Below are 115,733 nucleotides of genomic sequence, written 5' to 3'. Positions count from 1 at the left end.
TTCGCATGAACTCCCTGTTGATCTGAAAACACATGAAGATGGCAACATCCAAAAGCAAAGTAAAATTGGTCAACCATTCTCATTTAATCAAAATGTCCAGTGTCAAAATATTAACATATGGTGCAAAATTGAACAGCATATTACTTACTTCATTCATTTCAAACAGAGCCGGCCATCTGCTTTTAAAATCTGCAACCAGTGGCTTGTCCTGGACAACCTCTTGTCGTCGGTATGAGAAGGTCCTCTCCATTCTTTCCTTCACAACCACCTGGTTGTTTCTCTTCTGTACCTCAGTCAGCAGTGGAAGTCTTTCATTTTCAAGGCTTTCTTTTGTTTCCCCTCTCGGAAGCAGTGGACAGTAATTCACTTCAGCCTTCTTTGGTTTCTTCACATTTAAGGCTGCCTTGTCCTGGTCTTGTGATTTGTGCTTGAGGGAGTTGACACAGATTTCAGGGCAGCCGAGTTTGCCAAGCCTTGAACGGAAGTTTGCCATCTTGTACTTCAAGCTCTGCTTCCAACCTTCAAAGCCTGTTGTGGACCCTTGCTCTGTCAAACATGGATGGGTCTTGACCAAAGCTTCCACTACATTGCTTATCTGTACATTGTTGGGGTACGGTGTGTACTTGAACATTTTCTCTGATAGGCCTTCAAGAATGACTGATTTCATCTTAGGGCCAGGAATAAGTGGGGTGCCATTTGCTTGTAAGTTTTGGTTTCCTTTTTCAAGCTGCATCTCCGTATCAAATGAAAACGAGGAAATAACAAAGACATCCGGCCAGGTGCATGATCTTGACTCGGGAGAGGATGACAGTAGGGGTGCACCGAATGGGAAATTCTTGGCCGAAACCGATACCGAAAATAGGAAACAGTTGGCCGAAAACCGAATGCCAAAAGGCCGAAAATGATTAATAGAAATATATATATATATATATATAATGTATACATTTTTTACCAATGTTGTTCAGCTACCTGATTATGGAAAAATACATGATTATGGCAAAACTTAGCTTAAATAATAATCACTATTATGGGTCCATAAAACATTTATTCAGCACTTTTGAATGCATACAGTACATTAATTCCAAGTCAAGTGCATTTTATTTTCTCTGTAGGATGACTACAACAAAGTGCATTCAGAACAAAGTCAAAGTGCTTTAAAATAAACATCTAGGCCAGTAGGCCTACAACAAAATAGTGTAAATAAAGACTGTAACAGCCAGGCCTTCAACAACAACAAATGCACCTATAAGTGCATGCATACAAATGTGCAAACTGGATAAATCCACATGAACGTAACTATTTACAAATGAAATTATAGTTGAATTTCAAGAATCTGTAAATAAGGCTGTCTGTCCTCATAAGCAAAGTAGTAAACATTGTATAAAGATACATAAAGTGAAAACTGGATACAAAATCCACAACCAATTACAAATTAAATTACAATTTCAGGGAATCTGCAAATAAGGTGGCCTGTCCTCATGAGCAATGTAAACAACATTGTATCATTTAGATACCGAAAGTACAATATATTGAACACTGTGCTGCTGTCATTTCCCCCTAATGATAACCTGAAATGGTGAATTATAACTCACAATGAAAATTGTTCAGGAAAGTGGGTATAGAGTAGACATGTAGAACTAGATAAGCTTATGATAAGCCAGCCTTGTCTATTTATTAAGGAAACGTGGGAGGTTCTTTTTAATGAACAGTAGCTTCTCTGCTTTATCAGCCATAAGTCTGTTCCTCTTCTCATCAAGCACATGAGAGGCAGCGCTGAACAGTCTCTCGCTGTCACTGCTTGTGATTTGATCTTACTCCGCATATTTGTCCGGGTGTTTTGATTTCAAGTGGTGGAGTAATCCCGAAGTGGTGAAAGTCTTTGCAGTTACACCCCCTCGAGAAATGTCAGCTGAACAAGTTTTACAAATCGCAATCCGCGCCTCTTTCTCTGATATTTTTAAATATCTCCAAGCGGCAGACATGTTGGCTGTGAGCCAGCCGCGAGCATGGTCGCGCGCCGTGCTTGTCGCCGCGTTTTGATTACGTCATCACAACAACACGTTAGCTTACCAACGTAACCCTGTTCTCTGACATTCGGTGATATTTTTTCGGTGCTAGAACCCTTTCGGCCGAAAGGGCCTTTTTAACCATTTTCGGCCGATAATTTTCGGCGGCCGAATATTCGGTGCATCCCTAGATGACAGTATTACTGTATCATTGGTGCCACGTGATGAAATGGAGGAGACGTCCTCTGATTCCAGATATGAAGTTGTGGGACATGGCTGTGTGTCACCCAAGCGGCAAACTCTGGGTAACAGCCAGGAGGCCAATACGGAAGTGCAAAACACTGCAGTTCATACATGGGCCGCTAGGGACTGACTGCAGAAAGGAGCAATTTCCATAGACCCCCATGTTAAAATGCCCAACTCTACAGCAGAAAAAAAGATGTTTCTACCCATGGATGCAATACATATTATTATCGATATAGTTAGATTCCGCCTTCATGATTATGAATCTGTGAGTGAATTGTTTTCTAACACGACCCCTTTTATTTCTATTAGGTCTTAAAGTTTTTGCATTAATTAGGGCGTGGTCACTTTGATGGACATGTACATGCCTCACTGTCAGCTAACAGCAACTTGTCTACTCTGCTAGGCTACAACCATAGAGGCTATAACGTTAGTTAGTCATAGTACTGTACTTGACCCTTTAGCTTTAGCCGTGTTCGTGGTGATTGTGCCTTTTAGGGAATATTGTTACAAATACCAGACAATTAAAATGTCGTGCTGTGCGCTTGAATGTACTAACAGAACTTCCAAGAAGTCTAAAATGATAATATTACACATGTTAATCCTGTTCGCAGGTGTTTGTGTGCTTGGTAGCTTAGCTTGTTACTTATTAGCCAGCTAAGGACGTAACCCTTTATACATACAGATACATTTTAGTTTATGATTCAGCCTTGGGTAAGACTTTTATAGTCTATGGCTATAATTTAATGCTAAACGGGAGCAAATGTTAATAGGGGACCCAATTATCCCAGTGGTGGCCGCCGGAGCTAACGGAGCCGCAGGGGGCTAGAGATCCAGCCGGCGTCCCGGAGCTAGCCCACTGCGGCTCCGTTAGGTCAGGGCGATGGAGTCCTTCGTTATAACTGGAGATCAAGGAATGCACCGAAATGCAGACTTGGTTCGCCTGCTGTAGTATTAGCTAAATAAATTATGTTGAACAAGGCTTATTAAGCTGAACCTCGCCACAATTGTTCTGCTATGTATCGGTACTTATTTTCTTAACGTGTGAATGACAAGGATTAAGAATAACAAAATATAGCTAATTCTCTTGCAGATTGTCTCATTTGATTATGAATATAACGTTTATATAGGGGAACTACACTGTTAGCAGTAACTTGGTATGCATGTATTTCATGTTAGCTTAGCTTCTTAGCCTGAGCTAGCTCTGTTTACTTCCAGTTCGGAGGCAGCAGGCTGCAGGTCCCGCCTCGGCTCCGCCTCTTTGCCCTTATTTGGAGCAGGCGGGATTAGACTCTGACGTCGCTGTCAAGCGTTAGTGGCCGACTCCGCCTACTAAGGGCTTCTCTGCAACTCTGCAGAATCCTATGGGTGACGTCACGGACACTTCGTCCATTTATATATACAGTCTATGGTTTTAAGGCATGCAGACGAAGCAGTAGAAGTTGCAGACTTTTCCCCCAAAGCAGAATTTTGTGATCGGGTTGCTCTTCTTCTGATTTCCACGTTTGACACACTGTCACTTGGTTGTACATCCTCTTGCATGTCATCTGTTGTTGGAATATCCAGCACAGCAGCAGTTATTGTGGCAGAATCCTCTTGTGGCTCCTTTAACCACTGTTTAATGTCCCTCCGAAAGCTTTCACTGTATTCCAAGATACTGGCAAACCATTCCTTTTGTTTCTTCAGTTCATCCTCTGGGAGTAAAGGAATCAACATTTCATGTGAAATAATGGCTTTTTCACCCAGTTGAATTAATTTCTCTAAATGAGTCTGCGCACGTGAGGCATTTCCCCTTTCTCTCATGTGTGCTTTTATTTCTGGTATGAGTGCTTTTATTTTGTTCACACTGGTGTTACGTTCCCGTTGAAGTTTTTCGATGTTATTTACCAATGCCTTCGCAGTGAGTGTGCGTTCTCTTTTCCCATAATCCATTTCAACGTCAACATTTATTTGACTAATTTCTCCGTTAGATTATTCAAGCTTCCTTAGTGCATTCGTTTGATTGCAACACACTCAAAGATCGGAAGAAAATTCCTTCAAAGCATCACATTTCCACATGTCCACATCAACAGAGCAGCGTGACTTCCATGCGACAGAGTGGAGTTATACGGAGATACACAGCGGTGAATATGTGCACATTCAGTAAGGCTTACCTGGCTGTGATCCGCGTTGAATGCGGCTTCCAAAACTGAAGTCTCTATTAACAGCCAGTGCTTACCTCCGTGAATTATTTCCATATCTCCATTCTCATCCAATAGATCCTTAATTCATGCGCTGTTTGAAGATGATCGCCTTACATATTGTGTGCTTGTTGTTTTTTGTTGAGAAAATGTAGCGACAGCAGGAAACAAACTAAGTCGCTGAGAGGCTGAGGCCGGGCCTGTTTGCTGTTGTATGACACGCTAAAAAAGTACTCTCTGAGATCTGAAGCTCTGTTTCGTAGTATGGTAGTTTAAGGAAAAAACTCGGTGATCAGACATATACATCGTTATAATCAAAGCAATTGTAATCTTGCGGTCAACAAAAAAATACAATGCCCCTGTGTCACCCTCTCTTCCACACACCCACACCTCACACAGGTGAACAGTTATAATGAGTGCCACCCATACCCATGTGACCCAAGCCAACCAATCAATAGTGATCATGGCTCCTACACATTCATCTCCTCACGCCTGGACTACTGCAATGGAGTCCTGTTCGGGGTCACCAGCAAAGCCCTGGACAGGCTCCAGTACGTCCAGAACTCTGCAGCCAGGCTCCTCACCCACACTAAGCCCTGGCAACACATTACCCCCACCCTCATCCACCTTCACTGGCTCCCGGTCAAGTCACGCATCCAGTACAAACTCCTCCTGCTAACATACAAATCTCTCCACTCCCTAGTAGGGCTGTGCAATTTAATCAATCCTGCGATATATATCGATATTTTGTTTCCCGAGAAAGTATTGATATTTCAGCGATCGATACATTAAGTCCCATTCAAATCCCCCCTGTTCCGCCTGGCACTCTGCTCGCTGCCCATCCCCCCCCGTTCACTTTGCATGAAGAGCGATTACGTCAGCCAGCCGAGTCCGCTAGTGTCGCTGTAGAGCAGGCATCCTCAAAGTCCGGACTCCGGTCCGGATCCGGACCGAACCACAACTGTCTCTGGACTCTGAGCAAATTACACTTTTCATATGTGTTATCTGCGAGACATCGCCACAACGCAACGAGTCAAAAATGTTCCGCTATGTCCAACAACAAACAGCGCTCTGCATGTCCGACTGTTCCACTGTCTGTGTGTCTCTGTCAACGCATTGGTCCAATCACATTCAGCGTCAGCGTTTTTTCCCCCCACCAACAGTCTGCGAATCAGAGGAACGGTAGGGCGGGTCTTCGCGGAATGCGGGTGTGAAAAATGCGTGTGTTTAAAAAAAAAAAGTCAGAGCGAGAATTAACAGCTCATCTAGTTGCATCTGTACTGTAGCTAGTAGCCTAGTTTCACCTACTGGGGTGGCATGGGGGGGCAACTGCTACCCTCAAAATAGGCCTTGCCACCCCAGCTGCCACCCCAGTTGGCAGCTTTGTTTTGAAAGAAAAGTTGTGGCTCATCGGACATTTATGAGAGAAAGTCTCTAATGTCCGAGTGCAAGTGAATGCAGAACAAGACGTACGTCTTGTAACCCCTCCCCCGGCCCTGGCGCGAGCATGGAAATATGATTGGCGGCGATTTCATTTGAACGGTACGGCGCAAAACGAGAAGCATTCGGACCAAAGTACTGAAGGAATGAGGTATTTGCGGTCTACAATGACAAAGAAGAGACTGTCAGGTTGGCTGTACTCAGCATTGAATCAAAACGCACTAAAGCTGTTGATCTTAATCAGTGTGTGAGGCGTTTTGCTGAACAAGATGTTAATCGCCGCATTCAGCTGTAATAGACATGTCAACGTGATGCTCTGCTCACGGATGAGCATACAAAACTGTTAAGATGATGACCTTACGTGTGTAAATATATGTTTTTCTTTGTGGGGGTCTGCCCCCAAAAAACAGTTTTAAGTCCTGAGAAAGTCAAATAAGACGGTGTGCAAAACTGCCCAGCCAAAAAAAAGTAACCACTTTGATTGAACTAGGCCAGTAGGTAAGGACTTTCCACTGGATCATAACTGAAGTATAAAAGAATGCATGACTGAAGTGATGGAGGCCATGTTTGAAGGCAAACTAAAAGAGGAAATAACAGGTCAAGCAAATCCCCCTCTCAGATTCCACAGCAACCAGAAGAACAGAAACACTGGCTGGTGATTTGATTCATCAGCTTTGTGATGGAATACAAAATGCACAGTGCATTTCCTTAGCTGTGGATGAGTCCACTGACACCACTGACAATGCTCAGTTGCTGGTGTTTGTGAGTTGTTATGATGAGGCAAAGGGGGAGTTTGTTGAGGATGTGTTGGGCCTGATGAACCTCAGTGGACACAGAAGGGGGTTAGACATTTATAAAGCAATAATGGGAATGCTGAATGAAAGAGGGTGCAGCTGCCTTTATTCATAACTGCAGCTCTTACACTGCGACTCTGAGGGATCAAGCACAGACACAATAACAATGAAAACTGCTGCATACAGATTATTTTTGTTTTTGCAAGCTCGTGTTAAAAATCTTGTTGTAATTGTTTAAAAGTTTGAATGACCGTAATAAACGGACCTTTGTCTTATTGAAAAAAAATTGTTGGACCTTTAAGATTTGTATTTGAGTACCCCTGCTGTAGAGCATTTCTAGATACACAGACGTCGCTGTCTTCTTCTCGCAGTGAGTGCGAAGCGGTTCAGGAGGATGGCGGCAAACATTAACCCATCACCTTCGTGCTTAAAAGCAGATGTGTGGGAGCACTTCGGCTTTAAAAAGAAGAAGGAAAGCGACAATTTAGATAAAACTATGGCGGTTTGCAAGCTGTGTCACACAAACGTGAAATACTCTGGAAATACCACTATCGAACCCACCTACAACGTCACCACCCGGACAAGGTAATGCTAACTGAGGAATTCAAGAAGCGGCCAGGTGTGAGCCAAAACAAACCTTGCTGGACAGCGATGGTGGTTGTTCATTGTGATACTGCACTTTATGTACCTACGTTTCAAAGGCTTGTAAGCTACAGTTTGCACTGTTTCAATCAATCAATCAATCAATGTTTATTTATATAGCCCAATATCACAAATGTTACATTTGTCTCAGTGGACTTCACAGTTTGTACAGAATATCAGTATGACAATACGACACCCTCTGTCCTTAGACCCTCACATCGTACAAGGAAAAACTTCCAGAGAAAACCCAGTTTAAAGGGAAAAATGGGAGAAACCTCAGGGAGAGCAACAGAGGAGGGATCCCTCTCCCAGGACGGACAGACGTGCAATAGATGCCGTGTGTAAATTGAAAAGATAATACATTTGCAACATAGGTAGTCCAAATGTTTGGAAATGCATGTGTGTATAATAGGAAGATGAATCCACGAGGATACCCATCCAGGACTTATGATCCAGGACCACAGCCACGACTCAAGATCCAGGACTCGCAATCCATGACACAGGACCGCAGGATCATCCATGACTCCGGATCCCGGCGTATATAGACACCAAAAAGAAAGACATTTGGGGAAGCTGGGTTAATCGGAACATGAGAGTACACAGGTATAGACAGAGAGAAGGAAGAAGTAAGATGTCCCCCGACAAACTAAGCCTATATCAGCAAAACTAGGGGCTGAATCTAATCAGCCCTAACTATAAGCTTTATCAAAAAGGAAGGTCTTAAGCGCACTCTTAAAAACGGATAGGGTGTCTGCCGTCCGAACACAAACTGGAAGCTGATTCCACAAAAGTGGAGCTTGATAAGAAAAGGCTCTGGCTCCCATTGTACTTTTAGAGACTCTAGGAACAACCAACAACCCTGCATTCTTGGAACGCAATGCCCTAGTAGGACAATAGGGTATAATGAGTTCTTTAAGGTAAGATGGCGCCTGCCCATTAAGGGCTTTGTAGGCGAGAAGAAGAATTTTAAATTCTATCCTGTGTTCTATAGGGAGCCAGTGTAAGGCAGCCAGAACAGGAGTAATGTGGTCCCTTTTCCTAACTCTGGTTAGTACACGAGCTGCAGCATTTTGAATCAGCTGAAGCGATTTGACTGACTTCTTGGTACACCCTGATAATAAGGAGTTACAATAATCCAGCCTTGAAGTAACAAATGCATGGACTAGTTTCTCTGCATCGTTTTGAGGCAAGATATGCCTGATTTTTGCAATGTTACGTAGATGGAAGTAGGCGGTCCTTGAAATTGATTTTATGTGGGCGTTAAAGGATAAATCCTGATCAAATATAACACCAAGATTCCTTACAGTCTCACTGGAGGCCAAATTAATGCCATCCATAGTTAATATATCTTTAGATAATTTGTTTCGTAGATTCTTCGGGCCAAGTACAATAACTTCAGTTTTGGTCGTGTTTAACATCAAAAAATGTAAGGTCATCCACGTTTTTAAGTCCTTGAGGCAGTCTTGAATTTTATTTAAATGATTAATTTCATCAGGCTTGATTGATAAATATAGTTGAGTATCATCCGCATAACAATGAAAGTTTACAGAATGATTCCTTATAATATTGCCTAACGGAAGCATATATAGGGTGAACAAAATAGGTCCAAGCACTGAGCCCTGTGGCACTCCATGGCTAACTTTGGTTTGCATGGAAGATTCATCGTTGACACGTACAAACTGAGAGCGTTCAGATAGATAGGACCTAAACCAGCCTAAAGCAGTTCCCTGTATGCCAACTAAGTGCTCTAGTCTTTGCAATAGGATATCATGGTCGATAGTATCAAATGCAGCACTAAGATCGAGCAAGACAAGAATAGAGACAAGTCCCTTGTCAGAGGCTATTAGAATGTCATTTGTGACTTTAACCAGAGCTGTCTCTGTGCTATGTTGTGTTCTAAAGCCAGACTGAAAATCTTCAAATAAATCATAGTTTTTTAAGTAATCACACAGCTGTTTTGCGACTGCTTTCTCAAGAATCTTTGAGAGGAACGGAAGATTAGAAATAGGTCTATAGTTGGCTAAAACATCTGGATCGAGGTTGTGCTTTTTAAGAAGCGGTTTTATCACTGCTACTTTGAATGATTGTGGAACATAGCCTGATAATAAAGACATATTCATAATATTTAATAAAGAAGTGCTAATTAATGGAAAAACTTCTTTTAACAGCTTAGTTGGAATCGGGTCTAAGATACACGTTGATGGTTTAGAAGAGAGAATCATTGAATTTAATTGTTCAAGGTTTATGGCTGAAAAGCATTCTAGTTTACTATCTAGTGTAATATTAGAACTTACGTTTCCGGGAGCTGTTGATAACACTATACTGGTTAAAGGCAAGAGGTCATTGATTTTGTTTCTAAGAGTAACAATTTTATCGTTAAAAAAGCACATAAAATCATTACTACTGAGTGCTATGGGAATAGAAGGCTCAGTCGAGCTGTGGCTCTCTGTCAGCCTGGCTACAGTGCTGAAAAGAAATCTTGCATTATTCTTATTCTCATCTATTAATGAAGAGTAGTATGCTGCTCTAGCTTTACGCAGTGCTTTCTTATATTCATTGAGTGTAATTTGCCAAATTAAACGAGATTCTTCAAGTTTAGTGGAACGCCATATCCTTTCAAGTTGTCTCGACTTTTGCTTTATTTTGCGGGTTTGGGCATTATGCCATGGAGCTAATCTATGTTGTTTTATTTTCTTCTTTTTCAAAGGAGCAACAGAGTCTAATTTTATTCGCAGCGCATCTGTAGCACTATCAACAACATGATCAATTTGGGGTGGTGTACATTTTGTATAAGTTTCCTCCCCTACATGCAGACATGCTATCGAGTTAAGTATTGGTGGAATCTCTTCCTTAAATTTGGCTATAGCACTAACAGATAGGTTTCTGCTGCAGGAGCTTTTGGCTAATGCTTTGTAGTCTAGTAACAGTACTTCAAAAGTTACTAAGAAATGGTCGGATAAAGCAGGATTATGCGGTTCGACTAATAGTTGCTCAATTTCAATACCATAAGTCAGAACAAGGTCAAGAGTGTGATTATAGCAGTGGGTTGGTTTATTTACACTCTGACAGAAACCAACAGAATCTAATATAGAGTTAAATGCAACAGTAAGGCTATTTTTATCATCGTCAACATGAATATTAAAGTCACCTACGATAATTACTTTATCTGTTTTAAGTACCAAAGCTGATAAAAACTCAGAGAATTCTGATAAGAATTCTGAATAAGGACCTGGTGCACGGTACACTGTAACAAATAAGATTGGCTGCAAAGTTTTCCAGGTCGGATGAGTAAGACTGAAAATGAGGCTTTCAAAGGAGGTATAATTTAATTTTTGTTTAGTATTGATAAGTAAACTTGAGTCAAAGATTGCTGCAACTCCACCTCAATAAATGAAACTAATTTTCTCACCACGTCTTTTGATTCATTTTGTCCAGCATTTGCAAGCTGTAGACTCTCTGTCTAGTCAGAGCCATATATTGTATAATTGGTGCTTTCAGTTTTCAGTTGAATTAATTCAATCCAAGTCAATGGAACATTCACAAGATGTCACCAAAATCAAACTGTCCCTTTAAAATCTTTCAGAAAATGATGTAAGTGTATCGAATTATACCGTATCGAATCGTATCGTTGGCTGAATATTGTGATATATATCGTATTGTGAGCTGAATATCGTGTATCTTATTGTATCGTGAGATTAGTGTATCGCTACAGCCCTACTCCCTAGCCCCTGCTTACATCTCTGACCTCCTTCAGCCCTACACCCCCTCTCGTCAACTGCGGTCCTCGGACAAAGGGCTGCTCTCCATCCAGCGTTCCGAGCTAAAAACCTTTGGCAACAGGGCTTTCAGTGTCGCAGCTCCCACCCTCTGGAATGCTCTCCCCTCTGCTATCAGGAATGCCGACTCTCTGGACACTTTCAAAAAACAACTCAAACACCATCTGTTCACCCGGGCCTTTGGCCTCAGCAATACAGTACCCAGCAACCGGTTATTTTATTTTTCTAACCTGTGTATCCTTGTGACTATTATTCTTTTGTTGTTTTGTTTCCCATTGTAAAGCGTCCTTGGGTCTCTCGAAAGGCGCTATAAATTTTTTAATTATTATTATTTGGGGTTAAGTACATTGTCAGAGTAAGTGAGAAATGAATTTAACTTCTGTTAGACAGCTATCATACTGAATAAATATTTACTGTGAATGTATGCAAAAATGTATGGCTGTATAGCTGTCTAACAGAAGTTAAATCCATTTCTCACGTATTCTGACAATGTACTTAACCCCAAATAAAAGAACCCAATAAAAAGAGTTGTTAAATAATAGTGAAGTCACGTTGTAATAAAAATAACTCATCTCTCTCGAGTTTTCTTTTTGAGCTTTGCCAAAAGCCACTGTGTCAAGTGTCCTACTTGGGTTGCCGTCCGGAGTTGTCCAATATGGCGGACCATCTCGCACATGCGCACTGCAGATCGGGTATTGACAGAGGTCTCAAAAAAGTTCGCCTGAAGTCGGACAGCTCGGAGTCGGCTTCTTCTTCTTCTTCTCTCCGTTTTTTGGCGGATTGCAAAAAACTTTAAGGTGCATACCGCCACCTCCGGAGTCGGCTTGACTCAGTTTGCATTTATAAAGAATACACAAGTGTTTAATCGTTAATGTCAGATATGTACTAAGTAAATACATTTGTTCCTGCTCAAGATTAGATTCAACTTTATTGTTATTGCACAGATTACAGGTACTGAGACAACGAAATGCAGTTTAGCTTCTAACCAGGAGTGCAACAAGCAGTAAAGTTAAAAGTAATGTAGGCCTACACAATCTACAGAATAAAATATAGAATGAATTGAATGATGAATAAACAGTGAGGGGTATAAATGTACACAGCAGCCTGTGAACAGTATTAACAGTGTGTATTAATATGATGATAAACATTGTGGAACAATGATGAAAAATGTGAATGGAAGTGGCGAGGTAAAACTGACGCAAAACAACAACAAACTTTTGCCGAGCCAATTGGAGAGTTTCATCACCAGCACGTGGTAAAAACCACCAATTAGCGCTCAGCTCGAGATACCAGCGAGTGTTTTCCCATCAAGCATTTCGCTTCCGTGGAGAGGAACTCCGCCACCTCGCCGCGCCTCGCTCTCAAGGCTGCGGGCGTTTTTGTTCCGCGAGATTTCAACGTCTCATGTAGGCGAGCCTCCAGAGCAAGTCGGACAAAATGACTAACCATCATGCAACGCACTAGCAAGACGTTGATCGCAACTGCGCAGGTCTCGCTTGTCTCAAACAAGCCTAGTAACTCGCAGACGGCTTCTTTCATGTAACCCTTCACATTCCAAAAGAAACTGAACAGGCTGATTCGAATGATTTATTTCTTTGGAAATGTTATTTTAAATACAGTTATTTTGGTCAAAGTAATGCAAAATATAACTAAGTGTCAGAGAATAATTCTTCCTTACTACTAAAATATTTAACCTTATTGCCTGTTGATGTTAATAACCAACCCTGACTCTGTTATCTCCTTTAAAGAATGTGCTGCTGCACTTATTCTCAGTTTTATGACCGGTCAAGCCTAAGAGTCAGGCAAGTGATTCAGTGTCTCCAGATGTTGGGGATATCTCCAGTGTTCCCAGCTGTTGATTAACTCTCTGTAAACTAGTTAAAAGGTCTATCGAGAGAGAGGCTGGGCAGAATTGATGTGGCAACGCACCCGTGCAGTCAGAACCTCTGGCTGCTGTGACTTGTGATGTGAAATTCTCCGGCCGATACTTGTAATAAAACAACAGTGTTTGACATCAAAGCTCCAACTCTCCTCGTGTCTCTCTGAGTCCTGACTTTCCATTGCTGCAGAAGATTTCATTACTCCAAGTTTTTTCTATTTACCTCCAAAGGTCTTAAGGTGATTTCCATCGCAAACTTTGGGATCCACCTATCATTTTGGACCACTTGAGGTGAATATAATAATCAGTGGTGGTGCCAGAGTATTTTTGTTGGGTAATCTATGGTAGGGCTAACCCATACAGTGGAGGGGCTCAAGTCAGTATTTGTAATGTAATTATACACACTATATCGCACCCCTTGACAGTGAAACGCCACGCTTGAGGCTTTTATTAGCTTTTATTAGTCTCCTTTTATCAGCTAAATTAAATCGAGAGCAACAGGTGTGAGTTAACAATACAATAGCCTATTCTGCTAATTCCACGTCGTTACAACATGCTACGCAGCGGCAGAAACAAGAAAAGTTGGCATATAGAATTGAGACGGAGAGGGAGAGAGAGAGAAAGAGAGAGAGAGAGAGGGAGAGTGAGTGAGGGAGAGAGACATAGAGAGAGAGAGAGAGAGAGAGAAAGAGAGAGAGAGACAGACACAGGTAAACAGAGAGACACAGCACACGACAGGTGGCCTTTGTCTCTATTGTCATACAAAACACTTTTTCAAATGACCCATTATTAGAAAATATATTCAAAACTCACTATTCACTCTTCAGGTGGGTCGTGTGACTCTGGCACCTGTTCGACTTGTACCTCAATGCGAGGGCGTTTAAGAACAAATATATCCATCCGAAATATACAATTAATCCTAGAAATTCTGCTGTCTGTCTGCAATTTACTCGGCGCGAGTTTGGGGATTTTCACTGTGAACGTGACGTATCAGTGCATGACGCAGCAAACCCAACGTTTCGTTGCTCTGATTGGCTGTAGGTCTATTGAAATTGCATTCGGAGGCATTTTAATCTGACCGCGGCCACACTGATATTAAAATTATAACGCGAGAGAATTTCCACACCTTTAGTGCATAAAACTCCCCCGGTAGTTAGACTATTCCTTGCACCCTCTAGCATAAGCCCGAATGGTCTCAACCATATTGCATCAGTAACGTGCACTTATTGGCCCTTTCTCATGTCTCTAACTCCCCTCCTCGATTTATCCTCGATACTTAGTCCCGCCCACAGGAGATGCGAGCGGAGGAGCCGAGGAGGGGAACTGAGGAGAGAGGAGGGGAAGCAGCAGGCGGTTAGAGAAATGAGAAATCCTCTCTGAGCGGTCATTTTAAAGAGACGTCCATTAATGATGACAGGAGGCACACCAGCCCTCTGTCTGATGGACAGATGTGTTCATGATGACTTATATATTTACTTTTAATTCATTCACAGTGCGGTATAATGAGACAATAACAGGCTACAGATGCGGACACACACACACACACACACACACACACACACACACACACACCACACACCCACACACACACACACATATGTACAGTATATATTTATATAAATATATAGAATTTCAGAATCAAACAGAGCACTCGCATAATAACCGATAATAACGTAACACTATCAGAGACTGGATATATCCTCCCCCCCTCTCCCCTCTCTGGTCACTACAATGAGGAAAATAAATTACGGGCCAAAAGTTTTATTTACAAGTATTAAAAGTAAGCAGAGGACACCAAACCAACTGAGACCTGTCTGTCCGCTGCATTTACGCACACACTGTACCACACACACCTACACACTGTACCACACACATGCACTACAGCTCCTAAAACAGGCTACAGCCGTTGTGTATTTTATTATGTGAAGCACTAAAAGGTTTTAGAAAAATATCGACTCTTTGTTTGTAGATATCTACTAAACTAAAGCAAATAAAGAGAGTAGGCCTGTTATACTGAGTGATATATATTATACACACTGCTCAGCTTTCTGCACGGACCTCACAGCTGTTCTCACTAGAGGTTTCTCAATACTCCAATTTCCCCTCCTCGACTCCTCGACTCCTCGGTCCTCCGGTAGTGACCCGGAAATTAATTTCAGCGTGCCATGTTGAAGGACATCTCATTTCTCTAAATGCACTTCGAGGACTGAGCATCGAGCGTCGAGGAGGCTCTCTGGAGGAGCTCTAACCGAGGAGACACTGATGGGTCCTCCACAGCTCCTCCACGGACGCATTTCCGGGAACGGTGGAGGCATGACGCACGGCCGGACTTATCTCAGCCAATGACTGCTCTGCATGCATCCCTTGGATATTATTTTAGTAACTGCGACACGAAAGAACAGCTGTGAGGTCCGTGCAGAAAGCAGAGCAGTGTGTATAATATATATCAATCAGTATAACAGGCCTACTCTCTTTATTTGCTTTAGTTTAGTAGATATCTACAAATAAAGAGTTGATATTTTTCTAAGACCATTTAGTGCTTCACATAATAAAATACACAACGGCTGTAGCCTGAGTATGCTTTAGCTGTAGGTTTGTGTGGTACAGTGTGTAGGTGTGTGTGTGTTGTACAGTGCGTAGATGCGGCGGACAGATGGGTCTCAGTTGGTTTGGTGTCCTATGCTTACTTTTAATACTTGTTCAACTTTTGGCCCGTAATTTCAATTCCCCATTTCAGCGACCAGAGAGAGGGGGGGGGGATATATATGTTATCTCTGATTGCGTTATTATGAGAGTGCTCTCATACTTGTTTGATTCTGAAATGTTGTGTGTGTGTGTATATGTCCGCATATGTAACCTGTTATTGTCTCATTATACCGCACTGTCAATTCATTAAAAGTAAATATATATAAGTCGTCATGAACACATCTGTCTATCAAAGTGCTGCTGTGCCTCCTGTCATCATTAATGGACGTCTCTTTAAAATGACCGCTCAGAGGAGAGGAGTTCTCTTTTCTTTAACCGCCTGCTGCTTCCACTCCTCTCTCCTCGGTTCCCCTCCCCAGTCCTCCGCTCGCATCTCCTGTGGGCGGCACCAAGTCTCGAAAAGAAGAGTCGAGGATAGGAGTTGAGGAGGGGAAATTTGAGTATTGAGAAACCTCTACTGTAAACATTACGTCGCGATGAGAGCAGTTAATAAAATAATATCCAGGGGATGCATGCAGAGCTGTCATTGGCTGAGATAAGTCTGGCCGTGCGTCACGACTCTTTGAAACATCTCTGTTCCCGGAAATGCGTCCACGAAGGAGTCGTGGAGGACCGTGGAGGACCCATCAGTGTATCCTCGGTTATAGCTCCTCCAGAGAGCCTCCTCGACGCTCGATCCTCGGTCCTCGAAGTGCATTTAGAGAAATGAGATGTCCTTCAACATGGCGCGCTGAAATTCATTTCCGGGTCACTACCGGAGGACCGAGGAGTCGAGGAGTCGAGGAGGGGGATTTGATGAAATGAGAAAAGGCCAGTGTTACAGCAGGATCAGTTTGAGTGTTGTGGACACGATCGGTAGATTTTCGCAATCCGTGTTCACAACATGCTTACTTTAACATACTTTTTCATGGTCGGGCTAAGGTAGGGCTAAGCCATTTCTTTGTATGGCTGTAGCCTACCCCAGCCATACCCTGGCACCGCCACTGATAATAATATACTCTTTGTATTTTTGTTTCGTGGCACATTGTTGCACTCACCAGTAGGTGGCAGGATTAACTGTGTTTGCTTCATGCAAGCTTTATAGAAGAAATGGCTGTTGTGTAGTGTGTGCCCTTTGCTGCTGTAAATTAGCAGACATCCTATGATGTAAAGTGGGTCATTCTACAGAAAAGGTGGAAGTATACTGTCACTTACTTTTGCAGACACCAAAATAAGACGTTGACCTAATACTCACATTCATTATATATGTTGAAAAAATAGAGATTGTCTTTGCAATGGTACTAAATAAAAAAATTAAAACAATTGTTTTCCACATAAATTGCAATTTATTTAAAATTCCAAGTTCAAGGAACTGCCTTGTCACTTTGATCATACATGGAAGAGGAGCCTATAGTTTTCATTTAAAATATTTTTTTTCCAATAAATAAATCTCATTCATATTTACATAACATTACAAGCATTAAATATAAAACTGAAATGGTAAAAAAAAAACGCTAATTACCCAAAATTACGTCATTGGTGTTACTGCTACACAAAACGCTTTTATTTTTGAAGTAATGTACTGTCTCTGAAGTGCATCCTGTAACGAGATCATTTGAGGCACTGCAGTGGACAAAGACATAAGGAAAGTCAGATACTTCTTACTTTGTTTGTTAATGTTGTCATTTTATCTTCAAATTTTACGTGCGTCTTTCAAGTCTTTCATTAGTGTTACTCATTTCAGAGCCCTAGGGGTGAACATTTGAATGAGAAAATGTATTGTATTGAAGAGTTAAACGATTTTGATATTGACTGAAGCCATATTTGGTCTGACACATTGCAGCCATTTTGTTAAAATGGTAGTGTTTTCCAAATTGTCACTGGTGTTACCGTTACTTTTCCGTTAATTTTCTTCCTGGTAGCACGTAACACACCAGTGACATTCCTATGTAAATAAGCTTTGTATAATGTATAAAAATAATAAAAATACTTTCAGCTCTACTTGTTGTGGATTCATCAAGTTAAGAGTTAGTTATTGCTATTTAGCAAGTTTTAGATGTGTTTAGAGGGAATATATTTCAGCAGATTTGTATCACCCAGATTCCACATTTTCTGTAGAATGACTCAAGTATGTTCTTACAACACTAAAGCCATAACACTTGCTGACGTGCAGGTGTCATTCCTGACATACAGCACATGTAGTTGAACTTTTTTTTTTTTTTTAATTCTTTATTTATTTGGGGTCACATTATAGTACAAGTACAGTTTTTCAAATCATATATTTTTAGAGACCCGAAAGTGACAAATGAAATAGCAAACAAAATTAATCAAAGTAAAATAAAAACAAAAAAGTACACAGGGGTTGTTTGAAATAGCAAATGTCTACACATGTACATGCATACATATCAACATACATATATACATTCAATACACATACATGTGACCATACATACATATCTATACATATACATTCAATCGGTGTATAGAATCAGTCAAACAAGGGATGGTCGTCTTTGGGATATGTAAATCCTCCACTTTTTCCATATTTCTTCAAATGTGTTTTCCTGAAGCCTCATCGAGAAGGTGATTCTTTCCATAACATAGATTTCATGGATTTTGTCGTACCAGTTGTCAAGAGAAGGGATATCCGCTTTGAGCCATTTTCTAGTTATTGCTTTTTTTGCTGCAACAGTAAGAATTCCAAATAATTGTTTTGTTTTGGAGTTTGTGGGGATTGAATGTACGAGCCCAAATAGAAATTCGTCCCAGTTTAAAGGGATTTTTTCCTGTAGTATTATTTCAATTTCGATATGAATCTTTTCCCAAAAAGTTACTATTAAAGGGCAAGCCCAAAACAAATGGTATTGATGTGCTAGCTGAGAACCACATTTCCTCCAGCAGCTGGGGGGCCCTAGGTGATGTGATGACTGAGCGCAGGGCTGAAAAAGTACCTGCTCAGCATCTTCCAACTAAACATTCTGTCGGTGCCTGAGCTCGAGATCTTCCATTGAAAAGTACAGTAATTTGTCCAGACTTCGTCAGGGATGGGTTTTTTGGTTTCGTTTTCCCATTTGTGTTTTATATAGAAAGTATTTTCCTTTTTAATATCTTGAAGAGCTTGGTAAAGTTTTGAGATTACTTTCATCCCTGAGTCTGATGTTTATGCACTGGTGAAAACTATTAATAAAGGGTTTTCAAGGGCCTTCTGGCTGTCTGGTAGGGAACTATTTAAGTAATGGCGTACCTGTAGAAATCTAAAAAAATCACTGTTATTCAATCCATATCGTTTTTTTAGTGTTTGAAAATCAAACATGGTTCCTTTGCTGAAAAATGTGCAATATGAAGTAAGGCCATGTTTGGCCCAATCTTTAAATGTTTTATCCAGCTTGCTCGGGGTGAAATCAAGATCATGTGAGCACCATCTTAATATCTTCATTTCGTCAAGCAAGTCACTCCTGGTAAGGACCCTTAACCATAACTTTAAGGAGAGGTTTATCCAGCGGTTATCTTTTTCCAGTAAGTTTTTGACATGTCTTTTATCCCCTAACCTTGCCTCGATGGGTGCTCCTCCTGATACATTATTCTCAATTTCTTTCCATCTAGCTCTGTAGTCTGGCTTGCACCAGCAAAACAAGCTTCTTAATTGGGCTGATATATAGTAGTCCTTCAAGCAGGGGAGTGCTACTCCTCCCTTGTTTTTTGCTAGTTGAAGAGTACAGAATCTAATCCTTGGTTTCTTCCCTTGCCAAATGTACCTTGATATGGTTTTATCCCATTCGTTAAACTGCTTGTCTGTGATTTCAATTGGTAGATTCTGGAAAAGGTATAAGAGTCTAGGTAGGATGTTCATTTTCACTGATTCTATTCGAGATTCAAAGCTCAGCACTGGGATCAAGTTCCATCTATTTATGTCTTCTTTTATTTTCTGACTTAGAGGGTTGAAGTTTAGTGTATACAATTCCTCTGAATCTTTAGAGATGCTTACTCCCAGATATTTTAAGTGGTTCAGATCCCAATTAAGATCAATGAGTGAGTTTATATGTTGGCTTGGCTTGTAATTAAAGCTCAGTATTTGGGTTTTTGTTATATTGAGTTTGTACCCTGAGACAGAACTATAAGTATCCAAAAAAGTCAGTAAACTCAAGAATGATTCATCTGGATTTGACAGGTATATTAATATATCATCAGCAAATAATGATAATTTATATTCCTGACCATATACTTCTACACCGGTAATATTGTTATTTTGAGTAACCCCCAAACTCAGAGCTTCGATATAAATTGTGAATAGCAGAGGGCTAATTGGACATCCCTGTCGTGTCCCTCTCTTAAGGTAGAAAGAATTTGATATGGCTCCGTTTATTTTTATTCTTGCATAAGGGTTGTCGTACAGTGCTTGAACAGTATTAATAAAGATCTTGTGAAAGCCAAACTTTTCAAGGACTTGGTATAGGAATTTCCAATTAACTCGATCGAAGGCTTTTTCTGCATCGAGGCTCAAAAGTACTGCCTGGAGTTTGTTTTTGGATATATGTTCAACTATATGTAGAGTTCTGCGGATATTATCTTGAGTTTGCCGTTGTTTGATAAATCCTGTCTGATCTAGATTTATTATCTGAGGGAGGATTTCTTCGAGTCTTTTTGCCAAAATGCGGGTAAAGATCTTATAGTCCTGGTTTAGCACACTTATTGGACGATAGCTTCCACAGTCACATTTGTCTTAGTATTAGTTGAACTTTTGATCTTGCTTTTTTGAGCATCCAGCATTGTGGAGGACTCATACAGGGGATGGCTACAAAAGCTGAATATAGCTTAAAGAGCCTGTGACACGATTTTCCCCCATCATCCAAACCCATCAATTTGAGTAAATATTGTCCCCTTGAAAACCGTTACTGAACTGATTTTGGATATTTGTACTTTGATAACCATCAATCTGCCCTTCAATGTTGACCATTTCCTGGATCTTCTCGGGGATTCTTCAAGTCCCGCCAAATTATGGGTGACGTCAATGCGGGCACAGCGCTCCAGCTGCACCGTTCAGGATCCCAGCATCTGCATGTAAACGCACGATGGCGCACACAGCAGCAAGCTCAGACAGCGATGACAGTTTAATTTTGAACGTGTCTGAGAGCTCATATGAGGCTGAAGGATCGGTTTATTTTGTATCTGTTAGAAGTTTAGGAATTAGGTGCGTCAATATGGGCGATCATACGGTCATGTAGCCAGTGGTGGACTGGGACTAAAAATCAGCCCGGGAATCTCGACCGGCCCACTTCGGTACCACTAGTAAATTGTCAACGGGGGGAGTGGGGGATGTGCTAGTGACTTATCCGACCGGCCCACTTCGGTACCGGCCCATCGGGATTCGTCCCGATGGCCAGTCCGCCACTTCACCCAGCCCAGCCCACGTAAACTGTCAACGGGGGGAGCCTCGCTGCGGGGAAACGGTGGACCTAGTGTCCCGCTCGGAGTGGGAATAATAATAATAATAATAATAATCCGTGCATTTTTTCCATTAATTTCCCCGACATTGTGGTAAAAAAAAACACACGTTTAATCCATGTTGGTGTACTACTACAACCAGTGGTGTAGTGGGGATGTTTTCACTGGGTGGACGGGGTGGTGGGTGGACGGGAGACACTATGGACGCGCTCGTGAACTGTCAACGGGGGGGGGGGGGGGGGGGGGCTTGGGGACCTCTGTGTCGCCTGTCAGCGCAACTTACATGATGCCGTTTAGACAATATAATAAAGGGCGGTGCCGGCTGTCAGCGAACCGATCCGGCCTTTCTGCGCGACTATCACTCAAATGCGGGACATAGTCTCAATGTGTGGGACGCGGGACAAATAATAAAAATGCTGTGTGTGCAGTCCCGCACAGTGCGGGACACCTGGTCACCCTACACACACAGTTCTGCCCCTCACACACACACGCTTCAAATCAAGTTGCATAAATGCTTGAGCTACGTTTTTATTATAATTACTGTGAAATCTGCCTATTATGTTTTCGTCATTATTACAACAAACACACACTTGCAACTGATAACACTGGCAATGATTTTAGATTTATTAGACTATTACAAAAAGAAATCATGTTTCAAATAGGTGGGGGTACAGCGTACCCCCGCGTCCAACGCCCACTACACCACTGACTGCAACTACAAAAAGCTAAGGTTTGTTTTCTCATCAGGAAATGCAGACCGGCTCAAACAAAAGATTTTTAAATCATCATCCTCACGATCATTGAATGTATCATATGTTCGCCGAATTGACATGAAAGCACTAATAAATGTAGTTTCATCCACTTGAGTTTACAAAAATAATCGATTTGTTTTTATATCACATCCGACGGGAGGAAATTCAGCAGCTCTCACTACCGATTTTTAATCCTAATTTAATCATCATCTTCACCACGAGCATTTATGTTTATGTTCGCCGAATTGACATGAAAGCACTGACAAATATGAATATACTGTAGTCAACTTCATTAAAACGTTATTAACGTGCCTAAACTCAGTAATTCACAATTTCTACGCATGACAACACACTTTGTCCGTGTTTGGCTCTCTCGCTGCACAGTGAAGCGTTCCCGCATTGACGTCACTTCCGGCTTCCCCCAAAATCTCAAAATGAGTCGAAGGAATTTTCCCGCGATGTTCGAAATTATTGATATTTATCGGAACGGTATCGCTTTTTCTTTTTTAAACTGACGGTTCGAGATTACTAGTAGCCAACTATTTCATTGCACAACAGTTGTTGGGTTTGTGTCACAGGGTCTTTAAATTTCCGACCTGTGATTTTAATGCTTGCCTTGTGAAATATATGCCCAGAACTAATCCTGTCAAGTGAGTTTCACTCTAAGGACTCAGATACAAGCTCTTTAAAACATTTATGTGAGAGTGTGAAGCCGGCAATTGAGCGGCCCGACCAAGCAAGGAGGCAGAAGCAGAACGTTCAAAAATATAACCCGGTGTGGGCATTTATTAAATTCGGGCAAAGGACACAGCCTCAATCTTGCTGTTCCCGTGAGCACAGTCACTAGCATAATACAAAAATGTCATGATCCTTGCTTCTAATAAACTATATTTCAGATGATTTGTTCTGCTAAAGCTACACTTGAGATAAATATAAGACAAAATGTATTGATCAAATAACGAAGGCTCATCTAAAAAAAATCTATTTGTAAATAAAGGGAGGATTGCCTCTTTCCCATCAGACATATTGACTTGTCACAGCGGTAATGTGTTGTTGTTACTTGTAACATTAACAAACAGCTCCATTGAACCAGCATGCAAAACAACAGGGCTATACATCAAAAGTGTTCACTGTACTGTATTTGTATAGGTGAGGAAGATTTGCGTCTGAACTTCTGTAGGGTAAAAATTGAAGGAGTTATATTCTATCTTAAATATTCAAATAACTGTGATGAGGTAACACTTGTTTGCACATACAGTAGCTGCAGCTCTCCCCAAGAGACCTGCAGGCTTAATATTATGTAGTTACCCTAATTTAATTGTTAACCCTAAGTTAGTCCTTCATTAAGGTCCGGATGTACTGAAATCTGTAATGCCTAACCTGTTGATCACATCAAGGTCCGAACGAAAACATTCTGTTCCGTTTCATGTTACATAACAATGACCTACAAAAAAAGAAATAAACAACCTCACATGAACACATCTTTTTGGGTTATCAATGCAGGAAAGAATCCAGAAAATGTTGTTTGTGTTGAAAGAGCCTCGGGTGTGTCAGAGATTATCACTGTTGAATGTCACTGCGTCATGTAGAGATAGAGAAAAGGAAAAGAGGAGGTGGGGTTTTCTCTCTGGTCTGTCCCTATAAAAAGCTTTCAGTGGAAGTGTCTAAGAGAGAAGCTGGCAGCACTTCAGCCTGCTTCTATTCTGGGACACATGCCTGGGTCAGTCTGCACAAAGGTAGGAGCACTTCTGACTTAAAAACATGACTATACTTTAACCGATGTTTGCCTTTTTTTTATCAGAGGTACTAATATTGATATAAAATTTTAGGTGTATGGTTATGTTAGGTGTATTCTTTCTTCATCCAAGAGCATTGATTTTTGATGGATGATTAACTAAAACTCAATAAACTGAAATCATTGACCAGAGTAAGTACCAAAATTACATATAAATAAAGCAACAGATTTATAATTAAGATTGGACGATTATGATTTATTTTAAAATATGTTACACAAAGGTTTTTTATTACTAATGATAAGGCAAGGCATGATAAGAACTGATGAGAAAATGAATGTGCTGCTGAGTGAAGTATTTTCCTCTCTCCTCAGGATATTCAGAAGAATATAAACGCTTCCATTTCTACTGCCTCTTCCTCTCCTGCCATTATCTTAACCGTAAGTCAGTATATATACACTCTATATAAAACTGAATATGTGTTTCATGTGTTTTTTGAAGCAAAATTCTCTAATGCATTTCTAACCGTAATGATGGCTGCAGGAGCTCCAACCGCTGATGGCAAACTCAGACCTGCCGCCCGAGTATGAAAACTCGCAGGAAGACGAGAGGAAGGTGGACACTGTGCAGCAAAGGTCCTCAAATGTGCCTGCCTGCAGTACCCGCTTCCTGAAGGCAATCTCCTACTTCTCTGGGGACATGAAGGTGTTTGGAAAATGGATGGAAAGTAAGTGGACTCAAATGTCTTACTTCTAGCCCACACAAAGGCTGTACAGCAGTATTATATTGAAGAGGACACTATTAAAAAGGTCTTACATGTTAAAGATAACTTGATGAAGATAGACATTGTTTCTTTGGGCAATACATGTTGAATACCTATTTGTGGTAAACAATTATACACATCTGAAAATGACTACCTGTGCAATTTGGTTAGGGTTAGGGTTGGGGTAATTACTCCAATGTGCTAAATGATTCGTTTTTGAATTCTTCAGACAGTTACACAAACATGAATGTATTTAACAGGCATCCCAGCTAGACATTTTTTGTTCTAAAAACATTCTGAGAATGTTACATTCATTGTTCTAGGAATGTTTTCAGCGGGAAGTTTTCTTTTGGTTCCCAGAACGTTCTTCTGAAAGGTAGGATAACGTTCTCTAAAAACATTCTTAAAATATTTGGTGATAACATTGTTAGAACATTATGCCCTACTGTTCTTAAAACGTTTTCAGCAGGAAGTTTTTGTTTGGTTCCGAGAATGTTCTTCTGAAAGGTAGGATAACGTTCTCTAAAAACATTCTTAAAATGTTTTTGATAACATTGTTAGAACATTATGCCCTACTGTTCTTAAAACGTTTTCAGCTGCAAGTTAGATTTTTTTATGTTTCCAGAATGTAATTATTTTAGAAGGATAACATGCTTTATGTTTAAAACATTATGCAAATGTTCTGTGTTAACAATTTACTAAAATATGTTTACATTATTAGAACATAAAGACATAATATTCCTGTAATTGTTCAACTCAAAATTCCTGGGTAACTGACTGACCACTGTGGTCATTAGGATGATTTTGATAGTTTACTTGACTATTGGAATTTGACTATTAACACATGTAAAAGGATGACTCGGAATCAGCTGGTGAAAGTAACATTTGTTTATTAGAAAAGGGGAGCTGGGAGTGGAGGTTGGTTATGGCGGCAGTGGGAAACAGTTGTTCCAGGGTGGAGAGGCTTGGCTGGTCTTGGGTGTGTGGAAGGCCTTGGATTCCTCCTGGGAGAGACATAAAAATGAGTGTGAGGCAAAAGCAGACAAAGTTGTCAAAGAATATGCTAGCAAAAAGCTAGAGCGGCACGCAACAAACCGTTCACGGCAACAATCCGGCAGGGAATGACTGCAGGCTGCAGGCTTTCATAGTGTGGCTGATGAGCAGGTTGCAGGTGTGGTTGATTGGAGATTGCTCCCAGCCGTGTAGAGCAGACCAGCAGGCAGGTGGGGAGAGAGACACACACACACAGTAGAAACAATCACATACAAACACGAACAGGGGTTTCAGGGACGGGCAGTGATAGTCGGTCCGTTCTTCTATATCTCTGTCTTTGGTTTTCTAAGTGTTATTCGATCCATATGACAATAGAGATATGTGCATAAACAACAAAAGCACTTGGGGTATAATGTTCGAACAATGTTGTCACCAAACATTTTATGAATGTTTTTAGAAAACGTTATCCTACCTTTCAGAAGTACATTCTAGGAACCAAAATAAAACTTCTCGATGAAACCCTTCCTAGAACAATGAATGGTAACATTCTCAGAATGTTTTTAGAACCAACAATGTCTAGCTGGGAACTCAGACATCCCTACGCAAACATGCAATATCATGAATTGCATGGAAAATGTGGTAACATCAGATTTTTTTTAAACATCCTTTTCAAACAAATGCAACAAGTTTATTTTTTAAAGTGAACTACAAATAAATCTGACGTTAACCATGACCTTGTTAATATTTCGCATCACAGGAACGTTTTATAAAAAAGAATAACCTCCTGAAAACATTATCCAAATGTTGCTTTCAAAATGTTCTTCTTTGGTTATCATGTAACATTGAGGGAACGTTTTATAAAGAACATCGTTAATGCGTTACCCAACAACGTCCAAAACACATCCTCTGAATGTTGCAGTCAAAACGTTATGTCTTAGTTAACCTTAAACCTTATAGGAACATTATTTGAAAAATAAATATCCTAAAAAGGTTCTTTGAACATCAGATTAAAACGTTTCTTTAAAACCTTATAAGAACCTGTAGGTAATGTTAGCCAAAGTTGTGAGAACGTTCCCTGCTAGCTGGGATGTCGTTTTTTATATATATCCACACACAATTAGGGCAAGTAAGTCTATGAGTTTCAAAGATCAACAGTGTGTAACATGGTCCCTTGGAAGGCTACAATAGGTTTTTTTTAGAGGATGAACAAGTTATCCATGCAATATGGCTTCTGTGGCTTTGGACAAATACCTGCTGTCACTATTACTGTCAGAGTCACTGTCAGAGTCACTGTCAGAGTCACAGTATTCTTTGAAGAAGAAATCTTGCACATTCCCTAGAAGGAAGCCCATTGAGCAGCTCTAGGAAAATATCAACGCTCTCCGTCCCTCTCTTTCCGTCTTCCAGAACAGTTTTTCCTGCTGAAGCTGCTGGACTGGGTTTTGCGTGGAGCTGCTCAGGTGATGTTCGTCAACAACCCTTTGAGCGGCCTCATCATTTTTGCAGGCCTCATCCTGCAGAACTACTGGTGGGCCCTGAATGGCTTTGTGGGCACGCTGTTTGCCACCATCTCTGCCCTTATTCTGCAACAGAACAGGTTAGAAAAAACTAATACTACAGAAAATAATGTCTATTAATCACCACGACAGGAATATTTTTTGTACAGCAACTTATTTTTTTAAATAACTCTTTATTTAGGGGGTCCATAGCTGCAGGGCTGTACGGTTACAATGGTATCCTGGTGGGTCTGCTGATGGCTGTATTCTCCCAAAAAGGAGACTGGTACTGGTGGCTCCTGCTACCCAACATCTTCATGTCCATGATGTGGTAAGCCACTAGATTGACTTTTGACCAAAAGATTTGTATCATGAGAAATAGGAGGTAAACGTTCAAAAGCAGATAAATTAACCAAAACACATCATATTGTCATTATGTTGGAGATAACCGTATCAAAGTCATGCTCAAAATGTGCATAATCGACTATAATCATGAAGAGATACAAACACACATTCTTATAAATCTAATACTAGTGATGTTGCATCCTTGTGTTTTAGCCCGATTGTGTCCAGTGCCATAGCATCGATCAACAGTCGCTGGGACCTGCCAGTGTTCACCCTGCCCTTCAACATCCTGGTGTGTCTCCACATGGTCGCCACGGGACACTACAACCACTACTTCCCCCAAATACTCATTCAGCCGCGCTCAGAGCTGGCCAACATCACCTGGGCTGAGATTGACGTAGCCAAGGTCAGTGCCATGGCAGGATATGTTCCTATAGATCACTTAAAGGTGACCTATCATGCAAAATGCACTTTTGAACGTCTTTTATACATGAACATGTGTCCCCGGTGTTCCAGGGAACTCACCAAGTGTCAGAAAACACAACCCTCTCTATTTTCCTCCATACCCAAATCCCTTAAAAAGGGGCTGCAACAGATCTGATACAGACTGATCCAGATTTGAACACTTCTATGATTTCACAGAAGTGGCGCTACGGCTATTGGGCCAACTCCACCAATCAGGAGGAGACAGCCACGGACATTGCCGTTCGAAAGCGCTGGAGACGCTGTAGTACATATGCCAGGCCTGTAGATGGTGCTGTTCTCAAAGAATCAGCCCATGCAAAGACAGTGTTAAATTGAGCAAAATGAGGAATGGCTAAAATGCATGATCTGTGTTTGGTATTTTTGAAAAATAAAAAGCATAAATATGCCTTATATAGGTATGGTCCTACCTACACTATATTATTCAAATATAGCATGATAGGTCCACTTTAAGATTCCTCTACCTGTGCTGGAACACTGTGTACAGCTTTTACCTTTGTTCTCATGATATTTCAACCCTTGTGTAATGCAGATGTGACAGATTCCTTAGCTCAATCGTAAAACCTTTCCTGTAAGTTGTCGTTTGGACATATTCTATAGGAGCCATGTATAATTCTCATTGCATAAGTGTAAATTATGTGGTTGTCAATGCTGACAGATGAATCAGAGTCATTACACTGAAGAGGTTTAATGAGGCAACATGATTGGAACAATCTGTGCGTTGTAAATCATGGTGGATCTACAGCTATGTTCTGTCTGTTCCTCTCTAGCTGTTCATGTCGGTGCCCGTGGGAGTAGGCCAGGTGTACGGCTGTGACAACCCGTGGACGGGAGGAATCTTCATCGTGTCACTCTTCATCTCCTCCCCTATCACATGTGCTCATGCTGTTCTGGGATCTGCCGTGGGCATGGTTTCAGGTGAGAGCTCCGGACATTACTTCAACAGGCGGCCAAATGTGAAAGTCAATCTGTGCTACATATTATTATCAAGTGTTTTTGCTACCTTACAGTACACGCTTAAAGAATGAATTCAAGCCACAGTCAATATGTTGCAACTCCAAGATGACCCCCTCAAAATCGGTGCAAAATAACCAGGAAGGTCATTATTTATTAAAAAATCATCTAATCTCAAACTGAATCTTACACTCCCTTGACGGCTTTGATTCAACATTTTGTAGGCTTGGCTCTGGCAGCTCCTTTTGGAGACATTTACTTTGGTCTCTGGGGATACAACTGTGTGCTGGCTTGCATTGCTGTCGGAGGAATGTTTTATGCTCTTACCTGGCAGGTGCATCTGCTTGCCATCACTTGTGGTAAGTAAACACTTGAAAGATAAATGCACACTACAAAAAAATGTATCCAGACAAATTATGACATGATATGCTACATTGGCAGAGAGCGACCACACATTTGGGATTCTTATATCAAACTTGTATCTCTCTTTTTCTGCTCTGCAGCTTTTTTCTGTGCGTACCTCGGCTCAGCCATTGCCAATATCATGTCCACCGTAAGTAAACATTTTCTCTCACTCCTATTCATATCAGCAAATAATAAATGCAAGTTACGAACTGCAATGTGATGTTTTTGTCATCTACAGTTTGGTCTTCCATCCTGCACTTGGCCTTTCTGTCTCTCTGCCCTCACTTTCCTCCTTTTAACCACGGAGACCAAGAAGATCTACAAGCTGCCTCTGGCTAAAGTCAACTACCCCGAGAAAAACCTGGCCTACTTCTGGAAGATGAAGAAGCAAGAAAAAATGGAGAAGGCTGAGAAAGAGAGGAAAGAGAAAAACGAGCAGAGGAAGGCTCTTGAGGAAGCGGTGATATTGAACGAGAAAGAGCAACTGAGGCTGAATGAGATTAGTTTTGTTTCTCACCCCCTGAAAGTCCTGCCCACCTGGGACGTTTGCATCGAAATCGAAAACAAAAAATGAGGGAGCGCAAACGAGAAGAGCTGCAGCGAGAGCAAAAGTCTGATCATTGAGAAAGAAGCAAAGACAAAAAAAACATATGTTAAAACAAAGAAAAAGACTTATAGTTACTTTACATGATTACACAAATGATTTGTTTGCAACTTATAGTTTTATTTTTTAGATAAAATTAATTTTGCTTGAAGTTTGAGAAACCAGCTCAAGATACACTTGAGCTCTTAACATCCCGATAGCAATGAATATCTGAAGTGCTTTGACAATAAATACATAAAAAAATGTCTTCTGTGGAAGCCGTAGCGCTGTAAAAAGCACGACCAATTATTTTAGCCGGCCCGGCTAAAATGACTGGATGGCCTACCTGCTTGTCAGCCTTCCATCTGTGCACAAACTTATCTCGTGCCCTCATTGATCATGTGCACGTTTGTGTGTGTTGGAGGAGGGGCTCTGTAAGGAAGTGGTAGATTTTCTCCGATCGTGTATTTTCAAATTCTCGTGATCTCGAGCCGGTTTCTCAAACTTACATACCCTACCTTTAAATTCTTAGTTTTGCTTGATTCTGAGAAAGTGTTGCTTTATCTTTATGAAACAAAACTAATCCCATAAGGCTGGAGCTTGAGAGATCTGAAGGAAACAAGGTTACAAGCAAGGAATCAGAAGCGGAATATGACAAGACACAATTTGAAGACTACACACCTGAGCAAAAGCGTACTGAGGAAGAACATAACAACAATGATTTTACCGAAGTAACTCTTGTCAACTAAGTCTAATAATCCAGAGAAAAAGACACAGATGGAACTTAAATGTATGAAATACGTAGATGTATCTGTTAAGTCTTTCAAAAGAATGTTATTTGTATACCAGTTTCAGTTTAACTGATTTTGAGACACAAACTACTTTTTTTCCCCTGTAAAACTTTATATTTGAAATGTATGTTTTTATAAATAAATTATTTTATAATAATCATTGTTTTTTTATTCAATGCTGTGTGAAAGTAATGAGTCGAATATAAAGTAATTACAAATAAGATAAGATAAGATATACTTTATTGATCCCAACTTTGGAGATTTTTTTGAAACTATTTCTCCTGTCGGAGAAACAGATTCCATATATCATTTAGTTATATGCCACATGTATGTATCCAACCAGCAAATAAATACTAGAAATCAATATATAAATCATGCAGACAATATATATATGAACCTTTACTTATAAAGGGGTATTATACTGAGACAGCTAACTGCGTCTTTGTGGAAAAGGTTAAATGTATGTTGGACACGAGCCCATATGGTGAAGTATTCCTTGATCTCAGGAAGGCTTTTGACACTGTTGACCACCAAGTGCTCCTTACAAAGCTGACTTATTTCAATTTTTCGGCAGATTCAATACAGTGGGTTAAGTCTTACTTATCAAGGTACCAAATCCCCCACCTGGTCAACCCTGTTGGGGTTCCACAAGTTTCCATTCTTGGACCATTACTGTTTTCACTGTACATTAATGACTTGCCTAATGTATGTCCTGAGTTGAATGTGCAAATGTATGCCGATGATGCGGTCATCCCAGCTAGAAATGTTTGGTTCTAAAAACATTCTGAGAATGTTAGTCATTGTTCTAGGAAGGTTCTCAGCGGGAAGTTTTTGTTTGTTTCCCAGAATGTTCTTCTGAAAGGTAGGATAACGCTCTCTAAAAACATTCTTCAAATGTTGTTGATAACATTGTTAGAACATTATGCCCTACTGTTCTTAAAACATTTTCAGCTGCAAGTTAGATTTTTTATGTTTTTTATTTTAGAGAAGGATAACATGGTTTATGTTAAAGAAATTATGCAAAGGTTCTATGGTAACCATTTACTAAAATATGTTTACATTATTTGAACATAAAGACATAATATTCCGTCAATTGTTCAACTCAAAATTCCTGGGTAAGTGGACTGACCACTGTGGTCATTAGGATGATTTTGATAGTTTACTTGACTATTGGAATTTGACTATTAACACATGTAAAAGGATGACACAGAATCAGCTGTTGAAAGTAACATTTGTTTATTAGAAAAGGGGAGCTGGGAGTGGAGGTTGGTTATGGCGGCAGTGGGAAACAGTTGTTCCAGGGTGGGTAGAGAGGCCTGGCTCGTCTTGGGTGTGTGGAAGGCCTTGGATTCCTCCTGGGAGAGACACAAAAATCAGTGTGAGGCAAAAGCAGGCAAAGTTGTCAAAGAATATGCTGGTAAAAAGCTAGAGCGGCACGCAACAAACCGTTCACGGCAAAAATCCGGCAGGGAATGACTGCAGGCTGCAGGCTTTCATAGTGTGGCTGACGAGCAGGTTGCGGGTGTGGTTGATTGGAGATTGCTCCCAGCCGTGTAGAGCATACCAGCAGGCAGAGAGAGAGACACAGTAGAAAGAAACACATACAAACACTAACAGGGGTTTCAGGGACGGGCATTGATAGTCGGTCCGTTCTTCTATATGTCTGTCTTTGGTTTTCTAAGTGTTATTCGATCCATATGACAATAGAGATACGTATGTGCATAAACAACAAAAACACTTGGGGTATAATGTTTGAACAATGTTATCACCAAACATTTTAAGAATGTTTTTAGAGAACGTTATCCTACCTTTCAGAAGTACATTCTAGGAACCAAAATAAAACTTCTCGATGAAACCATTCCTAGAACAATGAATGGTAACATTCTCTAAATGTTTTCTAGAACCAACAATGTCTAGCTGGGAACTCAGACATGCCTACGCAAACATGCAATATCATGAATTACGTGCTTCTTTTTTCTAAAAAGGAATAATGTGGTGACATCAGATTTCTTTTAAACATCCTTTTCAAACAAATGCAAAAACTTTGTTTTTTAAAGCGCTGTTAATATTTCGTGTCACAGGAACATTTTATTAAAAAAAAATAACCTCCTGAAAACATTATCCAAATGTTGCTTCCAAAATGTTCTTCTTTGGTTATCATGTAACATTGAAGGAATGTTCTATAAAAGAACATCTTTAATGTGTTACCCCAACAACGTCCAAAACACATCCTTAGAATGTTGGAGGCAAAACCTTCCACCTTTGTTAACTTATCACATTAAAAGGAACATTTTATAAAACACTTTGTCATCTCAGGCCTCAATAACATCCTGAAAACATTTTCAGAATGTTGCTTGGAGAATGTTCTTCATTTGTTATCATGTAACATTGAGGGAACGTTTTATATAGAAAATCTTTAATGTGTTACCCAACAACGTCCAAAACACGTCCTTAGAATGTTGCAGGCAAAACGTTCCACCTTTGTTAACATATCACATGAAAGGCCTCAATAACATCCTCAAAACATCCTCTGAATGTTGCAGTTAAAACGTTATGTCTTAGTTAACCTTAAACCTTGTGGGAACATTATTTGAACAAATAAACATCCTAAAAAGGTTCTTTGAACATCAGATTAAAACATTTCTTTAAAACCTTGTAAGAACCAATAGGTAACGTTAGCCAAAGTTGCGAGAACGTTCCCCGCTAGCTGGGATGTATTTATTATAAACGTTAGTCCTTAACATCTATCACTGTGTATATCACCATTCAAACATATTTTAAAAGTTGAACAAACCCCACACAGCTCTGTGAAATGTTGACTTTATTTAATAATTTCAGTAAAAACTAACGTTCATATTTCTCTTTTTGATTATAATACTGATGAACGTTCAAAACAAAGCACTTTGGCAACTTACCACATACGTTTTAAAATGCTTAATAAGCACCGTAAGTTTCATGATATAATTTCTCCGTCATAATCGGTTGTTTCCGTGAACGGCCGACTGTTGTGTGATGGCAAATGCTGCGGCTGCAAGCCATTGTGGGGCAGCATTTTCTCCTCTCCTTTCGGTAAGGGAGGAGTTCAGTGGTTCCTAAGCTAAAGGAGGTTATAAAGGAAGTTTGAAACCTCCTTTCCTATCATGTAGAGAATTTGAACTTCACTTATTAAGATGTATGCGCTCATACATCTTAAGAAAGTTATCACCAAAAATGTTAAGAATGTTTTTAGAGAACGTTATCCTACCTTTCAGAAGAACATTCTGGGAACCAAACTAAAACTTCCCCGCTGAAAACGTTTTAAGAATAGTAGGGCATAATGTTTTAACAATGTTATCAACCACATCTTAAGAAGGTTATCAAAAACATCTTAAGAAGGTCATCAAAAACATTTCAAGAAGGTTATTACCAAGCATTTCAAGAATGTTTTTAAAGAACGTTATCCTACCTTTCAGAAGAACATTCTGGGAACCAAAATAAAACGCCCCGCTGAAAACGTTTTAAGAACTGTAGGGCATAATGTTCTAATAATATTATCAAAAACATCTTAAGAAGGTTATCAAAAACACCTTAACAAGGTTATCACCAAACATTTCAAGAATGTTTTTAAAGAACGTTATCCTACCTTTCAGAAGAAAATTCTGGGAACCAAAATAAAACGTCCCGCTGAAAACATTCCTAGAACAACTAATGGTAACAAACATTTCTAGCTGGGAACTCACACATGCCACCGCAAACATGCAATATCTGCTTACAGCTTATCATGAATTACGTGCTTGTTTGTTTTTTTCAAAAGGAAAATATGGTGACATCAGATTTTTTTTAAAACATCCTTTTCAAACAAATGAAACAAGTTTGTTTTTTAAAGCGCTCTAGAAATAAATCTGACGTTGACCATGACCGTGTTAATATTTGCCATAATAGCAACGTTTTATAAAAAAAGAATAACATCCTGAAAACATTTTCAGAATGTTTTTGGAGAATGTTCTTCAATTGTTATCATGTAACATTGAGGGAATGTTTTATAAAGAACATCTTTAATGTGTTACCCAACAACGCCCAAAACACATCCTTAGAATGTTGCAGGCAAAACGTTCCACCTTTGTTAACGTATCACATTAAAGGAACATTTTATACAACCCTTTCTCTCACCTCAGGCCTCAATAACATCCTGAAAACATTTTCAGAATGTTGCTTTGAAAATGTTCTTCATTTGTTAACATATCACATTAAAGGGAACGTTTTATAAAAAAACTTTCTGTCATCTCAGGCCTTAATAACATCCTCAAAACATCCTCTGAATGTTGCAGTTAAAACGTTATGTCTTAGTTAACCTTAAAGGAACATTATTTGAACAAATAAACATCCTAAAAAGGTTCTTTGAACATCAAATTAAAACGTTTCTTTAAAACCTTGTTAGAACCAATAGGTAACGTTAGCCAAAGTTGTGAGAACGTCCCCTGCTAGCTGGGATCTTTGTACATGGGGAAAACACTGAAATAATCTCATCCTGTCTCTCAAATGCTTTGGACAAGGTTCAACACTGGCTGAACAACATTTATTTACAGGTAAATAAAATAAATAAAAAGAATGCATGATGTTCAGTAAACGACCAGTCAAAATCGAAGGATCCAATGTGTTTTTAAATGGAGCAGAAATAGAACTAGTCCCCCACTTCAAGTATCTTGGAGTCATACTGGCCCCGGACTTGACTTTTAAGAAACATATTAAGAAAGTATCCAATAACATTAAATTCAACTCGCAACATTTTAAACAAATTAGACCTTTCTTAACTGTCAATGCTGCAAAGTCATACCTCCACTGTATGATTCTATCCCATATTGAAAACTGTTTTACAAACTGGTCGTTTGCTTGTGCCACAAACCTGAAACCCATAGAACAGCTGTACCAGAGAGCTGTCTTTGTTTTTTTATAAATGTTTACATGGACAATTTCAAGCCTCAGTAAATGGTCAACTCAACAACTGTCTTCTGGCAACCCACTCTCTTCAGTCTACGTACAAATGACACGACTTTACACATTGGAAAATGCGTGCTATAGATACGCTTAAGTCCGATTTTGGGTGCCTATCATACGCCAACTATTCCCATTGAGTTCTGAGTCCGAGTTTTGCGTGCATATGAGACGCAAACGGATACGGTCGGGTCTGAGAAGACCGGAAGCTGTGTGGTCCATAAAAACATGTTATTACTCAATATCAAGCCACGATTATTGATTTTATTTGTAATCGTATGATGTCTGACTTTTTTTGCCGTCCGTGAGGAAAAGAAATGGGGCTCAGAGCCTCAGAATACTGAAATCTGTATTTTTTAAAATCTTTTTTTCCTTCTAATTTGTTATTCTTTTCTAAATAGGGAGAGCGGGGTAATGTGGGACACCGGGTAATGTGAGACACCCGCTGTAACTAGGCAAAGAAACAAATTTGCGGTCATGTGACCATAATGTTTTCAAGCCCCTCCCACCCCCCACTTGTCATGAAGGAGAAGTTGGTGCTGGTTCTGTGGTAAGTATTTTTTTTCACAAAAATGTGTTTGTTGCATGTAAAAGTAAATTTTCTTACTGCGAACGTAATCAACTGTAATATCAAAGCAAATTGATTCAGGTTGAAAAACTTATATCATACATGTTGATGAACTTCCAACATATAAAACCATGTGATTGATGCTCGTTAAAGATTAGCCTGAATTGCCTAGAGATGTTGTTTTTTCTAAAATGGTGGCTGTGGGGTAAAGTGAGACAGATGCTGTGGGGTAAAGTGAGACGCTGACTCACTTTACCCCGACATGAAGCACAAGTTAAGTTTAGTCTTATATATATTTTAGTGTAATATTACAATACATATGTTTTAATTTTAATGTCATAAACATTGTAGAAAAGTCATCATGCCAAGACGATACATCAGGAAGACAGCTTGGGGCCAAACACCCCTCACAGAGATGGAGAGTGCAGCTGCAGAGGTCATGCAAGGAAAGAAGTCCTTAAGACAAGCAGGAAAGGAAAGAAATATCGACAAGACAACCCTCCAAAGATTCATTAAGAAAATAGAGAAAGGGAGAGTTAAATCAGTAGCCTGGGGTGCAGTAGCTGAGGCAAAAAGAATACTGACAGATGAGATGGAGGAGGAGCTTGCCCAACATTTAAAACAACTGGCTGACCAGTTCCATGGCCTTGCTCCAGTTAAGTGCCGTGAACTGGCATTTGAATATGCAGACAAAAACCATATCCCTGTCCCTGCCAATTGGATGGAGGAACAATGTGCAGGTAGGCTAGGGTGCGCAAGAGATCACATGATTCTGTAGGTCAACTTAGGCCAACTGATCTTGCCACAAAGCTTATCTTATAATAACGAATTGTCCACTCTTTAGGAGTAGAGTGGTTTGGCAGCTTTCTAGCCCGTCGCCATCTCTTTGTCCGAACTCCGGAGGCAACATCCCTGGGAAGGGCTACAGCCTTCAATAAGACTACAGTGGGGGAGTTCTTTACAAATCTGGCTGTAGTGATGGACAGGTGACAGAATTAATTCTTTAGTTGCAAATGTTTTATGGAGGTTTTACCTGTAAGATTTGGTTTTGATTCTGATAAGGTTCTTCCCTTGCCTCTCTTCTTTAACAGACACACATTTCCTCCACACATGATTTACAATGTGGATGAAACAGGCGTCTTTACAGTACAAAAGCCACGGCAGGTAAGCTACTAGAGAGCAGCAGACTGATACTGAGTGGCTTGTGATAATGACCAGCTAGCTATTGGCAGAATGCTGAAACTAATGCTATTAGTAATGTTGTGAGCCTGTGAACTAGAAAAAAATGAATGGACTGCAACAAAATAAAATGTACCTTTAGACCAATAGTAGCCTACTGATTGCACATGCCATTGATTCTAAACTTTCTACTTGATTCAGGTTGTGACAGAGAAAGGGAAAAAGCAAGTTGGTTCTATCACATCAGCTGAGAGAGGAGAACTGGTGACTGTGGTGTGTGCAGTGAATGCTGCTGGGAATGCCATACCTCCCATGTTTGTCTTCCCCAGAGTTAGGTTTAAGGACGACTTCATGATAGGAGCACCTCCAGGAGCCAAAGGTGCCTCCACCAGAACAGGATGGATGAACGAAGACACCTGGCCTGAGTTTCTCGATCACTTGATAAAGCACACTAAGTGCACTCCTGACCATCCCATGCTGCTAATCCTGGATAATCTGAGAGCTCACATCTCACTCAAGGCAGTGGAGAAAGCAAAGAGTAATGGTATTGTTCTGCTCACCCTCCCACCCCACACATCCCATCGCTTGCAGCCTCTCGACGTGACGGTGTATGGTCCGTTCAAGACCCTATACAGCCGAGCTCTTGATGGGTGGATGAGATCTAACCCTGGTAAAACAGTCTCCATCTATCAGATTGCAGGATTTGTGAACGAGGCCTTCTTGTCAGCAGTGACACCACGCAATATCACCTCTGGCTTCAAGTCCACTGGGATCTTCCCATATAACAGAGATATTTTCCCTGAGGAGGCGTTTGCACCATCCATGGTGTCAGACCGGCCAAACCCTGAGCTGCGGCCTGCATCCACTGGTCCATCCACTTCAGATGATCCGGATGGTCCACGGCCTGCAGATGATCCACCCCCTGCAGATGAACCACCTGCTGCAGATGCTATTCCACTCGCTGATGCTATTCCATCCACTTTGCATGGTCCACATGGATGTGCCTCGCCAGCTGTCTCACGACCTGGATATGTGTCTCCTCAGGAAATCATACCACTTCCAAAATGTCCCCCCAGAGGACAAACAAAACGAAAGCGTGTGAAGACAGCCATCTTAACAGATACTCCAGAGAAGCAAATCATAGAACAGGCTTATGAAGAGAGACAAAAGAAACTGGCAGGGAAAAAGCAAAATAGCAAAGAAAAGGGAAAACCGAAAAAGAAGGCACCCAAGAAGAAAATCATAGATAGCAGCTCGGAGGAGAGTGATGACCCTGTCCCATTTGAGGATGATTTTGAGAGCTCTGAAGATGAGAGGAGTGACCCCGGAAACAAAGATCTGTCCGTGGGTGACTTCGTCCTCGTCAATTTTGCCACAAAACACCGAAGTATCCGTTATGTTGGCATGGTTGAGAAGGTTGAGGGGGACGAAATACTAACCCAATTCCTCAGAAAAATCCAGGGGAACAACAGAGAGTGGGAGAGACCCACGTTTGCTATGAAAGAAAAGGATGTGGCACATGTTCCTAAAGGTGATGTGGTGAAGAAGCTGCCTCAACCTAATAGGCCTGGAGGAACAACACGGAGAGAGCAACTCTTCACCTTTCCCTGTAACCTTCAGGGCTGGAATGTAGAGTAGGCCTTGTTTAAATATGCGGCTGATGTTCATATCATATCGTGTTCTAATCTAACTGGTTAAATGGTTAATTGAATGTTTATTAAAGCACTTTGAAATATATTATGTTGTATTTGACTTTGTTTGGAGTTACTTTGTTTAAAAAATGTGCTAAATTGACCAATCCCCATGATTATGTTGCGCATCCGACATTATTTTTGGAATGTGTGGTTGTCAATCTATCTGTCAGGATTCTAACTGTTACAACATGTGTTGTTTTTGTAGTTTAAAAGTGGAAAAGGTAAGTGGTTCACTTTACCCCCTTGATTTCTCTAGTCTGTCTCAGTTCACCCCTTAGCTGGGGTAAAGTGAGACACAAGACCACTTTTTAAAAAACAATCATATTTTCACTGCCCTTTGTCCTGAAGACATTCTGATCATTTCCAGTGCTAGGAAACATCCTGAATTAATGGGAAATGTGTAAATTTTACTGATATATCATTTTAGCTCGCCTACAGGAGAGCAAATGTAAAAAATGTCTCACATTACCCCGCTCTCCCCTAACACACTGTTATTTACTCAACAATAACACACAATTATCCTTGTTTTTATTTATTCGTTTGATTTTATAATCTCAGGCTTTCTCTCTCCATTGACTTCAATTCATATTTTTTTCGAAATAAGGTCCCATGGAGCTCCCCCGGAAGGGGAGGGACTTCGCCACTCTATGGCGCCCCTGGTTATATTTATCGCGCTACCTAAACCTAACATCCATGAAGGCAACATGACAGAGGGAGGCCTGTCCTCAACCTCTTGCTGACAGATCTCCGTGAAGCAGCAGAGCGGTTGGAAAATCCCATGCTGTGGGTTGACAGTAGGGACAGACAGCGCAAGGGGTGGAGAGAAGAGAGCGAATAGTGGCAACTTTTGTCCTGGAGAAAGTAACGAAGTTATTGCACTGCTCTTCTGTAGTGTCGATGTGTGAGGGAGTTTGTGGCTTGAGGAGATGATCAATAGTGGAGAAAAAACGCTTGGAGTTTCCAGGAGTTTTACTGATGATGTCGGAGTAGAACTGTGACCGTGCTTTTTTGAGTGACTTGAACAGTGAGTCCAGATCGCCGCTCGAGTACACGCCCAGCTGCCTTAATGCTACGTAGCTCTGAAGTGAACCAGGGGGCTGAGTGTGAGAAGCTGACTGTTCGTGTTTTCAGATCTAGGGGGGAGGGGGGGGGGTTCCAAAGTCATGATGTCAGTGTCGATGTGTTTCAGATTTCTGAAATGGATTTGACGTTTGGGCTTGATGTGGTGAGACAATTTGAACTCCATTGAAACAACCTTGTGATCTAACACTCCCAGATCGTACACCAACAGATTTGTGATGGGGGGGGCAGAGTCAGTGATGACCAGGTCAAGCGCGTGCCCCCTGGTGTGTGTGGGGACATCAACTGCTGTTTGAGGTTGAGAACATCCAGTAATTGTTATAAGATTCCAGTTCTTTCATATAAACAGCAGTAACAGAGATGCAACCATTGGCCACACCCACCCACCCACCCACCCACAAAAAAAATATATCCAAAATAAATGAATCACAGAAAGACGTTTTCTCCCACCTCTAATTGATAAGAGCTGCAACGAGGGGAACCAAAAGTGTCTATGATTGGATTTCTGTTGACTGTTAATAATCCTATCATATAATCATATCTGCATCACGATTTGCAACAGCATGACGTATTTTGGCTCTCATGCTCTCAAGCTCTCATGTGTTTCTTGCCCTCTCAGCTTTTCCTTCTGTTTTCTTTTGAAGATATATTGTTGGCACTTCCTTATGGGCCTTGATACACCTCCAATATTGGACTCAGATATAATGAGAATAATGAGGGGATTATGTTGGTGGCTAAAATCTGATTGGGTCTTTAAACCAAAATGATATTAAAGCTAGATGGAAATAAAAGATGTTGCCTTTTCTTAGGTCATACCCTGCTGCCCTCATGAAACTATCATGATTGTGTCAGCAAGTCATGAACATTTCTTTGTGATTAAGATCATTTCCTGTTTTGACACGTGGAGAATGACCTGAAGTGACTGCTTTTTAAATGGTCTTATCTACTGAATTATTCCACTGTATGACCTCGATTCCATACATTTGTAACTTTTAACATATTTACAAGGCCTGTCTTGAACCTTTATGTAATGGGTAGACAAACTATCATCCCTAAAGCTAAACATCTTATCAGTATCATAAATAAATCACAAAAGACAGTCCTGGAGCTGTGGTTGTGGTTTAACACATATTATATATATATAATATTTGCATAGTCAAGTATGTAAGATAGGATCAACCTTGTTAGAATTGCCAATTTCTTCTATTCAGTTTCAAGTTTCAAGGCTTTTATTGTCAGGTGTGGATAGCTACAGTGTAGTTATGACAATAAAAATATGAGGTCACAGCTGCTTAGATAAAAGAGTTCATGCTGAAATGCAACAATATAGCATGTGGACAAGACAGAGGGACATTAGAGCGACCTGGTTTGACGCACAGCAGCGATGCAGTGTCCTGTCAGACGTGATGTTATGTTGTGTGGGCCTATCCAAACATCTCAGGAGACTGCAGGTTATCACATAAACTGAGACTCAGCCCGCCTTATCAGACTGTCAGGAGGAAAGCTGCTTTCGTAAAAGACTACAATTGAATCGTCACAAAGATGAGAACTGTGCCAATTTAGATATGTGGTATTGCCTCATTGCGTTGGTACTGTTAAAGTGTAGTGACCTAAATAGCAACTTTTAAACGGCACAAAACGGCAAATTCAATAATCCCACTTAATTCATATTAATTTATATTATGTAAGTGTTTTAGTTATTTGATTCATTGTTGAAGGCTTTAATATTCATCATGTTTTTACATGACCTGTTTGTAAACTTTGTCAAATCCTTTACCTACAGCTTCACATCCACTTAACACTTAACTTACTCCTTGCATGTAGGAATATGAGTTACCTGAATTTGTTCAGATTAGTGTGTTTCCAACGTTGTTATCCTGCAGGGTATATGCAGGAATCCTGAAGTCAAATTTAATACCTTTTAAGACCTTTTTTAAGACCCTTTCCATACATTTTAAGACCTCATCGCAACTTCGAGTTCTAACCGGTTACATTGGCGACACACTTTACCTCACATTTACTATATTGATTGTAAGATAGCACAACTAAACAGAGTGCAGACAGACTACTGAAGCCTCCTTTCCAAATGAACTTTAACCTCTCTTTGAAGGTCAGCTTTAATGCAGTATGCTGATTTTTTGCTTCTGTAGACTCTGTGCTCTTCATTCCAGTAAAACTCCTCAGAAACCATTAGAAACCAGTATTTGACCAATAAACCAAACAATTGACAAAACTTTGAACTATGAAATATATTAAACTTTGGTGAGCTTCAGCGGGGTAATGCCATATAGGAGCTCCCTCACAAATACCCAGGGGTTAAATTGGGCTGGGGCTGTCCGGGGCTAAGCCCCGGCACATAGGACGATGCTCTGACGTCATCAACCTCACACATTTGTCATATGTTTACAAAAAAGGATATATATGTTAAGACTTTTCTCGTTCTTAATATAGACTATATTTAGGGTTGATATGTGTTGACTTTACTTTAAAATAGCAGATCTCTGTGACCGGATATAGTTTGGCTTAGACTCCGGCCCCACGAGTACGCATACGTAAAAATGCATACGCAGGCGCAAAAAAGTATTCCGTTCACACGCATTCGATTCATTAACGTGTCCGTTCACACTAGACCGCTGGAAATGCTGGAAACGATGTAGTACATTAACAGGCCTGTAAGTGGCGCTGCTGCCGCCCGAAATACACCAAAAGCAGCGAAGACCCCGGAGTATGGTTGCCATGGTTGCCCTTCTGTTTATTCTCCGCGTTGGACGGCGTGTTCTCCTGCTGTATATCTCTCAGGTAGTCCACCAGCAGATGAAAAACACCCACCTCTCCGCCTCTTCCAAGGAACGAAGGGACCGTGCGGCAGTTTCCGTAAAAAAAATGTTCCGCCGGTCAACATGTCCGTTAAAGTTTAAATCTTCCGTACAAAATTAGAAAAGTGCCGGTCAGAGGTCTTCTTTGTTATTTATTGAGCTTTAAAACAAATTGATATCGACTCCCTGTATAATAATATAATAATATTTAATAAACGGTGCCTGCCTCTCTTTTCCGCCCCCTCTTCTGACAGCCCAGCAGCAGCAGGAGACGTGGGGAGAGGGAGGCGGGGCTATTTCATCGTTATCATAAAATGATCATATAGGGCTTGCACACGGAGCCGTTGGACCCCCAGAGCATTGCGTATGCCGGTCTACCCACCTTGGGACCCTTTATCGTTACCGTAGTCATTTAGTGCCCCCCCCCCCCCCCCACAGAGCAGAGCAAGGCAACAAAACTTAAAATAATAAGCAGCATTTTACGGCGCGTTATGCATGGGGCCGCCTTGGGGGGTTTCCCGACATGTCGTTTCAGTCAATTAAAGGATGTTTCATGTTGTCGTTACTGTGGACCTTCTTAATACCTTGGAAAATGCCGTTTAATACTTTTAAATACTTTTTAAAAGCCTTAATTTACGCTAAATTGATTTATCAACTTTTAATACTTTTTAAGACCCCGCGGACACCCTGTCCTGTGTCAAGATCGAGAGTACTTTAAGACAGATTGTTTCACAGTGTCAGGGAGGAGGCTGCACTTTCTGTTTCAGTCCATCTCATCCAACATCACTCACTGACTGGTGGCCTTAAAATGCAAAAACAACATGTTCACACTTAAACTGGAGCAACCACATTTCCTTTCACATTGCTGGTTATAAACAACAAAAAAAGGTGTTGAAACGGTTGAATAAGAGAGGAGAGAGGTGTTGAGAGGTATGTTAGCAGGGAAGGAATTCCAGCCTGTCACACCCTTAACCTGACCGTAGGAGTCTTTGCCTATCAGTGATCAGAAATGATCTGATGCCTTCGAAGCAGCTCATGGTGTATGACTCCACTGTGACTGAATGAGGCCACTGTTGATTGGTTTTTGAGAGTAGAAACACTGTCCTACACTTTTAGCATCTTTCTGTTAAACGGTGTGTGCATGTGCAAGGCTCTGTGATATGGTCTTACACAGTGATTCTTTCTGCTTTCCTAGAATATTTTTTCTCTATTATATTTTCCTAGAAGTACAAAAATATGCTACGTTCAACACGTGAGGATTGTAGGAGTTTGTTCTTGTGATTATTCTGATTTGCATTTTGCTTACAGATGGCTGCATCCCCTCACAAAGAAGACTTCATTCTGCTGCCACACAGAAAAGTTTAAATGCTGAGCATAAGATGCAGACAAAGGAGAGTGAAAGAGGGGTGGGATGCAGCAATGGGCAATGGTCAATTTGAACCACATCTGCTCCATTCTTACAGATGTGCTAGGTGCAACATACTGCTGATATCCCTATACCAAGTGCAGGCCCGGTTCTACGGGGGTGCATAAGGGTACATTGCAGCCTTAGTTGAGCCGTTATGCACCCTCATTTGAAAACTGAAAAGTGTAAAAAAGAAAGAAATGAAAAGTCAAAAAAATGAAAAGTCAAAAATATTACATATATAATAACAATAATAATAATAGTAGTAATAATAAGAAGAAGAAGAAGAAGGATATAGTTGAAATAAAATAAACTGTAATTGTGGTTAAATAACATTGTCTGCTGCATTTATTTGGTCAATTTAAGGGTCATTCCAGAATTGGAGGACATTTCATGTCCCCCATATAAAAAATCTAATAATCCATGCCCAAAATGCTAAAACATGCACTTGTTGTGTTAAAGATACTTGTCTTGAGACAAAATGTGTATAAAATTGTAGAAAAAATGGTTTCAAAATATTATTTAAATTATCAAATAGCTCTCGAACATCCCCTAAAATGGCATTTTTCTCTTGTCCCCGCTTCTTGGTGACCAACTTGCATGTCAAATATAACATTTAAAATAGGGATTTTATTTACTTTTTTTGTATTATTCTATTGATATATGTCTCTTGTAATGGTAAAATCTATTTGTTAAATCATAAACATATTTTAAATAACAGTAATTTTGCACAGAAGGTGTGTCCCTCAACATGCGTTCAACCCTGTTACCCAAACCTTTTTAGATTGGCACAGGAAGTGAAAAAACTGTAAATCAGATGACACAGTGGAAGTGACATCAGCAAGCCATGTGCTAGTGCCATGGGTAGACCAAAACTAAGTCCTCTCTTTTATTTTTCATATTTTTACAATCTTTAAAAGAGTGTGGCACTCTGACCCACTCAACCCTGTTACTGATATTACCAGAATAAAGCATATTAATTTCAAAGTTATCTTTCTTGCATTAGATATCCAAGTTTGTCATTGCCTTGGAAAGTAGCATTACATGCTACATCTAGCATTAATTCCTGAGGTTAAAGCTCAAATTAGCATTGATTTTCAACCCTGTTACTTTCAACCCTGTTACTATAATTAGAGTAACAGGGGTAATTCTTCATTGGAAAATATACATTTGATGCCAAGCTGGGCAAATCACTTTTTTTGATGGTTTATTATCTGTTTTTCCTAAATACATAAAAAAACATTATAAAATAAAAGGTTCATTTTTCAAAAATGTTGGTGTCTAAATTGTCCTCCAATTTTGAATGACCCTTAAACGGTAAGTAACGTTATTATGTCAGGTGGGGGTGACCTGTGCCGCTGCGCGTTCATCATCTGCAAGGTGCTTACACAGCAGTACATGATGGAAATCAGAAAATGGTTAAAACAACCAGCCCTTATCGTCAGCAGTAACACTGCATCTACTGCAGGTAATAACAGTTCAGATCATGGGGACCAGTGCTTGAATTGGAATAAAAAAGGTGCCAGTACTCTAAATCAGCAACAAATATTTCGCACAAAGTCATAGTATATCCTATAATGCTGGTGGGTTTATCTCTTTACTGTATATTTTAGAAAGGCTCACTGTACTTAAACAAAATGACTCAGGGTGCATCTGAGATTAGAGGGGGTGCAGTGGTAAAGTGCTATTTTTATAAGTGGGGAGTGGACCTGACACCCTCTAGTCTAGGGGGGTCCGGGGGCATGCTCTCCCAGGAACATTTTTTTTTTAAATATTGAAGTTAGATGCATCAATCTGGTGCAATTTGAGAGCAAAATGAAGAGATATATGGATACCTCTCAACATCCATATGAAACAACTGTAAACAGATTTACTTTTTCTTTATGGATATAAAAGAAAGTAAAGCTTGACTCCTACTGGCTGGTTAAATGACTCCTCGTCCCTGAGGCCACTACCAGTTTTTTGTGCCATTTTGCTGGATTTATTTGTCAATAGCGTTGCTGCACAAAGTGATAGCCCTCTAGTTTAAATCTACTACCCAAAAAGAAACATATGGAGATGGGTTACTATTTAAAAAAAATTGCAAATCTATTTGGGAACAGTGGGGCCGGGCCTCAAATCCTATAGGGGGGTCCGGGGGATGCTCCCCCGGTAAGATTTAAAAAAAAATGTTGGACTTAAATGCATCAATCTGGTGCATTTTGAGGGGGAAATAAAGAGACTACACCCATATGAAACAAAAATGTATACATTTAAATAATCATAAAATCATAAGTACATGGCCATAACCAATAACATACAATATCCAATATGAAAAAACATTGAAACTTGTTTATTTATTTGTTTTTGGTTCATTTATAGTTGTGAGTGTGTCTGGGCTCCTGAATCGGCCTCTCCTGTCTCCCTCCGCTCCCCCCTGCTCCTCTTTGAGGCAACAGCAAAGACTAGTTTTAGCTCTCAACAAGTTTATCTTACCTTTTTTCACCTAGTTAACATTTTGTTTGTATTATTCATGCATATTTTACTAATCACTACCCCCTCAAATGGAAATATGTGTTTACATAAACGGTGACCGAACCGTTTGAGACCCACTGAGATAACTTAAACTAAGTTAACTATCTAAAGACTCAGAGAGTAATTTACCTCACCAGAGCTGTAGTTATCAGCCTCTCAGTCTGACAGCAAAGGACTCTCCCTCCACCTTGTTGTTGAAAAAGCTCCTTATATCCGTTAGCGCAGCTAGCTAGCACCAGATGCTAACAACAATACACGTAACTGGTGCGCGCGCTTTCTCGCTCGCTCGCGCCACACATACACCAACACACACCCTCCCGAGCTTGAATGACACACAGAGACCAATCGAGGGCATTAGTATGATCTGTATGAAAGTGGCAATGTCGGCAGGCCACGTCATGTAGACAGCCAGTCACCCTCTGTGAGGCAGAGTCAGACCCACATTTGCGCTGCGTTGCGTTTACAATATATACGTATATTGCCGGCGGCTGAGTACCGGCATTTTACTGAGTACCGGCACCTTGCCGGTACTCAGTAAGAAGTGCCGGTACCACATGGGTAAAAATCAGAAGTGCCGGTACTGCGTACCGGTGAGTACCGGCCCAATTCAAGCACTGATGGGGACATTACGTTACCCGCGGCCACTGTCGTGGACACTAACACCCGACTCGTCGGCTTTGCCCGCCTCGCCCACGGAGGCGGAGCAGCCGCAGCCGTCTCCGTTGCCCCAAACACCGCCACCCCTCAGCGGCCCGCAAGTGCCAGAGGACCTTGGCAAAACAGAGCCTGACCAGGTATATTTAAAAAGTACCCAACTCGCCTGTACAGTGGGGTAAGGCGCTCATTTTACAGCTCATGGTTTCAAAACAGAGATTGGCTGGAATATTCATGTAAAAAAGATGCCATCTTCTGCTATGTAGACATTTCGGTTCAAGTAAGTCAGATACCTTCACCACAACTGGCTACAACAACTGGTGGTATGCTCTTGTACGTGATAAAGGACTGGGAAGGCATGAATCAAGCAAAGAGCACATAGATCCATAGATCTCTTAATGTTGCTCTCAGTGCACCAGATTGATGCTTTTAACTTCAATATTTAAAAAAAAAAAAAAAATCTTCCCAGAGGAGCATGCCCCCGGACCCCCCTAGAGGAGGTGAGGACCCCCTACAGGAGGTGAGGACCCTCCTAGAGGAGGTGAGGACCCCCCGAGAGGTTGTTCGGTCCACTCCCCACTTATAAAAATAGCACTTTACCACTGCACCCTCTCTAATCTCGGATGCACCCTGAGCCTGACCTAGTGAGACTCAAGACTTTTATTCCACCTCATGTGAAACGGGAAGTTTTATTTTAAATTTGTCTTAAATTTAGTTTTTGTTAATGTGTTTTCAAATTGAATGCAGTAATAACTGCGGGGGGGGGGGAGGCGAACTGCAGGTCGTATCCTCTGCTGATCAGCCTGCTCATCCATCTGTCCATCAGACACACTCTGAGAAAAACTCTGAGAGCGGGCGCACATGCTCGAGATGTGTTTTTGGTCGTCATGGTGACGAGCCACGCCAGAGCCCCTGCTGCCGCTGCCCGTGAGGCAACCCAAGGTGTGCTTGGACCAAAAGGGCTGCGCGGGGGCCTCCACACGCTGCGTCTCACTGCGACTCATCATGATGCGCGTACACGCTCAGGGGATGGATGGAGGTGTGTGCAGTGCTGCCCACATGAGGCGTTATAACGGCGCTCATGGGTTTATTAAGGCCGTGTGTACGAGGCGTATCTCGGTCAGAGGAATGCCGCGAGCTCTGTAGTTTATTAACCAACAGGTTAAAACCAGGCTTCTGCAGCGAGCCCTGCTGTCTACTAATCAACAGATTAGTGGCAGCCGGCTTAATTAGCGCGCCCTGAAATTTATTAACCGACAGGTTAAAACCAGGCTTTAGCAACGAGCCCTGCTGGCTATTAACCGACAGGTTATAGGCAGCTGATTCACACAGGGCGTGAGGCAACCCAAGGTGGGCTTGGACCGAAAGGGCTGCGCGGGGGCCTCCACACGCTGCGTCTCACTGCGACTCTCATCATGAGGCGCGTACACGCTCAGGGGATGGATGGAGGTGTGTGCAGTGCTGCCCACATGAGGCGTTATAACGGCGCTCATGGGTTTATTAAGGCCGTGTGTACGAGGCGTATCTCGGTCAGAGGAATGCCGCGAGCTCTGCAGGTTATTAACCAACAGGTTAAAACCAGGCTTCAGCAGCGAGCCCTGCTGTCTACTTAATCAACAGATTAGTGGCAGCCGGCTTAGTTAGCGAGCTCTGCGGTTTATTAACCGACAGGTTAAAACCAGCAGGCTTCTGTAGCGAGCACTGACGCTGTGGCGCTGCGGGCGCTGCCGCTGGGGGCGCTCAGCCTGGAATACTGACAGATCAAGGATGGGTCTCATTCCCCCGTTCGGGCTTCTCTGTGATGTGCTGTAATGGTCGTCGTGGTGACGAACCACGCAATTGCCCTCGCCGCCCGTGAGGCGAAAGGGCTGCGAGGGAGCCTCCACACGCTGCGTTTCACTCCGGCTCTCATCATGAGGCGCGTAAACGCTCAGGGGATGAGTGGAGGTGTGTGCAGTGCTGTTCACATGAGGAGTTATAATGGCGCTCATGGATTTATTATGATCGTGTGTAGGAGGCGTATCTCGGACAGAGGAATACCGCCAGCTCTGCAGTTTATTAACCGATAGGTTAAAACCGGCAGGCTCCTGCAGCGAACCCTGCTGGCTAGTAACCGATAAGGCATAGGCAGCCGGCTTACACAGGGGGGGAATATGTGAGAAACACAAAAAGTTGGAAAATGAACACACTTTATTTTACTCACAACCCCTAGAACGTCAGAACCGGCTCTGCTTCCTCAGAGGCTCTCGAGGAGCAGACCAGGAGCGGGGGAGCCTCACTCTCCTTTGACTCGCCGCCGAGAGACGCTGTCTCTGGGTTGGCGGGGGAGTGGAGACGTGGGACGGAGTCCCTGCAGCCGCCGAAGGGCGAGCCTGACGCCGCTGCGGCTGCTGTGAGCGTCTCTCCTCCTGCCGCTGTGGCCGGGTTGGACGCTGCAGCTGCTGCGGGCGTTGGTGCTGCTGTGACCGCCCAGCAGGCTTGAGCCAGCTAACGTGCTGGCGGATGTCGTCCGCCTGCTTTTGCTGCCGTCCACGTGCTTGAAAGCCTTGACGGGCCAATCGTCCACCTCGGCCGCCGCAGCGAGAGCGTCCGTTCTTCGCTCCCTGTCGGCCGAGGGGAGACGGGCACAGTGTGAGCATGCAACCTGCTGGCTGAGAGCCGCGTCCGTGTGCTCTGGCCCCAGGCAGGATTCGCACATCGTGTGCTGGTCGTAGCTCATGATATATCCTGAGCCACACGAGGGACAATCTCGTACACAGTTGTTGCTCATAATTGACTTTGTTTAGTGTCTCTGTGCTTCAGTAACGCTGGCTGAAGAAAAGAGGGAGCAGATTGTCGGGTCTCCTTCCTATTTATACCGGAAGGGAGCCCGAGGGTGGGGCCCACCTTGCGGGTGGGCGTGGACTACAAGTGTTTCAGTGCTGCGCGGGTGCGCAGGGGGATTACCCAATAGCGATAGCCTTAGAGGGCGAAGCCATATACGAAATAGAACACAGGGAGAAAGACCAGACAATACACAGGGGGGAAAACATGACAAGGATAACAGCAAAACACCCACTACCAGACACACACAACTAAAAACGTGACACAACACAAGAATCGTGACAGCCTCCTCTAATGATAACAAAAGACAGGTTGTTGTTCTATTCTGAGGAGGTAGGGACTTATTTGTTTAGGTTGTTGATCTTTATGAGGAGACAGGCACATACTTGTTGTCTCCTACATTATCTCACAACTGCTGGAAGTCCAGAAGACGTCACAGATGACCCATCGCAGATTACACAACTTTCCGACAGCCGCGGCTGATATTAGCGCCACCTCGATTTACGACTTTGTTGTCACCTCCTGTGTTTTGGACTATATAATAAGCCTGATGTTTTTTGCTGTTCCTTTGAGTAACATACCCCATGTGTGTGAGTTAACCCATATCCTTTGTATGTGATTTAACTCTGCTCCTTCTTGCAAGAATAAATTAGTTACCTGATCATTGATTCTCAACCTGGTGTCGAGTGATATTTTTCTATTAGAGTCTAATATAGAGTTAAATGCAACAGTAAGGCTATTTCTATCGTCGTCAACATGAATATTAAAGTCACCTACGATAATTACCTTATCTGTTTTAAGTATAAAAGTTAATAAAAACTCAAAGAATTCTGATAAGAATTCTGAATAAGGACCTGGTGCACGGTACACACTGTAACAAATAAGATTGGCTGCAAAGTTTTCCAGGTCGGATGCGTAAGACTAAAAACGAGGCTTTCAAAGCGGTATAATTTAATTTGCATTTAGTATTGATAAGTAAACTTGAGTCAAAGATGGCTGCAACTCCACCTCCTCGGCCTGTGCCTCGATACTCTGTTCTTCCAGACAGGTAGGACTGGAACCAGCTCAGGGCGGAGTCAGAGAGTCCGATGGTGTGTTTGAGGCGCTGAAGGAGGATGTTATGGTCGACAGTGTCGAATGCTGCAGTCAGATCCAGGAGGATGAGGAGAGATGGGGAACTACTGTCAGCCGCCATCAGCAGGTCGTTTGTGACCCTGACCAGAGCTGTTTCAGTGCTGTGGGCGGAACGGAGACCGGACTGGAATTTCTCAAAGAGGCCGTTTAGTTGGAGATGGTCCTGAAGCTTGGTGGCAACTACTTTTTCCAGCACCTTGGCTAGAAATGGGAGGTTGGAGATGGGCCTGTAGTTGGCGAGGACATCTGGGTCATAGGGTGTTTTTTTTTAGAAGGGGTCTGATGACGGCAGTTTTAAGAGCCGATGGAACATGACCAGCCTTGAGGGAGCTGTTGATGACGTCGGTAATCATGGGACTTATAGCAGAGATGTTCGATTTGACAAGGGCTGTGGGTAGAGGGTCTAGTGTGCAGGTGGAGGGTTTCATCTTGCAGATGATGTCCTCAACCTCTTGCTGAGAGATCTCCGTGAAGCAGCAGAGCGGTTGGAAAATCCCATGCTGTGGGTTGACAGTAGGGACAGACAGCGCAAGGGGTGGAGAGAAGAGAGCGAATAGTGGCAACTTTTGTCCTGAAGAAAGTAACAAAGTTATTGCACTGCTCTTCTGTAGTGTCGATGTGTGAGGGAGTTTGTGGCTTGAGGAGATGATCAATAGTGGAGAAAAAACGCTTGGAATTTCCAGGAGTTTTACTGATGATGCCGGACTAGAACTGTGACCGTGCTCTTTTGAGTGACTTTTTGATTATCTGTGAACAGTGAGTCCAGATCGCCGCTCGAGTACATGCCCAGCCTTCATGCTACGTAGCTCTGAAGTGAACCAGGGGGCTGAGCGTGAGAAGCTGACTTTTCGTTTTTTCAGATCTAGGACAGTACTCAGGGTTTTATTGTAGAATTCCACTGATTCACTGACTGTTGTGAAATTTGCAGGGGGGGGGGGGTTTGCTGCGGGTCCAAAGTCATGATGTCGATGTGTTTCAGATTTCTGAAATGGATTTGACGTTTGGGCTTGATGTGGTGCGACAATTTGAGCTCCATTGAAACAACCTTCTGATCCGACACCCCCAGATCGTACACCAACCGATTCGTGATGGGGGCAGAGTCAGTGATGACCAAGTCAAGCGTGTGCCCCCTGGTGTGTGTGGGGACATCAACTGCTGTTTGAGGTTGAGAACATCCAGTAATTGTTATAAGATTCCAGTTCTTTATTATGATATAAACAGCAGTAACAGAGAAGCAACCATTGGCAAGGAAAGTATTAGATCTCAGGCTTACACACACACACACACACACACACACACACACACACACACACACACACACACACACACACACACACACACACACACACACACACACACACACACACACACACACACACACACACACACAAAGAAAATATATCCAAAATAAATGAATCACAGAAAGACGTTTTCTCCCACCTCTAATTGATAAGAGCTGCAACGAGGGGAACCAAAAGTGTCTATGATTGGTTTTCTGTTGACTGTTGAAGATATACTGTATTGTTGGCACTTCCTAATGGGCCTTGATACACCTCCAATATTGGACTCAGATATAATGAGAGAATAATGAGGGGATTATGTTGGTGGCTAAAATCTGATTGGGTCTTTAAACCAAAATGATATTAAAGCTAGATGGAAATAAAAGATGTTGCCTTTTCTGAGGTCATACCCTGCTGCCCTCATGAAACTATCATGATTGTGTCAGCAAGTCATTAACATTTCTTTGTGATTCAAGATCATCTCTTGTTTTGACACGTGGAGAATGACCTGAAGTGACTGCTTTTTAAATGGTCTTATCTACTGAATTCTTCCACTGTATGACCTCGATTCCATACATTTGTAACTTTTAACACATTTACAAGGCCTGTCTTGAACATGTATGTAATGGGTAGACAAACTATCATCCCTAAAGCTAAACATCTTATCAGTATCATAAATAAATCACAAAAGACAGTCCTGGAGCTGTGGTTGTGGTTTAACACATATTATATATATATAATATTTGCATAGTCAAGTATGTAAGATAGGATCAACCTTGTTAGAATTGCCAATTTCTTCTATTCAGTTTCAAGTTTCAAGGCTTTTATTGTCAGGTGTGGATAGCTACAGTGTAGTTATGACAATACAAATCTGAGGTCACAGCTGCTTAGATAAAAGAGTTCATGCTGAAATGCAACAATATAGCATGTGGACAAGACAGAGGGACATTAGAGCGACCTGGATTGACGCACAGCAGCGATGCAGTGTCCTGTCAGACGTGATGTTATGTTGTGTGGGCCTATCCAAACATCTCAGGAGACTGCAGGTTATCACATAAACTGAGACTCAGCCCGCCTTATCAGACTGTCAGGAGGAAGGCTGCTTTCTTAAAAGACTAAAATTGAATCGTCACAAAGATGAGAACTGTGCCAATTTAGATATGTGGTATTGCCTCATTGTGTTGGTACTGTTAAAGTGTAGTGACCTAAATAGCAACTTTTAAACGGCACAAAACGGCAAATTCAATAATCCCACTTAATTCATATTAATTTATATTATGTAAGTGTTTTAGTTATTTGATTCATTGTTGAAGGCTTTAATATTCATCATGTTTTTACATTACCTGTTTGTAAACTTTGTACAATCCTTTACCTACAGCTTCACATCCACTTAACACGTAACTTACTCCTTGCATGTAGGAATATGAGTTATCTGAATTTGTTCAGATTAGTGTGTTTCCAACGTTGTTATCCTGTGTCAAGATCGAGAGTACTTTAAACAACATAGCATCATTACCGACAGAGTTTTTGAATATGACACCAGAAATTGTAATTAAGACAGATTGTTTCACAGTGTCAGGGAGGAGGCTGCACTTTCTGTTTCAGTCCATCTCATCCAACATCATTCACTGACTGGTGGCCTTAAAATGCAAAAACAACATGTTCACACTTAAACTGGAGCAACCACATTTCCTTTCACATTGCGGGTTATGAACAACCAAAAAAGATGTTGAAACGGTTGAATAAGAGAGGAGAGAGGTGTTGAGAGGTATGTTATCAGGGAAGGAATTCCAGCCTGTCACACCCTTAACCTGACCGTAGGAGTCTTTGCCTATCAGTGATCAGACATGATCTGATGCCTTCGAAGCAGCTCATGGTGTATGACTCCACTGTGACTGAATGAGGCCACTGTTGATTGCTCGATATGTTTTTGAGAGTAGAAACACTGTCCTACACTTTTAGCATCTTTCTGTTAAATGGTGTGTGCATGTGCAAGTCTCTGTGATATGGTCTTACACAGTGATTCTTTCTGCTTTCTAAGAATATTTGTTCTCTATTATATTTTCCTAGAAGTACAAAAATATGCTAAGACCGATCTACCAAAACCCTGCTGGTTACGTTCAACACGTGAGGATTGTAGGAGTTTGTTCTTGTGATTATTCTGATTTGCATTTTGCTTACAGATGGCTGCATCCCCTCACAAAGAAGACTTCATTCTGCTGCCACACAGAAAAGTTTAAATGCTGAGCCTAAGATGCAGAAAAAGGAGAGTGAAAGAGGGGTGAGATGAAGCAATGGGCAATGGTCTAGGTGCAACATACTGCTGATATCCCTATACCCAGCGCCATATAGATAGAAGAGTTACGACAACGGAAGTCCAAAAACGGTTATCGTCACGTGGTTCATGTAGACGAGGATCGTTCCCCGGAAGTTCATGGCGGGCAATGTGAATGCATTAATAACAGGAGATAGAACTACGATTTTTGGTAATTATTAGTGAATAAAGGTTTTGATTTGCAATATTTATACAACAAATCGATATGTGTATGTATTTACATCAATATGTTTTAAAAAATAAAATAGAATTTGTTAATATTAAGTGATAATATTAGGATTAGTGTGAACAACTAGTTTACATGTTAGGCTAACAGTGCCTTGGTTAAAGAGCCTGTTGCTGTTTATTTATAGCTTTGAATTCTTTAAAACCAATATTATCTTCTTAAACTTGTATGGTAGTCAGGAGCATCACTTTCTAATGTTTATTGATATATTTAGAGGGAGTGGATCTAAAGGAATGCTTCAAAATTCAGATTAGATTAATTTCTACCATTTTCTTAAATTCATGGTAGTTTCAGTAATCCCATGGTAATTGAGGACACAAGTTATCTAAATGACTAATGTCATCTTTATGGCTTTCAGAAAGGACAGGAGACCGATAGGACTAGCAGCAGCAGCAGCGGCAGCAGCATAATGATGATGATGTTAAATGTTGTTGTTTTAGGAACATCCATTGCAAATACATGGAATTCAATAAACATTGAATAGCATATCATGCAGTTTGTCTGTGCCTTTTCCTCCGTGTTGTCCTGGTTTGCTGTGCTGCCTCCTAGTCGCCACCATGGTTTGCTGTGCTGCCTGGGGATGCGCAAATCGCTCAGAGAAAGGAGTACGAATGTACGGCTTCCCCACTGACACAGAGCGGTTAAAAAAATGGCTGGCTCAAGTCAGCAGGAGCAATTTCACGACCAACAGCAAAAAAATATGTGAGGTATATATATATAGCCTACAAACACTGCATTTGCACTTTTTCACAAAACGAAAACCACACCATTGGGAAAGCTTAATGTTTTGTTTAATACAAAAAAACAGGGAAAGGCTTGAAAAACACTGAGAGTTGAGACTCAGGGTGCAGGGTGAGGGTCTCAGTGCAGGTATTCAGGCTCCATTGAATCCCCCTCTGGTTCTTGTGCTGAAAGAGGGAGTAACAGACAGGAGAAAGGGTTATACACACCTATATAGCACACCTATTGGATGGGAAATTGCCTTGGGGAGATAAGGTGTGGTCTATGTTCCCAACTGAAGTTATGGAACTTTATTATTTGTGAGTTTAACAAAGTATTGTAGCGACCCTGCAGTGCTGAACTGGGAGAGACTCACAAGGGGATTGTTGGGGGGAAGACGTTGCCCTAGTTAGCCGGATAGGGCGGGGAGAAAAAGGGGGTGGGGTTTACAAGTGACCGGAAGAGGGTCAAGCTACGGCGGGAGAGCTAGTGAGGGATCCTGAGAGAGCTAAGAGACAATACCGCTACCTATCTTTGTTGTTTTGGGCAGTCTTCCAACCCCGGGGTTTAGTCTGTTTGTAGGGTAATAAAACCCGGATAAATTACAGCCATCGTGTCCTCCTCATTTAAGTAGTTAGCCACCCGTGCGGCGGAGCCGCGAACGCTACATTGGTGTCAGAAGTGGGATTTCCCCAGCCCCCAGTCCCCGCACTACAGTTGGCTAACTACGCTAGCATCGCTAGCCACCGCCGGAGGACCGAAATGGCTGAACACGGTGAGAACACGGACTTATATGCCCCATACACCCCCCCAGAAACACCACGGAGGAAGCCAACCAGCGATGCACAGGTGGTAAGGAGAAAGAAAAAAAAAACAACCTACTCACCCCTTGCTACACTGCTGACGGACCTTCCGGAGGAAATAAAAGGAAGTCCGGTTAAGTTTGCTGCAGCCACCGGATTGCTGACTGAAAGAGCAGATGTAAACAAAGACACGTGTGGACCGGCTCCGGTGGATGCCCAACCAAAATCTATCCCGGAGTTGGAGAGAGACATAACGGCAAGTAAATGGGGTGGCCAACAAAAATCTATCCCGGAGTTGGAGAGAGACATAACGGCAGGGAAATGGGGTGGCCAACCAAAATCTATCCCTGAGTTGGAGAAAGACGTTACAGAAAGTCTAGAGGAACGTTTTATGCAGAAAATGAGCATTGCAATGGAGCGTGCTTTGGGAAATGTTCTCAATAACTCAAAAAGTGACATTAAATCCATGAGGGGAGGGGAAGCACAAGATGTTGGGGCTAAACCTCATGAGCCCTATTGCAATGTAAATTCTAACCATGCTACTGACAATGCCAGTGTGAGCTCCGAACCTGCTAACGTTAAGGATGCTCATATCACTGTTGATGTCCCATGCCCAACAACAACCCCCCACCCAAGTACATGCCCCAAAGCAAATACCTACACCGCCAATGGACTCGGCCAAGGTAGCTCCCTGACTGCGGGCTCGGCTAGTCCCTCTACTACCAATAGCCAAACCAGCGATGTGGTAGCTGCTCTGACCACCGCCCTCACCACGGCATTGATGAATGTGCAGGGACCGACACCTTTCCCCAGGGAAGGCCAGCTAAAGGTCGGACGCTATGATGGGCTCACTTCATGGGAAACGTACTGGGCCCAGTTCAACCTCCTAGCGACTGCGAATGGCTGGTCCCCTGCAAAGAGAGCAGTCCATTTAATATCCGCCCTGGAGGGTGAAGCTAGAAAAGTACTACTTGATGTGACTGCTGCTGATCTTGAGAACCCACTAGCTATTTCCAGAGCACTGGAGAGACGTTTTGGAAACACTGCCCCTGCAGTTGTGATGCGGCAGAGGTTTAATGAGCGGATGCGGGGTCCTGGAGAGAAGCTAGGAGTTTTTGCAGCGGAACTGCGCTACCTGGCTCAAAGAGGATTCCCCGATTTCGATGATGCAACCCGCTTGGTGCTAACGAAGGAGGCATTCATCCGTGGCCTGCAGCCCATCCCATTACGGCAGCAAGTCCGGCTCGCAGACCCACAGACCTTGGGAGCAGCTCTAGAGAAAGCACTGGTGGTGGAGGACATCTTCCTGGAGGGTTTTGAAAATGGCTCCACGCAGACATTGACACGACCTAAGGCTCAAACGTATAAGCCTCCTAGACCCAACCCTCCTCCGCTCGGCACAGAGAGCCCACCGTTGCCCCCAGAGGGTCGACAGAGTCAAGCCTGCTATAATTGCCACCAAAAAGGCCATACATGGCGCTTTTGTCCAGCTCCTGTCACCGCTCCGGAGGGTTCAGCGCCGGGAAACGGGCGGGGCTCGGTGTAGAGGGGAGTCGACCGAGCCAACCCTTGCCCCCCAGAGACTGTGACACTCAACCGGTGATTAGAATACTCCACCTCCCCTCTGCTCACGCCCTTTGCTCCCTTGACACCTTCCCCACAGACTGCTGCAGAATACCTGTACTGGTCAATGGTCAAGGGACCCATGCCCTGCTGGACTCAGGCTCCACTGCAACTGTTCTACACCCGGATCTCCTGCCAGCCGGAACTCAACCCCAAGCCACCGAGGTCCCTCTCATTACCATCACCGGGGGAGAGGCTCCCATGCTGGGGAGGTGTGAAGCACACATCCAAGTAGGAGCATATTCAGTGCGGCAACCGGTCTGGGTTGCAAAACTCAGAGAGAACTGTGTGATTGGACAAGACTTTCTGTTTAGGGCAAGAGCAACATTGGATTTTAACGCACGAGCTATTACCTTTCCAGGCGGGGAGTCTATCCCCTTCCTCAAGGAGGGCGCCGGGGACGTTGTAGTGCAGGGAGACCCACCAGGTTGGCTGGATCCTCCACAGTGGGGGCCCCCTTTCGCAGAGAGCCCTATTCCCCCACTGGATGAAAACCACCCACCATCAGACTCGGTGGTACACGGCCAGCCACCGGTACCGGCCATTGTACAGACCGCAACTGTAACCCCCGAGGCTGAAATGGAAGCCGCAGCGAATTCAACGGTCGCAGACCTTTGGAAGGAGAATCGGGAGGGCCTGACCTCAGATCAACAGGATAAGCTCTGGGACCTTTTGTATAAGTATCGACACAGTTTTTCCACCCACCCCAACGATGTAGGCTGCACACACTTGGTCCAGCACTCTATCGACACAGGGGACGCACAGCCAATCCGGCAACGGCCTAGGCGAGTCCCCTACGCCCGCAAAGCAGCTGCTAACCAAATGATACAAGAGATGAAAGAGGCTGGCATTATCGAACCTTCAGAAAGCCCCTGGGCTTCCTCGGTCGTAATGGCCCCAAGAAAGGCCGGAGGCTGGAGGTTTTGTGTCGACTATCGGCCGTTGAACGACAAGACTGTAAAAGACTCCTATCCACTGCCTCGGATAGATGAGTCTCTTGACTATGTGGCCGGCTCTGCATGGTTTTCCTCTTTGGACCTCCGGAGCGGTTATTGGCAGGTGGCCATGGCCCCAGAGGACAAAGCCAAGACTGCCTTCACCACAGGACGTGGCCTGTGGCAGTTTACAACCATGCCATTCGGGTTGTGTAATGCCCCAGCAACATTCGAAAGGCTAATGGAGAAGGTCCTCGCTGGTGTGCCCCCGGAGCGTTGTCTCATCTACTTGGATGATCTCCTCGCACATGGACCCAGCTTTGACTCCGCGCTCGAGAACCTGAGGGAGGTTTTAGAGCGGATCAAGGGTGCAGGCCTAAAGCTTCATCCTGGGAAGTGCATGTTGCTGCGACGTGAGGTCTCCTTCCTGGGGCACCGAGTCAGTGGAGCCGGCATCAGGACGGAACCGGACAAGGTTGGAGCCGTCCGGGACTGGCCCACCCCCACAGATATCCACCAGCTGAGGTCCTTTTTAGGATTAGCGTCCTACTACCGGCGTTTTGTGGCGGGATTCTCGACGGTCGCTGCGCCTATGTTCAGCTTGATGCGCAAGGACACACCCTTTAAGTGGGGACCTGACCAGGATGCAGCGTTCCAACAGCTGAAGCGCGTATTATGCGAAGACCCGGTGCTGGTTGCCCCTAACCCAGAGCTGCCATTCCTCCTTGACACGGATGCCAGCAACACGGGCATTGGCGCTGTACTCTCGCAGTTAACCCCGGAAGGAGAGCGGGTTGTTGCGTATCACAGTCGCACCCTTGATAAACCGGAGAAGAACTACTGTGTAACTCGCAAAGAACTGCTGGCGGTGATTGATGCTGTGGGGCATTTCAAGCATGTCCTCTGTGGCCTCCCATTCATCATCAGAACCGACCATGCTGCGTTGAAGTGGCTTATGTCCTTTAAGGAACCGGAAGGACAAGTAGCAAGGTGGATCGAACAGCTCCAGGCTTTTCAGTTCACCATACAACATAGGGCTGGAGAAATTCACACGAACGCAGACAGTCTCTCTCGCCGGCCGTGCGCCCCAGGTTGTTCCCACTGTGACCGTGCTGATGAGCGGGAAGCGGTGAACCTGAACCCGGGGATGGTGGTCTGTCGGGCCCTCTTACCCAACAATGCGAATAGGTGGAGAGAGATGCAGCTTGAAGACCCTGACCTTAAAATGGTCATGGGATGGCTGGAGTCCGACGTGCGGCCGCCTTGGGATGAGGTGGTTGCCCTCTCTGCCACCGTCCGAGGACTCTGGTCTCAATGGCCGGGAGTGGAACTCCAGGAAGGAGTCCTGAAGAGGTGCTGGCGGGAACCCGCCACCGGAGAGGAACGCTGGCAAGTCGTTGTACCTAAAGACCTCCGCAAAGAAGTGCTCCAGGTGCATCATGGATCCCCTGGAGTTGGACACTTCGGAGTAACAAAGACGTTGCGGCGACTAAGACAGACATTCTATTGGGGCCTGAGCCGGAGGGATGTTGAGGACTACTGCCGCCGCTGTGATGCCTGTACGGCTCGTAAAGGACCCCAGGGCCAGTCCCGTGCACCCTTGCAGCAACATTGTGTGGGGGCACCGATGGACCGAGTAGCCGTCGATATACTGGGGCCACTCCCCCGTACTACTGGAGGGAATCGGTATGTGCTAGTCGCCATTGACTACTTCACAAAATGGCCGGAAGCGTATCCCCTGCCTGACCAAGAGGCAACCACCGTAGCAGAGGCCTTGGTGCAAGGGATGTTCAGCCGCTTTGGCACCCCCTCTGAGCTTCATTCCGACCAAGGACGGAACTTTGAGTCACAGGTTTTCGCAGCAATGTGTAGCCAGCTTGGCATTAAGAAAACTAGGACCACCCCACTTCACCCACAAAGCGACGGTTTAGTGGAACGGTTCATGAGGACCTTGGGTGCTCAGCTGGCCCTCACCACTGCCCCGGATCAAAGTGACTGGGACCTGCAGATACCCCTCATCCTCATGGCTTACCGCAGTGCAGTCCAAGACTCAACCGGCTGTACTCCGGCGTTGTTGATGTTGGGCCGGGAGCTCAGAACGCCACCGGAGTTGATGTATGGACGGCCTCCGGATGCACCTGATGCCTTGGCTGGTCCGGAGTATGCCAGGCGGCTGCAGGATCGTCTAGAAAAGGCCCACAGCTTCGCCAGAAACCAGTCTCAACAGGCAGGTGTCCGCCAAAAGCGGGTCTATGACGTGCACGTCAAAGGTCAGGATTTCCAGGCTGGGGACCTTGCCTGGGTGTATGGACCAAAGAGAGTGAAGGGCCGTTGCCCCAAGCTGGATAGCACATGGGTTGGCCCTTGCTACGTGGTCGAGAGAGTGGGGGAGGTGGTTTATAGGGTCAAACTGGTTCCCAGAGGGCGCACAGTGGTACTGCACCGGGATAGGATGGCACCTTACAAAGGGGACCAACAGCCAGCCTTTCCTGTGACCCCTACTAGAGCACGGCGCGGGCCCCCCCGCCGAAGGAGAGACCCACCGATGCAGCCACTGGATGTCCTTCAAGGGGAGGTGGTGACCCCGCTGGGAGCAATAGTGCCACGGAATACTACTCCACAAGTGAATCATGGAGTAAGGAGGTCGCAGAGGGAGCGACGGATGCCGGTTCGCTTTCAAAGTGTTGCTCTACCTCGGGGACGAGGAATTACCGGGGGGGGCAATGTAGCGACCCTGCAGTGCTGAACTGGGAGAGACTCACAAGGGGATTGTTGGGGGGAAGACGTTGCCCTAGTTAGCCGGATAGGGCGGGGAGAAAAAGGGGGTGGGGTTTACAAGTGACCGGAAGAGGGTCAAGCTACGGCGGGAGAGCTAGTGAGGGATCCTGAGAGAGCTAAGAGACAATACCGCTACCTATCTTTGTTGTTTTGGGCAGTCTTCCAACCCCGGGGTTTAGTCTGTTTGTAGGGTAATAAAACCCGGATAAATTACAGCCATCGTGTCCTCCTCATTTAAGTAGTTAGCCACCCGTGCGGCGGAGCCGCGAACGCTACAGTATGATAAATGGCATCAGTAACAGATGTGATATGAATTTCTATAAAGTTGTCTCACATTCTTGGTCATATTTTATATACAGTATGTAATGAGTATAACATGTCCAGTAAGTATAAAGTGTTTCCTAATACTGTATATTCAACCACTATGGTATAGTGTATGGTACTATGGAATGGTATCCTAGCTTAATCTGTTATCTGTAAACGTTCCCTAAATCTACTGATTTAGGGATAATCCACTGACATCCTTTAATACACATGTTAATTTGAATCAGATGTACTGATAATATCCGCAATATAAATCTTTAAACTTGTTCTTACCTTTAAAATTTCTCACGAATGCTCTATTATGCTGCAACTCTACAGCTCTGCTAGCCTTGACGCTAACTTCCGGGGAACGATTGAAAGGCTCCACGATCCGCTGTCAGTACCATATTAGGCTTGTTTGAGACAAGCGAGACCTGCGCAGACCTGCGCAGTTTCGATCAACGTCTTGCTCGTGCGTTGCATGATGGTTAGTCATTTTGTCCGACTTGCTCTGGAGGCTCGCTCACATGAGACGTTGAAATCTCGCGGGACAAAGACGCCCGCAGCCTTGAGAGCGAGCGCAGTTCCTCTCCACGGGCTGCGGAGGCGAAATGCTTGATGGGAAACGACTCGCTGGTATCTCAAGCTGAGCGCTCATTGGTGGTTTTTACCCCGTGCTGCTGATGAAACTCTCCAATTGGCTCGGCAAAAGTTGTTGTTTGGTGTCAGTTTTACGTCGCCACTTTTTACGTCGCCACACATTTTTCATCATTGTTCCACAATGTTTATCATCATGAAATTAATATCTATATATGTTATACTATACTTGCACTGCTTAGCGTTTTTATACTTTATATATCTTAGCATATTCATACACACTGTTCATACTGCTCACAGGCTGCTGTGTATATCTAGTGTATTCATACCCCTCACTGTTTATTCATCATTCACTTCATTCTATCTTTTATTCTATAGATTGTGTACATTACTTTTCACTTTACTGCTTGTTGCACTCCAGGTTAGAAGCTAAACTGCATTTCGTTGTCTCAGTACCTGTAATCTGTGCAATAACAATAGAGTTGAATCTAATCTTGAGCAGGAACAAATGTATTTACTTAGTATATCTAACATTAACAATTAAACACATGTGTGCGTTCTTTATAAATGCAAACCGAGTCAAGCCGACTCCGGAGGTGGCGGTATGCACCTTAAAGTTGTTTGCAATCCGCCAAAAAACCGAGAGAAGAAGAAGAAGAAGAAGAAGAAAAAGAAGAAAAAGAAGAAAAAGAAGAAGAAGAAGAAGCCGACTCGGAGCTGTCCGACTTCAGGCAAGCTTTTTGAGACCTCCCCCGGCTGCGATCGGCTATTCTCGTCTACTTTCGAGGCGAGCCGCAACGCGTCTCAAACGAGCCTAATAACTAACCATCATGCAACGCACGAGCAAGACGTTGATCGAAATTGCGCAGGTCTGCGCAGGTCTCGCTTGTCTCAAACAAGCCTACTAACACCCGACTCACCGGCTTTGCCCGCCTCGCCCACGGAGGCGGAGCAGCCGCAGCCGTCTTCGTTGCCCCAAACACCGCCACCCCTCAGCGGCCCGCAAGTGCCAGAGGACCTCGGCAAAACAGAGCCTGCCCAGTTATATGTAAAAAGTACCCAACTCGCCTGTACAGTGGGGTAAGGCGCTCATTTTGCAGCTCATGGTTTCAAAACAGAGATTGGCTGGAATATTCATGTACAAAATATGCCATCTTCTGCTATGCATGTAGACATTTCGGCTCAAGTAAGTCAGATACCTTCACCACAACTGCCTACAACAACTGGTGCCATGCTCTTGTACGTGATAAGGGACTGGGAAGGCATGAATCAAGCAAAGAGCACATAGATCCATAGATCCATAGATCTCTTAATTTTGCTCTCAAAGTGCACCAGATTGATGCTTATAACTTATATAAAAATCTTCCCGGAGGAGCATGCCCCCGGACCCCCCTAGAGGAGGTGAGGACCCTCCTAGAGGAGGTGAGGACCCCCCCTAGAGGGTGTTAGGTCCACTATAAAAAATAGCACTTTACCACTGCACCCTCAGGGCCGTTTCTAGCTTTTTGGGGGCCCTATGCAAGATGCTTTTGGGGGGCCCTAGTTTTTACAGTTTTTTAACTACAATGGGGGGGATTCCGAAGCCTTTAAGATGATCTGTGGAGATAATCAATCTGTTACACTTTAATAGGAAAACAGGCTAATTTCACGAAAACCAAGCAATTGAAAATGACAAAAAATGATATTAAAAAGGTAAACAATAAGGCTCCTCTATGTCAATAAATGCAAGAGATGCAGCATTTTCTCAACAATTTTTAATTTACATTTCTCATCTTTCTCATCTTCCTTCCACGTCAGTCATTGGCTGACAGCCTAACGATGATTTGGACTTTATTACCCCAAAAACACAAGCCACAGCTTTGCTATCATTGGAGTTTAGTTGTGTTTATATCCTACATTGGACTTTTAAGCATAATAATGCTTCACCGAACACAGGAGGGGGCTTGGCTGTCGACAAATATATTGAGGCTGAACCTGAACTTTGAATTCTCTGCTCCCATCATAATCTTAGCAATCTTGTTAAAATTGTGAATGCAGAATTAGAAATACTAACTGGTTGGCAGTTAATAAATTATCCCTTAATGTAGCCAAAACAAATTACATGTTATTCAATACAAAGTCTGAGAGTAGAAATGACTGCATTATACGGATTTGCAATACCGAGATAGAAAAAGTTGGTGCATGTACATTTTTAGGACTGCTTGTTGACGAAAAACTCAATTGGAAGCACCATATAAATTATGTACAGACTAAACTGTCAAAAACTATTTTGTATCATACTAAGAACATTCTTGAAGAAAAAATACTCTTTATAACAGTCTATTTCTCCCTTACCTTTACTAGTGCTCCGAAATATGGGGAAACACGTACTCAACAAATCTACAAAAAATAATAAAATCCCCAAAAAAAGTATTACGAATAGTCTGTGGTGTTGGTAAATATGAACACACAACTCCCATATTTAAAAAAACTCAATCTATTAAAATGTCTTGACATAGTACAGCTTAAAACAGTACTGGTTATGCACAACATTTTCCATAACAAAATACCTAATAATATTCAAAAGCAGTTCCAAACCACAGCGTGAACATATGAATGTCAAAAAAGTCACTTGAAAATAAGTGTTCACAATGTTTATATGCAATTATGCATATATTATTATTATTATTATTATTATTATTATTCATTTGCCAAGTACATGTGTACATATGTATATATTTATATATAGTACTTTCATTTCCAAAAAAAGATAGTAAAATGGTATATATATATATATATACATATATATATATATATATATATATATATATATACATATATATATATATATATATATATATATATATATGCATTTATAGTTTTCCTGCCCTAACTTTTATTTAATTTGTTTTCCTGTTTTCTTTATTTCTTTGTACTCCTTCATTTCTATACGTTTTTGACGCAATAATGCCGATGTTGTATTAGGTTGATGCACGGGAGGGCTACTTTCCATAAGCTATGCTTCAGCCCTCCCGCTTCTACTAATTTTGTTCATCTTTGTGTGTATCAGGGTCGGCTCTAGAACAAATCGAATGGGGGGGAAATCATTTACCAAGGGGGGGCACACACTGCTGTCAACAACCAACACACAAACACCAACGCAACTTCAAAAAACATGCTGGAAAGTCTATTGTCTTTCACACACATTGCAGGGGTGTAGTGCTATTGTATAGCGCACCTATGACTTGTGCATACATGCACGGTTGTAGCACGACCACCAAAACAGAAACATATGGACATAGGCCACCATACAAAAAGTGTGCAAATGTATTTAGTATCCAATCCATGTGACCATGTTTTAGGTGGGGGTGGACCTAACCTCCTCTAGGAGGGTCTGGGGGCATGCTCCCCCGGGAAGATTATTTTTAAAATATTGAAGTTAAATGCATCAATCTGGTGCACTTTGAGAGCAACATGAAGAGATCTATGGATAGCCTACATCTCTCAGCATCCATATGAAACAGAACTGTAAACAGATTTACTTTTTCTTTATGGATATTTGACTAATCACTCCCCTTTTAAACTGTATTGTTGTGTTACTGTCCTATAGTATTTCATACCCGTTTTTCATTTATTCTCTTATTCTTTAATAACTATAATGATCATATAAAGGTATTCCTCGCAAATACTTGTTTACATAAATGGTGACCAAACCGTTTGAGATCCACTGAGATAACCTACAAATGAAATATCTAAACACTGAGAGAGTCCTTACCTCACTGAGCTGACGTTATAAGATCCTCTCAGTTTGACGGACTGGAGAGGACTCTCTTCCACCTTGGTGTAGAAACAGCTCTTTATATCCGTTAGCATAGCTAGCTAACCAGATGCTAACAACAACATTCCACGTTACCGCTCGCACACTCACAAAATGCGCTCGTGCCACACACACACAGAGCCGAGCTTGAATGAAACACAGAGACCCAGAAGTAGGCTACTTGTACTGTACTGTATATCATATTATTTTCGATGGCTTTACTGTATAATCAGTGTAACAGATGAACAGATCGCCACTGGGCTTTCATCTAAACACACAGCCACGTAATGATAACAAAACAAAGGTCGGGGGTCATTGGTCAAGCAACAAACCAATCAGAGAGCAGCAGTTAGCATACCTCAGGCTGTGTTTTATATTTGTATTCTTTATTTCTGATGTATTTCACACAAAAAAACTTTAGTTGAAACGTTTTCACTTATATGATTTAAAGAAAAAAAACGGCAAAGTGGCAAGGCTTGCCCACCCTGCGTTGGGGGGGCACAGTGACTCATTTGGGGGGGCATGACGCGCGAATGACCCCCCATGACGCCGACCCGGTGTGTATGAATTATATATTTTTTGGTTTTTGGATGAAGTTTTTTGGATGAATAAAAAATAAATACATAATAAATAATAATAATACTTTCAGCTTGGGGGCCCCCTAGTGGCTGCGGGGGCCCTATGCATCTGCATAGTCCACCTATAGGAAGAAACGGCCCTGGGGCCGTATTCACAAAGGATCTTAGGGCTAAAAGTAGCTCCTAACTGGCGAATTTAGGAGAAACTCCTAAACATAATGGGCGTGTCAGTCTTACATTTAGGACTCCTAATTTTATTCACTAAGAGCAATTCACAAAGTATTTTAGGCCTAAAAGTAGCACCTAAGTTTAGGAGAGCGTAAAAGTCCTCGAGAGGACTCCTAACTCAGTAAGACCTATGCACAAAGAATCTGAAAATGGCTGCTAGAAAAAATGTTTTGGAGACAATGGAAGACTGTGAATTGATCAAGAGATATAGGCTAAATCGTGAGGGTATGAAACTTGTTGTGGAATTAGTGCGGGATGCAATAACATCCCCGACTAACAGGAATAACCATATTAGTCCGGAAATAAAATGTTTGGCAACATTACGATATTTAGCAACAGGGAAAATGCAACTTTGCAATGCCGACGATTTAGGAATATCGCAACCATCAGTCAGCCGTGCCATAAACCAAACCATCAACGCGCTCTCTAGACCACATATCATCCAACAGTTTATCCGGTTTCCTTTGGACAATCAACAACTACACAGGATCAAAGCCAACTATGCTATTGACGGGACGCACATAAAAATAATTGCGCCATCAAAAGATGAGGACGTGTTCGTCAATAGAAAGAAAGTACATTCCATCAACACGCAGATTGTTTTTGATGCAACTTTTAACATTCTTGATGTTGTTGCAAAGTGGCCTGGATCTACCCATGATTTGCGTATTTTAATGGAGAGCGGTCTGAGGCAGCTTTTTGAGAGGCACCATGTACCAGTTGGGTGTCACTTGCGTTTAACTTTGTCTTCACTTTCATTCATCATGATAGGGGGACTTGAACGGCGGTATGGGCTGTTATTGAAAGTGTTTAAGTGCTGGAAATATGCTCATTGGATAATAGTTTGCAGGGGGCTTTTAATTGCCTCCTTGATTTAATGCAATTTAAGTATTTTTATTGTTTGCTCTCTCTCTTTAACGTGCATATACAACGTCATTATCGTGGTCTGCACAAACTTGTCATCATGCGTGTATTCTGCTAACTGCACTGTCCATAACTATTTGATAGGAATACATTTCTAGCCTAGGCTATTTCCTTGTTTTTCGGGGATTTAGTGGGCTCGTTTGTGGGATGTTGCGGATGAGTTTCAACGAGACCGCCTGCTCTGAACAACCAATCACCGTACTGACCGCTTCTAAACTCATGCACGAGAATCGACGTAATCCATAGCAACGTCGCGTCACTCTTAGTTCACCCTTAGTGATTTATCCTTAGTATGAGTAGGTCTCAGCGGCTTTGTGAATAACTTTTAAGAAAAAAACTCCTACGTAAAATGTTTTAGCGCGAGTTAGGAGCACTCCTAGCGGTAAGATAAAATGCTTTGTGAATACGGCCCCTGCTCTCTAATCTCGGATGCACCCTGAGTCATTTTGTTCTGGAACCGGGCCTGACCTAGTGAGACTCAAGACTTATTTCACCTCAAGTGAAACGGGAAGTTTTATTTTAAATGTGTCTTAAATTTTGTTTTTGTTAATGTGTTTTCAAATGTAAAAAAGTAATACTGAATTCTGCTTTTTACTGTATGATATTTGTAAGACATTCAAAGTTGCTTCTTTGGAAAAACTAATAATGAGCTCAAAAATACAATGCACAGTCATTTGAAAGCTTTTTAACGCTATTTAAACTATACACCAACATTAAGACACCTCAAACGGCTTGCAAACATGGGGGTTGTGGTTGATGTTAAAAAAATTACGCTGTTCTGCTGCATAAACAACAATATGAAAGCCCAACACCTCTATAAAAACCATCTACTGTATGGTAAGTGTATGATATATCTGATTCTGGTGTGTTACACAAAGCTAGATTTAATAAATATTACATAAATAATGTTAGTGGTCTCAGAAGTGTCTCATCATGCGTACAACGTGCTTTTAATTGAGTGAAAATAATTTTGGGAACATTGACAAAAAAACAACACAATTGAGTATATGGCCACCTTTGAGGGTAAAGAAAAGATAGGGATTGGATTTATTTTTATTTCAATAGAAACCCTTAATTGTTTGTATACCTTGTGCACTTGATGACTTAATCATCCAGAAACAAAAGTACGAGCGGTAAAAACGCTGGCGCCATGATGTCTTCCAGTTGTGGGGCATCCTTCCAAAACAAGTCTGCAGGGCACAAAACTGATTTCCTTAAACACACACTGAATATATGCTGATATTACATTACATTGATTCTTTTTAAAAGATAATTCCAACAAATACATCCACTTTTAAGCTAGAGTAAATCCAAATGATGTAAAACATAAGTGAGAGCCAGGGTGCAAGTTTTCAGAAGTGCTAGATAGACCTCTGGTGGGGAAACTGAGAAACAGCATGGCCTGTAAATCACTGCAGAGTAGTGGTGATTTAAGCATGCAGTTTACAGCTACAATAAGTAGAATAGAAGCAACAATTAACTGAAATGAATTTCTGTTCTCAAACGTGACAAAGCTTAGTGAAATTGGGGAAATAGTGATCAGGTCAATATTCAATACAAATAAATAATAAATAATTGTAGGCCTTTTTAAGGTTGTTGTTTTTCTTTAGAGTTGATTTTGTGATGGTTAAGGATGTAGCTTTCAGGTTTTTTTTTTAGCATGTCTTTTGCAGCTTATCTAAAGAACCTTCTTGCATTTTGCATTCTCGGATGCTTATTCACTTATTTCATAGTCCGTTTTCAAAAAGTTTATTTCTTCAAGCGCAGCAGCATGCAGTGTCCAACACGTATTGTTACGTTGTTAAGACATGGAAAATACAAATAAAGCCAATATTTTTAGGAAACAACTTTAACATTTTTTTTTTTATTAACATGAAGAGCAACACAGTCACAAAAGCATCTGCAGCATTTTATCCCAGTGCAAAAAACAAAGACGCTCCGATACAGTTACTGACCTTCCTACATCCTCCCATCAGACCGGCCACATCTAAACCTCGTACCTGCACGACTTCAGCAACTCTTAAAGCTTATGACTTCACATGAAACAGTTGTTCTCTAAACAAAACACGATGGAACATCAAAATCCCAGAGCCTCAGTAAAGCCGATTCATTCATCTGATTGCTGGCAGCTGGAGAAACAAAAAGTGTCACTTCACAATAAAACGGTGTCATCCATAATAATCCGGGAAATAAAAGCATAAAACATGTATATAAAAGGCATATTCCTAACTTCCATATATGAACACACTATGACAATTGGAACAAGTCAATGACAATACTATGAAAAACGACTACAGTAACCTTTGTCTAGTTTTGAATGCACAATTCTTTAAGGGTCAATAATCTGTAGTACTGTGATCCTTCATTCTGCTAACTGGGCAGGGTGTACAGCCATGTTTTTGATTAACATGGCGTCTCTTAGTGTACACAGCGCTGAGGTAACACTGGTGGGGATTGGACCAATGTTTGTGTTTAATACATTTTTTTAAATAAATGAAACAATGAGATAGCATGACAACCAAAAACAGAGATGTTATTCTCATGGGGATGTTAGGGATGTTCAAAGGAAAGGATTTAATCTACTTTAATTACTCAATTATCCTAAATATGTAATGACAGTGATGGAGTGGATGGAGTAAAAGCAATGCCACTTTAAATATAGCTCAGTGTAAGTAATCAACTGTATTAGCTTAGAACAAAAGTAAAGGAAACATGTTAAGACACTCTCAATAAATAGCTAGGCTCCTCTTTGATAGGAGCAACATGACTGGTTAACATAGGAATAACTTTTCATTTGGCTAATGAACAGCTTACTGGACACAGCATTAATTCCCAATATAAATGTTCTTCTATACCCTCTGTGTCTTCAATGTGCACATTAGCCTTTAAAACACAAACATTCAGCAGCAAACTGCTCTGCTCGGATGGCCTCAATCCAGAAATACAGAAAAAGTATTTGACTCTTGTTTCCTTCTCTTTAAACTCCATATACACAAACAACACAAAAGCAAATCCCTAAAATGTTAAAAGTCAAGATGATCGAAACAGTAAAGTCAGAGGTTAAAACTCTGTAGGGTTGAGCATATTTACATTATGACTACAAGTTTAAAAACACAGTGTTAAATCTGGGTCTGTCCGATCACCGCACTGCAGGCAAAATAAAGCGATGACAGGAAAACTGGGCTTATGAAGGCAGAGGAAGAAAGAAAGAAACATTTGGCTCCAGCGTTCACTGCCTGCTCTGACCTAAGACAGGTTGTTGATTTAAACCTGCGCAGTACGCCCTCTACTGGACACAGTGGGTAGGTTTTCAGTACATTCAATCGATGCCAACACAATTTTGGTATTTGACTCAATCAACCAATCGTGAAGATCAGTCCTGACTAAAACGCTCATCAGTAAGTAGAGTTCAGAATGACAAGCAGCCATTTTGTAACATGGCGACACAAGGTTAGTCTAAGTCTAAGAATAACTCCTCTAAAAAGTACCAGTGATTTTAACGTCTCACCGCCTAGGAATCCCTGACAGCTGCATCAACATATATCCGACGATAAGGACTGACTGACAGCACATAATAATAACAATAATAATAAATTGAATTTATAAAGCGCTTTTCATAGTCTCAAAGTCGCTTACTTTACGAGAAACAGTAATGTTGACATTCTTCATTCGTCCTCTTTTTCCAGCTCACAGAGTTCCTGAGAGCAGGCGTGTGACGGAGGAGTGTGGGTGAAGCACGATTGTCTGCTCGGGCGGGAGGTTAAGATGAAAGCCACGGAGGAGAGGTTTGGTCGACAGCATCAAGTGTGAGGAGTGTGTTCAGCATCCGACAACTTCCTGTCAGACGCACAATCAGAGCCACCCTGAGCAAAAATACATCTCACAGGACCAGTCTCAGAAAGAACACCTTGTCCACCCAGGTAGAGCAAAACCTCTGGCTTTGAAACTCTGGCCTGGATAAAGAGAGTTAAGAGACAAAGTCCTACAATAGTGCAAACAATGCTGTTGCCCCGACGACATGTTTTATGTCAGCAGGGCGGAGCCTGGATGGCGATCGTTATTAGAGCCATTTTTGGAGCGTGGACAGGTTTTTATCCATCCAGCGCCGGTTCAGCCTGATGGTTTCCAGAGCTTCCTGTACGCTCCTCATCTGAGAGCCACGCTCCTTCAGACTGGAGAAGAAACTCTGGACCTACACAACACACACACACACACACACACACACACACACACACACACACACACACACACACACACACACACACACACACACACACACACACACACACACACACACACACACACACACACACACACACACACACACACACACACACACACACACACACACACACACACACACACACACACACACACACACACACACACACACACACACACACACACACACACACACACGTTAGCCAAAACAATAAAAGCATTCTGGTAACACTCCGTTTATAGCTCCTTACAAACAAACGCAAAGACCCTGAAAGTTATCTTGTTGTTTATTATATTTGTCTTAGCTTATATGGTTTTACTTTGCACTTTTTGATAACAACGGTCAAAACCCATGAGAAAATAGATTGCATGTAGGGATATCTTTTTTCTTCATATTTAACTCATGTGTAATACCTGTTGAGATGCTGCTGTCACAGAAAAACATCCCCATTTGGCATAAGTAAAGTGTATCTACTAGGGCTGTCAGTCGATTAAAATATTAGAGACTAATTGTCTCTAAATTACCCTGTGCCAAATGATTAATATATGTTGTGCTTTTTTTGTGAACAGAGCATGAAAGTACATTTTATTTACAGTTTTGGTTTTGAATATAACGTCTATATATTATTATAAATTAAAAGTTCATTGTTCTTTTAGAGCAGGGATGGGCAAATGGCGGCCTTGGGACCCAGATTAATTTATAAACAACGTAATTAATTAAAAAGAAAAAAATTTTTTTTTTTATTTTGTTACTAGTAGTACTGATACCGTCCACTAGACTCCTAGTTACGTCGCGAGCTGCGTACATGATTTTGTTAAATCTGTGACGCGTTTGTGTGTATTGTGTTTGTTTCCCGGGGAAACACTCACAAGAAACACCGGCTGTTGTTATGCCTGCTGGGACGTTAAGTTACCGCTTGTAATTATGCCTTTACAAGCTTAAAAGTTGTATTTATCATCTGAATTTGGCGAAACAAGTTTAATATTCTAAAAACCAAGACTTTTTATTTTATTTATTTGAAATCAGATGAAAACAAACTGTCACGGACCCTGCCGTGTTATCTATGATTAATATACGCTTTTCGTTCATAATTTCAGCGGGAGGGAGGGGGAGCGGCGCTGAGGAACAGCAGAGTGCGGGCTGACAGGTGTCTGTGTTGACATTCCCCTTATTGTGCGTCAGCAGAGACAGGCTACAAGTGTCTTAGGTTCAAGTTAGACAACTAATGTCTGGGTAGTGTTCTTGACTTCATGTTTATGTCATCTTAATGGTTCATCTTAATGCAAACACATTTTTCGTGCTTTCCAATAGTTTTAAATAGTTTTATTCCACTGTTTAATAACCTGTTCAATACAAACATGCCACTTGTAAAAATTAAATAACATTTCTGTGAACTGATATTTGTTTAGTGAGCTTATTAGAGGATGTTCCCTGAAAGATTGTAAAATGTCAATGAAGATGTCAGACTTAATTTGTTCATTATTACATACAATACATCGAATTTGTTTGTGTGTGTGTGTTCCAAGTGAATCTACGGCCCCCTGGTGGCCAGTACATACATTATGTGGCCCCCACCACCATCCAAGTTGCCCATCCCTGTTTTACAGGGTGCACTTGCCTTTTTATGATATTATATTATCATTACATCAGTGGCATACAACTGTTTTAACATGACAAGTATCTAGTTTATAGTAATTACTTCTGGGCCATTTTTTCCCAACACAGTAGTTCTTGTGACAGGCCTCAAAAACAAAAATGTAAAATAGCGTACCTGATCAAGGTGTGCCTGTGTGGAGAACTGAGAGGTGACGGACTTGACGATTGACTGGATGGCGAAGGAGCCCAGAGGAAACCTACAGCCAGACACACAAACACTCATGTTGTTTCACCTTGTTTCATGTGAAATCAGAACGGTATAACCTGTATGAAGCTGAAAGGGACCACTCACTTCTCGATGAGGCGGTCCCAGTTCTCCTGAATGAAGTCCCAGACGAACAGGTAGCCAGCGAAGCCGTTACACACCGTGCTGATGACCAGAGGCAGCTCCTGAGTCTGGATGATGTTCCCCTGCAGGCCGGCCTTCAGAATCCTACAGACCGAAACACGTGTTTAAAGGCTGTTCAGAGAATAAACAACACTCACAATAAACACATTTCGGTACTACTTTACAATAAGACTACCCTTATAAAGGATTCATAAAGGGTTTATAATTTGGTTATGAATTAGGTTGTAAACACTTTATTAATCATTAAGAACCATTTATAAACCAGTTCTATATGTCAACACAGGCTCACTATTTGGCAAGATGACTAAGCCTTATATTGGCTACTTAGCGAGAATCAACTCAGTGAACAAAAGATACCAAGGATGCTGGCTGATGAAGGAGATGAAGTAAGCTAAGTAGCCAATATAAGGCTTAGCAGTACAGATAAATGTGGGCTCATTATTTGTCAAGATGACCAGTGGCGACATGTCAGCAGAAAGTATTAAAAATAATGATTACAACAAAAAAATATATATATATATTTTAAGATCATGTTTAATCATCTGATTCGTCTGTACATTGCTGTTTTAGTCTGTGTTCTTCTAATTATTGTCTACAGTGTATGCCTATTGAGCTGTTTAGAGCCATGTGGGACAAAACCCGATCATGCCCCTCCCTCTCAATGTCTAAGTCAATGGTGACTGTAAAAACTACACTGCGCATGCTCAGAGTATTTTTCAATTGAATATGTGTGGCAAAATAAATGACCATAGGGGCACTGAGCTGCCATCCCCACCAAACGTCATCTCACATAATTCAGAGCTGATTGGCTGTAAGTATGTGTGCCGCGAAAAGTGTAGTGTGTGAAGAGGAGATGAGAGAGTTGCAGTGACGCGTCCTAAAACCCGGAAGTAAGTTGCGCATGGCTTCCCTCGACAAAAAAGCAATGAGATTTCTCCATAGGATTTTAGAAAATAGCTCCAAATAAGATCTGTGGGAAACGTACCTGTTAGATTAATGCACGTTTTGTTCAGCCGGATAATATCCACATGTCTACACTACTTTTATCATTTTTGAACAATAAATCTATTGATTAGATTTATGATAGATTTTTGAAACTACAAGAAGATAAGGAGGACTTTTGCAAATAATTAATAGAGATTTTTGTCCAGAAGGATAGGCAAATGGACTTCATCTTCAAGTCAAGGTAAGACCGCAATTTTATTGAAAATGGGATCTTACTAAGAGAGAACAATTAAATATTTAAATTACATTTTTTGGGTATCCTTTTGTTGAACTGTCTGTTTAAAATTAATCGAAGGATCAGCCTAAAAAAGCTTTTGAAAATAATATTATATTTTGATTTAGGTCAAAATATAATATTTGTGCCTCACCAGCAGCCATGAACCTCACTGCACGTCACTGCAGAAGCTTATATATAGACATCTAAGTTTTTTGTGCCCCACCACTTTTGTACATATAAAAACGCCACTGTAGATGATTAAGTCTTATATTGGCTACTTAGCGAGAATCAACTCAGTGAACCACAGATACCAAGGATGCTGGCTGATGAAGGAGATGAAGTAAGCTAAGTAGCCAATATAAGGCTTAGCAACAGATAAATGTGGGCTCACTATTTGGCAAGCAACCGGTCACAGTTGCCCTGTTTATCTCAGGTCTTATAAAAGCTTATTAATGATTTAGCAGCCTCCCCCACACTCTGGAACTCCATAGCCACGTCAGATCCGCCATCACTCTCACATCATTCAAACAATCCCTCAAAACTCACCTTTTCACTCTTGCCTTCAACTCCTAATCAACTAACCCCTTGCCCTTATTCCTCCTACCTTAGCACTTATTCCTCCTACCTTAGCACTTTCAACTTTTGTTTTTATTTTTGTTTTACTTGTTTGTAAGCGCTTTGAGCACCAGGAAAAGCGCTTTATAAATGTAATGTATTATTATTATTTATAAAGTGTTCAGTACCTTATTAATAAATGAATTACAAACTATTCGTAAACCCTTTATAAGGGTAGTCTTATTGTAAAGTGGTACCCACATTTCTATACAGCAGAATACAATGTAGGTCAAATCAATATTATTTTTATTTTTGTTATTCTACAAACCTGTTTAAGAACAAACAAATTAAGCAAAGAAGAAAATAAAAGAAGAAAAAAGTTTTATTCTCAAATATTAGTGTTTTTGTATCAGATTCTTAACTGTAATCACAGACACCAAGATGAGAAAAGTCCCTATTGGCATTCGGTTTGGGGTGTTTTATTGCTTCATTTAAAAGTCTAATTCGTCAAGTAGTTGTTATAAGGGTGGGTTAGTAGAACTAAACCTCGGAGTGTATTTGTACTGAGCTAAGAGTGAAATGCTATGAACCAAAAACACAATGGTGCCCTCTTACGCATAGGTTTAAGGCATGTTCAAAAAAATAATTAATGAAATTGAGTCGATTGCTTTAGAAATATTCCCTCTCGATCCTGGCCATGAGAAAAGACACACAAACACTTACCACGCGATGCGCCGTGCGTCCTGAGTGGATGCCAGGCCTCGTAGCATGGATCTCTTCTCTGCGTCATAGGTGGCATGTGCGTAAAGGTCAAACAAGTTCTCCCAATCTTCATCTGACTGTCCGGCCACAGTGAATACAACCTGCTGCAGATCGCCTGGGATCCTACCGAAAATATTAAACATTTTGAAGGTTAAAATTGCACCAAAATGTACTTTATTGCCTACAAATAAAATATAAGATACAAACTAAATCAAGACACATTTCTTCTTTAATAAAGAAGAAATGTGTCTTGATTTAGACACAAAAGTTTATGCTAGATATGCTATCTCTGAAAATATGTTAGGGCTGCTCCTGAACCTGTTGTTTCTGTCAACGTGACGGAGAAAGGAACAAGATAAATAGTGTCAGACGTACTTTATGGACTCATTGGACTGGAGGTATTGTTTGAACAGGTCTTTGGCTTGCTTTAAGCAGTTCTCCTCCCCCAGACTGCAGGCCGTCCCCAGCAGGGCCGCACGCAGCTCCTGCTTAGAAACACTCTCCTCCTCTGTCCACGTCTGGTTGTCCATCAGAGAATGAAACTGATGCAGGATATAAGTCTGTCATATGGAGAAAGAAAATAATCATGAATGCATTAGTAAACAGAAACACTGTACTCAGTGTCCGGACACGACAATAGCTTGCAACTAAAACCCACCAACATCTTAACTTCTTAAATAAAGACAACACAGATATGAAAATGTGTTTTAATGAGAGACTGTTGAGATTGAGTAATTCATGTTTAACTTCATTGAGTGCTAGTGTGCATTCGGGCTTTTAAGATTCACACTCATAGATGTATTTCTAATAGTGTACACGATGTAAATATAAATAATACATGTCGATAAGGTTTGAGTCAGTGATCTGTAATGACTTGCGCTTTAAATGGAAAGGCTTTAGTAAAGTTTAAGATTGTGTACATAAACCTGAAAAGTCTAATGTTTTGGTATAAGACAGTATTTGCTGCTTCAACTTAACTGCCTATACGTTACTGTTAAATGTAACTACTTCATATAACTCCTTATTTTATAGCAAAATCCAATCTCCGTCAACCTTTTATTCCCAAAGTGTGAGTCTGAGTGTGTGTGTGTGTGTGTGTGTGTGTGTGTGTGTGTGTGTGTGTGTGTGTGTGTGTGTGTGTGTGTGTGTGTGTGTGTGTGTGTGTGTGTGTGTGTGTGTGTGTGTGTGTGTGTGTGTGTGTGTGTACCTTCATGCGGGCCACAACACTGTGCGCTTGTCTTTTGTCGAGTAGCCGGTAGATGACATTGAGCTGTAACAAGGCCTCTGTCACAGGAGATGTCTCAGTTTCATTGGACACGTAGTGCAACAGGTTGAGGACTTGGCGGAAGGACACACGTCCCAGTCTGCCAATGAAACAGAAAGATAAAGGAAAGAAAGATGGAAAATAACATATTTAAAAGAAACAAATACAGTTATTTTAGAGTGTTCCATGGAATACTCAATTTTCTTGTCGTCACTAAAACTTGTTATGATGTCATCTATACCTGGAGAGAGCAAAGATGTTGTGTATGAGCGAGGCGCGGTCCTCATGTGTAAAGACACTGAGGTCGCTGTTCAAAGCTTCGATAAGAGTGGCCCAGCCCTCGTCTCCGTAGTGGACGATGTAGAAGCCGGTGTTTCTGTAGTTCAGCTTCAGCCACTTCACACTTTCTGCTAGCTTTAGAGTCCCTGAAAACACACACAAACATGCACCATTTGACACGGCACGTGAGATTCTTGAACCCTGACTTGATGGTGCTGGTTGCGACTTTGTTTTACCTGACTTGGTCTTCAGATTGAACACCTGTCTGCACTCAGGGGCCAAACTGCAGTTGTCAGTCACGTATGTCACAGGAATATTCCATAAGCTAAGAAGAGAGCAAAACGCAGTTAGTGTTGTGATGGGTTTCTATGATCATCTGTGTGTGTGGTAACGTAACGCACCTGGACGTATGGGTGGCATCATCAGAGGTGAGCAGGAAGTGCTCCTGTGTGAGGGTCACTTCATCTCCCTTACGGCTTACGGTGACCAATGGGAAGCCTTTCTGTGACGTCCATGAGCTCATCATCTCCGACACATTCTGCTGCTGAGCCGAGACCTCCACCTGCATACAGGAAAATAAATCTAGAGTCTGTGCAGTCCAACGCTGTGTCCACTGATTTCTTTCTCAACATTTGAAGAGGAGTGTGTGATCTGAAACTTTGCAGCTGTTTTTCTGAAGATTTGATGTAACAATTTCCATTTTTATAATCCAAACCCAAAGGCAACACAAACAGATACACAGAAAGTAATTATGTTAATGATGCCGCTCCTGGGCAGTTCTCTGGGATATTTTGTAATAAAAGTGAAACTAGCTAAAGAGAGCATAATTCAGGCTGGCTGACAGAGGGAGGTCAAATGTTAAATGTAGTTAAAGTTATATATGTGATGACTATAGCACCAAGAAAAAAACAAAAAGGCACACACACACATATACACACCCGTGTAAGGCTGTTCCAGAGGTCGTTGGTGACGGTGTTTGATCCACTGAACTGCTTCAGGTATTCAATGATACCCTTTCTGAACTGTTGTTCCCCTGGCAGGGAGGCGTTCAGCATCAGGAGGATGGACGCACCCTGGAAGACAGAATCACAAAGCATCTGTGATCACAGCCAGAGCAGCACTAAGGCAGTTATGACTCATAAGATCCAGCAGAGACATTTCTCTCTCGGGGAAACAATCATCCATACTGAGCACAAGCAGAATACAAAACCAGGACTGACTTCCAATACACATCAAGTGGTTTAGAGAAGTCAGATAAGGGCTTTTCATTGGAAATGGGAACTGATTTTTTTGTGGAATTTGCAAAGATATTCTTATTGAGCTATTCTTGTTTTTTGGAGTGGGAGTCATTTTGTATTTACATGCTGATGTGTGTCTTTTGTTTAAGGATAATTTTACTTTTTTCTGTTGTTAATCATGTGTTTCATTGTATTTTCTGTACCACTTTACAATCAGACTACCCTTATAAAGGGCTTACGAATAGTTTGTAATTCATTTATTAATTAGGTTGTGAACACTTTATAAGTCATTAATAAGCTTTTATAAGACATGAGATAAACAGGGCAACTGTGACCGGTTGCTTGCCAAATAGTGAGCCCACATTTATCTGTACTGCTAAGCCTTATATTGGCTAGTAGCCAATATAAGGCTTAGTCATCTTGCCAAATAGTGAGCCTGTGTTGATGAATGAAAACTATGTTAGAACTGGTTTATAAATGGTTCTTAAAGATTAATAAAGTGTTTACAACCTAATTCATAACCTATTTATAAACCCTTATGAATCCTTTATAAGGGTAGTCTTATTGTAAAGTGGTACCGTATTTTCTTTAAATTCTATCATTTTGGCACTGTGTTGTAAAAAAGTATTTTCACTTTTCCATGCTGCACTTTATTATTGTTTCTTTGTCCTATGATCCATAAATAAATCAGTAAAAAGCGTACCTTCTCATAGGACACGGAGTCAAACATCTCCTCCACCTGCTGCGGCTCGTTAACCTCGGTGGACACAGCGTGGGAGGAGTTCAGCGCGTCTTTGTCCAAGGCTCTGAAGCGGACGGCCAGGAACAAATTACCCTGCAAACAAACAGAGTTTACTGGAAGGCAGACAATGAAGCACGCCGCTTCAATATTTCTGAGGCAGGTGTGTGAACCTACGATGTCCAGCTTGGGCATCACGGCCTGCAGCGACATGTACTGCATGTAGGTGGCAAAGCCTTCGTTGAGCCACAGGTCATTCCACCAGCTCATCGTCACCAAGTTTCCAAACCACTAAATATGCAACATCAGAAAAACATGAGAACCTGACTGTAGCATAATGCACTGCATCTGCTTCTTTTTACAGACATCAAAGTAAATACCTGATGAGCGAGCTCATGCGCTACCACAGAGGCAACGACTTGTTTTTCCAGAGGAGAGGAATTCTGTCCCACCAGCAGGCTGGTCTCTCTGAAAGTGATCAGGCCCCAGTTCTCCATGGCTCCTGCCAGGAAGTCAGGGATGGCTACCAAGTCTGAAACAGGAAATATTTAGGTGTGTGAAGAGGTCATTTAAGTCAAGGAAATGGTGAGTGTAAACCTTTTGTGAAACTACCTGTGTGTACTCACCTAGTTTTTTAAGTGGGTAGTTAATTTCAAAGAAGCCGTTGTAGAACTCCAGCAGTTTGGAGCATGTTTCCAGAGCATAGTCAGTATGCTCCTTCTTCTCTGGCACAGAGTACACAGACACCTAAACACACAGATAAACATCTACACATCAAGACGCTTAGCAGCAAAACACAGAACCTCACTGAATACTTAAAGAATACAAATGAAGGAGCCACACTTTTATCAGACCTACCAGCGTGTTTGAGACATTTTTAGTCATGGAGGTGAAGTTAGCAACGATGAAGGCCACCAGGTAGGTGCTCATGTTGACACTGGTCTTTTCAAACTCATCTTGTATGAGGCCATTGACAAGTGGTGTGCTTTTAGCCTGAAGCACAAAGCATTAGTACAAGATTAGGACCAACTATAAAACAAGATTTCACAAGTACCATATCAATACATGAAACATGGCTGCTTGTTTGTGCCCACCCTAAGAGCTTACAAGTCAAAGGACAATTATATAAGGCTGAAATGTAAATTGTGTCTTTGTTACAAACGTGACATTATTTGTCAGCTGCAGTTTGGAAGCAGAGAATGAGGCTGTGCACACTGACAAAGACAACGCTGTTTTCAGGTCATAAACCACAAAATTGTCTCTAGGGAACATGCCTAGTTTGATTTGAGTTGGTATATACTACCGTCCTAATGCTAGTAACCACTGGCATCACACTAAGCCATGTCAGTAAACATCTGTGCTAATCTAGTAACTGAGAACACTGATCAAGCCCGTTTGTAGCTCACTAATTGAAAATCTTTCATTATTTGTCCATTAAGTTAGAACAGCACATGTATGTGAGGTGTTTGAACACTAGTTGCCGTACAGTAGCAATTAACCAGGACTTAGTAAATGTTACCGTACCAAAGGCATGTTGGAAAGAGTCATGAAGTCTGTTTTTCTGCTGATTTTGATAAGGAAGGTGGCTTTGAAAGCTGGTTCATCAAAGCACGGAAAGGCTTTCCTCGCTGACAGTGGCTCAAACTGGGTTGCTGCTAAGACCCTGGTGACAAGAGGGGGATGAGCACAGTCAGGTTGAACAAAACACATTTGTAAATAATATTTTGAACAGCAACGTTATTTTTAGTAGTATCTGTCATAAGGTCTGATGATGAGGCTCTTGATCCAATCCTCTGCAGAACATCTTCCAGCTGTTTTGAAATGCGTACACAACGAGCAAGTGTACCTTTTGTTTCCATCTTTATCGGTGTATGAGCTGTTGTAGAAACCATCGTAGGAGTGTGAGAGGTTTGCAGAGTACTCCAGGGTCAAAACACAGGATTGGCCTGCCTTCAGATCCTCAGAGAACTGAACAGCTATCTGCTGCCTGGGGAGGTACTCCAGGACAGTCACAGCTTTGGAGACCCCTTCACCCAGCTGGAAGAGAGGACGTATGAGTTAACAACTAGCAGACAACATCGAATCGTTTAAAACAATTATTTCGTTCAGGAACAATCTAAATCTTAATTTCTGCACATCTATTTAGACTGGAAATCACCTGAACTTGTTAATTATGGTTCTTACGCCTAAATAAAATGTATGATGCATGGGGCCACACTGAGAAGGTTTCATTATGAGAATGACCAGACTCACAGACTGCAATTAAACAATGATTAAAGGAATTAATGCGTGAACAGTGACACTCCCCAATTGTGCTTTATTACATTGATGGCAGATTATGTGCTCTCTTGTTATCTTTTACACAGCATAGCAAAACAAAGATTGACTAAAATAAAAAACTCACTTAAATTCTGGCATAAAAATATATAAACTAAAGCACTTTCCATGACCCCACTAATACCCTTTCTAACCCACCTTGAAGGTAGCTCCGGTGATGTTGAGTTTGGCGCTGTGCAGGACGATGCGCTTGGTGTTGTGCTGCACAGACAAGTTGATGACGGTGTAGCCGGTGAAGGTCATGTCCTCAAAGTTAGGGTTCAGGGTGACCTCATAGCTCAGAGGATGTACGCTCTGAGGCAGCCGGTAGCTGTTCCATGGAAACGGTTCGCCACTCGAAGACGCGGGGTTGACTGGCACTAAGGGGGTGGTCTGGTTGGCCTTTCGACAACCCGTCTGCAGAAGAATGAAGGGTCAGCAAACAAAGGTTATGACAGAGAACTAAAAAGGGAAATGATATGACAGAGATATCAACATAATGTGTTAAGCGAGTCCTGTTTAGTAATCGAAGCATGATAAAGAAAATCTACCTGAATAGAACTAGTGAATATTCGTCTTACCTTGGTAAAGGTGCATCCAGGTAAGAAGTACAGTACCATGGTCATAGAGGCCACTAACACCAGCAATAACACACATACAACCGTGGTTCGGGCTGAGGGTCGGGAACATGACCTGAGACAAACAAAGTTTACAAATATAACTTTGACTTAAAACTGAGCGGTAGTGGTTAGGAAAAAGCTGGGGATGGTGGTGTTGTGACAAACAGCTTTAAATTGGTATCTTGACTGAAACCTTTTTCCATGCAAATCTGATCTGTTAAGAATGGTCTTTAATACAAATCTAATTGGTGTGTTGCCTTTTAGCACTCCCTTGCCTTGTGTGTTATGTTGCAGGTTCCTTGTGTAAAAGAGCCTGATATTCGAACCCACTGCATCATATTCATTAACAGTACTATCTGGCATTGTCTTTGGGCATCTTACTTAATTTTGATTAGCTTTTTTTACCCTGCAACTGTAACCACGTAGTTTCCGACGGGATCTTCAATGTAGCTTCTGTTTCTCTACAAATCTTAGAGCAAGTGGTTCACCGAAACAACCACTGCTTGTTTTATGACTCTATGTCAATCTTAGTGATAGATGAGGTCATTCATTTTGTATTGAACACACAGAGATAACACACTGTTTGACTATGTTTATTACTTCCATATATATTTATTGGCTCAGTACAAGCTGAACCGTCTCAAATGCGTTTCCCAGAAATACTTTTGATTTTTGTTCATATTAAGACCTTTTTAGAGCATTACCTTGGTGGAAGCTGCCTGGCGTAAGGTGAAGAGCTGGGTCTGTTAGCAGAGCTGCGGTTCATGAAGGACATGCCCAGCAGACGGGCTGAGGACTCGCAGTCCTCCTCATCCTCGTCCATGTCGTTCTCTCCCAGCCCTCGCACGAGCAGCCGCGAGCTACGAGGCTCATACGCCACTTCATCTGGGTCAAGAGCAGGAAACGTCTGCAGAGAGCACGGACATTACACTCTGTTATTCTCCAACTTAGCTGTGCACTGTTCCCCATTTATAGTTAATAATTGAATTCTATTCACAGGTAAATTAATAAGCACAGGGTTAGATGTGTGTAGGTGGTGAGTGGAGGGAGGGCAGAGACCGGAATAATGAAAATAATAAGGGCAGAGGAGGGTCTGTCAACAAAGAACAGGGAAAAATGGAGAGCAATAGAAACCTTTTATTTTAGGATGAATTAAATAAACATCTTGAACATAAAGGGAACCACATTTAGGAGAGGGTTTGTCGGGTGACTGACATTGAGGGAGGACAGGGGGGGTCGGGTACTGAGTAACACACTTAAGGTCTTACTTAATCTAAAATGTCGATACTGTACATTTGGAAAATAGGTGCTTTTAGTTCTGAACAGGCGACAGCTCGATCTTCATGCTACGATGACGTTTCTTAGTGCAATTTTCACAATTCTGTGTATAGATTATTGCAGCTGACAGATCTATGTTCAGACCAGATAAGATACACTGAACTCAAAGTTTACTCACAAGTGGTGGCTGACCTTGAATTAGCTGGTTCTAATTTATATTTATTTTGTGTCCTTTTGTAGTCAATTTCCTGTTGTTTGTCTTGTCTTACCCCGGCTGATACTTCACTAAATCCACTGTTTTAATTGTTCCCTATATTGCCCCTATGCCCTGTAAGGTGTCCTTGGGTGTTATGAAAGGTGCCCCCCAAAATAAATGTATTATTATTTATATTGCCATGATCTTTTCACATTATCAGATTTAACGAGAAAAACACTTGTGCAGAGTTTTGCAAATAAGCATTACAAATGATTGAGCCAGACTGGTCTTTAAAAACGAAGACATGCATTGCATGAGATGACGGGAACATACTGGAAACGCAGTGGAGTCTTTGGCCAAATCTACCACGTCAGGCTCTTCTTCGAACATGCTGTTCTCAATCATGTTTCTTGGAAGGTTAGCTCGATCTGCAACAAAGGAAAAAGAGGAAATTAGAAAAGTGGGAGAGTAGAATATTTAAATACATTGATGACACATTCACACTGGTGTAATTGTTGGAGTTTGATAGTCAACCAGAGAAGAGTTGTGGCAAAAAGCATTTTTTCAACACAAAGACTTGTTATTGTCACCCAATATGCCGGCAACAAGAAGCCTTGTTTTACAAAGCACTAACTGGTTTTTTTTCAGTTTCCTGTATGTAAACCTTCTTCAGCATTTCCTTGTATTTGACCCACATAAAACGGATGCATCAAGCTGGTAAGAAGGTACTGGTTTAACAAAATATGTTTAAAGAGGAATTTCTTATTAACTACAATAAGAAAACATTGACAACGTATATATTAAAAAAATATCAGGAAAAAGCAAACACAATTCATTCAACTGGTCATGTCACTAAGTTCTGCATTTCCACAAACTAACTAGTGTCTAAAGCATCATGTCGGGTATTATGCCTCGTCTTACAAAAAGCATGTGACTTTCTGGCAGGCGGCTTCTGCCCTACATTTTTGGAACAATCAGAGACATGTTCAACTTAATTTAATAATATCAAAAGTAGAAAAAAAACCCTAAGCAATGCAGTTCTCCTATTTGTTTCACTTTTCATTCTTGGTTGAACAAGCTTAGGATAAAGCATTTACATTCTCCGTTGGGTTGGAGGGGAAAGCACAGGGAGACATTGAACACTTACTGAATTCACAGGGCTCTTATAGAAACAATCTCACCAAACACGTGAACGTTGGCTCCCCAAACACAAGACAAGAGGCCGAAAATGCATGAGAAGAATTTAGTTTCTTGTGTGTCCTATATAGTGTTTCTGATAAGACTGTACGGGCTGTCACAGTGTCCCTTTCTGCACCACAGTGCTGGGGTATGAAGGCCTATTTATTAGCTAACAGCTAAGTAGTTCTACTTGTAATTGCTGTGTTATTGTAAAGAAAGTTATTTCATATTAGCAAGATGACATGCTCAGATAAGAGAAGAAGTTGATGTAATAGTTATCATTAATAATAAAACATGAGCATAACAACAACTACTGTTCTTCCATAAAGCCTATTCGAGCTCTGTAGATACAGCAGCAGTGCATGTTCATCTGCTGACTGCGCACTTCCTGTTGACCTCAAAACATTTATCAAGCCTTTGTGGTTTGTATTACGCAAGTCCGACCTCTCACAGAAATAAAGATGAATATGTCTGAGTTTGATAGGTGGTCCTAATATAGAAGTAGGTAGTAGACAACCAGCATGAGGCAGATTACTGAGCAACAATATGATTATCAGTTTGTTGGTCATTAGAATTGTGTTCTTTCTGCTTCTCTTTTCTTATCATTATCTGATTAAAATGTGATTGTGAAATGTGACTTTGGGTTTTTTCTTAAAACACCAAGCCAAGCACACACAGGAAGAAAAAAGAGGAAGTTGTATTGCTGTGATTTTATGACTGCTTCCAAGTTGAGGCCAACATTAATTAAATACACCCTCAAAAGGAGCTCATGTGTGCACTGGGCCTTTTGTTTGTTTTCATAAAGCCTCGCGCACTCTGGGACCATAGAGAGGTTGTAAAAACAGCCTGAGCTGAGCATGACTTATCTCTCCACACCAACACAAAACACAGCTATGATCAAACCAACAGGCTCACACTGGGCAAACAGTGCTGCTGTGTTTTAACAGTCAACTTGGGCATTAACAGAGGCATATTAGGTTTCTGCAAAGACAGACATTCTTTAGGATGTTAGAACAGTGTTATTGCCTTTTTTTCTGTTAGATAAACTCACACTTTGATAACAACAAGGTTCAATAACAGCCAATCCCGTTATGTCCTTACACTTATGTGCGTTAGCAGACTGATACTGTCTGAGACTCCATACAATGTGACATTGAAATCACTGAGAAAACGCAAGGTTTAGCTAGTCAGAAGTCAAGTCCCCCCACTCAACATGTGTCCTCGGGTGAATGTCACTGCCAGTGATCTCTATGCTAATGTCCCGTTAGTTATTAGCTGGCCTGTTAGCTTGCTGTTATTGTACTGACATGTTAATTCCTTACCTGAAATGTTGCTGTCAAACGGATCCATGGTTGTTTATCTTAAACAGCTCCTCTCCTCCAAAACAACAGCTCACGCAGCTCGACAGACGTGATGTTTTTTTCCTGGTTGGCCACAACCCACCGCAGCCTGTCCTCTCTCACGTTAGCTACGTAGAAGCTAGCCAACTTCTGACAACTGAAACTGACTGAAAGACATGAAGGTAGCGAACGTTAGCTCGTATCCATAACTTTATCGCCTAGAGCTGTTTAGTAGACTTAATTATGATTGGGGTTTAAAATAAATATAGCCTTACGCTTTAAATATGTAAACAAAACATACTCTAAAACGCTCGGTACTTTAACGAAATAGCAGATGACACTTTCCGTCCTCCCCGACCAGTTGTTGACAATCTCCCATCGAATCACAATGCTGACATCCTATTGGATGTTATCATCGGAGGGCGGGGTCAGGGCATGACAGACACACGCACGCCATAATGCAGATTTTATTCTACAAGAGGTCGAAATTCTTTAAAATCTTATATATATTTTATAAGTTTTCTGTGTTTTTGGACAAAGAGCAACACAGGGTCTTTAAATGTATTTGTGAGAAACAACGTTTCATTATCATATGCATATGTATTACTTGACTGACTATGGCTGATTTTAAACAATACTTTTATATACAGTCTATGCTTTTAACTCTAAATGTGACACGTTTTACTTTAACTATAGCCTTTAGTTAGCAATCTGAGACATCTTCACACAATATAAAATGATCTGCCATTTTAAGAGTCTGAAATGAAAGTGGTTTTGCATATCTTTAACATGGATACAGAATAAATAATAGATTTCTGTGTTTTTGGACAAAGAACGCATACAATGATTGTACTTACCACAATGCAACACACAGAAAGGCACAATGAAAACTTGAATAGTTTATTTGTTGAAGAATCAATTAACACAACATTAAATCCCTCTACCTACCACCCCCCTACACACACACACACACACACACACACACACACACACACACACACACACACACACACACACACACACACACACACACACACACACACACACACACACACACACACACACACACACACACACACACACACACACACACACACACACACACACACACACACACACAGCTGCCAGTTCTACTAATTAAATGTGTTCGTTTACAAATTTGCAAAACTACTCATTTATATACAAAAATGTCAAATCTTCAGTGAAATGTATCGCATTACAATTATCTAATAAAACCCATAAGCATTACAAAAAAAACTTTAGATATCCCATCGGTGATATCTGTGAACCACCAGCTCCCGTTCCGCTGTCTTTCACTACATTTGCTGGTTGAGCCAGTTTCGCAGAGTCTCTAGGTTTCTCTGAAACCAGCGAACATTTTTCTGCACGTTGTCCAGAGCAACCTGAGCAGCTCTCAGCTGTGACGCCTGCTCTTTGATGGACTCAAAGAACAACTGCACCTGCAGGATCAAACACAGATGAATTTACAAAAACAAGCATACAACTAAAGGTTTCTCAGAGATTTCCATGTCTAATTATCATCACTATTAGTACAGATATTGCCAATGCCAGCCATTAAATATTGAAATATTGGTAATCTCTAAATTGGCTCTAGACTTTAGATTAGTTCAAAACATAAGAGTGCATTTACTTCAGCGAGTTCCTCTGGAGATGAGAATTGGCCTGTGGTGCCAATGATGATGCTTCTAATACAAAATGAACCCAACTGGAACCTGGAGTGCAGAAAGACAACAGAGACACAAATTATTATATCTTCCTTTATTAGCTGTTACACACTTATTGTGAATCATCCAACAAATGTGTTGCTTGTGATATAATGAGGTCTTTATTATTGTAAATCAGAACCTGTTAAACTTGTTAAACAGCATTTTAGCTGCTTGAAAGCTCGGGCTTACTGGTTCACAAAAAGGATTTGCATTCAACTCACAGCAACTTGATGAGTAAAAAGCACTTATTAGAGGGTGAATATATAAACTGGTAAATATGTTAGTAGTAGTAGTAGTGGTGGTGATAGTAGCAGTAGTAGTAGTAGTAGTAGTAGTAGTAGCAGTAGTAGTGCTGGTGGTGGTGGTGGTGGTGGTAGTAGTAGTGGTAGTAGTAGTAGTAGTAGTAGTAGTAGTAGTAGTAGTAGTAGTAGTAGTAGCAGCAGTAGTAGTAGTGGTAGTAGTAGTAGTAGTAATAGTAGTAATTATGGCAAGCCATTTGAGTATTTATTCCACATCCTTGATATCAGACGGCAGCTGTCTACACTAGTTGGCTCTTTGATTCCACTTGTTAGAGATATGGTCAAACTAGTTTGGCATTCTGCTTTACTAGTTCAATAAAACATTACACTAGTCAGTCTTTTTCAGCGACTAGTGGCATATGGCAAGCCATTTGAGTATTTATTCCACATCCTTGATATCAGACGGCAGCTGTCTACACTAGTTGGCTCTTTGATTCCACTTGTTAGAGATATGGTCAAACTAGTTTGGCATTCTGCTTTACTAGTTCAATAAAACATTACACTAGTCAGTCTTTTTCAGCGACTAGTGGCACTTTTGTCCGACTAGTTAGCACATAAGCCTTACTAGTGACGCCAGGAGCAGCACTAGTTGCACCAAAGTATCAACATGTAAGCTTTTTCATGAACTAGTGACCCTCTGACCGTACTAGTGACGCTAAAAGTCTTACATGTTAACTAGTGCGCTGCAAAAGCTCTGACATGTTAACTAGTTACACAAAATAAGCACAACTAGTTAACTAGTGGCATACATTTGTCTGCACTAGTTAACTAGTGAGTGATTCTGGGTGCTATGGCAAGCCATTTGAGTATTTATTCCACATCCTTGATATCAGACGGCAGCTGACTACACTAGTTGGCTCTTTGATTCCACTTGTTAGAGATATGGTCAAACTAGTTTGGCATTCTGCTTTACTAGTTCAATAAAACATTACACTAGTCAGTCTTTTTCAGCGACTAGTGGCACTTTTATCCGACTAGTTAGCACATAAGCCTTACTAGTGACGCCAGGAGCAGCACTAGTTGCACCAAAGTATCAACATGTAAACTTTTTCATGAACTAGTGACCCTCTGACCGTACTAGTGACGCTAAAAGTCTTACATGTTAACTAGTGCGCTGCAAAAGCTCTGACATGTTAACTAGTTACACAAAATAAGCACAACTAGTTAACTAGTGGCATACATTTGTCTGCACTAGTTAACTAGTCGCACCCAGAATCACTCACTAGTTAACTAGTAAAGGCAAAAGGTTCACTAGTTAACTAGTTGACGCGTCTTTTGGCCTTACTAGTTAACTAGTGGGGCTCAAAATGTCTACACGTTAACTAGTGAACCCTTCGCCCTTTACTAGTTAACTAGTGAGATACATTGAAATTCCACTAGTGAACTAGTCGGGCTTAAAATGTTCACTAGTCGCACTAGTGGATCCCAAATGTGCACTAGTCGCACTAGTCGCACAGAATGCTAATGAGGAGGAGGGGAAATAATGCATCGAGGTCTCCTATTGGCCCTAAGATATAGAGCGCCACCCAGCCCAAATTGTTTCTTTAAGAGCTTAAATACACTGTGTTTTAAAATACAGTCATATGACCATATTTACAAAAATATAAAACAAAAGTATTGTTGTAATTATGATCATATGACTGTATATCAAATGAGGTAAGAACATTGAATACTTTGTTAAAATTAGAAAGTTGCCTTAGGACTGCAGACAGGAATATAGATCCTCTTTAAAACATTTTATTAAGCTGCAATTTGAAAGGTGCTGGATTAGAATAGAACTGTGATAACAGAAGGAGGGACATTAGTGATGGATAGAAAGAGGAAGTAACCCTCTTCGGATCACAGCTTTGAGAGATCGCCGTGACTTCCGTAAATATGGAGAGGTTGTTTATCATCATACGGATCTATCGTTACCCTGGTTTTAAGATCTGTCCAGTGTTTCAGCTTTATTCATTTCGTGGGCACCGCTGATAATATGTCCTACGATCATATCCGCTACTTTTGTGTCTCGAGTGCCGGTGTTCTCTCACACAAGCATACGCACACTCGCACCAACAAAAACACACACAGAAAGCGGAGCAAAGCAGAAACAGAAACATGTATTTTTCTAGGCAAAACACACACTGACTGACTTCCCACGGACAATATTTTAACAGTAGGCACTGAATACCCGACTGATGCACCTCACTTCTTCGAGACGTTGCTAAAAACATTGCAGGAGAACGCCCCCTAAGGCTCTCCCTCACAGAGCTGAACTGACCAATCAGAATCTGGGTCCCGCCTGCTTCATTTGCATATGGCTCACTAGTGAACGTGTATGCCATACACGTTCACTAGTGAGCCATATGAACGGCGACTAGTTAACTAGTGGATACATATTAAAGCTTACACGTTAACTAGTGAAGGCAGAATGTTCACTAGTTAACTAGTTGCCGCCTCCTTTGACCTTACTAGTTAACTAGTGAGGCTCAAAATGTGCACTAGTTAACTAGTGAGGTCCAAAGTGTCCACTAGCTACACTAGTGCAATGGTTTTTGCCCCACTAGTTAACTAGTTGTGCTTATTTTGTGTAACTAGTTAACATGTCAGAGCTTTTGCAGCGCACTAGTTAACATGTAAGACTTTTAGCGTCACTAGTACGGTCAGAGGGTCACTAGTTCATGAAAAAGCTTACATGTTGATACTTTGGTGCAACTAGTGCTGCTCCTGGCGTCACTAGTAAGGCTTATGTGCTAACTAGTCGGACAAAAGTGCCACTAGTCGCTGAAAAAGACTGACTAGTGTAATGTTTTATTGAACTAGTAAAGCAGAATGCCAAACTAGTTTGACCATATCTCTAACAAGTGGAATCAAAGAGCCAACTAGTGTAGACAGCTGCCGTCTGATATCAAGGATGTGGAATAAATACTCAAATGGCTTGCCATAGCCGTCTGATATCAAGGATGTGGAATAAATACTCAAATGGCTTGCCATAATAGTAGTAATAGTAGTAGTAGTAGTAGTAGTAGTAGTAGTAGTAGTAGTAGTAGTAGTAGTATTAGTAGTAGTAGTAGTGGTAGTAGTGGTAGTAGTAGTAGTAGTAGTAGTAGTAGTAGTAGTAGTAGTAGTAGTAGTATTAGTAAGGAAAATGCATTTTCATTTATTCATAAGGTTTTTATTATCTTATCTGTATTGTCACAATGTCTTATGTTGCACTAACCTCTGAACCAATGTGTCCCAGTTCTTTTTGACAAAGTTCCAGGCGAGGCGATGTCCCTGTGGGTTTCTGGCCACCATGAAAATGAGAGAGGAAAGATCCTGGGATCGAATCACCTTCCCTTCAAGACCCAACTCCAGCAATCTGAAAAATAAACACACACAGAATATAACATGCTCTATTAGAGTCACATTATCTATCATCTAACTCTGACAAGGACACAGAATAAATATTAGATTTCTGTTGGCTGCAGCACTGGGATGTAATACCCTATGTTTGCCCACATGGTGGCAGCATACACTGTGTAAAAAATGAAAAAGAGAGAAGATGTACCTGTGTAGTTTGTTTGTGTCTCTGCTGCAGGTTAAGGCAAACAGGATTTTGCCTTTTAGTGCTGCAGACGAAGAGATGTTGTATGTGTGTAAGAGTGAAGCCCAGCCGTGGTCCTCCTGAGCTCCGACTGAAAACACTGTCTCTGCCACATCGGTTGGCAGGCTATGGTAAACACAAGCAGAGAAGTGCACATTAGAGACATGATGAAATACAACATTAAATAGCCCAGCCGCACACAGGCCATAGCTGCTGTTTATTTGAATGATATCAGAGTTTGGTGAATTATAATGATGAGTGTAAAAAATATAATTTCGGCAGACATACTTGAGTGTACCCTTGGACTGCAGCCAGTGTTTGAAGCTCTGACGGGCCCGCTCCAGACAGGGAGGGTCATCCAGGTGACAGGCCAGTGACAGGAGCTCTGACCTCAGCCGTCGCTCGGACACAGAGCCCCCGTCGCTCCACGTCTGCTGGTCAATGACAGCACGGAAAAATCGCAGGATGTGCATCTGCACACATAAAAAGAAAGCATTAACCATGAAAATAAACTGCTTTTAATGCCAACATTTGCATATACAGTATATCACCCTCATTGTGTAGTCTTCTTACCCGCAGCTTGCGTGTGACATCAATCTCATTCCTTTTCTCAATCATATGGTAAAAGGCCTGCAGAGAGCCCAGTCCTTGGAGGAGAGGCACGTTGTGTGTCTCCAATTGCAGGTAACCAATCAGGTCTAAGCCTTTATCGAGCGACAGGTGACCTGCCCTTTGGAGACATGCAAGAATATTTCAAAATGTTAGATTTCAGGAGGGATCATTTAGGCTGTTTTTTTGACTGTCTGTGTTGGTCTAACACAAACCCACAAGAACACATAGATGCTTACGTGACCAATTGAAAAGCGTTGTGTATTAATTGAGTCCTGTCTTTGTAGCTCAGAGCGGTGTGGTTTTGTCTCAGTAGTTTTGTCATCTTGTCCCAGCCACCATCCTCGTAATGAACCACATAATAGCCTGTCATGTCAGTGTTGACTTTCACCCAGCTGACTTCCTCTCCAATGTGTATACTGTCTAAATGAGAAATAAACAGAATAATAGAATAAAAAACACTATAATGTCAAAGCAAAAGTGATATTATACATGATTTATATTTAACACATTCGCTCTTTACCTGTTTGTGTGGTCATCAGGTGTCTGTGGATGGTGTTTGAAGCATCCGTCTTGTATGTCAAAGGGATGTGCCAAAGGAAACTACAGGAAAATAGAGTTTTATTGTATCATCAGGTCAACTTAAAGGTTTTACTGGGTAATACCAAATTAGAATAGTTTTAGAAACTGTGAAAGTGCATGTGCATGCTCACCCCTTTTGCAAAGAGGACCAGAGAGGATCAGAAGGCAGCACTGTCCTCAGGAACCTGTCCTGTCTGAGCAGCAGATGGGGCCCCTTCCTAGTAACGGTTACCAGAGGAATACCTTTCTGCAGAATCCAAGTGTTCATCATGGCTGTCAGGTCCAGGTGTTCCCCTGCAAACAGGTACTGAAGGAAACAACACGTGCGACCGCACCATGGCACAAGGTCAGATCGAAATCTTTTAAAAGGTGCTTGAGGAAAACCCATGAAAAAAAGGTCAGAAGGTTTGTTATGTTTACTCACTGCATTCTTGGAGGCCTGGCTGCTGCTGTAACAGTGTTTTCCTGAGATGAAGTCCTCCTCGGAGCATGTCTGGAAAACAACCAATAAATACCCTGCATTGCACCTTACCATAATACATGAACATTTATTTTAAGGCAGCTGTTCAATTAAATCTGTGATCGATATCATTCAATACAACTAACTTTGAGACTTAATTTGTGTGAGATTTCTAATCTATAACAATGTACACCATGTCTCAGTGGTGTATTCTTTTTAAATGATTTACATTACTGGTAAAAGAGAACATAATACTCTAAAAACAGACATACTTTTCATTTTGATTGATACCCTACTTTGAGAAACTTTCAAGTATCAGCAGTTGATTTATGCCATAATGAATGAACAGGCACTGCTGTCTGAAAGGTATGGAAATATCTACATTTAAAAAAAAACACTACAGCATCCATTATGAAATGTTAAGTTAGTTAATAAATATACCAGATATCTAATATATGGAATAAAACAAATACTAAAAAGATTAGTTAATTGCTTTACAAGAAGTCAAAAGACTTCACAGTGAATTTCACACACATGTATGTAAATTGTGTTTGTACATTGGCTAGGCTGTCCCACAGGTCCTGGTTGAGTGCATTTTTGTAGCTGTATTTGCGGAGGTATTGCACGATCCCCCGCTGGAACACATCATCTGTCAGGAAGTGTCGCAGCATGTGCAGGACACATGCTCCCTGGTGGGAAAGAAAAGGTATTTTAATCAGGCCAGAAAATGTTATATTGTAGGTTGATTTCAACACAGTTTGAATGGAGTTACAATATTCATAAAGAGATCAAGTTATGCTGTGTGAGTTTAGCGGTCGTTTTCAAACAATTTCAAACCAGGCCAATCAGAAGTGTTTTTATATATCTTTGATTCTATGGATAAAATATTTCCACAGATTATACTCATAATTAATTGCCATTATCAGTTGAATGTTGTCTTTGGGAATGAATGAGAATGAAAGCTTACTTTGTCATAGGAGGCCGTGTCAAACATCTGTTTGATCTGAGTGGGGTTCTCTGCTGGGCTGGATATTGGCCGAGAGGAGTTCAAAGAATCGCTGCCAACTGCTGCAAAACAGGTGTGCAGAAGATATTCCTCCTGCAAAATTGCACACAAAACATGTTAATAAGTGCTCTCTTCTAGGCTTAATATTAATCTGCCACTATTAATCATTTATGTTGATTCTCGGATTAAACAAAGCACATACCACTTTGAGGTCAGGGTAAGTGGCCTCCACTGAAATATACTCCATGTATCGCGCAAATCCTTCATTCAGCCAGATGTCGTTCCACCACTCCATGGTCACCAAGTTACCAAACCACTGCAGGCAAAATCAGTAAGATTACTACTGAAGCTTAACAAATATGTAATCCTGTCACCAGAGTCCAGACACAATGTCACACTCTCACCTGATGGGCGAGCTCATGGCCAATCACCATAGTGATCCAGAGTTTATCAGAAATGGAGGATGTGAGAGGATCATAGAGAAGGCTGGTCTCTCTGTAGGTGGTCAGACCCCAGTTCTCCATCGCACCAGACTCGAAATCTGGGATGGCTATCAGATCTGAGAGAGGAAAAACACAGCTCAGGGAGCAGAGAGTGGCAGTGTAAAGAGAAGCAAATGTCACATTATGTAAAAAGTAGTGACAAAAACAAATAGAGTACCTTGCTTGGGAAGAGGATAGTGGATATTGAAATATTCATCGTAGAAATCTAGCATTTTGACAGCAACCTCCAGGGCGTAGCTAGTTTGCTGCCACTTCTCAGGGGAGGCATAGATGGACACCTACAGATACACAACAGTGCATGAAAAAGCAATTAGTGTCCTTGAGAGAGAAATATTGTTGGCGAGAAATGAAGGAAATCAAATATCGTTGGGGAAACCACACCTGCACCCCAGAGGATGTTGTTGCCGTGACAGATTTGAAGTCACAGACGACAAAAGCTACGAGGTACGTGCTCATCTTTACACTGACATCAAACTGGTCCTCAAGCAGGCCATCGCCTACTTCAACTGTCTTTACCTGAAATACACAAATCACATATTGTAGCCATTTCTTAAACATATGTAAACATGTGTGACACCTAGAATACAGGCAGCACTCACTATAGGCATGTTGGACAGGGAGATAAACTCTGGATTCCTCTTGATCCGAACGGTGAAATTGGCTTTGAAGTTTGGCTCATCAAAACAAGGGAATGCCATCCGGGCACTTGTGGGCTCAAAGTGAGTTGAAGCTAAGGTTCTGGAAATCAGAGAATAGTTTTTGTATATAGACAACAGACTATTGAATATTTTACTAAGCTTGCTGTGAATCATCTCTTACCTTGTCTCTCCTGTGCTGGTTCTGTAGGTGCTCTTATAGAAGCCATAGAAGCCTTCTGCAAGTTCTGCACCAAACTCAATGCACAGAAAGTACTTTCGCCCACTGCTGAGCACCCTGGGAGAGAAAATGCCAATCTGCTCATGGGAAGGGTGATGAAGAACTGGAAGAACCTAGAACAAGAGGAGATAGACAGTTGAAAATATGTGTTATTCAATGGTAACAAGAACAAATAAGCTGTAATAACATTAACTCTGCTTTTACCATTACCTTATCAGACAGATGAGTGAGGTTCTGGTCCAATATCGTGGCCTTTGAAATCTTCAAACCCTTGCTGTGTAACACGACCCAGTTTGTGTTGTTCTGGACGTCAATCTGGATCTGCACTGTGCCAGTGAAACTGAGACTAGTGAGATTGGGGTGCAGGTGGAGGTCGTAGTGAAGAGGAATGATGTACCTGAGATAAAGATACACTTGTTAATTCAATGATCCTGCAAAATGTACTTATGTCTTAGATGGGGCTGTTATAAAAAAAAGCATGAAGGGCACCTTGGCAGACGAAGACGGCTCCAAGGGAACGAGAGGTTATCCGATCCTTCAGGAGACTGTTCCCCTGCGGGTTGAGGAGGACTTGGTGCGTGTTTAGAACTTGTGTGTGAACCAACCAGAGACACATGGAATAGAGAGAGAACTAATAGCCCCAACAACGCCATCGTAGATGAAATGTCCTTCAACCAAGTCTTTCAAATAAAAAAAAGGGTTGTGTGAAATGCTAAAAGTAACTATTGAACCGGGGCATATAGGTTGAGTGTTGAATGTCTGCCGGGATGATGTCCAGATGTCATACTATCAGAATACTGCTGAATCAAAAATACCAGGACGTTTCCTCTGAAACCTGAAAGACATTTGAGCAGGATTAAAAATACATCACATATATATTTAAATGAAACGATTATACCAATGTTCTTTCTTGCCTCCTTCAGCCAGTTGTATGGTAATGGTTATGGTAATGGTTTCAAAAGTTATTTCCTCATCACTTTCGAACTTGGACCATACATAACTGCCACTGTTAAGTTGTTATCCAAACCTTCAAATAATGTATCTGCCTACAAACCTATTCATAAAGGGTAGCTTGCAATGCAGAAAAAATATATCAACGTACGAGGCAAATGTTTTTATATTACAAAGGGCTTCTGCATTCTGTTGAGAGGTTTGTTAATAAGCAAACTGAGCTAGGCCATAACAACAACACAACTCGATCTGAATGAGACTCAAACATGTGACAATCAAACCACATGATTTTCCATGGGACAAAACAGGCTGAGGACACAGCTATAACTGTGTGGGGACAACAGCTGCAGCAGCATAACTGCAGTTCAAACCAGGCTACTCACAGTAGCTGTGCTGCACCATGCAGATATGGTGAGGAAGATGTAATTCACAACATAAACGTAAATTAGTCTCAAATATTGTTATAAAGTCACAGTTAGTAAAGTATTGCTCACATTTAAAGTACTAAATTGGAAATGTCTTAGCAGTAATCAAATAGCAATTGTCTAAAGAGCTTTACCTCGTTTATTTTAGCGGCATCATCCTTCCCTGCATTTCCTGCTGTTGAGTTTCACTTTCTCTTATGAGTTCCATGTGCGTGTGCGTGTGCGTGTGCGTGTGCGCGCGTGTGTGTGTGCAGGTGTTAATAATAATCTGGGTGTGTTGATAGGATCATCCTTTTTTACCTCAACAGTCGTAGGCAGGTGTTTCCAGTAGATGAAAGGACTCTTCATTGACTCCACATTACGGTCCTCAGTTTTAACATTTTAACCAGTTAAAGCCCACATTGTGTAAAAAGAGCTCACAACAATAAGCACAAACTGTTCCCCCTGTGCCTCGTGTTAGGGTGGGGGGGTTTCATTGTTAGCATGAGGTCCAAACAATGTGACATGTCAATCCCCATAATGCAATGCTCCTGGCAAAGCCAAACGGCATGCCCCCATTTCACACAGTCACGCATATACACACAGTGCACACACAAACACTCACACACACAATACAGCAGTCACTGAAGCCACTAAAGCTGACAGAGACATGACTGAGCCATCCAACGGTTTATATTACCTTCCTATCATCTATTTGTGGACAGGTAAGGGTTCTCACATTTTAATACTTTTATATTATGAAAAGGGAATATTTTTTAGCCAATGGGCAAGAATATTCTACATCACTATTTAGTGAAGATCAGAAATATACAAAATATCAACTTCTCTGAGTTAGTTTTACTTTTGTCTTTCTGTACATTGAAAGAAAACTGCAGTGTCTGAACTTAATTAATGGCTGTTTCAGATAGAGTAAATTGAAGTCAATATTATTTACAAAGCAAAAATTACAAATTTGCAACAAAGAGCTTTTGACAATATTCTTAGTGTTTTGTATTAGGGTACCTTCTGCTAGAGTTACAACATAAAATATCAACGTTTTTTGGAGGTTTTTAAGATTTCAGCACAAAAATAACTTTAAGATGTGTAATAATGTTATATTGATGTCCTTGAAATTCTGTTCCCATGGGAAAACAGCAAAGTTGTTTGTTGTTTGTTTAAACAAATTGCAGCATATCTACAATTACTTTATACACTTTTTATACATCATTGCCTTGTTGTGTTTGAACCAAGGCATCACCTTCAGTCAGATAGTCACCAACCAAGATCTTTTTTTTCATTCTAATATCCTCTTCATGTATGTCATCTTCAAGGAGGAGTAAAGTGTGATGTGCTGGCATCTCTGGCCCCTCCGGTCCACCTGTCAGGGGAGAGGTTGGGCTGGACCCTGCTGGTCTGTATGGTGAGCGACTTCAGGAGAGGGCACCTAGAGGTCAGCTGGAGGTCACCATCAGAAGGCCAGGTATCCAGCTCCCCATACAGCATGGCTGTTAACAGGAAGCATCGTGGAAACAGCGCTGTGGCAATCATCACTGTGGCAACCGGCGACTGGCCATCGTACAGCTGCTCTGCGAGTCACAGACGTCACCCAAAAGTCCCCAGGAGACACCACTCATCAGGTAGGACTACACATCGCTGTTTCTAATTTCTATTCACAAATAAAAGCTACTTTTTGATTTACATAGGTAATTCTTTTTTATAATTTTAGATCACAAAGACAACACCTGCTATGAACGTGAAGAAACAGAAGGTAAAGGTTTGCCACTCATTAAAAAAAGAAACCTTCTGGGTCATACAGATGTTGTTTGTTATGTTGGTGTGTGATTTTTTTCTACAGATGTTGGTCTGCGGACTAATACAGTGGTAGTCTTGGCTCTGAGGCTGATTTTCATGAAGATCATCGTCTTCAACACTTTGATGACCATTTATGCTGTTATTAAGTGGTAAGAGGTTTCCACTCACATTCATAGTGTGGTCCTATAGTGTGTAATGTGTTTTAACTAACATTGTATGTAACTGTTCAATGTATTTAACCTTTCAGATGATTGAAATGGAGAGCTTCGTTGAAATCAAGTGACCTTGAAAAGAAACCTAACCCAGAAAGGGAAGTATTTCTTGTCTGAAGTCGGCAAAGTGAGGATTTCTGCATTGGAAGAAGTTGAGAATAGCCCACTTTTGGTTTACACTGAGTTTTGGATGGGAATCTCTTGGATTAAATGGGAAGTAGCAGGTCTCAATTTCTACTAATCTTTTGTGGCGCTCTTTCTCATTGACATCGCAGGTGTTGCAAACTGTGGCAGTTGAGCACAGATCTTGTTTGTGAGGCTGATCTTGGTATCTGATCAAAGCGTAACCTCAGACAGATGGGTTAGTGCACATGCTGTTATATGTGTGTGTGTTTGTGTGTGTGTTTATGTTTGTAAGAAGATCTTTTTGTGTTCTCACTGACCTTTATTCCTGAATTCCTTGAATGCCTAAAATACTATGAAAAATGTAGGGGAAACTTAGCTCAAGGTTTTGAACAAACAAATGAGCATCTTGTTTTGTTTTTGTATGTTCTGGTCAATTGTGACGTTAATAAACAGGAAGTAAACTTGAACCATTTTGACTTTATTGTTTTTGAAATAAAACACTTGCACACAGTTTTTTTCTCCATCTTTTTTTGTTTTTTTTGTTTTTTGAGCGCCTTAAGTAACACACTGACATAGCAACAGAGCACCACTAAGTGGCAGTACAATCACATCTGACATTTTTTTAAATTATTATCCAACAGCAAGAATATGGAGCTTAACTTCCTCTACAGGACACTACGTTCATAAATAAGTTAAGTATTTCAACACTGACCAGTCGCTCTTCACCAAACTGACACTCACACGCAATGTAAGAGATTACATTGCCAAGAACTGAGATTAAGCTGATTATTGCCAACCATTTAGGGCATCATTATACAAATGTTACAGGATAAAAAGGCTCATAATGAGTCTCATAGTGTTAAGGGACATTTCTATCAGGTTTGAAATGGCATACATTTTCCACAACACACTGCTGAAGCACATGTCTCAGCAGAGAGTGTGGTTTGCAGTGTTTTTTCTACACTCCAGTATGTTACACTTATCCCACCCAGGAAGGATCAGCTCATCAAAAACAATCTACAGTAGCAACTTTAAAAAAAGAAGAGTGTGGCAAAGATAACGGTGCTGGTTTGGTGGTGAGCTATGATCTCCTTTGTACATAAACATACAATATCTGTCTTTGGCTCAAATTAACACAACAAAGATACAAAGCGCAACATACATGAGCCCGTATTGTCACAGCCTTTTGTCAAAATGGTGTGGAATAAAACAAGCACATCCAAGCATGTCACCAACTGGTAAAAAACAACACAGGCACACTCACACACACTTTCACACACACTTTCACACTTTCACACTTTCACACACACACACTCCAGATATTTGAAATCAGGACTGAGGAAAAACAACAAATTCAAACGGCAACATAATTGTACTGATGGAATTTGCTGAGACAATATTCATAATACATTCAATAGAGAACAACTCACATTGACCGACTCGCATTAAAATGAGATGCTGAGTCAAATCACCTACTGGAAGAATGATGGATATCAATAAAATGGCAGCTCCTTGAATTTAAAAGACTTACTTTGAAATGATCAAAAATGTATATTACAGATGGTCTCCAAAACTTGAGCCATTGAGGATTGGTGGAGGACAGCAAGAGAGAGAGGAAAAAACACTGATGTGGATTTATAGGAATAAAACAAAATAAAGTGCTTCTGTTTAAAACAAACATCCTCTGTCTGAGGTATCAAAGAATAATCACAACAAATGACACAAAAACAACTTTACGCCATTACACTGTCCACTGAAGACAAGCTATTTACAGTTTGGAGTGTATATCCACACACTCTATTCACCCACACATGTTTGTGTCATTGTCAGGCGTCTTATTCAAAGATAAAGACAGATTGTGAAAGCCATCATCACAACTCTTGAGTTACTGCCCAGTAGGCTGACTCTGCCAGGTATGTCAAGTTAGTGTTGCCAGTATTTTTTGGCCAAAAGCTTGAGTTCTCAGTAACCGTCCAGCTGTTTCCTCTTTACATGAGAGAGGCGTCAGTGCTCAGTATCAGTGCCTTAGCTAAAAACTTCCCAAAATCTCTCTAGTGCACACACATACACAAACTTCCTGCTTTGCTCTCACATCGCCACACTCAGGAAACACAGAAAGAGCACAGCCAGTTGTTTGATATGTTGAGAATCAGAGTGTAAGGTGGAGTGGGCCGAATCGCGGGGGTAGATCCTCCATTTATCCTGATGAGGGTGGAGACTCTCCATGTCCTTCTGGGCGCTGTACGCCGCCACTGTGAAGTTAGCATCCCCGGTGGTGAGGAGATCAAACACACAGGAGTGGAAGTAAATGTCCTGCACCTCCAGCTGCTCCCTGCAGCGTTGCTTGGCCCCCTCCACACTAAAAATCTGCGCTGCACCGTAGGGGGATGCTTGTGTCTGTGAGGAGTAGCTGGGTCGGCGTAGCTGCAGGCCGAGCGGCGGAGGGGAGAGGGGCAGGGGGAGGTGCCCCGCCTTGTCGATGCGCTCTCCCCCGGGGCAGCCGTTCAGGCAGAGCTGCAGGTCCTGGGTGGAGTCATAGGCCTGAGCCAGCTCCTCCGGGATCCGCACTGCCATGGTGAGGTAGCGGCCCAGCTGGCGCACGATCACAGTTACACCGATGTAGCCGGCGTGCAGCTCCACATGGTGCCCTGGGCTGCGCTCAGAGATCCACAGCGCCCGCACCTTCCCAGTGGCACCTTTTGTACCGACAGACATGTGGATGGGCTCTCCGCTGCTCACCGTACCATCATCAAATGCAGCCGGGAGGTTGTCTGTGACGGCCTGGTAGACCCTCTGGTCTGTGCACCCCTCATAGGGCTTGAAGATGATGGTGATCTATAGAGACAGAGAGAGGAGCATCAGGTTAGTCAGACATATTTTTGTTTCAAGTTGGTTCAATGAATGATATAGAGTTCACAAGTCAATTCATTTAGGACAAACACTACTACAGTAAGGAGATGAGACAATAGGCAAGGCAATTCAAGTTTGCTCATATAGCACATCTCAACAAGAGGAAATTCAAAGTGCTTTACAGAAAAAAAACATTAAAAGCATTAAGGTATGGTGTATAAATACATTTAAAAACAGTCATTTAAAAGCAAGGAGAATAAAAAGCTACAATAGAGTAAGACAGGTATTAATTACAAGAATAAAAGTTATTGTGCAGATATGAATAGTTATTTGATTTATTACAAGGTGGCGGCAAAAAAAAAGTCTTCAGTCTGAATTTGAAAGAAGTAAGAGTTTCAGCAGACCTGCCGTATTCTAGTACTTTGTTCCAGATATATGGAGCATAGGTAGGAAACAATATGAAGATGAAATGTCGAGCTGCAAAGATTAGTCAATTATTTGATTATATAATTGAAAATAAATAAATTGGCAACTATTAACCCTGGGGATTTGCTACTTTTGCTTGTATAACATATCTTTGTTTGACATTCACAATCAGCAGTTGCAGCCCTAATTAATTGCTTAGTTAATCGACAGAAACTAATCACCAACTACTTTTATAAGTGATTTATCATCTAAAATGAATGTCTTTCATTTACGCATTTGAACCATTAATCAATTAATCAAGAAAAAGTACCAGAATAATTGGAAAAGATGACTAGAGATAAGGTAAAAGGTACTCCTCTCTCTGTCTGTCTCATACCCGCACACAATCACAGGCACAAACACGCACACAAATATTAACATTCACCCGTTACACAGGTTATTGACTCTCATCACCCTACATTTGATAAATTACTAAATTACTTTTTAACAAGTTGTAATTGGACACAGCTATGCAAACATGCTGACACATGCACACACATGCACACACACACACACACACACACACACACACACACACACACACACACACACACACACACACACACACACACACACACACACACGCACACACACGCACACACACGCACACACACGCACACACACACACACGCACACACACGCGCACACACACGGCTCAGTGGTAAGTAGAGCCAGTGGTGGGTACAGGGTGTGGTGTGAGCATTACGGTTAGCACTAGCATCATAGTTCCGGTGAATGGCGGCTTTGTTCACATGACAGCCGTGAGGAATGAGGCCTGGCAGGCCATTAGGCCTGGAGGGCTGTTAATGTGTGTGAGTGTGTGTGAGGGAGAGGGTGTGTGTCCCTAATAATCGTGACTAATAACTTGCCCCACCACTGACACAAGGTCAAACCTTCAGTTCTACAGTGTAGCAACTCTACTATTTGCTTAATGTGTGTGTGTGTGTGTGTGTGTGTGTGTGTGTGTGTGTGTGTGTGTGTGTGTGTGTGTGTGTGTGTGTGTGTGTGTGTGTGTGTGTGTGTGTGTGTGTGTGTGTGTGTTTGTGTGTGTGTTTGTTTTATGTCAATGTGTGCATGACTAAGTGTATGCATGGGTGTGTATGTGTTTTAATAATTAAAGCTATCGACTAAGCTAGAGAGGGTAGATCATCGGGGAAATATCAACATAGCTTCTTTAACACCACAAAGATCACCTTGTGTGGCTCGCCATCCATTTAGCTGTGCGTGTTTGTGAGTGTCTTTTTGTCATAAAGGGATAAGGACTCTTAACACGCATAGTGCTTTAAGCTGAGTGCAAGGAGTGGCACTTATGAGACACACACACAAATACTTGAAAACACACACATGGGTAAACAGTGGGTCCTTTCAAACATCTCATTCCATGTTATTAGAGGTCAGGCTATATGCAGCCATAAACCAAGTTAACTAAGTTTCCAACACTGCCTCAGTCACAAGAGATAGTCACAAGATCGGGCTGTTGGCCTCACACCTCTTGAGTCTAAGGAAGCGAGAGACATTGAGACAGAAAGAGAGAGAAAAGTAGAGCAGGGAGAGCACATTGATACGATTTCTTACTCTAACGCAGAGAAAAGCAACTTAAAAGGTCATTATTGAAAAAATGTGTCCCTCTTACCGACACAATTACCTCCATTAGACCAGCTGCTCTTACTTAATATACTCTTTCAGTCTTAATACAAACAAATTAGACCCCAAAAGCCTGTTTCGCTTTGTTTCCCCTCTTAAAAATATATCTTCTCACCTTATTGGTTGCTGTGGCGCTGGAGCCAGGTACCACGGGGACATTAGTGACCTGTACTGACAGATAGTCGTTGTCGATTAGAGGCCACGCCCCCTGCACCTTGCATGTCTGGAAGCTGTCCTTAAACGTCCTCAGGTGTGGGTCCCCGAACAGCCCGCAGAACAGGTAGACAGGCCGAGTGTGGACATGGTCGTGGGCGTGTGTGTGGGAGTGTGTGTGTGCGTGCTGGGTGCGACTGTGGTAGTTGCAGGGCTCGTGTTGGACCTCAGGGCGCGTGGAGGACGTGGGCCCGTCTCTGGAGCAGTTCCTCTGACTCATGAGGTCGGAGATGCCCAGCATGGCCGCGTGGAAGATGAGGTCCCCCCGGCAGGACTTGGCTGTCTTCTGGGTGCAGGCCGAGTATGAACGTAAAGCCTTGCAGAACTCAGTGTGAATGCCATCCACCGCCGGAGACAGGTGGGAGGTCAGGGACACAAAGTCGGTGTTGCACTTCTGGATATGGCAATGAGGGGTGGCCACCTGGCACTGACCTGGAGAGGGCAAAGAGCGGAGAGATTGTTATCAAAGTGATAGATAGTACAGATTACAGTAATATAACCAGAGGAGCAGCTACAACTAGGGTGGGCAATATATTGATATATATACTCATTTGTTTTTATATCGTAATAAATGTTTTTTTCTGGTGTTATACGCTGATTTACAGAAAGTTATACAATTCTCTGAACCAACAGGACTGTTCCAGCTGTTCTATAATGTCCATTCACTAATTAAGTCATTAGATAAATTACTGATAATTTATCAAAAAAAATCTTATCGAATAAGATTTTGAAAGCATATAGGTCTACCCTATAATATCATTGCAATAATGATATTAAGGTAGCTGGTTTAAAAGATTGTGATTTTATATGTTCACCATATCACCCAGCCCTCTCTACAACAACCACAAGTCTGATAATGTGGGTATGTACTAAACTCAGAGGTTGATTTAACTAGAAATGTGCACATAGAAGGAAACTAAGGTTACTTTGAACTTAAAAACACACAATGCTACCGGTCGGTAACAATGCAACCTAATAAAATTGAAAAAAAGAACCCTGCGCTAGTAAAAGATCTTGATGAATCAGTAGTGCCGCTCTGGAGTGTAATAAATCTGAAGTGTAATAAACCAAAGAGCAGCCGGAGAGAAAAGATAAAGAACATTTTCCCACAAGGAGTGAGATAATACAGCTCATAAAGACAAGGAGCACATAACACATACAGTATTAAAGAAGGAGCGAGCAAGACACGTCAAGGTGTGCTATGTACACAAACCTGCTACCATTAGTTTGAAACGCTCATAATAATAATGTCAAGGCTGTGGGAAAGGTTTTGATTAATTATTTGTAGAGGGCATTGTATTTAAGATCCTGCTTTTCCAAATAAAATACAAAGCCAGAAATGTACCTTCATAAGATAAAGCTTTTACTTTAGTGTTTGTTTAAAGCTTTGAACACCATAGTAGGCTGAAAACAGTAAATGTATCCTAATGACTTTATTCTGCCCATGTATATACATTAGAAACAAATGTCATGGTCTGAAATTGTTCCTGATGTTTTATCGGTTGCTATATTTTCGAATAAAACAGGGGTCAAACTTTCCTTTTATATCATAGATCATCAGAGAGAGAGGGAGTAGGAGCGAGGGAGAGATTAGAGACCAGACCTAATGCATCAGTCACAGCGTGCTACTATTAGATTAGGCCAGAGAGAGGCTCTGCAGTGTATGGGCAGCTGTACACACACACACTCACATACACACACACACACACACACATACACACACACACACAAATAGCTTTCTTAGAAAGAATGCCGCTTATGCTTCCGTTAAACGTACACAGTCTGTGATCTTCAGATGGTGGTATGATCTCCTAATGGCCGACCAAATAAAAAAAGAAACAGAAAGTGCATGGTGTTTACTGATATCAACAATTTTCTTTGTGACACCAGCACCTCACAACCAGTAACACATCAACTCACAAGCAAACAGCACATTCCAGCTTTCCTTTGTACATTTATTTGATTTCAGGGCATGGCAGAGTTGGGCGCCACCATTTGGGGGCAGCAGTGCTCTGAGTTTTAGAAATGAAGGTGCAGGTAGGACCCCCACTCGCACCACGCTTCAGAATCTCTCTCCTGCATGTTAAATACTGACAGCAACCCACAGCAACCCACAGAAACCCACACACACACACACACACACACACACACACACACACACACACACACACACACACACACACACACACACACACACACACACACACACACACACACACACACACACACACACACACACACACACACACACACACACACACACACACACACACACACACACACACACACACACACACACACACACAGCCTGCCGTCCATGCCGACCACCACTGTACAGACGGTCTGAGTACTGAGGACACATTGTGTCTTTGACTGGCGCACCAACAGCCTCCTTTTTTCCTTCCTATCTGCCTAGCAGTACCTAAATACCGCTCCCAATCTAATCAGAGTGGGTTTATTCTCTTTCGAAGGGATATCAGAATCATGAGCTGCTCTAAAAACACACAAAAGCACTCATTCACTGATATTTTCCCAGCAGGGTGACGTAGCAGACAGTCGACACTGTAACTGAAGGACTCGGGTTCAAACCGCTGACTTATATAAAGGTTGAAACCTCTCTGATGACAAGCATCTACTGGAGTTTCACAGCAGCTGACCCTGCACTTTTGCCTGCCTGGGTATACATCTAGCAAGGAGAGATGATTTCCACATGATGATTATTAATATGAAGCACCATTTTTTCCATTAATCTCTCTCCTGTGAAGCCGTCCTCTTAAGCGTCCTTTCTAAGCCTGCGTAGCTGTAATTTCAAGAAAGAAAATCCAATCTATGCATATAAAAGTGCAATTTGTGGAAAGATGAGATGAATACAGAATTGATTTGAAGATATTGTAAAGAAGAGTGTGAAGATCTCCTCCTGTGAGGAGCTGATGCAGGAGAGTCGTTCAACACATGCCGGCTTGGTTTATTTCATCCCCTGGGGTGAGTATCTAATATAGACACAATAAAACAGCCAGCAGTGCCCACACCTCTCCCACCACAATATGAACCTGTCTTTTTCACTCCTTCCCCCTCTCCCAGGTCTCCTATTTTCTCTCAAGCCTCATTTGCTGTCAGATTTGTTTCTTAAATCCTTCCCTTCTATCGGTACTGTTATGATACAGCCCTATGCTTTTCTCGCCCTCAGCCCTCTCTGTCTGATTCCCTGCTCTCTCTCTCTCTCTCTCCCACACATCCTGAGGCCGCCTCTCTACCATCAGACAGAGGTCAAAAGATCCAGCAGCCGAATCTCTCCGGCTCAGTTTAGCGATTCTCTCTCCCTGTTTGATGTTCTCCAAATTCTCTAATCTCCGTAAATCAGAGAAGGATCTGCTGGGATCATCTCTCAACTGAGGGAATGGCTTGTGAAGTGCTTATTGATCACCTTGTTGTGTGTACTCTCTCTCTCTCTCTCACACACACTGAGCTCAAATCACACAAACATCCCTCAAAGCTAAAAGATACAAAGCATTACAGGAGCTCACTACAGCATGCTCTCTTTCTCTTTCTCGACCTGACAAGCATGAGGCAAACAATAGTCAACAACTACAGACATGGACCGACGGCTGGAGTAAAATATGTCAAAATATCTTGATATGTACACAAGTTATAACAAATAAAACAACAGACTCAATAATACACATTCTTTCCCGGTGACGGATGTGTAGCAGAAGGTGCCATAGGGGTCTTTAATGCGAAGTGGGTCTCTGTGTTCCCACCAGGCTTCGTGCAGAGGCGGTTTTGTCCCGCTGGCTGAGCCGTGTTAAACTAATTACTGGAGGTGTGACTGCTCAACAGACAGCCGCCACAGCAGCCGACCCCCTGCACACACAGCAACACACACACCCAAAAAGAGCCGTTTATTTGATAGATGACATTATACTGATTTATATATTAAACATGCCTCTGCGATGATGAATTTGAAACCAAAAGACAATGTGGTAAATAGTTGGTTAGTAAATCATGGAGTCTGTTGCCACTAAGAATGAGTCATATTATGTTTAAGTATCAGTAGCCCTAACAAACACCTTGTAAACTTTCAGGGAACACACTCTTCTTTTGTGAAATTCTTCTGTTTTTTCTTTCTCCTGTCCAGCATGTGGATAAGATTGTGAGGTGTGATTTTCTGCTTTTGGTGATTATTAGAAAACAAACAACCACAGATTCAAACGCAGTGCCGTTCACTTCAATGCTATCATATGACGCATTATATTAATGTGCACCGTGCAACTGAACATTAACTGTATTTCCCAATATATGAAGTCTTATTTACAACAGTTCAGCCCTAATCCTAACTTTATATGATCAGATGTACACTTTAAATGGATCCTGGTTTGTTTGATATTGCTCTGAGTATAAACTGTGATCTGCTATATGGACATGAGGAGAGATAGCCACCCTATCTTCCCTTCTCTTCCCCTCCTCCATGAGCCATTAAGGGGCAGACAGGAGAATGACGGCCCAGGAGAGAGAAGGGGAAACTCGATCCGTGCTCAGACTGCTGCACTGCCGCTGGAGAGAGAGCCATTGTCAGGCAGCCCTGGGCCCAGCACAAAGATCAGCTCCGCATGGATTACACACGCATAATAACTAATAAAGTATCTCTAATCAAGACTTAATGCAACAGACAGAGAAACAAACATGATTTGACTGCGGTTATAGTGTGAAACTGGAGAACAAAGTGCAGGAAATGACAGATTAGCTGCGACCACGAGCGAGAGACACACTATTTGTTGCAGTGATAGAGTGCAATTAGTTACCTAGTTGAGCACCGCAGCAGACAGCGATGATCAGCAGCAGCAGTGGCCGGAAGCGGCGCACCAGAGACGCGGAGACGAGGCGCTCAGCCCCGCGGCAACAGCATCCGGCTCTCCCCATCCCCGTCCATGCAGGGCCAGGAGGGGAGAGTGGACAGTCTTCCGAAAGGCGAGGAGGGGTGGTGTCCAGGCCTTCTCACTTCTACTTCTTCTTCTGCCTCTTCTGACTCTTCTGCCTCACTCTTCTCTCCTTCCTCTCCTCCTCGGGTGCGCATTAAAACACAGCTGCTCCGCGGAATGCAGGGCGGAGGGGGTCGAAAGGCAGGAAGAAATCAAAGTGCAAGAGAAGTCACTCCGAGGATAGTTTTACTTTTTGCCCGGCACTAACCCAACACACCCACGTGATTTAAGTGCGCTCCCTTCACGGTCGGACTTTCGCCAGGATTGAGATCACTCTGTGCTCTCCTCTCGTCCCAAACACGCACAATCACATCACTCTTCCTCACCAGGCCGGGGTTTCTCATCCACTCCTCCCCTTTCACTTTCTCCTCCTCCTCCTCCTCCTCTGCCCCTCCAACAAATCAATAGAGAATCAACCAAACCCTGTTGGCGGAAAACCCGCCTACCACCACTCACTCACTCTCTCTCTCTCTCTCTCTCTCTCTCTCTCTCTCTCTCTCTCTCTCTCTCTCTCTCTCTCTCTCTCTCTCTCTCTCTCTCTCTCTCTCTCGCTCTCGCTCTCTCTCTCCCACACACTCACTCTTAGAGAGAGGTCTGTCTACAAAACGAATGAAGAAGTTGTAAAACGTTGGTAAGGTGCCATGAAATCACTGTGTAGAATAACGGGTTTCCAATGTAGGCTAATGCTACGGTCAAGGTCCTTTATGTGGCAAAGTGAGAGCTCATCAACATAAACCAGAGCTTCTACAATACCATATGCTTTTCTACTAAATACCAATATAACAGCCTACCATTACCAATTATAATAATAATAACAATCATCATCATAATAATAATAATGATAATGATATTATGTCAACCTGAATAACAAAAGAAAACATTTGCATGAAAAGGGAGGGCTTATAGACAAAAGGGTGCGGCGAGAGGTGGATATTTAAATCAGTTTTACAAGCTGTAATAGTTGTTATAATGTAGTGACCACCACAGATAAAACACACACAGTCATGAATCTGAAATGATAAAAAAAAGAATATCGTATCCAAGACACAATCATCTAGTTGTATGTCCAAATGCATAATCATATTGTTTTTAAGAGTTTCTGGTGAAATGTAATGCAATCATTGTGAATATATAACTTTTCTACAAAAACAAGCTTTAAAACGTATTGTTTAAGTGTAAATCAAATAACTTTTTTGATTTTATTTCAGATGCATGCAGACTTTGATCTTGAAACTACTTTTCAAAACCTTCTCAAATGAAAGTTACACCATAATATGAACAATTAACGATGAAGGGTAACTTTTCATACTGTTTATAAATGCAGGACGGGTTTTCCCTAAGTGCTGTGATTTTAATCTGCTTGACCAAATGAGCTGCAAATGTTGTGTGAGAAATTGTATTCATTGGTTGGTATACACTACAGAGTGGCTAGCTTGATTGCTTGTCTTATCTTTTCTTATTAAACCCTCAGTCTCGGGCTTCAAAATAATTATGTGGCAGTTTGAAGGAGTTCAGACCCAACCTATCCTCCTTGGATTTAGCTTAGACACATTTGCATAACTTTGACTTTATTGGCAAAAATTGCACAACAGATATTAGAAACAAACCAGAACCCAAAGTGAAGGGAGCACCTCTGTGACACAAAACAGCCGAGACATATCCCACGCACACCAAACCGTTCAAACTGTAACAGTCATAAATCCACACAGTCAAAAGAACAAAAGTGCAGAAGGTGAGCAGACAATGTAAACACCCCCAGGCGATAATGACAAGACACTGCATACACAGTTATAAATGCAAAACAGGCCGTACCTTTGCTATTTGTCTTGTTCTCTCAACCTAACTCACAAATGAATAAATTCCTGCTCTCTGCAAGCTGTTAAAATGCAACTATGTATTGCAAAGATTTAAAAGCCTAATTTAAATTGATCATTCCAACAAAAGGTTATGGAGTTGGACAGACTTCAAAGAAAGCATCTCAAATGATAGACACATTTAAGTGTGCATATCTAGGGTGTGTTTGTTCTTTTTAATGAATGTTCAGCTTTTATAAGAGAGTGAGTGTGTTGAAGGTGTGCACGTGTGTGTGCCACCCCGGCTTAACTTGTTTGCATGTGTACAGTATGTGCATATGTGTGAATATATGTGTGTGAGTCACTGTGACTGCTGTGTGGCAAACAGAGCTTCTCTGTGGCTGATATTTTATGTGCGGTGTGTCATAGCCGGATAGTTTCACTCATGACTCAATAACAGTACACTCACTTTACTGCCGGCCATACGTTTGGTCATGGTTGTGTTCCCACTGATTGTGTCAGTAAAATAAACACATACAGTCATTAGCTCATGACGATTTGAAACTAAGTGTGGCCAGAGGAGATGATGTATGCTACTCAAACAGGCCCTGATATTAGATTATATCAGCTTCCTGTTTGTGCCAGAAGCTTCTGATTCCACTCATAAGGATGTGTGTCAGTGAGTCACCAAATCCTGTCAGATGTTGTTTTGTAGTGTATTGGTTCAGTGTGTTTATAGTTTGTATTTTTACAGTATTCATGAAGGAGGTAAACAAACAGACAGGTGGCAAAAAAAGGAAAAAGCTGAATAAATTAATGTAGAATTTAACAAATGCGGATGCTTCGATATTTTTAAACCTTCGAGGCAAATATTATACTTTCTACCTCACTACTTATCTATTTCCAATAGTTTTAAGCTTCTTTCAGATTAAAACTAGGAACAGAGAATATGCATTGTTTTATATTTCATTCCCTAAAATGTACAGGGAAAATATTTATTGTGAACAGACTGGTGTTCTAGCGGTTGAGGCGCTGACCAAGAAACAGAGTCCCTGGTTCAAATCTTTGTTGTTTATCTACTATGCATTATTAAATAAAAAACACAAAAAAGATCATGGTTTCCAAGTCACAAAATCTCATTGCAATGTGACATCTGAAGCCCCATACACACATGCATTGGGACACATCAATTATCCTGACATTTCCCCAGAGGAGCTGTGTGTCCGACAAGACACTAAACAGACTTTACCCTGCCAGCTCCTTAGTACTAAGTCTAGCTGCTTCTTATTTAGAGAATTAAGGGCAAGCATGTGGGCATTTTAATGGGTTAGTTTCTAGAAACGTCTGAGGTTGAGGTAGAAAGGTGGTTTACACAAAGACACCATTAAAATGATCAATAGAAGAGATAATACGTTTTTAAATGTCTGTCGTTAAGGGCTGTCTGCACGCTAAACCCAGGCACCACATACCCTAAAAGCAAACTGAATATTCCCCATAAATGTGAACAATTCTGAAACGGACAATCTCCTGTTCTGTGCTACATGTGTAAAAGGGAAACTCCAGATAATGTGCAGACCTGATTCTCTGGATATTTTCCAGAGTATATATAATAGGCTCATGTGTTTAACAGCATCTCCAGCACTATCATCATAACGTTCAGAGTAGGGAATATCTTAATGTTCCAGTAGAAGTGAAACAATCAATGAAGCTCAATTGATGCCACGGAGGCAAAACACATTTCTTAGGCATTTTATGCTTGTTTTCCCTTAATTTGCCAACGAGCTATGCATCCTGTAAATCAAATATTAGGGAAGGATATAAACAAGCAGCATTTTTCACTCTTAAAACTCCTTCTCTGACCAACCTGCCATCACCTCTCTGCTCGATGGTGCACACTATGTGGAGATTTCATTTATGCCAACACTCTAAAAAGCAGATTGGTTAATTAAATTACACGAGTGCATATGGTGCAATTCATCATGACTAATTTCATATTTCATTCTAATCACACATCCGCTTACATGGACACACAAAAGCCTAAAACATGTGACCCTATTCATGGAGTTTAATTCTATATTTCATACTAATTCATTTAATCAATTACACCACAGCTGGGACCTGGGAGCAGAGAACACTGAATCTATCTCAACCCCCTTCACACACACACATACACACATACACGCACACACACACACACACACACACACACACACACACACACACACACACACACACACACACACACACACACACACACACACACACACACACACACACACACACACACACACACACGCACACACGCACGCACACGCACGCACGCACACACATGTATTCACACACTGCGCCTCAGGCACAAAGACAGTCTGTCTCTGAACGTCCAGCTTGTCTTCACCTCCACACCTCTGCCTCCCTTCTCCACTTCTACCTCTCTCCACCTCCCCCTCACTTCGACTCCAAACAGCCCGTCATTCAACAAATGGCTCTCACAACTCCATGCACACCTGTGTATGCATGTATGAGTGTGTGTGTGTGTGTGTGTGTGTGTGTGTGTGTGTGTGTGTGTGTGTGTGTGTGCGTCAGTGTGGAAGTGGTGAGAGTTTTGAATTGTTGCAAAAATGTCAATATGTATGTAATGTAATCTCTACTTATCTGTCAGACACACACACACACACACACACACACACACACACACACACACACACACACACACACACACACACACACACACACACACACAGAAGAAGCTGAAGTACTGTACAGAATTTGTACTACTACTCAAGTAATGAAACCGTGGTAAAATCTCTGCATTACAAATCTTACTTGCATTATTTGACTATTTTGCAATGGAATAATAGCTTCAAAACGATTTGAATGCTAAACTGCCTTGTCAAAGAAAATAGTGTATCTATCAGTGTTATTACACTACGTAACTTTGTGAGAGAGTTGAACATTCTCCTGGGAAAGCTGAAAAAGGCTTCAAGGCAATAAGATAGCTTTGGTGAAACTGGATCATATTTTGTGAATCACTTTTTCAGGTTTTTCCTCTGATGTGCTCCAGCTGCTCTGACTCAACCTTTGGTGATTTACGGAGTT

At 41.8% G+C, this 115,733-nt stretch overlaps 7 protein-coding genes and 1 long non-coding RNA gene across 13 annotated transcripts; 3 read left to right on the top strand and 5 right to left on the bottom strand.

Moving 5' to 3' along the window:
• Nucleotides 1-23,494: 23,494 nt before the first annotated feature.
• slc14a2 (solute carrier family 14 member 2) lies at nucleotides 23,495-30,612 on the top strand. Of its 2 annotated transcripts, none has more exons than XM_079686705.1 (10): nucleotides 23,495-23,575; nucleotides 23,947-24,012; nucleotides 24,116-24,299; nucleotides 26,736-26,925; nucleotides 27,027-27,155; nucleotides 27,383-27,575; nucleotides 28,423-28,570; nucleotides 28,831-28,965; nucleotides 29,110-29,159; nucleotides 29,250-30,611. In XM_079686705.1, exons 1-10 carry the CDS (start codon nucleotides 23,552-23,554, stop codon nucleotides 29,583-29,585), a joined length of 1,455 nt encoding a protein of 484 aa, XP_079542831.1. In that variant the 5' UTR covers nucleotides 23,495-23,551; the 3' UTR covers nucleotides 29,586-30,611. The 2 variants fall into 2 exon arrangements, with proteins under 2 accessions (XP_079542831.1, XP_079542832.1); XM_079686706.1 differs by lacking the exon at nucleotides 23,495-23,575 and adding an exon at nucleotides 23,706-23,766 and having other exon boundaries at nucleotides 29,250-30,612.
• On the bottom strand, nucleotides 25,223-50,182 carry LOC307042687 (uncharacterized protein). Its single transcript, XM_079686707.1, has 3 exons — nucleotides 49,456-50,182; nucleotides 25,431-25,488; nucleotides 25,223-25,339 (listed from the first exon to the last, which is right to left on the bottom strand). The coding sequence occupies exon 1, from the start codon at nucleotides 50,034-50,036 to the stop codon at nucleotides 49,542-49,544; it is 495 nt and encodes a 164-aa protein (XP_079542833.1). The 5' UTR covers nucleotides 50,037-50,182; the 3' UTR covers nucleotides 25,223-25,339; nucleotides 25,431-25,488; nucleotides 49,456-49,541.
• Nucleotides 35,770-39,272, top strand: LOC307042685 (uncharacterized protein). 3 transcript variants are annotated; one of them, XM_079686703.1, is made up of 5 exons: nucleotides 35,770-35,906; nucleotides 36,276-36,664; nucleotides 36,769-36,910; nucleotides 37,016-37,088; nucleotides 37,305-39,272. In XM_079686703.1, the coding sequence occupies exons 2-5, from the start codon at nucleotides 36,286-36,288 to the stop codon at nucleotides 38,739-38,741; spliced, it is 2,031 nt and encodes a 676-aa protein (XP_079542829.1). In that variant the 5' UTR covers nucleotides 35,770-35,906; nucleotides 36,276-36,285; the 3' UTR covers nucleotides 38,742-39,272. The 3 variants fall into 3 exon arrangements, with proteins under 3 accessions (XP_079542829.1, XP_079542830.1, XP_079542828.1); XM_079686704.1 differs by lacking the exon at nucleotides 36,276-36,664 and having other exon boundaries at nucleotides 35,848-35,906; XM_079686702.1 differs by lacking the exon at nucleotides 35,770-35,906 and having other exon boundaries at nucleotides 36,060-36,664.
• A 5,656-nt stretch (nucleotides 50,183-55,838) lies between the features above and the next one.
• Nucleotides 55,839-62,812, bottom strand: LOC307044696. The gene is made up of 2 exons (XR_013809662.1): nucleotides 62,521-62,812; nucleotides 55,839-55,972 (listed from the first exon to the last, which is right to left on the bottom strand). It is a non-coding gene; the product is annotated as an uncharacterized lncRNA (long non-coding RNA).
• A 7,381-nt stretch (nucleotides 62,813-70,193) lies between these two features.
• On the bottom strand, nucleotides 70,194-87,981 carry lnpep (leucyl/cystinyl aminopeptidase). Of its 2 annotated transcripts, none has more exons than XM_079688854.1 (23): nucleotides 87,866-87,981; nucleotides 87,547-87,731; nucleotides 85,379-85,473; nucleotides 84,276-84,478; nucleotides 83,533-83,644; nucleotides 83,111-83,368; nucleotides 82,482-82,672; nucleotides 82,160-82,298; nucleotides 81,494-81,628; nucleotides 81,262-81,382; nucleotides 81,016-81,167; nucleotides 80,813-80,926; nucleotides 80,600-80,731; nucleotides 79,597-79,731; nucleotides 79,060-79,220; nucleotides 78,895-78,983; nucleotides 78,621-78,804; nucleotides 78,323-78,479; nucleotides 77,491-77,675; nucleotides 77,077-77,238; nucleotides 74,520-74,660; nucleotides 74,343-74,424; nucleotides 70,194-72,541 (listed from the first exon to the last, which is right to left on the bottom strand). In XM_079688854.1, the coding sequence occupies exons 2-23, from the start codon at nucleotides 87,572-87,574 to the stop codon at nucleotides 72,410-72,412; spliced, it is 3,108 nt and encodes a 1,035-aa protein (XP_079544980.1). In that variant the 5' UTR covers nucleotides 87,575-87,731; nucleotides 87,866-87,981; the 3' UTR covers nucleotides 70,194-72,409. The 2 variants fall into 2 exon arrangements, with proteins under 2 accessions (XP_079544980.1, XP_079544979.1); XM_079688853.1 differs by having other exon boundaries at nucleotides 87,840-87,961.
• A 469-nt stretch (nucleotides 87,982-88,450) lies between these two features.
• On the bottom strand, nucleotides 88,451-99,004 carry erap2 (endoplasmic reticulum aminopeptidase 2). 2 transcript variants are annotated; one of them, XM_079688856.1, is made up of 21 exons: nucleotides 98,868-99,004; nucleotides 97,681-98,026; nucleotides 97,402-97,588; nucleotides 97,135-97,304; nucleotides 96,915-97,053; nucleotides 96,697-96,831; nucleotides 96,473-96,593; nucleotides 96,217-96,371; nucleotides 96,015-96,128; nucleotides 95,774-95,905; nucleotides 95,364-95,495; nucleotides 94,771-94,839; nucleotides 94,478-94,653; nucleotides 94,288-94,367; nucleotides 94,004-94,187; nucleotides 93,729-93,885; nucleotides 93,444-93,628; nucleotides 93,120-93,281; nucleotides 92,790-92,930; nucleotides 89,216-89,297; nucleotides 88,451-89,024 (listed from the first exon to the last, which is right to left on the bottom strand). In XM_079688856.1, the coding sequence occupies exons 2-21, from the start codon at nucleotides 97,842-97,844 to the stop codon at nucleotides 88,881-88,883; spliced, it is 2,829 nt and encodes a 942-aa protein (XP_079544982.1). In that variant the 5' UTR covers nucleotides 97,845-98,026; nucleotides 98,868-99,004; the 3' UTR covers nucleotides 88,451-88,880. The 2 variants fall into 2 exon arrangements, with proteins under 2 accessions (XP_079544982.1, XP_079544981.1); XM_079688855.1 differs by lacking the exon at nucleotides 98,868-99,004 and adding an exon at nucleotides 98,702-98,814.
• Nucleotides 99,005-99,138: 134 nt separating this feature from the next.
• Nucleotides 99,139-101,207, top strand: LOC307043912 (uncharacterized protein). The gene is made up of 5 exons (XM_079688858.1): nucleotides 99,139-99,271; nucleotides 99,878-100,183; nucleotides 100,273-100,314; nucleotides 100,402-100,507; nucleotides 100,606-101,207. Coding segments are annotated over exons 1-5 (510 nt in total). The 5' UTR covers nucleotides 99,139-99,216; the 3' UTR covers nucleotides 100,607-101,207.
• On the bottom strand, nucleotides 101,154-111,219 carry rgmb (repulsive guidance molecule BMP co-receptor b). The gene is made up of 3 exons (XM_079688857.1): nucleotides 110,668-111,219; nucleotides 105,771-106,300; nucleotides 101,154-103,531 (listed from the first exon to the last, which is right to left on the bottom strand). Exons 1-3 carry the CDS (start codon nucleotides 110,783-110,785, stop codon nucleotides 102,785-102,787), a joined length of 1,395 nt encoding a protein of 464 aa, XP_079544983.1. The 5' UTR covers nucleotides 110,786-111,219; the 3' UTR covers nucleotides 101,154-102,784.
• Between the last annotated feature and the right edge of the window lie 4,514 nt (nucleotides 111,220-115,733).

Source organism: Notothenia rossii, assembly GCF_949606895.1.
Source record: "Notothenia rossii genome assembly, chromosome: 6".
Classification (NCBI taxonomy): domain Eukaryota; kingdom Metazoa; phylum Chordata; class Actinopteri; order Perciformes; family Nototheniidae; genus Notothenia; species Notothenia rossii.
Note: the sequence above shows the minus strand (reverse complement) of the source record. Positions and strands in the feature narration are given on the sequence as shown.

Bases quoted from the DNA above. Each gene is read 5' to 3' on its own strand.
- LOC307043912 (XM_079688858.1), top strand. From the start codon at position 99,217: ATGACTGAGCCATCCAACGGTTTATATTACCTTCCTATCATCTATTTG. The intron at 99,272-99,877 runs GTAAGGGTTCTC...GTCATCTTCAAG, and splicing joins TATCATCTATTTGTGGACAG to GAGGAGTAAAGTGTGATGTG. The intron at 100,184-100,272 runs GTAGGACTACAC...TTATAATTTTAG, and splicing joins CAGGAGACACCACTCATCAG to ATCACAAAGACAACACCTGC.
- LOC307042687 (XM_079686707.1), bottom strand. From the start codon at position 50,036: ATGAGCAACAACTGTGTACGAGATTGTCCCTCGTGTGGCTCAGGATAT.
- lnpep (XM_079688854.1), bottom strand. From the start codon at position 87,574: ATGGATCCGTTTGACAGCAACATTTCAG. The intron at 81,629-82,159 runs GTACGGTAACAT...TTTGTGCTTCAG, and splicing joins CTCTTTCCAACATGCCTTTG to GCTAAAAGCACACCACTTGT. The intron at 79,732-80,599 runs GTACGCTTTTTA...TCTGTCTTCCAG, and splicing joins ACTCCGTGTCCTATGAGAAG to GGTGCGTCCATCCTCCTGAT.
- LOC307042685 (XM_079686703.1), top strand. From the start codon at position 36,286: ATGCCAAGACGATACATCAGGAAGACAGCTTGGGGCCAAACACCCCTC. The intron at 36,665-36,768 runs GTAGGCTAGGGT...TCCACTCTTTAG, and splicing joins GATGGAGGAACAATGTGCAG to GAGTAGAGTGGTTTGGCAGC. The intron at 36,911-37,015 runs GTGACAGAATTA...CTTCTTTAACAG, and splicing joins CTGGCTGTAGTGATGGACAG to ACACACATTTCCTCCACACA.
- rgmb (XM_079688857.1), bottom strand. From the start codon at position 110,785: ATGGGGAGAGCCGGATGCTGTTGCCGCGGGGCTGAGCGCCTCGTCTCC. The intron at 106,301-110,667 runs GTAACTAATTGC...TGCCCTCTCCAG, and splicing joins CTGCTGCGGTGCTCAACTAG to GTCAGTGCCAGGTGGCCACC. The intron at 103,532-105,770 runs GTGAGAAGATAT...CTGTCTCTATAG, and splicing joins GCGCCACAGCAACCAATAAG to ATCACCATCATCTTCAAGCC.
- slc14a2 (XM_079686705.1), top strand. From the start codon at position 23,552: ATGCCTGGGTCAGTCTGCACAAAG. The intron at 24,300-26,735 runs GTAAGTGGACTC...TCCGTCTTCCAG, and splicing joins GTTTGGAAAATGGATGGAAA to AACAGTTTTTCCTGCTGAAG. The intron at 27,156-27,382 runs GTAAGCCACTAG...CTTGTGTTTTAG, and splicing joins ATCTTCATGTCCATGATGTG to CCCGATTGTGTCCAGTGCCA.
- erap2 (XM_079688856.1), bottom strand. From the start codon at position 97,844: ATGGCGTTGTTGGGGCTATTAGTTCTCTCTCTATTCCATGTGTCTCTG. The intron at 96,129-96,216 runs GTGAGAGTGTGA...TTTTGCCTGCAG, and splicing joins GCCATGAGCTCGCCCATCAG to TGGTTTGGTAACTTGGTGAC. The intron at 89,025-89,215 runs GTAAATGCACTC...TTGATCCTGCAG, and splicing joins CTCCAGAGGAACTCGCTGAA to GTGCAGTTGTTCTTTGAGTC.